The 144,179-nt window shown below is 40.8% G+C and overlaps 1 protein-coding gene across 8 annotated transcripts; it reads right to left on the bottom strand.

Moving 5' to 3' along the window:
- Positions 1-63,269: 63,269 nt before the first annotated feature.
- DEUP1 (deuterosome assembly protein 1) lies at positions 63,270-141,780 on the bottom strand. 8 transcript variants are annotated; one of them, XM_072726165.1, is made up of 15 exons: positions 141,666-141,780; positions 140,638-140,708; positions 122,703-122,874; positions 121,224-121,319; positions 113,922-114,056; positions 109,720-109,833; positions 107,321-107,563; positions 98,890-99,035; positions 95,646-95,751; positions 90,653-90,850; positions 88,736-88,822; positions 82,515-82,538; positions 79,197-79,393; positions 72,985-73,099; positions 63,270-64,275 (listed from the first exon to the last, which is right to left on the bottom strand). In XM_072726165.1, the coding sequence occupies exons 2-15, from the start codon at positions 140,682-140,684 to the stop codon at positions 64,099-64,101; spliced, it is 1,857 nt and encodes a 618-aa protein (XP_072582266.1). In that variant the 5' UTR covers positions 140,685-140,708; positions 141,666-141,780; the 3' UTR covers positions 63,270-64,098. The 8 variants fall into 8 exon arrangements, with proteins under 8 accessions (XP_072582266.1, XP_072582267.1, XP_025848993.1 ...); XM_072726166.1 differs by lacking the exon at positions 141,666-141,780 and adding an exon at positions 141,227-141,541; XM_025993208.2 differs by lacking the exons at positions 109,720-109,833; positions 141,666-141,780 and adding an exon at positions 141,227-141,559.
- Positions 141,781-144,179: the final 2,399 nt, after the last annotated feature.

The raw sequence follows: 144,179 nt of genomic DNA, 5'->3' as shown, positions 1-144,179 counted from the left end.
CATTCTAAGGATTTGGACAGAGTACACAAGGACATATATTCAACCAATGCCCTATATCTAGTATTTTCACTGCCCTAAAAATCCTCTGTTCCCAACCTATTCATCTTGCCCTTCCTCCCAACCCATGGCAACCACTGATCTTTTTACTATTTCCATATTTTGCCTTTTCCACAGTGTCATAGAGTTGGAATTGCAGTATGAGGCCTCCTCAGAGTGGCTTCTTTCATGCAGTAATATACATTTTAAATTTCTCCATGTGTTTTCATAGCTCGATAGATCACTTCTTTTTTAGTGCTGAATATTATTCCATTGTTTGGATATACCACTGTTTCTTTATCCATTCACCTGCTGAAGGACATCTTGGTTGCTTCTAAGTTTTGGCAGTTTTGAATAAAGCTGCTGTAAATATCCATGTGCAGGCTTTTGTGTGAACATAAGTTTTCATATCTTTTGGGTAAATACCAAGGAGTGTGATTGCCGTATCATATGGTGAAAGTATGTTCAGTTTTGTAAGAAACTGTCAAACTGTCTTCTGTCTTCCAGTGCCAAACTATTTTGGATTCCCACTACCAATGAGTATGAATTCTGGTTACTCCACATCCTTGCCAGCATTTGGTATTGTCAGTGTTCTGGATTTTGGCTGTTTTAATATAATAAGTGTGTAGTAATGTCCGGTTGTTTTGATTTACATTGCCCCAAAGACGTATGATTTGACAAGACTGTTTTATAAAGAGTGCTGACTTTTTGTCATTAGGGTCTTATATCTTTCCAAAGTAAAGTAGTAGTTTTACTAAAAATGAGAGCCAGAGCGGAGAATCCAGTCTTCCCTGATAACAGAGAGCCTTCCTGGTTAATGGCCTATGTTGGGTCTTCTGAGCTGTTTTCTTTGGTTTAAAAATCTCATAGCTGACAACATGGGTTTTTCAGTGGAGGCCCGGTTTAGGTGTGATTTTGTTGTTAAACATATTGTGGAGACAGGCAATCCGTGTTAATTGCTTGGTAGAATTGTGTATCTTAATTATCTCTTCTTGATGTTCAAACGGAAGTATGCTGTTTGGGTTCCTTTTGTCCAGATTTGAACTTATTCAAAAGTGGGGTGAGACTAGAAGAACATCTGTCTTTAAAATTCTTTGATCTCACTATGGTTTTGTATTTGCTTTCAGTTTTTTTTTTACGAATGTTCATAGTAGCACTGTTCATAGGACTTAAGTGAAGACAACCCAAATGTTCATCCACAGATGAATGGCTAAAGTGTGGTATATCCATGCAACGGAATATTACTCAGCCAGAGAAAGGAATGAATTACAGATCTGTTACATTGTGAAGAGACCTCAAAAACATTATGCTATAGGAGAAAGAAGCCAAACACGAAGGGCCAAATATTGTATGAGTCCATATATGTGAAATATCCAGAGTAGGCAAATCCAAATCACCACTGGGTGGTTGCCAGGGGCTGGGGGAGGGGGAACATGGGGTTTGACCCCCAAACGGTATGAGTTTTCTTTTGGGGTGATGGAAATATTCTGGGCCTAGGTAGAGGCAGTGGTTGTACAACATTATAAATGTCCTAGATGCCCCTGAGTTGAACACTTTACCATAAATGGTTAATTTATGTTATGTAAATTTTGCCTCAAGTTAAAAAAAAAAAACTTTGGGGGCCCCCTGGGTGGCTCAGTCAGTTGAGTGCCTGCCTTCAGCTTGAGTTGTGATCCTGGGGTTCTGGGATCGAGTCCTGCATCAGGCTCCCTGCTCTGTGGGGAGCAGCTTCTCCCTCTTCCTGCCACTCCCCCTGCTTATGCTGTCTTATTCTCGCTCTCTCTCTTAAATAAATAAATAAAATAAAATATTAAAAAAATTTTTTTGGAGAGACAGCCCACATGTGTTCTTCTCAAGGGTAGATTTTCTAGCGACACAATAGTGGTACTCCACTGAGGCCTTTAGTATGGACCCAAGTAGGGATGCACAGTCCATCATCGCTGCCCCTCCCCCATCGCAGCTGCCAGTTTAGTGGCCTGTTGGGATGGTGGCCCAGAGGGTTGCCTCCCCTCCCTTGGCCTGTTCCCACTTCTGTAAAGTGGGCTGAAAGGCAGGCGTCACCTTATAGGAACGTGACAAGAGTTAGGCAAGATAAGGTATAGAAAGTGTTTAGTACCCAGTAAGTGCTTAATAGATAGATATTAGCTTTTCATTAATTTAATTAACTTTAGATTTGGAGTCTGAAGAGCAGTTTCCGGTCTGTTTTCATTTCTGTGGAAGGAGAGAATGAGGTGGACTCAGGGAGAGACGCAAGATGCTGGAGGTGGAGAAATGAGAATTGATATAAGCCCTCTAGGTTTTGCTTAGACTTTTGAGAAAAGGAGGGGAAAAAATCCTGTAACCTGGGTCCTTTTAGGAGTCTGTAACCCCTTCCCTTGCAGCTGGTGAAGCTGGTGAAAGTTCACCTCCACACCCACTAAAACAAGGAATGTTTGTGAAATACTTCGAGAAGTGCCTGGCAATGAGTGAAAGCTACAGCAGTACTTGATTAAGTTCAAGAAGAAGGAGAAAAAGAACCCTGAGTGAATTGTAGCAGTTTAAGGAGGCAGTGCTGGAGAAGTACCCCCTGCCCACTTCCCTTCCTCGCCTCTGCTTCCTGAGATGTGAGCAAGCTTCCTCTGAGGGCTGAGCACTCACCCTGCCGTGCCTGCCTCCAGTCTCTGCAGAGTGTTGGGCAACTGGGTGCATCTTCGTAGGCTTGGTTTGCGTTTCTGAGTCCTGCTTCTTTCCTCAGAAGAAGGGACCTTTAGTCATCATCTGGGCCCAGGTGAACCTTCCAGCAGCGCAGAGGAACAAGTATACCCGGACCTAAGGAGAGGCTGTGATCACTCAGCTGTAAGGGCAGAGGGGAGGTGTGGGGGTGGAGGGGAGCTGGTGACTTTCACCAATGAAGAAATACAGTTTTCAGCTCTTCTAGCATGAGATGGTGGAATGGAGATCTCAAATTTTAGGACATTACTCAATGGAAATGGGCACATTGATCTCTCTCTCTGATGTTTTTGTGCTAAACCTCTTTACTATGCAGTTAGCACCTTGTTATGTAGTGTTCTTTTCTGTTGTCACTTCACAGTTTATGGCCAGATAATGTCAGCCCTGGTGTAGAAAGAGGATCACTGGACTTGGGTCTGAAGAGCAGTGGCTTAGTCATGTGTGTATAGGACTTCCACTTAGTTTTGATATTTAATCTGTTTAATTCCCTTACTTCTTTTGGAATTGGCACCCCCCACTCCCTGCCACTCCTGGAGAACTGCTTCTCCTTCCTCCACTCTTGGGCCTGCCTAAATGTCCTTCCTGATTGGCCCCCTGTGCCATTGGTGGACCATTGGTGGACCTGGCTAGGCCAGTCAGGGCTCTCTCTGAGGGGTTTGTTTGTTTTGGTGAAAGAACAATTTATTGTGAGGCCCAGGGGTCTCAGAGACTCCAAGACAGTAATTGCAGCCATGGAATTGGATGTTAACGTGGGGCTTTCCATAGTACAGGAACATCCTATACCCAAGTGAATGGAAGGCAGCCTTCTACATGGAAAATACAAAAGAAAAGCATGGAACTGGTTTTGCTACTTGTGGACTTCTCAGTCAGATCAAAGATATTGGGTGTTGGAGAAGGGAGACAATTTAATGGAGAGATGTCTTTGGAGAAGCTGCCATCTATCCCCTTGTACCTACTACCCAGTGTAGGTCAGAGGGGAGCAGAAAGGCCTAGTAGACATCATTTCAAGCCCATGTCTTGGACGTTTTGAACTGGAGGCCCAAGAGCTTTTCCCTCGGACGTGGTGAAATGGGAATGGGGGTCTTGAACTCTGGTGGCCCTGGTTTCCGGTCTGGAGGAGAGAGCTGGCCTGTTGGGGGGTAGGAGGAAGCCGCAGGCAGAGAAGCAGAGAGAGGAATGTGTTCTTCTGGGAACCCCCAGCTGCCACCTGCCCTTCCTGTGGTAAAGTTGCTCATTTGCCTCAGTTCACTGGAGGTGCTTTGTTTAGTTGCCTATAACCAAGGGTCCCAAAAAATAGGTGTTGTGATCTTCAGCAGTCACTGAGCTTCTCTTAGCTCACCTTTTTTCTCATGAGTACAATGGTAACAATAGTTGGCTCACACGTACTGGAATGTTCAGATGAAAGAACACGTGTGTGAAAACTTTGGGGAGGATGGTAACATTGGAGGCAGGGGGGCTGTGACAAGCTGTGTCATTATTTTATTAACTATTTGACACTGATGAGCTGATTGTTCTGAATGCTGTTTGTTTCTTCGTTTAACTTAAAATGTTCTTTTTTAAAAAAATTTTTTTTTAAAGATTTGATTTATTCATGACAGACATAGAGGCATTGACATAGGCAGAGGGAGAAGCAGGCCTGATGCAGGACTCAATCCTAGGACCCTGAGATCACGACCTGAGCCAAAGGCAGAGACACTCCAACCACTGAGCCACCAAGGCGTCCCTTAAATGTTCTTTTAGAAACAAATGATGCTGTTAGCATATTCCTTTTTTTTTTTTTTTTAAATCACAGAATTAAAACAAGCTTGGCCCGATTTAGGTATTCATAGGCAGTGAATGAATGGGTGTTGATCAGTTAGGGCCCTTTCAGATCTAAAAAAAGCTTTCTCTGAGGTGAGCTCTAATCATGTCTTGGTGAGCACTGAGGATGGACTCCATATCAGATGGGCTGTTCCCTACATTTCCATGCTAGAAAAACTAGTGCTGAAATTCTAGAGTGTGCATTTATTTGACTTTGAAGTTAGGTCGCCTTGGGTTTGAATCCTGGTGTTGCTACTTGCTAACCTGTATTGTCTTTGAGCTTCAATCTTGCCGCTTGTAAAATGGGAATAATAATCCCAACCCTGCAGATTGAGAGTTACCAGAGAAGATGTGTTTACAGTCCTTAGCCATGTCTTATATGTGGTAGGTGCTGGATAAATGTGGCTGCTACTATTAAAAATCCTAGTGTTAGTAACAGTTGCCACTAAAGGGGGTAAGACTAGAAAATATGTGTCTGGATTTGGCATTTAATGACAAAATTAAATAATCAGGGTAAAAATCAATTTATCAACCACCATGGGGTGCCTCGTCTGTGCCAGAGGTGAGGTGCAGTGTATCAGAATGTGAGGAACCACTGTTCCTGTCTCCTGGGGAAACAAGTTATGTATTTAGAGAAAGAAACACGTAACACAACAGGTGTTGGGCTGTCAAGGATGGTAGAGGATTGGAAACAGAGAGGCATCACCGGAAGGCCTAGAGCTGATGGGGGGAAGAGGCAAGAGAAGAGAGGCCAAGAACTGAACATTCAGGGTGCTCTCTGGAAGAGGCCAGATGATATATACCTATTATGCTTCATTTTCCCTGTTTTATATTCCTTTGTCTTCCTGACTCCATCACAGACCTGCTTTGTGTTTCTGGTCATGGTGATGAAGATCCATACCCGTCGCACATTACAGAGTTTAACATTTTCTTGAAAATTCATTTTCTCTGTGAACAGTTGGCTTTTTGTTGGCGCGCACCCTTCAATGATCAGAATTCTCCCAGTAAATTCTGTCCCCTCCCCCCCCATTTGCTGTGCCTTATCTTAGTTTCCTGCAACATAAGTGGCCTTTTTGGGAATTTTACTGTGTGGAATCACCAGCATTCATTCGGTGGATGTTTGTTGAACACCTACTATAGGCAGCAGGCAGGGCAGCATGCTAGGGAGGCCTGGGGAGGAGAAAGATTGAGGCAGGGTGGTCCCTGCCTCGAAGTGGCTCGCCTAGTGGAGGAAACAGATGGGCACATGGCCTCTAATCAAATGTGATTAGTGCTTCATGTTGATCAGATAAGGAAAGGCATTGGCAGGAGTCCCAAGTCCCCACGTTCCTCCATCAATGACTTGGTGCTGTGCTTGGTTCACGAAAGCTGTCCACCTCTCCGAGCACAGTCTGTAAGAATGCCTTCTTTATTAGGATCTGCAGTCCTGATGTGAAATTTCTCTGCATGGGTCCCTGCTTGGTGAAGTGTTTCAGGGAAGGTTCCTTCCGTCACCCCCACCCAAATCCTCCTCCAGGCGGAAAGTCTAGACGGAAAGAGAGTATCTAGACTCACGAGTCTGATCTCTGTCCTCCCACAGATTTACACTTGCACCTCCCCAGGCTTCCCTGTCTCAGAAATGGCACCATCATCAGAGCCTGAGAGCCCTTGTGCCACTTCCCTCTCTCTCACCCCTGTATCTGATTGTCATGGAGTCCTGTTAGCTCTGTCCCCTCCTGCTTCTCCACTGCCACCACTCCAGCCCAAGCCACCAATTCCAGCTGTAGCTAATGATTCCAGTTACTGGTTACTGGGTTCTGGAAGTAATTTAGGGGTATTTACAAGCCTTAAAAAAAGAGAGATGGGCACGTGGGTGGTTCCATTGTTGAGCATCTGCCTTTGGCTCAGGTTGTGATCCCAGGGTCCTGGGATCAAGTCTCACATCAGATTCCCTGCCAGAGCCTTCTCCCTCTGCCTGTGTCTCTGCCCCTCTCTCTCTGGGTGTCTCTCATGAAGAAATAAATAAAATCATAAAAAAAAAAAGGGAGACGGAAAAAGGAAGGAAAGGAGAATGGGAAACCATTAGAGTGCAGTGCATGTAGTAAGGTGGAATTTTATTTTGTGAAACATGTATTTGTGTATAATAATAGTCATATAGAAAAAGATTACTAAAGTTGCTAAGGGTTTTACATATATTGGCTAATTTATGCCCCACAACAACCTATGCAGGAGGCATTATTATTATTCCTGTTTTCAGATGAGGGAACAGGAAACTGGCTTAGAGTCACAGAGAATGTCAGGGTTCCAGCCGAGGGCTGGCCTGCCTCGCATAGGCTCTGTGTGTGCGTGTGTATGTGCAGATGTACTGGGTTGCAGAGTAAAATGTCTTTCTCATTCTATAAGTTATAAAAAGTTGGAAAGTTTCTGTTTGACAGACATCTATGCTTTCACTCTGAGCTGCGGCCACAAGAAATAACTTTTTACAATGCAAATTGGATGCTGCTTTTCTAAAGCAGGGTCACATGCTCTGGGGAGAAATACAGTCTGGGCGCTCACAAGGCTTGTGCAGCCTGGTTCCTGCTGGCCGCTTAAGCCTTATAGCTCTTTCTGTCTCGTGGGATTGAGACCCCCTTGGGGCCTCTGCATGTGCTCCCCTCACCTCTCGGACTCAGCCAGGCCCTTCATGACCTGCCGCATGGTAACCTGGCCTGCAAGTTCACAGCACTTACTACATCCATAAAGAAACGGCTCCTTGTTCGCTAGATGTCTCTCTGGAGCAGGGTCACGTAGAACTGGCTCACAAGCCCAGGCCCCGGGGATTCTGTTAACCAGGGATGATAGAGAAAGGCAGGAGTCTCATTTTTGACTGCATTGACTATATCTATCAAAATCTTCTTTACTCTCCTTTTCCTATCTGACCTTTCTAGAAAGCATTTCTTTGATTGACCATGTTTACTTCTATAGATGGTTCAGAATCTTTTGAGTGTTTTTTTTTTTTTTTTTTTAAGATTCTCTTTATTTATTTAACACAGAGCATAAGCAGGGAGAGCAGCAGGCAGACAGAGGGAGAAGCAGACTCCCTGTGAAGCAGGGAGCCCAATAAAGGGCTCAATCCCAGGACCCTGATATCATGACCTGAGCTGAAGGCAGATGCTTTACCCACTGAGCCACCCAGGTGCCCCTTGAGTGAGTTTATTTGTTTGTTTGTTTGTTTGTTTGTTTTTTTTAATTTTTTTTTTTTAATTTATTTATGATAGTCACAGAGAGAGAGAGAGAGAGGGGCAGAGACATAGGCAGACGGAGAAGCAGGCTCCATGCACTGGGAGCCCGACGTGGGATTCGATCCCGGGTCTCCAGGATCGCGCCCTGGGCCAAAGGCAGGCGCTAAACCACTGCGCCACCCAGGGATCCCTTATTTGTTTGTTTGAGATTATCTTTTAAACCAGTGGATTCCCAGTATTCTGTTCTAACTGGGTGAAGAGCTGCTGGCCCACATCTGTGGGGAGGGCCCTCCAGTTCCTGTGGGGATGGGCATTGTGGTCTTGTGAAAGAGTTCTAGATCCCCAGGTCTACAGATAGAGGCCTTGGCTACCCTACTTCTCTGCGATTCAGCCGTGGGACTGCTTCTGGTTCCTAAAATAGGAGTGATGACCACATACCCCACTCCATCAGGGCTGATCATGGTGGTCAGGAGATGTAGCAGTGTTGGCTGTTCAGGAAGGTGGTTTGGTTTTTTCCCTCCCTTCCTACTTGGATCTTTTTGTGCTTGACAGTGTTCCTTTGTTAGTAGAGGGACCCTGCAGGCCCCGTGATACCAGGCCCAACCAAGGTCAAGGGCAGTTCTCTCCTCTGTTGAGTGAACGTAGCCTCGGGCAAAGCCATTCAGATTCTTTCTCTGTGCTTATATACTGGTGATTTTTAAAACCTTGATGTTTGACGTGGGGGGCTTCATGGCCAGTTTTAGTGAATGGCGATTCTACATTCTGCTTTGGCCCTGATATCATAACTACAGTGATGATAATTACAGCTTTTGTTCAATGAGTATCTGCCATATGCCAGATGTGTGCTCAGAGTGTCTGCGATGTGTTATTCTCCCCACCCCCAACTTTGGGAAGTCCATAGTAGACTCCTCATGTTGCAGAAGAGAAAATCAAGGTCCAGTGAATTCAAGCACCTTCCCAAGATCTTCTAGCTGGAGTTCTCTCTAGGACACCATTCTCATTTCAGTTACAACTACCTTCCTACTACTACTACTACTACTGCTACTTCTACTACTTCTTCTCTTCTTCCTCTTCTCTCTTCTCTCCTTTCTTCTTTCTTCTTAACTTAGTAATGACTGTAAGCTCCTTGTGAGCAACTTTCAGTAGTTGTGTTTTGTCTGTTTTACACAGTCTGTGTTCTGGGTTGGTATAATCCAGGTCTCCCTGGGTGAGCCACTTGCTCAAGCGGCCTGGCTGTCTAGGCCGGCCTTCCCATTCCTCTGGGGGGCGCTGCGGGACTCTCATGGGCTCCTGCAGTGCTTCCTGCCCCATCTGCTCCTGCCCATGTGGTGGTGGAGCGCACACTCTGGAAACGGGAGCTGGTTTCCCTTCTTCCCTACTCTTTTTATTTCTAAACACTTCTGTTTGTCTTCTCCAGGCTATATTCATTCCCCACTTTACTGCTGCAGTTTATTGCTCTTTGCTCCTTTATTTTTATTTTATTTTCCAAACATGCCTGAAATGCATCTTGACTGTGGCATCCTTAGATGTTAAGAGCCTTGCTCTTTGTTACTGAATCCTTCCCTCGTTTTGGTTGCCAGTCTGTTCTGCAAGGCTCCACTTCTTTCCTTTCTGTCATTAAATGGTGATACTTTTCTGTTCCTGCTCTCTTACAGAAACTGGTCTTTCATTTTTTCCCGATTGTTACAATGGACCTCCAGAGTGCTACAGTTTGACTTCCTAGCACACAGGCTTGTTTTTGGAATTGTATGCTCCTGGAGTAACGGGCCCCTTTGTGGTGTCCCTACTCTTTCTCAAAGCAGATCTGTCCATACCCGGTCGGTTTCTACCCCGTTCCCTGGCTCTTGTAAGATCAGATCAGAACACCTCATCATTGTGTGGGAGACCAGGGGTGTCCTTCCCTGCTGCCTCTTCCCCACACACCACCTGCTGCGCCTCCCTGCTCCCTGGCCACGAGACCAGCCGTTCTCAAACTTTTTGTTTCAGAACACCTTTCAAAATTCTTAAAAATTAATGATTTCCCCAAAGAACTTTCAAATACATGGACCATATCTAGCAATCTCACAGCCTATATTAGAAATTGAAATTGAAAAGGTTTAAAATACTTATTCAATTAGCTTAAATATAGCAGTAATAAACCCATTACATGGTGATGTAAGTAATATTTTTAATGGAAGTTAACAATTTCTAAGATAAAAAACATTTAATGGAAGAGTGACTTTGTTTCACATTTGTCCAGATCTCTTTGAAGCCTGCTTTCTCAGAAGACAGATGGATTCTCACTAAAGCTTCTACAGCCATCCTATTGCAATATGTTGTGTTGGTTGAACTGTGTGAAGACAATACAGCCTTACACAGAAACTTTGTTGGAGAAGGGAGGAGTGTTTTAATGACCTTTTCAGTAAATTGTGGATAGTCTTTGAACAGAGCTTGACAAGTGATTGTTGCAGTGGAGAATCTGATATCCCATCAATGGACTTTTCATACTTTGTTACATTAAAATCTGTTGGTCCACCTTGCAGTTTGGAAGGATCTTTTATGCATTTTGAAACATCACACCTTAGCTATTTGGAAAATAGTATTTTTGTTAATATTACTACCACACTCATCTGAAAAGTCTATATGTATTGGGATGCTTCAAAGCTCACAGTGGCTGATACAAGTTTTTCAAAATTTTAGTTTCTGCTCAAAAGCTCATTTTTTTTTTTTAGCAGCAAACATCATCAGTTTTTCTTGAAATAACCAGCTTATGTTATTCATTTTTGAGAAAATTTCTACAAATACCCAAGTCTGAATAACCACAGTTTTTCTGTTAATTCTTTTGAATAAAAATGGTGTTTCATGAAAAAGAGTGGCTGATCCATCTTGCAGCTCTGTCACATGAGTGCTTTTCCTTCCTGACAACCATCACACTTTGGCTGGCATCAGAAGTGCTTTATGAGTGCTTACCATCTTGTCAGATGGGATATTAAAAAGATGTGTACTTAATGGTCAATATTTAATACAATTAATACTTTTTTACTGCTTCATCAAGGACATTCTTAGATGAAATTGACTTTTTTTTTTTAATGGTGAGTGCATGGTGGTGGGGAATATGGTGACTACTAATATGGTCCGATGCCACTCCTCGATTTTTGCAAAGGCACCAGCAGGTTTACCTGTCGTTGCTTTTGTACCATCATTGCAAATGTCAACACAGTTGAAGATAGTTTTGGCCTTGCAGTAACCCTTGAGAGGGTCTTGGACCATACTTTGAAAACCAAATTGTCTTCATTCATCCACACACAGCGGACTCTCTTGCTTCCCATCTGCCAGGAACACTTGTCCTCACCAGCTCTCCATCCTTGTGTGCAAGTATGTGTACACACATATACATGGTTTTTTATATATACTGGTTTTACTGATCATGTGTTCTCAGGGCTCTTCCAGTAGACTGTACACTGTGAGCCAGGTTTCATATATTTATCTTGGTGGCAGTAATGCCAAGGATTGTACCTATTAAATGCTAACTCGTTCCGTTTTGGCTCTTTCATCATCATCATATCATTATTGCAAGGGCTTAATAAATGTTTTTTGAACCAGTGAAGCGTTTGGGATAGTGTTTTTCCAGAATTTCCTTAGAACATTGGTTCTCTGTGATGTCAGTAAGTGTTAAGCGTGAGGGGCATCTGTGCTTGACTAGATTTGGGGATAGTAAGCAGGCTTTGAATTGAAGGATTTCCCAGATCCTTCACTGTGTGTAATGTGCACTGTGACTCCTGAAGGGGGGTGGGAGGCCACAGAGTGTGGTATTTCCCAAGATGAATGGCATGTGAACCTCCTTTTCTTGGCATATCTCAAAGAATTAGGGTTCTCAGAATTTTCCTTGGGAAATCATGGTATAGCCTGGCTTTTCTACTTTTACAGATGAAACTGATTACTTGTGTCCATTTGTGCATTAGTTATATCTCAGATATTTTATGAGTACCTCCTAAGGTTAAGTGCTAGTAGATTTAAGCATGGAATGCGAGCAAAAAAAAAAAAAAGATTTGGAGAAAAGGAAGATACACAGTGCTAAGCCATTTGCTTTCTGTTTTTTCCCATTTTCAAGACTCTGCCCGATCTGTTTAGGTATTCCTTGCAATACTTGGCCACGGCTGGTATCCCTGTGATCCAAACAACTGATGAAGATCATTAAGATGTGGGCTATTTGCCCACTCGTTTCACCTGAGAGGATAGTGTGTCAGAAATATCTTTTAGAATGTGAGCCAACCACCACTCAGTGCCTCGCACATAGTAGGTGTGTGTATACGTTGATTGGCTGAACTTACAAATGAGTAAGTATGCTCTGAAGAATCTGCCACTAAAGAATGAGCTCCACACTGTGGTCTCATCAGCCCAGGGCCCAGACTCGCTGTACCGTACAGCACAGGGTGGGCTGAATAAAACCTAATAATGTGCTTTTCACGCTCCACTGCTCTGACCTGGCGCATTGTGGAGGGGACCAGCGATCTTCCCTTCCCTTCCACTCAAAACAAAACACACAACACATCCTACTTTCTATTTTGATCCAGTATCACCCATAAAAGGGGGGTTGGGGATGTTAATACACTCTTTCCATGAATCTATTTAATCAAGGGATGTGATGTCGATACGGTAAAATTGGTCTTTGGTCTTCTGATGCCTGTGCAGATGCCAGTGGGAGGGTTTTGTGTCAGAATAGCCTTGGAGTCAGGACTTCGGTAAGAAGATTAACCTAGTGTTTAATTTGATGTTTCATTCTGTGAAGTCACCTACAGAGAAATCAAACATTTACATGTTTATTAACCAGTGCTTTTGGTTCTTGGCACATGGCCCACGCTGCTTTGGGCTGGATGAGCTCTGGGAATGCATAAAAAAATCTCCCTTTGCTCCTTTCCCCACACCCCATCATATGGATCCATAGACAGGAAAACATTTACCAGCTCCAATTATCCTTTTGTTTCAAAGCCTGAAACTTTTTCAGCCACGTCGTGTTCCTGCCGGAGTCTGAAAATTAATAGGTTTTAAAGAGGCCAACGGTTGAGTGGAGTGACTTTGAGAACGGCATGCATCTGGATTCCTGATTTTACAGGTGTTGCTCTGAGACTGAAGAAATCATCTTCTCAGGGAGTTTGGCCCCTCCTGTTCTCTAATTTTTGTGGTTGAGTTAGAGTTATAGGAATATCATGAGTTGCTAATTTTTAAAAAAATAATGTCTTCCCTTTATAAAAGTAATTCACACTAATTGTAAAAACTTGGAAAAATATCAAAAGGCATAATGCTGAAAATTACCCATAATTCTAGTACTCAGAGATAATCACTACAAACCATTTGTTGTATTTGCATGCATTTTTGTACGCATAATTAAGAGCATTGTGTATAAATTTCTATTTCTACTTTTCCTATTTCACATAAGAATATTTTTCTCTTGCATTGAGAGCAGAGCAGCATAGGAACTTATGCTAGCTTCCTGGGGCTGCTGTAACAAATTTCCATAAATGGAGAGGCTTACAACAACAGAAACTGATTCTTTTTCAGTTCTGGAGGCCAGAAGTTCCGGGCAAGGTATAGGCAAGGCTGTGCTCCCTCTGGAGGCTCTAGGGAGAAGCCACTCCTTGTCCTACTCTTGGCATTCCTTGGCATGTGGCCTCATCTCTCCCATATCTGCCTCATGTGCTTTGTGTGTGTGTGTGTGTGTATAATCTCTGCCTCTCTTATGAGGACACTGGTGGTGGCCTGTAGGGTCCACTTGGATAATTGAGGGTATCTCCTCATTGTAAGATTCGTATCTTATTTTTTAAGTTTTGTTTTAAGGTTTATTTATTTGAGAGAATGCATGTGGCAGGGGGAGGGCAGAGAGAGTCTTAAGCAGACTCCACGATGAGTGTGGAGCCCCACGCAGGCTGGATTTTACCATCCTGAGATCACGACCTGAGCTGAAACCAAGAATCAGATGCTTAACTCACTGTGCCACCCGGGGGCCTCTGAGATTCTTCTCTTAATCACATCTGCAGAGACCCTTTTTCTGTATAAGGTGACATGTACAGGTTCCGGGTTTAGGTCATGATATCTTTGGGGCCAGTTTTTAGCCTGCCACAGGGCTTAAGAGCATGGACTTTGGAGCCAGACTGGGTGGGCTTAAACCCCAGCGCTATCTCCTGCTGGCAGGATGACTTTAGGCAAGTGTCTTAATTCTTGCTGCCTCCATTTTCTGATCTGTAAAGTGGGAATAATAAGCTTAAGTTATGCCTGGCCCATGTAAGGATTAGCTGTTATCATTGTGATTGTTATTTTCATTAAAAATTCTTTGTAAAGTGTCATTTAAATTTAAAATATATTTTTTAATTTTTTTAAAGATTTTTATTTATTTGAGAGAGAGAGAGAGAGAATGAGTGGGATGAGAGGGAGAAGCAGACTCCCCACTTATTAGGGAGCTAGATGCAGGGCTCGACCCCAGGACCCGGGGATCATGACCTGAGCTGAAGGTAGATGCTTAACTGACTGAGCCACCCAGGCACTCCCATGTAAAATGTCATTTTAATAGCTGCATAAACCGTATTTGTGAACACAAATAATTTATCACATCATTTCTGTTTGTTGGCTAGTAAGTTTATTTCCAGTTTTTTATCTCATGTCTAACGCTGTCATGGGTACCTTTGAGCATTGAGGTTTGTCCTCATTTCTGCTTCATTCTCTAACGTAGTGTTCTGAAAATGAAATTACGATTTAAGCTATTTAATAAGAATTTGCCAAATTGCTTTCCAGAAAAATTATGCCTGTTACATAACTCCCAGTAGTAGCTGAATGAACAGAGTGCCTCTTTTACTGTGGCCATACCTGAATCGAGTGTTATCATTTTAGACATTCTCAGCCATTTTTTTACATCGTCTGCCCTTTAAAGCTGATGTGTAACATAGCAGAGGGTTTCAACATAGTGGTTCCTTTAGCAAGAACTATTCTTGCAAAGCAAGAAAACTTCTAGTGAAATTCTGTCCCTGCCTTGTCAAGTCTTCCAGTGCTTTCTCCATTTTGTTAGGAAACCTGAGTGTTTTTGAGGCTACAGGGAAGGGTGTTGGGGAGAGGACATGTTAGTGGCAGGACAGTGCTAGGTATACAAGGATTTTAGTAAAACGGTTTTATTTGTGTTCTCAAACTTGGACATTGAAAGCTCTGAAAACACTGGAACAGAAAACAGATCAATTTAATTACTTTACAACTAAAGCTCAAGCAGCTTTAGTTGGACAGGACAATGGGGTAAGGAAGGGGCAGCTTGTCCGCTACCTGCTAAAGAAGGTGGGAGACCAGCTTGGGAAGGCCTGAGGGAAAGTCTGTACCTGTGTTTTGTACCCCTACCACCTGTTAACCTCCTTTCCTTTCCCAGGGGGTGCCCATTGCAATATGACTGCCCCAGGGGAGCAGAGGAAGAGCAGGGATCCTAGCTGAGTGAAAGACAGGGTGGTGGTCTTTCTCCCCCAGTGGTGCTCTGATATGAGTGTGCAGTGCATACCAGGTACAGCTGGTCACACACATATTGGGCAATATCCAGATCAGTTATTGTGGGCTAAATGGTAGCCCCAGAGATGTGCCCAAATAATGTTACCTTATTTAGAGAAAAGGGCTTTGTAGATGTGATTAAGATAAGGATTTTTGAGATGAAATAACCTTGGATTATCCAGGTAGGCCCTCAATGCCATCACAAGGCCCTTATAAGAGAGGGGAAGAAGGAGATGTCACACAGAGAAGGCAGTGAAGTGGAGGAGAGGTGTGGCCACAAGCCAAGGAATGCCAATAGCCACCAGTATCTGGAAAAGGTGTGAACCAGCAGTGAAGAGTTGTTGGATGACCACCAACTCTTTGAGTATCAGTGGTCTAGTCTCCCTCCCTCTTTTTATGGTCGAGGAGATAGAGGCCCAGAGAGGAGGTGGTAGGATGGAGATTAGAGCACAGGTGCCTCTGCTGCTTGTAATAGAGAGACAGAATGTGGTGCCAGCCTCCCGGGACCCGGGCCTGGGGTGAGCAGCCTGGAGTGCAGCCCTTCAGCCTGTTCTGCTGGTCAGCTGGTATCCCTGGTGCTTTTCTGTGACCTGCTGAGTGAAAGTGGATGCTCCAGGGAACCCCTGGGGCACTGAGCTGCTTAGAAGGCCCAGAAGCAGGGGAACCTTGTAAAGTCTTTGCTGCTGATGGCCAACAGCAGCAGGCAAGGGATCCTGTCAGAGGTAAAGGTCACGGCTTGCTGTTGACTTCATTGCTTTAGTCTCTGTGGTTTGGGTCGTATTTTCCCTCTGCAGCCCAATTTTAATTTTCTACATTATCTGAGTGGTAATTATCTCTTGGAGAATATGTGATTAGACGACTGTCATCTGGACTCTCATGCTGCTGGAATAAAGTTCGTCCAACTTAACTCAGCATTCAGGGCTCCTGAAGAACCTTTCCCCCCTTTCCATCTCTGCCTTTCACCCCTCCCTTTCACTCACCAAGATCATCGCTCCTTGGTAGAGGAGCCTAGAAGAGGTTAGATTTGTGAAGCCCTGCAGTGGGTGAGTTCATAGTTGACCAACTCAAGAACCAATGGAAAAATATGGCAAGGGGATAGTAGGCATACATCTTTGAAGCTCTCAAGGGGGAAAAGAAACTTACATTTACTAAAACAGACCATAAAAACAGCACAGACAGCCTGTATCAGTTGCCAGTGTGTGAGCTAAGTCTTCTGGTCTACCACCCAGCCCAGTTGAGCTGACTGTAGCTCCATATGTGAACCAGGCAAGACCAGACAAAAAATACCTGGCCGAGCCCAGCACTAATTGTTGACCTACCAAACCTTGAATAAATAAAACCAAACCCACCAGGCCATGAATAAATAAAATGTTTGTTGTTTTAGACCAAAAAAAAAAAAAAAAAAAAAAAACCTCCACAGTAAGTCAATCTTCAAATTATTACACTTCTTATTTTATTAGAGATGGATGTTATATAGTTAATTATTCCTCGTTTGCTATAGGTGCTTTTCAGAATTCTTTGGAAGAATTGCTTTAATTTGTTATGGATAATGCCGATATTAAGAGCCCCCTTTCACCAATATCTAGGCCTCTATCTTAATGTTTAATACTGCTGGGATTTTAGGAATTCTCTGTCAAGTCTACTCTCTGGGTCTCACACATCCCTCCCATCCTTCCCTCTCAGCTGTTATGGGACAGGGTTGAGAGGTCCAGGACACTTTCTTTCATCTTCTTTTATTTTTCTCAAGGCTTTGTCCCAGATGCCTCTATTTCTTCACCCTCTCCTTCTGTTCTTTTTCTGGTCCCAACCCCGGACCTCTTATTCTTAAGTCATTGGTTTTGGGTTGCAAGGAACAGCGATGCTCTCCAGCCAGCTTACCTTGGCAGAGGGTTTGTTATAGGAATCTCAGGAATGCAGGGAGCAAAGCTCCACCAGCCTGCTGGAAACTGCATTGGGAAGGCTCCTTAATTCAGGGGCAGCATCAGTGCACGTTCCTGCTCATCTCCTGTATGCATGTGTGTCTCTTTCTCGGGGTGAGATCTCATTGCTGCTTGCCTAAGTTGGCATATCTTCATCCTCAAATGAGGCAAGGTGAGAGGGAGGCAGTGTAGCTAGCAGGGGCAAGTGTCCATGTCATCAGTTTGGGGAGGGGTGCCATGGGACTGCCCTCTCCTCATGGACTTGGGGGGACGATCCCACAAAAGGGGTCTGTGGACAGGTAGCTCCCCCAAACCTCTTATGCCTCTTATTCTGATTTCTCAACAGGAACAACTCGAGTCACCTTTACTGGAAATCATTTTGCTGGAAGTCCTGAAACTGCAGTTCTTGAAGTTAAAAGGTAAGCAGGAAGTAAATTTGTACCTACTGAAATTCTCTTCTAAAGGAAGCCAGTGTTTGGGGAGAGATGACTGTTGGCGGCATTCCTCAAACATGCCCAGCCCTGTATGTACTCTTTTCTCTTCTCTGCCTGGCCAGGTTCTTGTTGATCCCTGAAGGTCTTAACCAGTGCTACTTCCCTGGCAATCAAGCCTTTTATTTGTTTGTTTGTATGTTTTTAAGATTTAGTTATGTTAGAGAGAGCCCATATAGGGTGGGGGGAGAGCAAGACTAAAGCTGATTCCCTGCTGAGTGTAGAGCCAGACCCAGGGCTCAGCTTGATCTCATGACCCTGAGACTGTTGCTGGGTTGCAGGGTTCTTGTCTCCCAGAGTTGAAAGATGAATCTCATGGGCAAAAGGGTGAAGTGAAATGAAAGTTTATTAAATGAAGGTAGGAACAGAAGGGAAAGCGAAGGTGTGCCCTAGAGGGAGAGTGGCCCTGATAGGGTCACCGTCAAGGGCTTTTATGGTGGGTGTTTTATAGAAAACTGACCAGGGAACTTAGTAAATATCTTGTCTATAACATTTAAGATGAACAACATGGATTTGTAAATGTTATGAAAATATCTCGTCTATATTTAGAACCAACAGGTGGATTTGTTATGTCCCCTTCCCTCTGGTTAATATCTTGTCCACAGCATTTCTCCACATCTGGGATTTCTCTGAGCCTGAGCGCATAGTGCCCTACCTCTCTCTCCCTAACTGGCCTCAATTGTCCCTTTCTCAAGACCACGACCTGGGTCAAAATCAAGAGGCAGACGCTTACCTGATGGAGCCACCCAGGCGCCCTGAAGTCCATCCTTTTTATTCCCTCCTGGTCGATAGTGACTTCTCCAGGCTTGGAACCCCTGTAGTACCATCCCCTTCTCAGTGACATGCGTCCTAATGAGCCCAGCTGGGTCATTGTGGGCCCCTCCCCGGGCTGCCCTTCTTCCACGGCTCCTTCCCTGTGAACCTCCCTCCACCCCACCCTGGTGTTTCCACACTTGATTGTAGTCGCCTCTTTGCAAGTCTTCCCGTAAAAAGCCCCCTGAGTGCATATCTGAATTGTGCCTGGATGCTCCATGAACATTTACTGGACGAACCTCGCCTCCCCACTAGCCAAGCAGCTCCACCCTGTCATTCTCTCTCTTTTTTTTTTTTTTAGTTTTTTTTTTTTTTTTAATTTTTATTTATCTATGATAGTCACACACAGAGAGAGAGAGAGGCAGAGACACAGGCAGAGGGAGAAGCGGGCTCCATGCACCGGGAGCCCGACGTGGGATTCGATCCCGGGTCTCCAGGATCGCCCCCTGAGGCGCTAAACCGCTGCGCTACCCAGGGATCCCCACCCTGTCATTCTCAAGTCCATTCTGTTCTTTGGGTGTTCATCAGAAATTGCTAATCTCTTGAAGCTAAGCTTTTGTGTCTGACATTTATCTTTTATGGGCAACATGGGCCCAGGGTTAGAGCAATAACCCAGAAACTGAGAGGGAAGGGAGGTGACAGGCAAGTCAGAACAGAAGTGACCTTGGGGGCCTGGGTCCCCAGGTGGCCTTCGCCTGCCCCTGGCTGGTGTTGAATGGGGGTTGCGTGAGGTGGCCTTTTGGTCGTGCTGTGGTTGGGGTCCCTCCTGTTTGCTGGATGGCAGACCCCCTCCTCCATCCACCTGTAAGATCTGAGCACCATCTTGGTCCTTCCCCTTGGAAGCCACTGCTGCCATCACAAAACCGGGGGCCCTGTCGCTTACCTGTCCTCCTCAGCCCCGCATTCCCTCCAGAGAGAGGGCCCTTGACCTCCTGCTAGGAGATGCAGCCTGACCCTGGTGTTTCTCCCCACCCAGCCAGGCCACTTCCTTGAAGAAGTAGTTCTCTTTCTTCTAGGACCTCCCAGTCAGTCTTAGAAGTTTTATTTTTGTTGGGGCTTATTTAAATGCAGGAAATTTAATTAGCTTACATTAATACCACGCTGTCCTACTCTATGAGTAAACTGAAAGACACTAACAGGGCTTTAATCTAGCCACTTCTTTTTTTTTTCTTTTTAATCTAGCACTTCTAATGCTGGTTTTTCTCTCCCTTCTCCTTTAAATAATTGCAAATGCTTCTGTTAATCAAGGCGGCAGAGCACAGTGCTTTATTGCCATGTGGAATTGTGTAGTTAAATGCGATTTTTTAAAAAAACGGCTCAAATTTTAATTAGAAAGCAGATTGTTAAATGACATTTTGATTTGTCCTTCAATGGGGAATTGGGAAATAGACCCATCATGGTAGGAAACCAGGTTCTAGTCCAGAAGGAGGCATATTAACTTAGGAGCAGGATGTGATTTCAGTGAGTCATTGTTTTCCTGAAATAGGCTGTCTTCTCTGCTTTTCTGTTCAGAGGGAGACCTTCCTCTGCAGCTGATAGCACCTTAGGTTAGCATTTCCCCAGGAGAGAGTTCAGCTTGGAGTCAGTCCCCCATGCAGGACACAGGATCAGGTACCAAGGCCCTTTTGCTGGGACTCCTGGAAACATCAGTATCGAGAAATCAGCAAACCTATTACAGTGCCTGTAATGAAACAAAATATTGGGCTACGTACTTTAATTCCCATTGTGGTGTGATGAGAATAGCATTTTCCTGTTAAAGTGACTGCTTTCTTGTCTCAAAAGCTGGTCTGTGCATCCCTCCTGAAGGGCATCATAGGAGCAGCCTGCATGTGGCCCAGGTTGGCCCCATACGCTCCTTATGTGATATCCCCCACCTTGAGCTTGCCATGGTGGCAGGATATCTAGGCACCCCAGGAGGAAGGTGGGGGGGGGGGTCACCAATGAGAAGACCCCTGGCCTTTGTCATTCCACATGACTCCTCTGTGCCTTGTAGGACATTTTATACTGTTACAGCAGCTCACAAACTTGAATGTCTTGAGGGTACTTCAGACTCACTGGGTGCAACGTTTGTCTCTTGGTGTCTTTCTACCACAGCCCCTTCGCACACCTCCCCTCCTCTGTCTCGTGAGGGCACACAGCCAGAAACTGGGGAGTCGTCTGTTAACACTCACCTTTCTCTTCCTCCAGATCCCCAAGTCCTTGCAATGCTTCTAATATAGACCTTGAATTCATCTGCAGCCCTCCCATGTCCAGTCCCCAAGACCAATGACACCAGTTAGTTGCCTAGGTCCCTGCAAAGGCTTTTGAGCTACTTGTCCCGCTTCCACTTTCCCTCCATTCTGCTCATCACTTTGGACTCAGGGTGATGTTTAAAACGCTTGTCACACCATTTCACTCCTTGCTCACACCTGTCAGCAACCTCCTCCTGCATGTGGATGAATCCCATATGCCCAGCATGGCCCACAGAGAGGACTGCACGGTCTGGGGCCCCAGACCTGGCAGGAGGCCTCGCAGCACTGGTGACATCATGTTCAAGTGGCTTGTGAGACCCCTTAACCTTTCACTCTTGGCTTCCTCGGCAGAGTGTCATGAATTTGATTTTCCAAGGGCAATAAAATAACTGTCAGCCTGGCAAAGGAGTCCTTAGAATGGATGTCGTGTTCTGGAAAATGGTGTAGGGAGTGATTTGTTCCTCCAAACCCAAGAATATCAACTCTTAGAACACAGAGGTGGACTACTATTTCATCTGGAAATCTGGAACTTTTTTTTTTTTTTTAAGATTTTTTATTGATTCATGAGTGACACACAGAGAGAGAGGCAGAGACATAGGCAGAGGGAGAAGCAGGCTCCATGCAGGGAGCCTGATGCAGGACTCAATCCCAGGACCCTGGGATCACATGACCTGAGCCAAGGCAGACAAGGCGCTCAAGCACTGAGCCACCAGGGGCCCCTTCATCTGGAACTTTAATAAGCAAATAACTAATATGTAATCTGCTAAAATGTTAATAGCTTTGCTACTCACCAAGTAGCCTCCCTTCCAGATAGTTCAGTGTCAGACGTGCAAACCCTTTAGCTCCAGAAAGGACTGGAAGTTGGTTCCAGGTCAGTAGAAGATATTGAAGACTGACATTCTACATGGAAAAAAAAAGAAGCACACTACATATTAGCACTCAGCTTTCCTTTTTAAAAAGTTTCTCCTATCCTGAAGCCCACTCATGTTTCTTACCTTAACCTTGAGCTTAACTTTTGTGTGGTTTGTGGCACTGTGCACACACAAGCACTTGAATCAGTGAAACCTATCTCTGCTGAGTGACACTCTCTGTTCTCCTCGGGCCTTCCATTCAAGGTAATTGATGGGAAAACTGAAATTCCAGCTGTCATTTTGGCATACTATGACCTCAAATCAAGACAATTTTGCTCTGATCTTGAACTTGGGATTTTTTGTGATTTTTTGTGATAAAGTGGTTCACTTTGATGAGTTACAAACACAGATTATAATGAGAAGACCAGGCAAAGTGATCCTAATACAGGTGCCATGGGAGCACAGAGATGAGCCCCTTCTTTACCCACCTCAGGGCCTGGAAAGTCATGAAATGATTGCAAGAGTATGTGACCCATGGGATGGGTCTTTTTTTTTTTTTTTTTAAGATTTTATTTATGTATTTGAGAGAGAGAGTGCGCACAAGCAGGGGGTGGGACAGAGGGTGAAGCAGGCTCCCCGCTGATCAGGGAGCTCACCGTGGGGCTTGATCCCAGGATCCTGGGATGATAATCTGAACCAAAGGCAGATGCTCATGGGACTGAGCCTCCCAGGCACCCCCAAGAGATGGGCCTTGAAGGAGGAGTTTGCCATAGGGAGGAGTGGCTGGGAGAAAGGAGGTGGGAAAGGGTATTTGAGACCACTGCCTGGATGGGGGCCTGGGAGGTCAGCAGGGGCATGGCCCGCCCCGAGAACTGTCCAAGGGTGGTTGTGGCTGCTGCAAGTGAAGGCGTGGGCTGGGGACTGACCACAGGCCAGGGCCCCCTTCGTGCAGGGGAACACTGCCATGACATTTTATGCTGGGGGTTCCCGGAGCAGATTTGTCTGATCTGATCCAGGGATTCTGTAGGCATGGTCTTTACTTTCAAGGCTGCCTCTCGATGGCACTGACCCAATTCAGATATGCAAGGCCTTTTTACCAGGTTTTGTATGGGACTCAAGATACCCTAGACTTCCAAGTTTCAGGTATGTCTATAGGCTCTCTACCAGAAATCACAAAGACATTTTTAGAAGTTACTGAGATGTGATTGGTGTTAAATTACTGCCGTGCTGGGGTTTATGAATGACTCCACTTCCTGTTCCTTTGGGGTCTGGCTGCCCGACCATGCTTAGAAGTGGTATGTTTTAGGCTCCTATGAAGCACAGACCTACAGGCCTTTGGACTTCCTATGGATGTTGGAAATGGCACTGTAACTGTGCAACATCAAAACCATCTTGAGTTAGTGATAATTTGTAATTGCTAGGAATCTAGATGTGAATTTAGCAATTACTGTTAGCTTGGCTTTCTCACTGTTAGTTTAGCATGATTCGGTTGGTGGTTAATCTTGACATATAAAGTAATGCATATTTATGCCAGGGATATTTTTTGGCTCAAGAGTTCCCAACAACTAGACTTTAAAACCTATGTGAGGTTTAAATGAAAATCCTTTGTATGCCTTTGCTAAAGAAGATGCATGCATCTCCTTCATTTGCTTGTGGGGATGGACACATTGTAGCATCCTTTGCCCTGCCTCCACAGGCAGTGATTTAGAAGAATTTAGAAATATTTACACTTTGTAGAGCTTGAGCAAACAGGAAGGTCAGGCAGGAAAATGCAGGTAAGGAAGCTGTTGCAGAAATCCTCATAAACAAAGTTGAGGGCCTGACCTACTGGTAGTGGGGACGGAGTAGAGAGGATATGTTTGAGAGATGTCTAGGATAGGGACTGGTAATACTTAGGGAAGAATTAGATATGAGGAATAGAGGCAGGGGAGGTGTGCAGGAAAACCTCCAACTTCTGGGCAACATTATTAGTAAGGCTTTTACCATTCAGCAAATACTGAACCCTTGATAGGAGAGGGAGGTAGACAAAGAATGATTAACTCTTTGAAAAGGCAGAGCAAGAGAGGGGCCATTTTATTTATTTTTTTAAAGATGTATTTATTTTGGTGAGAGAGAGAGCTCATGTGTGTGCACGCACAGGGTGGAGGAGCAGAGGGAGAGGGAGAAAGAACTCAAGCAGACTCCTTGCTGAGTACAGAGTTCCACATGGGGCTTGATCCCATGACCCTGACATCAGACCTGAGCTGAAACCAAGAGTCAGATGCTTAACTGACTGTGCCACCCGGGTGCCCCACGAAGGGCCATTTTAAAGGCATAAGAATAGGCAAAAGGGTAACTGATGTTGACTAAGAGGATCAGGAACGTTTTCTCAGCAGCGAGGGTGTGTAAAGCAGGCCAAGTTGGAGAGCCCTGGGACTGGGCACAGGTTGGCCTGTTCAGCCGCCACCTTCTGAGGGGACAGGGCTGTGACTGCTCGATGTGATGTTGGAGACAGGGTTGGGCTCGGCACTCAGAGCCTTGAAGGCCAGGCTGAATCCGCACCGTGTTTTGTTGGCCCTGAGAGCCTCGGAAGGCCTGCTGGCTGGAGGACTGAGATTGGACCTCGGGTTAAGTGATACCATTCTGTCTGGAGATTGAGGAACCAGGAGGTGGAGGCAGGAAGATGTGTGGGTGGGTGGCAGTGAGGACCTCGTGGTGGAGGGGAGAACATGCCTGTGCCTGCGTCTGCCTTGGTTGCCAGCAGCCTCACAGTGGTCACTGTGTGATGGGGTCATCCTCCTTCCCCCACCCCCACATCAACCCTCCCAAGAATGCCGACACGCCACTGCATAAATATTTGATCGCTGCTTGGTTTATGGCTGCCTTTTGCAGAGGATTTGAATTTGGGCAGCTGACAAGGCCTACAGGGGAGCTCAAATTATAGGCTTCGAGACATTGGCTGGTGGGTTTGTAGAGTCCTTTTGGGATTGATCTCACCCCTGGGTGCTCCCTCCAGCTCCCTCCCACCAGCTGAGAGCTCTGGTGGGGATGCACCAGGTGCAGTGCTGCACACCTTTCAGGTGAGCTCCTGCCTCCGGGTTCCCTGCCTGTCCCTTGTAACACCCTGAGTTACAGCCTGTCCCTGACTCTCAGTCCTCTTGCGCTTTCTCCTTCACAGCTCTTCACTCCTTGACATATTCCATCTTCGCCTCTCCTCTGCCTCCCACCGCTAGCATGCACGTCCTATCAGAGCAGGAGCTTTGTTTTGTTCATCGCTCCATCCCTACTGCCGAGATGGTGCCTGGTGCGTGGAGGTGGTCCCGGGTCTGGGGAAGCAGTGACTGAGCAGATGCACCAGTCTGCCTCTTCCCCACTGACAGCCAGTCGGTGCCTGGCCTGCGGGAGGTGCTCAGTAAGTGAATGAATGGGTTGGTGGGAGAGTGACCCTGGTGTGATGAGCTCGTCCCCAGTGCCCAGCTGCGCAGCAAGCGTATATGGAGTCCATGAATGGCTGAGAGAGTTTGCCTGCCTCTGAGACTGATGCTCTTGATGGGGTGAGCCCTCCTCTGTTTTCTCTCTTTGAGGAAGGCCCAGATGTGCAGGCTTGAGTGCATGTGGTTGTGGTTGCTATTCACACTTGAAAATTCAGTCAATACCTCACTCTCTCCCAGTTTGTCTGCCATCAGCCAGGCTCTGTAATTAACTTGCTGTAATTTAGCTCAGAGATGAATTTTTCATCTTAAAGATGCCATAAACAACCAGTGCTTAGGATATCTTGGTTGTTAACGAAGTCCCTGCCTACCAGAACATGAAGACTGTGTGGCATGCTGAGGACTGTTAGTTAGCTGACACCTGGCCATGGGGGTGAGAGGACAGGTGGATGAGTTATGGCAGGGCTGTGGTCCTGTATTCCTGGGTGCTCCCCAGCAGGCCCACATGCAGTCAGAGCCCTGGGTTGGGGGGCGTGTGGTGCATCTTCCTTGGTCACGTTTTCCCCAAAGATTTAGGGAAAATAACATTTAAAGAATATTGAGGGGCGCCTGGGTGGCGCAGTTGGTTAAGGGTCCAACTCTTGGTTTCTGCTCAGGTCCTGATCTCATGGGTCATGAAATCGAGCCTTGTGTTGGGCTCTGTGCTCAGTGCGAACCTTCTTGAATATTTTCTCCCTCTTTCTCTTCCCCTGCGCTCTTGCTCTCTCTCTCTCTCTCTCAAGTAAATAAATCTTTGAAGAAACAAAAAGGGTAATGAAGCGAATATGGATATCTGTTTGAGGAGAATTCAACATCCCTTAGTGGGTAAGAGCAGGGCTCTGGAACCAGACTGTCTGGGTTTGAATCTGTCCCACCACTTACTCGCCTTGTGGTCCTGGGCAAGTGATCTCACCTCCCCAGACCTCCGTTCTCGCCTCTCAGGTGGGAGCCTGTGACCGAGTAGAGCCCCCCCGCACAGGGACATGGTCAGCCTTCAGTGACAGCCACAGCAGGCTTTTATCGCGGTGCCATGAACATCGGCCAGTGTTATAAACGACTGCTTGACATTTTTAGATAAAAGAGGAGACAAATGAAATTGTATTCTTGCAGTGGCTCTGCCCCAGACCTGGCCTCCAGGGATGAATGTTCACTCACATCTGCCACATTTGAGATGGACAAGTTAGCAAAGCACGGCCTCCAAAAACAAAACAAAAAGAACCAACGCATATAATTGGCAGGTGTGCATGTTTTCATGAATTTCCCCCAAACCTTGCCTTAGTTTTGAGCTGTCACAGAGTCGAGCTGTCATTAACAAAGTGATAGATGAGCGATGCTTACGTTTAGTGCCTGTGTCTTATCTTACCTAATTGAGTAGCGGATGAATTGAGGGAACCTACAGGCTTCGATACAGCTGCAGCCTTTCTGAGCGCTCGCACAGCTGTGACTGGTTCTTGCCTTCCATTCCCAGCAGCCTGTTACTCATCAAGGCACAGAAGACTGTCCCAGTGGAACCCGGGTCCATCTCTTCCCTCTGGTTTCTGAACCCCATGCCATTCGTCTCTTGGTTTCCCCTGGAGCTAGAGAGCTCCCTCCTCCAAAAGTAGTCGTCTTCCGCCATCAGTTCAGCTCTGCCTTCCCGGGCACGACTGACCCAGGAGGCCTGCAGCCCACGGCTCCGTTCTCCGGTTAGGGACCTCCGGCCCCCGTGCGGGCTCTCCTCCACCGGGACGTGGCTTCCCTCCGAGCGGCCCTCGCTGCGGGGAGGTCTTCTCAACCCAGTGGATATCAGCTGTGGGTCACAGCCTACGAACAGACTGTGAAATTAGGGGATGGCATGGGCAATTTTCCTAATCACGTGGAACAGAATACTACGTTTTCAGAGTGGTTGCTCGGAGTAAGTTTCCATGTTCCCTCGCAGAACTTTGGTTTCAGGCGGTGTGGTGTGCGCCGCTGGTTAACTGTGCTGCTTTCTGAGCATCTGAGCGTCTCAAAAGCCATTGTTCCCAACCCTCTTGCAGGAATGTCGTCACTTTATTTCTCTTTGGTTGTCTCTTTTGTCCTTTCTGTGGTTGGATTTGCTTCAGGTCAGCGGGTTTTAAACAGAGTTGCTGTGCTGGAATGAAGTTGCTGGGCGCCAGGAATTTCTCTCTGACTCCTCATTAAAAGAAGCACATTTAAATAACAAGATCCATCCGAGGCCCTGCTTCCCCTCTGTCCTCTCCTGGGTGCTGGAGAGGAGCTGGTGGTTGAGCACTTTGAGAGCTTCGTGTCACTGCAGGGCAAGTCCTGGCAGGACACTATTTCTTCAGGGCTAGAAGAGCCTCCTCCGTTGCGGGTTCTTGGGAGGCGCGGGTGCAGGCTGGCCTGCATTCACGCGGGCTTCTTTCTTTCCTAAAGTCAAGCAGGAGAGGTGTCATCTTGTCACAAGTTGTCCTGAGAAATGTGACTGTAAGTTGAACAAAAAGAGGGAGGTGGCTCCAGAGGCGGAGCAGAATTGAGAATCAGCAGGGTGCTCAGGACCTGAGCTCTGTGTGTACTGGGGGTGCAGGGGAGGGGGACACCCCGGATGGGGCACACAGGCCCCTTGAGCAACAGCAGGTGTTTGGGGTGCCAGGGCCTATCCCCAGCACTGTGCTTTTGTAATCCCATGCGGTCCTCACATCTTTCTGTCACTGGTCATACTGCCCTGACAACCCCCTGCCCTGCTTCCGTTTAAAGTCCTCCACCTGGCCACCTGCACTTGGCCAGTGGGTGCCATCTGACTCTCCTCGTTTGAAGATCTGCGACCGGTGACTGCAGGTGGACTGGATGCTGCTGTGGTCACACAACAGTACTGCCAGCACCACACTGCTAGCCCAGAACCCACTCTGCCTTCCCCAGGGGTGTGTCTATCAGTTCTTTTTCCTTCCTTGTCCTGGTGCACTTCCCCCTGTGATGTGAGCATTCTAGAACTGCCTTAACTACCTAACAAACAGAACAAAACTCTTATCCCCACAGCCCATAATCCTGATCCTTTTTTTATAATGGGAGGAGGAGGATGTTAGCTAACCTGACCTAGTACTTAGTATGTACCAGGCATTTTTCTCATCAGTTCATTAGACATGATCTTTATCCCCATTTCTCAGATGACAAGTATGAGGCCTGGAAGGATGAAGCACCTTGCCCGAGTTCACAGGGCTGGCAAACGGCAGAACTGGGATTTCAGCGCAGACACTTAACCTCCAGGCCCTGTCCTGGGCTGAGCAGTTGCTGACTGGTGGTCTCCACTCTCTCTGCCCCTTTCCTCTCCGGGACCTACTTGTATCACTGCCCCCTCTTTGCCTCCCCTGGACCAGGCTCTTGCATCCCACTGTGCACTTGCCGTCTCCGCTGAGATCTCCAACTCCGTGCGTCCCAGCTTCCCCACCCCCACTCAATCTGTCTTGCCTCTTCTCCACGAGCCTGAACGGCCCCTCCATTCTTCCACTTGCTCAGGTTCTAGTCCATTTCTCTTTTCACCCTCCAGTTCTAGTCTGCTAGTGAATCATGTTGAGTCCGCCTTCAAAGGACACTCAGGATCTGAGCACTCTTCACCACATCTGCCCCTTCCCTGGCCCACGCCACCACGTCACACCTGAATGATGCCCAGGCGTCTTCACCAGTCTCCTTGCCTCAGCCCCGTCCCCCTGCAGCCAGTAGTCCAACGGTGCTCTTTTTAAATACAGGCAGCACCTTCCAGTGGCGCTCATCCCGCCCTCACCTCTGCACGCTCCCTTCTGCCCTCTCCAGTCATGCTGGCCATGGCACTGCCTCTCATTCCCACTGGTGGTGGGGTGGAGGCCACCCTCGGGCCTTTGCACATGCTCTGCCCTGCCTGGAGGGTCTTGCCAAGAATCTGCACAGGTCACTTCCTCACTTTCCAGAGTCTCTGGTCCAAAGTCACCTTCTCATGAAGCCTTTCTTGATTACTCTAAATGAGCCACCTCTGTACCACCCCCCTTGACATTCTCTGTGGCACATAGCATCATGAGACACACATTCTGTTCATTTGTGGGTTGTCTGTCCCCCATGTCCTCATAGGCGACCCAAAGGCAGCATTCCGCCTGTCTTGTTCATAGCTGTAACCCCGTTATATCCCCCGACATACAGTAGGTGCTCAAAACAGATTTGAGCGATAGGTACTTTTATCTCTGGCTTATAGATAGACCAACTGGAAGTCTGAGAGTTACTTGCCCAGGGCCACAGACCCTAAAAGTGCCAGGACAAGGAGGGAAACCCCGACATGAACTTAACTGCTCTGTATGCTCATTTTCTTGTTAAATATGTAACCTGCACAGTGACTGTGGGGGGAAACGCATAATGTGCAGGAAGGCTCTCGTAGACCCCAGAGTGCCAGAGGAATGGTACCTAGCTAATTTACTAAGAACCGTAGCTTTTCATGTCTGTGTTGTTCCACAACCTGCCTGAAGGCTCTTTTGTGTTCTTGGATTTTTATTCAGGAGTAGCTGACACTGGCTTCGCCAAATTACCTACTTTCTTCTTCCTTCTGCCCTTGGTGAGAGAACTCTGTGCCTCCATGTTGGTGTCTGGTGGCTCCTGTCTGTCGGGGGCTCTGATCCCCCCGCTGGCCATCAGGTGGAGAGCCCCCCGGACCTCAGGGCCTGTGAGCAGCGGGGACGGGCAGGAAGGGGGGTGGCTGGAGCTGGCGTGCACGCGGTTGTCACTGTGTGCTCATGTCTGCGTTCCTGGGAAAGGCGCTGATGTTATCAGCAGGTGCTTAGCGGGTGTCAGGAGTCCCGTCTTGCACAAGTCTCCTGGCAGCCTGCCCCCCCCCCCCCCCCGCCCCCACGTTCTGCGGCAGACTGGAGCTAAGTGATCACAGGTCCATTATGGCTAAATACCAGGGATGGAGAACGAAGTGGGCACACTTGATGAACCACAGAGCTGCTGCTCTCTAGCACGCAGTTTGTTTCCCTGAATGCAGGGCAGCTTCCCCAGCCTCCTAGCATGGGGCACGGAACAGCTCAGGCCTTCTAGTGCTTCCTGTTAGGGTAATGACGCAGCCCCCTCGCATATACCCTTCATCCCCTGTGTTCATTCATTTGCATGCCTGCTTTCCAGGGAGGAAAAAAATGCAGCCATTATCTCGGTGGGCACCTTAAACTGCCTTTTCCAAATTACAGGAGAGGCATGGCACTTGAGAAGAGGTGGCCAGTGAGGAGAGATGGAAAGAAGGCAGGCAGTCTTCTGAGGTGGCTGTCTTCCCTGGGGAGTCACCACCTGGGCCTGGCTCCTGTACTCGCATCGGTTGTGCCGGGATGTGAGGGTGCAGTTGACACAGGTCGCACCTGATTGTGTGGGGATGTGGGGGTGCGCTTGACACAGGTCTCAGCTGCTTACCTCTGTCACTCGGCCAGGCCGTGCTGTTCCCCACTCGCATCCTTCCAGCAACCTGTGATATCGGGTAAAAACAGACAGCAGTGAAGTCAGGTGACATCAGAGCAGCCTGGCCCAGGGTGAAAATTCAGGCAGGATATGGTGCATCTCAACCAAGGTGTGCCGCCCAGCCTGGGGTGGGTGTGCAGTGATATTTTTCAGGACTTAGGGCAAGTCTGGCCATAGGCAACAGGCTTTATCCGCTGCCAAGTGAGACAAGCCCAGGAGGGCCCGGGCTCCCTCTTGCATACCCTTCCTGAGGCTGATGGGCAGGAGCCAGGCATGGACTTCTGAGTTGGCATCCCATCACCCCATGTGCTTCTAGGGCATGCCCAGCCACCAGAGGCAGCTAGGTGCGGCAGGAGGAGCAGGGTTCCCAGGCCAGCTAGAGATAGGGAAATTTCAGCTGGACTGTTGACCTTCTATAGGGCCTTCCCTAAGCCCCAGCTCTCTTGTCTGCAAAAAGTGGTCACACACAGCCCCAGCTCCCTTCTCCTTGTCAAGGTGAGCTTTGTGTGTTCATAGATGGCCATAGTGTGGTAGCTTGACAGTCCACAGGAAGTGATAGCTGCCACGTGGCAGTGGGGTACCTGGAAGGTGTAGTGGGGCCCCACAGAGAGGACTGGAGGACTTTGGAATTAGGTCTGAGTTCAGATCCTAATTCTGTTCATTCCTAAAATACTTAGCAAGTGCTTATTAGGGATTTTACGCTGGGGTTGAGACTGCTGGCTCCCTAATCATATTTGATCTTGAGCAAATCCCCATGTTCCTCTGAAGCTCAGTTTCTTCGTGTAAAAGGGGTAAAGAATACCAATCTTTCAAGACTGTGTGGAGAATGACCTTTAGAAGTGGCAGCTAGCTACTTTATTATTCTCTACTGCAACTTTTTCTGCTGCATTGTAGAATTTTCTACTGTAACTGTGGTTAGTACGAAAGATGAATTGCCTGTGAGACTATTCTCGCTTTGATATTTAATCCAGGGATCCCTGGGTGGCGCAGCGGTTTGGTGCCTGTCTTTGGCCCAGGGCGCGATCCTAGAGACCCAGGATCGAATCCTACGTCGGGCTCCTGGTGCATGGAGCCTGCTTCTCCCTCTGCCTGTGTCTCTGCCTCTCTCTCTCTGTGTGTGTGACTATCATAAATAAATAAAAAAAATTTTTAAAAATGATATTTAATCCAGCAGGTGTTTGCTGAGCACCTGTTATGTGAGGGGCACCATGCCAACCCAGCAAGACACATTTGCCATCCCCCGGGAGCACACAGTCCAGCGGGGGCCTCAGAGTCCCGGCCACTTACTAGCCACTGGCCAGTGCTGCAGTGGAGGCATAAACTGAGCCCTGAGACAGCACTGAGGAGAGAGCCACTGCTTCAGCCTGGGGGAGTTGACCAACGATGAGAGAGACCGCATCAGGCAGGTGACGGTGCAGGGGGAGAGGGTCTCTAGCAGAGCAGGGCTGGGTTGTAAAGTCTGTGGGCTCCTCCCTGCTGTGAGTTGAGGCTGAGCTGTGGAAAGCTTCTCAGAGGGCAGGACGTGGCACTCCTTACTGCCCAGGCAAGGCCCAGCACTGTCCTGTAAAAGTGTCATGTGAACCATTCATGGAATTAAAACTTTCTGGTAGCCACACAAAACAGGACATAGAATACAGGGGAAACTAACAATATTGTCATTTCAACAGGGGATACTAACAATATTGTCATTTCAACAGGGGATACTAACAATATTGTCATTTCAACATGAATGAGACTTCAGCATCAAAATAGTATATTTCAATATACTATCAAAGTGTTATTGCAGCAGGAATCAGTATAAAAATTAAAATGACAAATTTTACACGATTTCTTTTGGTATGAAGTCTTTGAAATCTGTGTATTTTGCAGTCCAGCACAGTCCAGTTTGGACCACATTTCTGATACTGGAGCCACATGTGGCTAGTGGCGACCACTTGTTACCTTGAGCAGTGAAGGGGTTAGCAGTTCTGGAATATGAGAATTGGCAGTGATTTGTGTAATCCTGAATCTTCCCTCCACCTGAACCAGCCTTCTCCTATCAGGCCTTTGAACCAGCCTGCCCACCCCCCAGATTGGTAACTGGTAGTTTTCAGGGGGCAAGAGAGAAAAAACTGGGGGAACCCCATCATCCATGGGTTATATGGTACAAAACCAAAACCAAAATGCAAGAATTCCCTGGTGGCGCCTCCCTTTATATGAATCTCCACCAGATACCTCCCTGGAAAGCAAGTTCCTCTGTGCCATTTATTGATCACCTGTATGACCTATTGATGTACTAGATATTTCAGATAATACATCCTAATTTTTTCAACAGCTCTCTAAAGCAGGTTTTCTTATCTCATTTTACAGAGGAGGAAAGTCAGGGCATGAGAGATTAAGTACTTTGCCAAAGGTTGTGTGACTGGACGTGGCTGAGCTGAGGCTCAGACCTGGTGTCACACCCTGCTTCTTACCTCTGCTCCTGGCTGTTTCCCTATTAGAGTTCAACACTGTATGTGCATTAGGAGCTCTAAACTGGAAAAAAATACACGTGAAGACCTTAAGCACGTATATACACAAGTATATGTAAGTGTATGTTTACGTAAAAAACACTGGAATATGATAATCAGAGAAAAGTCATAAACTTAAAACAAATCTGTATAAAAGGATGTGTTCCCACCCCTTGCTGTCTGCCTCCCTGCCTCCTGCCCACGCACACTGGGGACCAGTTGGAATGTTGCAGTGCTGACCAGTTGCCATGGACTGGCATTGGTGGGGGAGGGGGCAGAGCAGCTGGAGTTTCATTGGAATCGGGTGGGACTCCGGTGTTTGTGAAGTCTTCTGTTTCCTGGGTTAGGGGAGCTAGAGGCAGGGGTGGGGACCAGGTGCCAGTCCCAGCTGTAAAGTGGAAATTGTGTTAGTGGCTTCTCTGTCTTGCTGGGGCTGCTTGCTGGGAAGGAGCCAGACTGCAGTGTCCTCTCCCTCAGGGGCTGGTAAGCAGTGATGTGGCCCCGAGGCGGGGAGTGGGTCAGGGAGATGGGGGGCAGGTGGGTAGGCACCGGTGGGCCATGACCATTGGGCTTCGGAGTCAGACTCGAGATTGACCTTTGACTCTGCCTCTCCCTGACTTTGTGACTGAGGCAGGGCTTTGGATTGATTGCTCATGGGTGGAACTGGAGCAGTTACTGTGGCCAGGGCTCTTTTCACTGGAAGCTAGAGAGCCAGTGGAGCCACCTCCAGGGAAGGAGGTATCGGTCATCGGAAGATACAGAAACCCGTCAGTGTACAGTCAGGACAGAGCCTCGCAGAGCCGGCTCGGACGGAAACTCCACTACAAAGACAGGAGTGCAGTCCCCTCGGCTCCTGTCTCCTCTCCCCCAACCAGCTGTCCCGCTTTCTTCTGCACATGGCATCAGATGGCTCCCCAGTGGCTGCAGCTGTGTGATCGTCCAACTCCAGCATCCCTTACTGTTTCTTAGCATAGATTTCTGAAATACAGGCTGATTGACCCAGCTTGCTTTCTCGAGGCAAGCACACATTTCGGAGGGCCTGGCCGAGCCTGAATGAGCCAGCCCTGTGGTCCAGCAAGCCGAGGCTGGAGCGTGTGGCGAGGTGGTCCTCAGATGGCCCCAGGAGGCAGGGCCCGGGTATTTAAGCATATACGAACTTGAGCCATAAGGGCTGACGTTTCCCTGCAAAGTTTGCTGTTCCACCCTCCAGGACGGTTCTTTCATGCCTGCCTTCTCAGGCCTACCTCCCGACTCCGCAGACTTGAAGCCGAGCCCTTTCCTGTTTCATTGAGAAAGTCCAAGCCTCTCATTCCTACCACACAGTACAGACCTGCCTTCTCCTGTCCCCGTCCTCTTTGCCTGCCTCCTGTTGGATTCAGCGTTGTGCCTTTGCTTCTCTCAAGGGCAGAACGCTCCCGGCACGCTCCCACAGATCTCCACCTTGTCAGCACCAGGTTTCTCCCATTCTGCTGGATACCCTGCCCCCGACCCCCCAGGTTCTGTACCAGCTGCATGTGCTCTTCCTGCAAGAGCTCAGACCAGTTGTCTGGGCAAGTGCCCGTCACAGTGCCAGCGCGTGAACCATTTGTCACAAGCTGTGCCAGGACTGGGAAGTTTGCACAGAATGTAAGTCAGCAGTGCCCTCTGCCTCACTGAGTCCAGCTGACTCTTTTTCGTGGCAAAACTTTGTGAATGAAGGAAGCAGCGTGTTCCTTTGCTTTCTGGCACAAGCTTCTCTCCTCTGATGAGCAACAGTTTGCGGACTCGCTTGTAGTCGCCCTGGTCTGAGCCTCCCCTCATGCTCCCGGAGCCACTTGTGTCAGAGCTTCACATTGCTGAAGCCAGTAGAGGCTGCTTCATGGGCTCTCAGGAGTGTTTTGAGGCAGTGCCCTTGATTCTCCTGGTCTCTAAGACTTTACATCCTGGTTCTCCCCTTCATTTGCCTCGTCTCCCCTGGCTTCTTTGCCCACCGCTCCCCTGCCTGCCCTTTGACTGCAGGTGCTTTAGGGTCCAGGCCCGGCCCTATCTCCATCTGCCCAGCCTTTAGCGAGCTCACCTTGTCCACTAGCTGATGACTTCCCAATATAGATCTGCCGCCCAGACCGGGCTCCTGAGTCATTGCTCCAGCTGCCTGCTTGATATTTCCATGGTGATGCCCAATAGGCGTCCTCACACGTGGATAGGTATGAGCGGAGCACTGACTGTTCTTTCTCAAGTCTCTCCCTTCCCCCACCCCTTCTCCCTCAGCTCGTGAGGCAGGACTACCACCCAGCCTGTTCACCTGTGGTCCCCCCCCTTACCTTGCAGGCCACATCTGCTCTGAAGTAGGGCCTACCGGTTGTGCCCCAAGAGACAGCCCAATGCCATCCTCCTCCCTCCCCTGGTCTGAACCATCCCCCTCTTTGTGCCTCCCTGTCTGAAGCTCTCCAGTGCCTTATGCTGCTCTTGGGATGAAAACGTGCCTCTTTACCACAGCCTGGGAGCCTCCGGATACCTTGGCCTCTGCTGCCCTTTCCAGGTCCAGCTGCCTCCCTTCTCCTGTTCCTGCCACTTCTGCTGTTCTACCCCACTTTTTTTTTTTTTTTAAGATTTTACTTACTCATGAAAGACACAGAGAGGCATAGACACAGGCAGAGGGAGAAGTGGGAGCCCGATACGGAACTCGATCCCAAGACCCCGAGATCACGACCTGAGCTGAAGGCAGATGCTCCACTTTTGAGCCACCCAGCTACCCCATGTTCTACCCCACATTTGTCCCAGCTGGTCCCCTTCCCTCTTCTCCAGTGTCCTCCCAGAGATGCTTTCCCTGATTCGGGGGCCCCAGGGAGAACATGGGACTGTGCTTTGAGGGCCTCAGCATAGGTGAGCAGAAGCACGGAGACCACCTGCTGTGACCTACTGGAGAGCCCAGAACTCAGACCTGTGCATTTGGCCTTGAACTCCCGACCAGACCTGTGCTGTCCCCAGCAATGTGAGGCTTTTCTCTAAGCCTCCAGGAACTTCTGGAGGCATCTCACAGATGTCAGGGGCTGGGCAGCCTCCGTGGTGCTAATGCAGGAGGGCGCAGATGGCAGCTAACTGAGCAGGACCAGAGGCAGGGCCCGCGCTGTCAGCAGAGCCCCTGGGGCCCTTGCAAACCCTGGGCTTCCGGAGCCACCCACCCATGGCCAGTCCCATGAGGGGTCATGTGGGCAGCCAGGGCAGGTCCTCTGTTTTTCATAGACCCACAGGCCATTAACTCCACGGGGAGCGCTGCAACCAGAGGGCTGCTCATGGCTCGTCTCTCCTCACGATCCTGAGGCCGTGTCAGGGAGAGTGGGAGGGCGGGCTGTGGTTTCAGAGTCCACAAGGGATGATGCTCTGCTGTCCATTGCTCTCTTAGAAGCCCCTGTTGGTGCTGTTTACAAACCAGGTGACCAGTAGGTGATCAGTGGCAGGACGTTTTTTTTCTCTTGCTCCCTGGTTTCCTCCCTTCCCCATCCAACTCACAGGCTGTTGGGGTGAGTCCCAGGAGCATCAGCTAATGGACAGTGGGTGCCTCCTGCTTGCTGTGCACCATGTCACGGGTTCTCGTCTTGTCCTCACCAAGGCCCTGCAAGGGGCACACTGCCACTCTCAGCCCCTCCCAGGTGAGCAGCTCAGTAAGAGGTGAAAAAGCTCAGGGAGGCCACTTGGGCTACAGGCAGGAGAGTTGTGGAGAGAGGGAACCAGCTCCCTCTGGCTCCACACCTGTACTGTGCCCCTGTGGGTATGCCCCATGGACAAGCACCTTTTCCAACTGCCACGGTCAGCCTGTGTGAGAGAAGCCCTTCTGATGGTTCAGCTGATGACGGTGAGGCCCGGTGAGGCTGAGGAACTCGGCCACAGCCATTCATCCAGTCAGAGGTACGTCCAGGTCGTTCTGAGCAGCCTGTGGAAGATTTGTAAAGAATTGGTGAAGCCAGGGATTCCTACACCTGTCAGGTGTTAAGAAAGTGCTAGTGGGTTATTTTTAAAAGCTTAACGGAAATTGCATACAGCCAAAATCGGGCTGCCCTAACTTTAAGATCAGCTTTGGGCTGGCCTTATCCCATCCCAGTGCACGAAAACCAGTCATCTTGCATTATAAGAAACTCTGCCTGGTGTGGGCAATACAGAAAAAAAGTCCTGAGCTCCATATGCAATGAGAGCACTGCTAAGAGATTAGGTCTCGTATAAGACCTCCTCTGTCTCAGAATCCACATTCCAGACTCTGCCATTTAACATTGTCACTCAGGTGTAAATGCCATCTTCCTCCTCAGTGTGGTGACAGGCCACCCACGGCCCTGGGAAAATAGTACACACACAGAATCGGGTCACAAAAGTGTCTTTGTCAGGGGGCCCCTGGGCAGCTCAGTGGTTGAGCGTCTGCCTTCAGCTCAGGGCATGATCCCAGGGTCCTGGGATCGAGTCCCACATCGGGCTCCCCACAGGGAGCCTGCTTCTCCCTCTGCCTGTGTCTCTGCCTCTCTCTCTGTGTCTCTCATGAATAAAGATTTTAAAGAAAAAAGTGTCTTTGTCAGATGAACATTGGCATGTACTGCCCTTCTGCCTCCGAGAGCATCTAACTCCACGCTAGTCCCAGGATGCCGTAAGGGACAGATGTCTTTTTTGTCTGGTATCCAGCCTCCCCCTCTTTGCTGTGTTTAGAAAACACTCCACCTACTATAGAGGCTCAGCGGCTGGGCTCTGGGTAGATTGGGCCTCGGTTTGACGAGTCCGATACCCACGGGAGCCAACGGTTTATCCTGGACAGTGACAGCAGCTACACCTAGTCTCTAGGGACAGCAGCCGTAGCCGCAGGGGCTCCTGCTCCAGTGATAGAGCCCAGGTGCTGACGTGGTGTGAGTTGGGCTCTGCTTATGGCCACCTGGCTCCCTTGTCCTGCTCACTTCCTGAGCCTGGTCCTCTGGCTTTTCTGGGGATCCTGAGAGGTGCCAGACACTCCTCCGTCTCATCAGCAGCCAAAGGATTGCTATTGCTTAAAGCTAAGAAGCAGACTTGTCTGGAACTGTTGTTCTAAAGTTGTCCACGGGTTTGTAATTCATCCTTAGGCCCCTGACAGCTCGGCTTCACCACCTGAGCACCCCCTCGGGGCTCGGAATGTGCCAGGATCCTAGTTTGAGTGGGCGGCAGGACCACGGGCCCAGCCAGTCTCTGTTGTCTGATCTAGGTCTCCACTCTGCCTGCCACCCCCCGTGCACCCCCAGACCGTGGGCGCTGTGACAGTGAGACAGTCCTGCACCTCTTTCTCAGTATCTTGGGCAGTGCCCGGCACGCAGTAGGTGCTCAGGAAGGTGTGACGGAGGGGTGAACTGGTGCCAGCGGAGAAGTCTGTGCCTCTGGGCTCTCCAGCCCCGGGGAGGCCGGCCCGGCCTGCGATCGGGCCCAAGGCTTGGGCAGGACAGAGCCACGTGCCTGAAGAGCACAGGTTGCTGGCCGCTCGCCCCTCCAGATGGCTGGGGAGGTTGTGGCACCGAGAACAGTGAGGAAAGCCTCCCTGGAGAGGAGGAGCCTCAGCGGTGGAGAGACGGGTGCCCCCCTCTCCTCTACGCGGAGACAGGGCGCACAGAGGCCCTATGTGAGCAGGCCGGAGACCCGTTCCCCGTGCGCCCCCGGGCCCGGCAGCGCAGGGTCCCTCCAGCTCACCCCCACACCACTATGCAGAGTCTGTCTCCAGAGCCCTGCTGTCCCTACGCCCTTGCCTTCAGAGTTGCTGGGTTCACAATTGCCTTTCACTCGACGGTTCCTTTTCCCTTTCCCTCTGTTCATGTTTGATCATCGTTCTTTCCGCAGGAGGTTCGGTGCCTCAGCCGGAGAAGTGTGGCCCTTCCTTCCAGACCCTCTCCGACGCACCCTCCTAGCATCACTCAGGCAAGATGCGGCAGCTCAAAGGCAAGCCCAAGAAGGAAACGTCCAAGGACAAGAAGGAGCGGAAGCAGGCCATGCAGGAGGCCCGGCAGCAGATCACCACGGTGGTGCTGCCCACGCTGGCCGTGGTCGTGCTCCTGATCGTGGTGTTCGTGTACGTGGCCACACGCCCCGCCATCACCGAATGAGCGCTGGGGGCGGACTTCCCCAGCAGGCAGCAGAGGCCCGGAGGGGGAAGGCAAAAGAAAGATGGCCTTCGTGTTCAGAGATTTTCCTAATGCTGAGCTCTGAGCAAGAGCACCCTGTCTTCTCTGGTCTTTGACTTGATTAAAGTTTCTCCAATTTCCCTGGGAGGGAATAGGGAACGTTTTATCAGTGAACGTGCCATACACCTTATGGTCCACTCCATGTGCCTTTCAGACTTCAAAGCAGTGTGCGTGTGTGTGCGCGCGTGCGCGTGTGTTTCTTTTTCTGCTCCTAAGATCAATATGTAGCTCCACCCGGTGAGAGGAGGCATCTCTGGGTCATGAATCAGTTGGAATCAGTGCTTACCCCATCCCCATTGTTTAGAACATGACTCTTCCTACATGTGTTCACAATTTCCAAAGGGACTGTATTTCTTCTCTGTGCTTAATGTGATTTGAAATATGTTGACTCAAAAGTGAAATATTTATTTTTTGAATAAAGGAGATAATAGCCTTAAACTGGATGTTTATCTTGCTTTGCCAGGAAGTGGCCTTGCTCTCGGAGGCAGGCGTAAGGAGGTGCTGTGTGTCTGTGGGGAACCCTCTCCAGGTGGCCGGTGGCCGTCTTCAGTCCTCCCCCCCACCCCCAGCTCCCTCTCCACTCCCCCTCCCTCCCCGCCTGTGCTATTTGACTGTTAAAGATGGAGAGACTCTTAAGAGGGGCAGAGAGGGTGCACTAATTGGTCTGTGTGAGCAAAGTAAGAGTTCTAATTGGAATAGGACTACAAGTGCTTTTTATACCAGTTAGAAGCAGCAGTAGCAGAGTGGTCCTGAGGTAAAGGTCAGACTTCGTTCTGTTCCTGCTGAAAGGATGCAAATTGTTTGCAGTCCAGCTGAGTTTTTGATGCAATTTGGCCCTGCTAGAAAGGTGTTCTGCATTGTATTCTGAGGGCATTGTTAGCCTGGCCCCAGTTCCTGATGGAGTGACCCCTCTTTGGAAGTCAGATTCGTGGTGACTGTTCTGAGGGCGTCTATCCTCCCATCATTACTGATTACAGAGAGATTTGTGGGGTGAGAAGTGCTTTTCTAATCATGGTGGCTACATGACTTGCTCACTGATGCCTCAGGCGGTTGGCTGGGGACTTGGGGCCTCTTGGAGCGAGTTCTTCAGGAAGACGAAGCAGCTGTTGAAAGGAAGGACCCCAGCTGATGCCCTGTGTTCCTGGGACTCAGCAGGGCTGGCAGCTCTGTGGGCCCCTCCGTGGGAGCTGGTCTCAGAGGGAGACACTGCGTGGCCTTAGACTCACTCAAGTGCCCATGGCCCTGATCTGAGATTTCCTAAAATATTTATCAAATGCAGAGGCTGCTAGCCTAAAGTTTTTCTTAGGTTTCTACTTTTCTCTCCCTTGTTTGGTTCTCTTCCGAGCCCCAGTGCTTGTAGTCTGGGAAAGATAGGAGGCACAGAGCAAAGAGGAGGCATCCCTGTTCTCTGCAGTGGCCACGGGGCCACTGAAATGGGGGGTTGTGCCCCCCCGCCCCCCGCCGCCCCAGGAGTGAGTGTGAGGCTGGTGCAGGCACAGCCCATCCTCCCCACTAGAAAGAGCCCAGGTCACGTGTCATGTGATTGCCTGCTCTGTGTTTAGTTCACAGCCTACACTGAAGAAAACCGTAGAAGCCCACCGAGTCTCAGTTCCCCTGTCTGTAAATAACTAGTCAAGTCATTTCTAGGAAAGTGGGCCATCTAGTAGAAAACAAGGTTTATTGAGCTAACCTGGGTTTTATGCAGGTTTTGCTGCCAGAACCCCTCTGAGTCTACTTCCTCCTATGAAAATGGAAGGTATCTTGTCTCATAGGGCTGTTGCGGGGAAATCAGTTGAAAAAGTAAATTTGTAAAGCCAGGTTGGGCACCTGGGACATGGGGGTGACTCTATAAATAGTAACGGTAGCTCAGTAGTTTACATGTATTAACTTGTATAATTCTCATACAGCCCTAGGAGATGGGTACTGTTAGTACCCAGTTTTACAGATGAGTAAACTGAGGCAAGCCAAGAAACTTGTCCATGTAGAGCAGCCCAGATTTATTTTTATGCTTTTGTTATGGGCAATTTCTTTTTTTTTTAAATTTATTTATTTATGATAGTCACACACACAGAGAGAGAGAGAGAGAGAGGCAGAGACACAGGCAGAGAGAGAAGCAGGCTCCATGCACCGGGAGCCCGATATGGGATTCAATCCCGGGTTTCCAGGATCGCGCCCTGGGCCAAAGGCAGGCGCCAAACCGCTGCGCCACCCAGGGATCCCCGGCAATTTCAAACATATACAAAAGTAGAATAATACAATATACCTCCTGGAGCTATTGACCAGTTTCAGCAAGCCAGCACAAGGCCTTTCCTGCTCATCCATCTCTGCCACCCCCACACCCAGCCACCCTCACGTGCACACACACATTGGGTCTTTTTCCAGCAAGACGGCACATGGGATCAAGGCCCAGACAGTCTGGCTCCAGCGTCAGTGCTCTTCATTGTAAGATCTGTTACCTCCTAATAAATACTAATTTCCTTCTCTCTGCTCTGCCTGTCTAAAGAAACTTATCCTGCCTAGGTGTGTGTGAACAGTACTGGTAACAGTTGACGTGAACAGCCTCGGACTCCATCTTTAGACCAACAGGCCTGGGTTCAGCTGTGCCCACTGGGTATCTAACAGCCTGCTCGGTCTCTCATCTGTTGCTCACTAGGCAAGGATCCGTAAACCCATCACAATCCAGGAGACATATGTTTCCTGGGTTCCTTATTACAACATTTTGGCCTTCTTGCCCAAGACATTTGGGGTATGGTGTGAGGAGAGGGCTCTGGGAACTCATAATGCAGCCACTTTCTAGCCAGATGACCTCAGTCAGGTTCCAGAACCTGAGCTGATTTCATTTTCCTATGTAGATTGGGAGGATTAATAGGAGATGAGCATGACATCACACCTAGAATGTTGGAGATGCTCAGAAGTCACCATTCACTTCCTCCTTGTGAAACCTCACAGAACCTACATCAAGGCCCACCTCCCAAGGCTTCTTGCTGGACTGACAACAACGTGTAACAGATCCTTTAGGTGCTCCTGGCTCTTATTTTCACTCCCTGTTTTCCTCTTTGTGTTCTGTCAGGGGGCCTGGTGGATTTGATCTGGATTTTCAAGAGAAGGCAATTACCAGACAGCCTTGGTGAAAGCGGGCTGAAAATGGACTTTCAAAAGTTAACACAACTTTGATGTGAGCCACCTCCTGGCAGGGAGCAGATGCCAATTTACTGCAGGTGGAATTTAATGATTCCCAGGGTAAATAGTACTCCCATGTGGGTGCCCTGGTAATGATTTGAGACACCAGCTTTCACATTATTCCAAGTATTCAGTGGCTTCAAGGCAAAACTGAATGATTTATTAGGAGTTTCACAGAGAGTCATGCTGAGGTTATGCAACAGGATCTGGGCTCTTGGCTCTCAGAGCCCTCATTACCCAGCATAATGTTTCTTGAAGAGCAAATTCCAAAAGAGGAATCGGGCTAGAAACAGGAATAGAAACCATTGTCGTTGGTTTAAAAGGTGTCACTTGATGTGTTTTTAAAAAATCACTATACCAAGATGTATTTGTGTTTCTCCTGGCCCTGAAGCTACCAGCTTTAATTCCTTGTCTGTCAGTTCAAAACAGAGCGTCCCACGCCTGCCTATTCTTCATGCATCCTGCATGAGGAAATAGGAAGTCTGCATGCAGTCAGACTCACGTGTAAATTGGAGATGGGAACACCTGCCTCAGAGTTGTCAGGAGGATTGAAGGGGATGATTGTCCTTCCCTTTTCCCCCAAAGGATCTCACATCCTTATTTACCTGTTCTGTTAGTGGTAGAAAAAGAAGGAAATCTCTTGAAACTGTGGCTCTTAGCCTTCTTTTTTTTTTTGGCTCTTAGCCTTCTTTTTGGAAGTCCCATCATATATGTGTGCGTGCATGCATGTATTTGTGTGTGTGTGCATGTATTCCTTTATAGTTCTGTATTGAAAAGGTCCCACATGGTCTGTCCACCTGAAGATGTCTGCCTCATTTTGAATGCAATTTTTTTTGTCACTAGGAGCCATCTCTAATTCTGTGTTCTCTACAATATTTGCTACAGACTTGGTTAAGCATTAGAAATGAGGTACAGAATCTTAAGATCAAGGAAATATATGAGTAGTTCCATCTTGACCCTTTCGGGATATGTGTACCAGAACCAGGTGAGGGTTTGCACATCCTCCAGATTCTTGTCCCACTTTCCGCCAGGTTTCCAAGATCAGGGAAGAGCACTTAGTCATGTAGGATTTGCCTCGCCCACTCTGTCAGGCCTCATTTTTCTTATGCAGCTTTGTGCAGGTTAGTAACCAGTCTGTCCTCTTCTATTCTGAGTATTTTCTCATTATTCTACAAGGAAAATGTCTCTGACTTCAGTGCATTTCGATTGGTCATCTGTATTAGCTCCCTGCCTGCCAGTTCTCTGGAAAGGAGCCAGTCTTTTCAAAAAAGCTTTTAATCCCTTATACTGTTGAGTAATAATTTAAGGAAAGTAGACCAGAGCAAGCATTGGGATGCTCAGTATTGCCACAGGTAAAGATCTCTCTCCTTCCTTGTCATTGACTTCCTCATTGTTACATGAAGGCTATCTTATCTTTGAACCTTCCTAGGAAGGAAACTTGTTTTCACCTGCAAATATTCCTTTTCCTACTGAAACAAAGCACAGCTGCCCACATGCTCATCACCTCAATTCTTTGAGAAAGCATATTAAGCCTTGTTGGGATTAGGCCTAACTCACAAAATATCAACTCACATGGACCAGAGTAAGTGCATAAAGCCCACTGTGGACTCCTTTTGCAAGCCCCTCCACCTTGAAATACCTCTGCATCTAACTGCATTACTGGCTCAGTTGGAGGTCTATCTATCTGTTTATCCAGCCAGATTCTTGAGAAACATTGAAATTCCCTGCCTCATGCAGTCCTCTCAGACTGGCCATGGCAGCAATTTTAATGTTAGCAAAACAGTTATAAGACTAGCATACCATGAGGGGCAAAGGATGACATATATATACCAAATAACAAAAATAATGACACTATAATCATAGATATATGTATGTTGCTAACAATACAGCTTCAAAATAGGTAAAGCGACCATGGATGCACTAAAAATAGATCAAGTTTTAGTTAGAGATTTTAAGATACACCTTTCAGAAATGGATAAATCAGCTGAAAAGAGCAAAGACAGAAGATTTGAATGATAAAATTAATCAACTTGATCTAGTAGATAAATACAGATCTTTTCAGTCAACAGAGAATATTTTTTAAAAGCACACATGGAACATTAATAAAAATTGGCTTAAAATTGTTCAAATTTGATGAAAAATATAAACCCACAGGTTCAAGAAGTTCAACAACTCTAAGCAAGGTAAACACACAAAACCACACCCGGGCTCCTCCAGGTCAGACTGCTAAGAACCGAAAAGAAATTGTTGGTAGAAATCAGGCCTCAAATGTCCCATCTTTAGCATTTAGCACTAGAAGATTGATGCTGGCCAAATTCTCAGGAGGAAAAAGCCCTACCCAAGACCACTTTTGTGTTTTTCCTTTGTATATTCATTTAACAAATAGTTATAGTGTGAATAGGCACCAGATACTTTTCTGAGCATTGAAATACACCAGTGAACAAAACAGACACATATTCCTGATGGGTGTCCATTCCACTAAGGAAATGTATCAATCAAACTACCACTTCTGTATGAATGTCATACACACAAACATGGGAAAATTAAGGAATATGTTGCTCATGGGGAGTTTGTAAAGAAGCTACAAGAGGCTAAAGTCCAAACAATCAAGAGATAAGTGGAGGAACTACAGCAGAATAATTTACTATAAGATGAAGAAGGGGGCAGCATGGGTGGCTCAGCGGTTTGGTGCTTGCCTTCGGCCTGGGGCACGATCACAGGGACCCGGGATTGAGTGCCATGTCGGGCTCCCTGCATGGAGCCTGCTTCTCCCTCTGCCTGTGTCTCTGCCTCTCTCTCTCTCTCTCTTTCTCTGTGTGTGTCTCTATGAATAAATAAAAATCTTAAAAAAAAAAAAGGATCAAATTATGGAAGCTATGATTACAAAAATGCTGTAACAGAAGTTGGAGGTAGGAAGAGAAGGTAAGAGGTAATTGAAGTATTTTGATTTCTTGCTCTTGTTATTAGTAAAAATTATTTAAAGTTTATAATTTAAAGTATAAGGGTAAGTACTGAAAGAATAAGTAGAAATAATCAGCAGTGAAAGGGGAGTATGAAGAGGTAAAAGCATACTATTATTTTGTCATCGTTTTTTATTTATTTATTTATTTATTTATTTATTTATTTATTTATTTATTTATTTAGCGAGCGAGAAGGATGAGCAGAGGAGGGGCAGGGCAAGGGGAGAGAATTTTAAGCAGGCTCCATGCTGTCCATGCTGTGCATGGAGCCTGATGCAGGCCTCGATCTAATGACCCTGAGATCATGACCTGAAATCAAGAGTCAGATGCTTAACCAACAGAGCCATACAGGCACCCTTCATCATTTTTATACAGTGTCATTAGATAGAAGCTAAATGAATAGGAGATTAATAAACAAAGGTAATTACTAAAGGTAAAACAAAATAAAAACCTTTAAAGTGATCAGAACACATATGAGCAAAGGAAATAAGTCATATATTGGAAATTATTTTAAAGCATTGATAGAAATAAAAAGTGTAAAATATGATGACAGAAACAAAACCAAAGAGCTGTCTTCTTTGTAAATATAAGTGGCCTAGATATGCTTATTTAAAGAAAGTCTCGAATAGGATTATAAACGAAAACCCAAGTACACGTAATATAAAAAAGATATGCCTTAAAGTGATTTGAAAGTAAACGGGCAAAAAGTACATCAGTGATACATGCAGGAAGCAACAATATGGGTAACAGAGTGCTGGGAGAAGAATTTATAGTGTTAAATATTTGTATCTATAAACATGAGAACTTGAAATTGTCTCGGAAACCAAAAGAAAGCAGTGTTCACAACCTCACTGTTAAAATTGAGTGGGAGCAAAAAGCATAAAAGAGATAAGGGATAATAGAGTTATATAATTCATGATGAAGATCTAGAAATTATGAATATGTACAAAATGATCAAGGTTTTCTTTTTGATAACAATTTCAAATATACATATATATGTATAAATAAATCTGACTCATATATCACACTCTTGGGTTCTTTAAGTTTCAGAAACATTTACAAAAATCATGTTACCTCTTTACTTATTTAACGTCTACTTCCTCAAAATCATGAGGTCAATGAAATGGGAGAGGAACGATATCTTGTTAACCCGTTTTTCTCAGGAACTAACAGAAGTGACCAGTAAATATTTTTAAAGAAGTGAGAGAACACATAGTTCACACACACACACACACACACACACACACACACACACACACACACTCTCTCTCTCTCTCTCACACACACACACACACACACACACACACACACACACACTACAGATGGGCAGCAGGACCATGGGGGAAATAAAAGTACAATTTTATGAACAAAGGTATTTTGGTTTAAATAATAATAGAATACCATCTTACCTGTCACATTGGCAAAACTTAAAAAAAAAAACAATGCTCCAAATCCCCACTTTGTGTATAAATGCATGCCTCCATCATGAATCACTTCTGCAAAAAGTCAAGCAGAAGAACTAACACAAGGAGTTCTTTGCACTTTATAAATCCCCTCATGCAAACTTCCAAGGTGAGCCGTGACCTTGAGGACTACTTGGTGTTCTATCGTATCCTAACGTTTCCTGTAGTTCAACGGGTGGCATGGCCTGAGAAAGGATGTGCATCATCCTGACAGGCCCACGGCAGAGGCTGAGCCCCTCCTGCACAGCCCTCATGAGCTCTGTGCTTAGCTGTATGTGTCTCACTGACGAACTGCCTCACCTAGGAGCTTTCTCCCCCAAGGGGGCATCTCCCCAGGCTGGCATATAACTCATGGCTGCCATGTAAATTTGCTACATGGAACTCAGAGCACATTCCCATAAAGCTACACATGTACATATTTTGAGAAAGGTCTACAGAAGTTACTGGTTCAATCTCCTATCTCTTCCTGCAAGTACCCTCATTGATTCTGACTTCTTATCTAAGATAAAGACAGCCTGCAACTGGAGAAGATGCGCCCCAAATCTCGGTATTAACAAATAAGGATATATTACAGTACTTCCTCCTGCAAGTTCACTTGAGATCTGAACCCCTGACTTCTAGTCTAAGCACCTGCAGTAATGATAAGAACTAATCTCACCTACATCCAGTGTGAAAGTTTGAATCTATGGGCATGAAGTTACCATGGGGTCGAGTCTATGCCCACATCTGAGGTCTTCACTGGCTCAGAATGATGACAAGCCCAGATGTCATGCTAAATGCTGACAACCACACAAGTCCCTGATGTGTTGGCTCAGCCTGTGATTATTTGAATGAAGACCTCTGGTTAATAATGGTGAAACGATGAAGGAAAACAGAATTCCCAGGATGAAGAGAAAGTGAGCAGTCAAGAGGAACGACGCGTGGGAAGATGGGAAGCAAATGGACATGTGGTAGCTGGCTTAGCAGACCTGAGCTCACGATGCGGATATGAAAGCAAGAGCAAAGGCTTTGAAGACCAAATCCAGAGGACAGACCCACTCTTGTATACCTTTCAGGTCAGGAGTGGGAATAGACATCTCCCTCTAGAAAACCACTGCAGTAATTGTAAGAACTAATGATGGAAAACACATTTTAAGACCTCTGTGCTTAAATCTCTATAAAGTTTTAGCATCTAAAAAAAAAAAAAAAGTTTTAGCATCTAAAACACCATTAAATGAACATATAGTGTTTCTTGGTGTTTGCATTAAACTCCATAAACTACTACAGCCTGTGGATCAAATCCAGCCTGCCATCTGTTTTTGAACAGATGGAGAACTAAGAATAACTACTTTTTAAAAAAAAATTAGACTTTCTATTGTGAGATAATTGTAGATCCAAATGCAGTTGTGAGAAGTAATAGAGATCCTCTGTGTACTTTACCAAGTTCTCCCAACATTAACTTTTTCAAACCTATAGGGCCATATCCTAGTACAACCAGCATATTGACATTGGCACAAAGTACAGCTCATTACTTCTATGCTTACAGTCTCTATAGCCACACCCACTTCCCTTTGACCCCTGCTCCCTTCTTGTCCCAGGGCAACCACTAATCTGGTTTTGTCATTTGGCCATTTCAAGAAGGTTTTGCTATATAATAAAAATAACCATTTGGGATTGGCTTTTTTCACTCAGCATAATTCCCTGGATAGTCCTCTAGGACTTTGTTTGAATCAATTTTTTTTTTTTAATTGCTGACTGCTGTTCTATTGTTTGGATGTGTCACTTTTTTTCTTAGAAGTGTTTTTAATAGCATTTAGTCACATTATTGATCATGGCATAGGTTTACAGAAGATGTTTAAGATTGGTTGGTAACTTAGTCTTATCTTGGATTTTCTTCTAAAATTGAGAATAGGAGAACTAGCTATGGGTTAAAGAATATTTCAGGATGACAGGTTGACTATATCAACTCTGTAAACAGCAAATACGAATGTAACTTATGTTAGCCTCTTCACATTTTGAAAAACCACTGACATTTCTTTAAAAGCTGAGCCACTAAAAAAATAAAAATAAAAAATAAAAAAATAAAAGCTGAGCCACTATACATGGTTCTTGAAAGTCTATTGTGGACATGAGATACTTAGTCCAACTAGTTGGGGGCTTTGGGGTGAACTTATGTGACCATCCAATTCAGAGCTTCATTTAGAGTTAAAAACCTGTGTTAACAGAAAAGTTATAGTCATGGATAGCATCAGTTCCTCGGATAACACAAATCCCAAAGCTCTCATCATCCTGGTTATCCTCCTGTTTTGCTTTCACTTACATGGACCATCCTTTTAAGGAAGCACAAGATAGAAAAGTTCATCAAAATTATGAGAGTCACAGTTTGTACAGCACTGGATGACCGTACCTTTGACATTTGGTATAACAAGTTCACTCTTAGTAAAATATTTTCTCCAATCTGGGTCAAGGCAAGGTAAAATGAGAAGAATAAGACTCCCAAACGCAGTCTTGAGTTATGAGGTCTCTAGATAAAGGGGGGCTATGTGCTACAAAGGCCCTTTTGTTGGGCTGCAGTATGCTGCTGCTGCTCAGCACGGTCCCGGAAGTCCTTATTAAGAGAGGGTCTCAGGAGTGCAATGATTTGTTGAAGATGGGCTCTGCATTAGCAATTTTCTTTTCTCTCCTGCCAAGATCTGTTAGTAATCTTTTCTCTTTGTCCGGTTCTGCCAAGATTCCAACTCTATTTTTGCTTTGAAAATCTTTTCCAGCTTCTAGAAGCTGCCTGAGTTCCTGGGCTGGTGGTCCCTTTACTCCCCCTTCACAGCCAGCAGCCCTGCATCTCTCTGATCCTTCTTCTGCATATACTTCTCTCCCTGACCTCTGTTTTGTACTTATTTTTTTTTAATCACTCACCAGTGGAAGGACATCTGTGTTGTTTCCAGTTTGGGGCTATTATGAATAAAGCTGCTATGAACATTCATGGATAGGTTTGTGTGTGTGCGAACATAAGTCTACACTTCTCTGGGATAAATGCCAAGGAGTGCAATTGCTACATCATATGGTAGCTGCCAAACTGTTTTCCAAAGTAGCAGTACCACTTTACATTCCTACCAGCAGTGTGATCCAATTTCTGTGTTCTTGCCAGCATTTCGTGTTGTCACTATTTTTTAGCTATTCTGATAGATGTGTAGTGATATCTTATTGTGGTTTTAATTTGCATTCTCCTAATGGCCAATAATGTCAACATCTTTTTATGTGCCTATTTACAGTCTGTATAGTCTCTTCGATGAAATGTGTCTTCATGTCTTTTACCCATATTCTAATTGGATTTTTTGCTGTTGAGTTTGGAGAACTTTTCATACATTCTAGATGTTAGTTCTTTTTCAGATATGTGGTTTGCAAATATTTTCTCCCAGTAGCTTCCCCCCTCCCCTTTCTCTAAAGATTTATTTATCTTATGTAGAGAGTGAGAGCGTGTGGGCAGGAACTAGGGTAGAGGGAGAGAAGTAAACTCCTCACTGAGTGCTGTGCCCAAAGCAGGACTCGATCTCATGACCCTAAGATCATGACCTGAGCCCAAGTTGCTTAACTGACTGAGTCACCCAAGGACTACAGCTTTTTTTTTTTTTTCTTAACAGAGACTTTAGCAGAGCAAATATTTTTAATTTTGTTGACTTCTAGTTTATCAACTTTTCCTTTTATGGATTCTGCTTTTCCTTCATGTGTAAGAGCTCTCATAGGTCCCATAGCTTTTCTTCTGTTTTTGTCCTAAAAAGTTTTATTTTACATTTTAAGTCCATCGTCCATTTTTTAAAATTTTACAATGTGTTAATTACTAAAAAAAAGTTAATTTTTGTGTAGAATATGAGACTTAACATGTCTTATGTCTTGCTTACGTTCCCTGTATATTGTCTTTAAATTGGGTAGACTAGATCTTCTTTATCTTTTTCCAAATTCCTTTAGTTATTCTAGTTCCTCTGCCTTTCCATATAAATTTTAGAATAATCTTGTCTATGTCTACCAAAAAAAAGAATCCTGCTGAAATTTTGACAGGAATTGTGTAAACCCATATGTTGATTTTGGGAAAACTGCGATCTTTCCTGTGAGTCTTCCAATCCATCATTATAAATCTCATTTATTTAAATCATCTTTCATTTCTTTCTCAGTGTTCCAGCGTACAAGTCCCACATGTGATTTTTAGATTTACACCTATTTATTTCATTTATTTGAATGATTGTAAATGATATATTTTTAACTTCAACATCCCTGTGTTCATTGGATATAGAAGTACAATTGATTTCTGTGTTTATATTGTGTCCTGCAAGCTTGCTGACCTCACTTCTTAATTCTTTGACTTCTTTTGTATATTTCTTGGGACTTTCTACTAGACAGTCATGTCATCTGCAAATAGGGAAAGTTTTATTTCTTCATTTCTGACCTGGGCGGCTTTTTTTTTTTTTTCTACACTCATCACATTGGCTAGGAATTTCAGTACTGTGTAAAAATGGTGAGAATGGACATACTTACTGATCATTCTTTCACCTTTAAGTAAAATATTATCCATAGGTTTTTTTTTTTGGTAAATGTTCTTTTTCAGGTTGAGAAAGTTTCCTTCTATTACTACCTTTCTGAGTTTTTAGAATCATGAAATGGTATTTCATTTTGTCAGTGTTTTTACTTCATTAGTTGATATGAACATATAATTTTTCTTCTTTGCTCTTTGTATGTCTTTAGGCAGATCACATTGATTGATTTTTCAATATTGAAACAGCCTTGAATCCCTGGAATAAATCTCATTTAATCATGGTGTATAATTCCTTATATATATTACTGAATTCTATTTGCAGATCTTGTTAAGGATTTTTACATCTATATTCATGAGGGATACTGGTCTGAACTTTTTTGGTATTGTCTTTATCTAGTTTGGGGATCATGGTAATGTTGGCCTATGAAGTAAAGTGGGAAGTCTTATATTTTCTGGTAAAGTTTATGTAGAGTTTCTGTTAATTCTTATTCAAACTTCTATTAGAATTTCCTAGTGAAAACATATGGGTCTGGAAACTTCTTTTTTGATAGTTTTAAAATTATGAGTTCAGTTTCCTCAGTTTTAGGGTTATTCAAGTGATCTATTTGATATTGAGTGGGTTGTGGTAATTTGTGTTTTTCAAGGAATGAACTTGGTCCATTTCAGCCAAGTTGTCACATAAACATTTGTGTGCACAGCATTCATAATAGTGTTGTTCACAGCATTCCCTTATTATCCTTTTGATTTCTGCAGAGTCTCAGTAATGTCCCGTTTCATTCCTGATGTTGGTAATTGTATCTTCTTTTTTTTTTCCCCCTCTGTCAGTCTTGCTAGAGATTTGTCAGTTTTATTGATTATTTTTTAAGGAATAAGCTTTTTGTTTCTCTGATTTTCTCTATTGTTTTTTCTGCTTTCAATTTTATTGATTTCTGCTCTAATCAATTTTATTTCCTTCCTTCTACCTCCTTAGGATTTATTTTGTTCTTTCCATTCTAGATGCTTGAGAGAGGAGCTTAGATGATTGATTTGAGACTTTTTCTCTTTTCTAATGTATTCATTTATTCTATAAAGTTCTCTCTTGTAGGGAAGCTTTAGCTGTTTCTCAAAAATTTTATGTTACATTTCATTTCCATTCAGTTCAGTATATCTTTAAATTTCCCTTGAGACATCCCAGTTGACCCATTGATTATTTAGAATGTTGTTTAGTTTTCAACTGTTTGGAGATTTTTCTGTTGTTTTAGTTCTTTCTTTCCCTATTTTTGATTTTCTAGTTTCTTTCTGTTATTAATATCTAGTTTGATTCTCTTGTGGTAGAATATGCTATTACTTCATTTATTTTAAATTTGTTGAGATTAGCTTGATGACCCATGTTGTGTTATACCTTGGCATATGTTCTAGGGGCACTCCAGAAGAATGTGTATTCTGTTTAGTGGTGTTATTCATCCATCCATCCATCCATCCATCCATCCATCCATCCATCCATTTACTTATTTAGTTAGTTAGTTTATAGAACTTCCTTAATTCTTTTAGGGTAGATCTAATGGTGACCAATTCACTTAGTTCTCCTTCATCTGAGAATGTCTTGAATTCCTCTTCATTCATAAGGATATTTTCACTGGGTATAATATTCTGGGTTAATGGTTCTTTCCTTTCAGCTCTTGAAAACATTGTGTCATTTACTTCTGATCTTCATGTTTTCCAATTAGAAATCTGGTTTAATTAAAATTGTTTTATCTTTATAGATATGGTGTTGTTTCTTCCTTACTGCCTCAAGATTTTTTTTTCTTTGTTTTTAGTTTTTAGAAGTTTGACTATACTATGCCATAATGTGGCCTTCCTTGGATTTATCCTGTTTGGGGTTTGCTGAGCTTTGGGGGAATTTTCAAGCCTTATATCTATGAGTACTTTTTAGTCCTTCCCTTTCTTATTTCTTCTCAAAACTCCACTGACACAATTGTTAGGTCCTTTGTTATAGCTTTAAACATTTCTGAGATTTTTTTTCCATTCTGTTTTCTTTCTGTTGTTCACATTGGATGATTCCTGTTGTTCATTGATTATTTCCTCTGTTTTCTCCATTCTACATTATAGCCCATCCACCAAGTTTTTATTTAATATTATATTTCTCAGTTCTAAGATCTCCACTTGGTTTCACTTTATATCTTCTATTTCTTTGCTTAACCTTCCTATATTTTCATTCCTCCAAGCATGTTTCTAATTGCTTGCTGAGTCATTTTATGACGGCTACTTTAAATCTTTGCCAGATAACTCTAACATCTGTGTCATCTTGGTGTTGTCCTCTATTGATTGTCTTTTCTCATTCAAGTTGTGATCTTCCTGGTTTTTGATATGACAAGTGAGTTTTGATTGAAACTTGTATATTAGGGCACTATATTATGAGACTCTCGGTTTTATTTAAATGTTGGGCTTTAGTACACCTGTTCTAACAACTTTTGAGCAGGGAAGTGGTATATAGCATCATTACTGTCAGTTGATAGTGGAAGTCCAGATGTTGACTCAGCCTCTGTTAATATCTGCAGAGAGGGCTTCCCCATCACTTCTGGGTGGGGTGGGAGTTCTGGCTTCACAGTAGTCTTTTTATGAAACTACCCTGACTGAGAAGGATAAGGGGCCTCATTACTGACTCTTAGAGGAACTCCAGTGACACTGTTGGGGGAAGGCTGAGTATCCTGCCTTTCCATGTCCTCCACTGATATCACCCTACTGGAGAGGGGTAGGGTTGCCTTGTTCCTCCCTCACCAGGGCTCCCCACATAGTCCTCACTGATACTGCCAAGGGGGTGCCTCATCACCCAGTGGTGGGAATGGAAGTTCTGCCACCCTACTAAGCCTTTTCTGACACTCTGGCAAGGAGTTTGGGACAAGGGTGTAAATCTAGGCCTCTGTCTACATTTGCCTGTAGAGGTGAGAGTAGGGCCACAGTTTTTCTCTGAGGTGTTTAGCTGAATTAGAGTGATTATTGTGTAAATATTTTCTGCCTTGCTAGGCTCCCCCTCTTATTTAGAGAGAGCAGGCCTTGTTGGGGCTTTTTTGTTTGTATCCTTGCCATTTCAAGATTGTCACCTTTCTCAGCTCCAAGTCTGAGATATATGAGTGTTCATTTGCTAAGGGTCATATAGCAATGTGCTACAAACTAGGTGACTTAAACAACAGACCCACAATTTTGGGTGCCTTATCCATCTAGTATATCTTCAATGAAATAAATGCATATTTTCCAAAATGAAGCCATTATGTTTGGCTGTTAAATCCTATATTTTCTTAAGTACTCATATTTTTAACATTAAAAATAGTGACATAACCATGTGTGTTTTCCAACTTCTGAGATGTTCTTGACTTATGTTTGCTTTTTTAAACCACTGTTTTATATCTCAATACAGTACAGTACAAAGTGCTATACATATTTAATGTATATAATTTTATGAATTTGGAGATAAGTATACACCCGTATGCTTCACCGTAAACCATCACTGCAATCTGTGTCATAAACATATTCTTCACTTCCAAAAGTTTTCTCCCACCTTATAATTTTTGTTGATTTTGTGTATTTATGTGTGTATATATATATATATATATATATATACACACACACACACATATATGTATTCCCAAAATTCTTGGGTTAAACTCTTGTTAATATAAAAATCTTTTATTATAAATTCAGCTTTGTATGTAGCAAACTTTGTATTGAAGCCAAAGAGCTGTTTTAGTTTGGTTACTCATCAGTTTATCCATCAAAATCATTTGGGAATGACTCATCAAATAATTCATCTCAGCCAAGAGATATGTTCAGATTAGAAACAGTTTGAGCTCAGTTTGAGCTCAAACAGTTTGGAAGATTTTCCCCAAGCCGATGAAAATGAAGAATTTCAAAGCTGTAATGTTCTTGTTTTCAGAAACAAACAAACAAACAAAATCCAAAATAAATCATACCAAATAGGAAGAATGTTGGCTCAGTTATTTTATATTTTATCATTTTAATGTATAAAACTCTCTGTTGAAGACAGATCTATTGTTCATATGTCAAGTACAACATAGCATAGTCTTAGTGTTGACCCTTTGGCCTCATCTTATATAATAATCTTTTAAGCAGTAAAACATATTTTTTAGGAAGTTCACCATAAAAGTTTTTTTTTTTCTTTATTTTAGAGAGTGAGAGAGAGAGAGACCAAGAGCATGAGCAGAGGGAGGGACATGGGCACAGGGAGAGAAAGAATACTCAAGCAGGTTCCCCATCAAGTAAGGAGCCTGATGTGGGACTTGGTCTCAGGTTACCGAGATCATGACCTGAGCCAAAAGCAAGAGTTGGCTGCTTAACTGACTGAACGACCAAGACACCCCCACCATAAAAGATATATTGACAAAGTAAATGAAAAGCTTAATTTTTTATTTGATGTGAAGCACACAGAGCCAAATAAATTTTATCTCTGATGAGTTCTTCCATATAATTTCTGTGTGAGTGAACTGCGTTTTAGGAAGTCACACATCAGGCTCTTTTGACCTAGGAGAGGTCTTGATTATCAGTTGTCAACTGTCAGTATCAAAATAAGCGTGGTTTCTTCTAACCACTTAGGTCCTTGGGCATTTTGTTTCCCCCCTCCTTAGCAGGCAAGGGAGGAAAATATTCTGTTTAAATTGCTAAGTGTGGCATCTACCCTAAGATGCCTTCCCAGGATGGTTTCCTGTGAGCATCATGCTAGGACCTAAGGCAGCAATTCTCAATAGGGCTTTAAAGAGAGGGGAACCATGATCTGTGGGCAGCATTCCTGCTGTCAGCAACTTAGACTCTAGGGAGTCACAAGGTTTTGAGAAAAGAAAAAATTGGAGTGACTAGGGCATTCACAAAAGAGGACTGTTTTTAGCAGCAACTCTTGGTGGGGGTGAGGGAGCTCACTTTAAGAAGCCCAATGCTAGGGGATCCCTGGGTGGCTCAGTGGTTTAGCACCTGCCTTTGGCCCAGGGCATGATCCTGGAGTCCCAGGATCAAGTCCCACATCAGGCTCCTTGCATGGAGCCTGCTTATCCCTCTGCCTGTGTCTCTGCCTCTCTCTCTCTCTCTCTGTTTCTCATGAATAAATAAAATCTTAAAAAAAAAAAAAGCCCAATGCTGATTAAAGCTAGTGGGGCCTTGTGGAAATAGTGAGGACTTTGGAACCCACATATTGGCCATTTTCCAGATATCTGGCCTTGAGATAAATCATTTGATCTTCTAAGTCTTAAAATAAAATGGGCCTGAATCTTTGAGGCACCATTATAGAGATTAAACTGAATTTAAAAGTCATAAATCACCCAGGTTTACTCAAGAAGAAATAGAAAATCTAAATAGACCTATAGTGAGGTCTATTCCTCACTATTCCTATAGTGAGGAGTGATACTGAATTTATAATTATAATTTTTCCACAAAGAAGAGCTCAGGTTCACATAGTTTCACTGGTGAATTCCACCAGACACTTGAAGAAATAATGACCAGTTCATTCAACGAGGCAAGAATTTCCCTGATACAAAGCAAACATGTGACAAGAAGACTGCAGACCACTATCTCTCATAAATATAAACACAAAAATCCCCAATACAATATTAGTAAATTGAATCCAGATGCATATAAAAAAGATTATTGCATGCAATATCAATGTATCCTAAAATATAAATGAATATAATATACTATATTAGTAAAGGACAAAAACTGCATAATCATTTCAATAGATTCAGAAAAAATATTTGACAAAATCTAACACCCAATCATAAAAGTTCTCAACTAACTAGGCATAGATAGGAACTTGCTCAATCTGATAAAAAAAGCATCTACAAAAACCCTCTAACTGACATTATACTTACTGGGTGAAGACTGAAGCCTTTCCCTTAAGATCAGGAACAAGGCAACATGATTGTTTTCACTACTTCAATTTAACATTGTATTAGAGTTTCTAGTTGGTGCAATCAGGCAAGAAAAATAAAATGCACCCAGAGTGGAAAGGAAGAAATAAAAACTATCTTTATTTAAAGACAATTATCATCTTGTATGTGGAAATTTTTAAGGCACACGACTAGAATAAATGAGCTCAGTAAGATCACAGAATACAAGACTAATATACAAAAATTGATTGTATTTCTATATATTAGCAATGAACAATATAATAATGAAATTAAGAAAACAATTTCATAGTAGTGTCAAAAGAATAAAATATTTAGGAATAAATTTAACAAAGGAACTGCAAGACTTACACATGGAAAAATGTACCACAATTCTAAGAGAAATTTAAAAATATCCACGTAAATGGAGAGACATTTCATGTTTACTGATTGATTGGAGGACTCAGTATTATAAAGTGGTAATTCTCACCAAATTGAGATTCAGTATAGATCAATTTGCAGAGAATTGCCATTTTAATCCTTATCAAAATCCCAGCAGCCCAGTTTTTGCAAAATTCAGGAAGCTGACAAGCTAATCCTAAAACTTATATGGAAATAGAAAGGGCCTAAAACAACCAAAACAATCTTGTAGGGGCACCTGGATGGCTCAGTCGGTTAAGCATCTGCCTTCAGCTCAGATCACGATCTTGGCGTCCTGGGATGGAGCCCTGTGTTGGACTCCCAGCTCCCAGTGAAGAGTCTGCTTCTTCCTCACCTTTTGCCCTCCCCTTGCTCATGTGCTCTCTTTCTTTCTCCCTTTCTCAAATAAATAAAAATCTTTTTTAAAAAACCCAATCTTGTAAGTTGGAAGATTTACACTTTTCAATATCAAAACTTACTACAAAGCCACAATAATTAAGACTATATAGTACTGGCCTAAGGATAGACATATAGATCAATGGAACAGAATTAAGAGCCCAGGATTAAACCCTTATATTTTATATTGACGACAGCTGAGTTTTCAACAAAAGTACACCAAGACAATTTGATGGGGGAAAGAATAATTATTTCAATAAATGCTGCTAGGACAATGGCATGTCCACATTTGAAAATATGAACCTAGACCCTTAAGCTATACAAAAGCATTAACTCAAAATGGATCACAAACCTGATATAAAACTTAAAATTATAAAACTTCCAGAAGAAAATATTTCTGATCTTGGACTGGGCAAATATTTCTCCGATATAATGCTAAAAGCCCAATCCATAAAAGCAAAAAATGATGAATTGTACTACTTCAAAATAAAAAACTTAGGTGCTTCAAAAGACACCTTTAAGAAAATGAAAAGATGGGATCCCTGGGTGGCGCAGCGGTTTGGCGCCTGCCTTTGGCCCAGGGTGCGATCCTGGGGACCCGGGATCGAATCCCACGTCAGGCTCCTGGTGCATGGAGCCTGCTTCTCCCTCTGCCTATGTCTCTGCCTCTGTCTCTCACTGTGTGCCTATCATAAATAAAGAAGAATTTAAAAAAAATGAAAAGATAAGCCACAGACTAGGAGAAAATCTATGCAAATCATATATCTGATAAAGGACTTAAATCCAAAATATATGAAGAATTTTTTTTTTTTTTTTTATGATAGGCACACAGTGAGAGAGAGAGAGAGGCAGAGACATAGGCAGAGGGAGAAGCAGGCTCCATGCACCTGGAGCCCAACGTGGGATTTGATTCTGGGTCTCCAGGATCACGCCCTGGGCCAAAGGCAGGCGCTAAAGCGCTATGCCACCCAGGGATCCCTATATGAAGAATTCTTATGATTCAATAAGAAAAGATGTAATTATGGGCAAAAGATTTGAACAGACATTTCACCAAAAAATATGAATGGTTAATAAGCACAAAAAAAGATGCTCAACATGATTAGTCATTAGGAAAATGTAAATTAAAACTAGAATGCACTTCACACACACTGAAATAATTATAATCAAAGAGACAAGAACAAGTATAGGAGGGGATATGGAGACTTGGAATCCGTATAGGTTGCTAGAGGAAATGTAAAATGGCACAGCTACTCAGGAAAACAGTTTGATAGTTTCTTTTAAAACTTAAAAGTGGATATACCATGTGAGTCAAAATGTGACTCCCAGGAATCTACTCGACAGAAATGAAAATATGTCCACACAGACTTGTATGTAAATGTTCATAACAGCTTTATTTAGAAGAGCCCCAAACTGGAAATGACAAGTGTCCATCAGTGAGTGAAATGAATAAACAAAATATGTTTTTTTCATACAACTGAATACCAGGCTGCAATAAAAAGAGAACAAAATACTGATGGCATGCTAAAATATGAATCGCACATACCAAAAAAACTAAATGAGAGAAGCCAGATGCAAACACATGCATATTATATGAATCCATTTATATGAAATGTTCAGGTAAATGTCAGAAATAGCAGTTCAGTGGCTGCCTGGGGTTGGGCACGGGGACAGGGAGTGACTGAAAATGGGCATGGGGATCTTTTTGGAGTGATGGAAATGTTCTCAAATTGGATTGTGGTAGTGATTGCACAACTTTGTAAATTTAGTAAAATATCATTGAGTTATACCCTTGGAATTGAGTGAACTTTGTGGTATGTAAATTATTTCTTAACAGAACTGCTAATGATGAAATAAGTTTAATTTCTCTAATAATGTGTAACACATGGGCCTGGATAAATGATGGTGTTGTTCTTTGAGGTTGTATTTTGTCTTCTGAACTCAGACCTGTTGCTTCAGAGGGCAAGGATGGAAACAAGTGCTAGCAGCTAGCATTTCCTGAGTACCCGCTATGTTCCAGACTGTTTTCTGTATAGTCATAAAGGAAATGTAAATTAAAACTAGAATGCACTTCACACACACTGAAATGATTATAATCAAAGAGACAAGGTCAAGGATGGGAGGGAATATGGAGAGTTGGAATCCTGCATATTACCTTCTTCATTCCTCAGCAGTCTTTGGACACAGTTCACAGATAAAGATATGGAACCTCTGTCGAGGTCATGGGGCTGAGGCATGGAGAGTAACTTGCCTCCAACAGATCTAAGCTGTCCTAATGTATCGAGAACCTTTAAGATCTAGGAATGTCTAGTCCAGTCATGAGGCCTGCTAAGTGGCTCTGAGCACCTCCTTCATTCTATGCTTGGCCCCGCTGAAGGCTTCCCTATTTGAAACTTTGTGATTCTAGATTACCTGGCAGTTCTGTTATGCCATGAGATTTTCGGCCACCATCACAGCAATTGCATGCCTGACTCTGACTCATGTTTATCCTTGCTGTAAGACTGGCCCCTCTTGACCGATGTTGGAGGATGGTGATGAGCGGCAGCTTCTCAATACTGCCTGGGTGATTTCTGCTGATATTTTGGCCTCACTGCTGCCCTGGAGGTCATGAAAACCTTCCCCCAGGATCTTCTCTCAGCCAGGACTCAGTAGTTCCATGGTCCTTTTACTGTTATCTCTGGGCCACAGTGCAGCCTCACGGTTCCAGAGAAGAACCTTCTATCAGTTTGGAATATTTTATCCCCTAGAGTTTAGCTTCGGGTGATGCTCCAGGCTACAGGATTGGAAGGGTTGGGCTGAGTTTCAGTTGCTAACTGGGCTTTAAGTCCTTGGGCTCAAATCCCTCTCAGGCTTTCTACCATATTGCTCAAAACCTGGGATTCTTGGGGTTTCATTTGCTCTGACTGTTAGGCACGGTGGCTAATGTTCTGTATCAGAGTCTTAGACATCAGTTGAAACATAAAAGGAATGCATAGATACTCAGACGGTCGTATGTGAGGTCAAGTATGAGTAAAGGTCTCTTCACATTCACCAGCATTCAGACAAATTTAGAGTCTGCGCACCTTCTGCAGCTGATAATTTCATATATCTCGTGTTTTGTCATCGTTCCATAAACTGCCTTGAATTTGCTCTACTCGTGGCTTTTGCTGAAGGTATCCTCCATGTCTGGATTCAATCACTCCTTACCAGGACCTCCCATAACCAGGGGAGGTTACGTGCTAGGAACACAGGGGAGGGAGGCAGGATGCCCAAGAGTACTCCTCTCTTGTAGGAGGACCTTTTGGGCCCATTGGGAGGGACAGGAGGCACACAGAAAATGAAGAAACTGATGTTAGCAGAGATAATGGGATGGGGAAGAGAGAACCCAACATCACAGTTGAAACTACAATTGATTCTAGCTTGCTCAGGTCAGGTTAACCTTGGTTGAGGCAGGGACTCAGACAAACCCCGCCAGGGCAGGCCTCTCCAGTTAGGTGGCCTCCAAGATGCTTGGCTCTGGTTGCTCTCCCAGGGCGAGAGGAGACAGCTGGGCCTGGGTGAGGCTGCAGCTCCGGTGCTGGTACTTGGGTGACTCCAAGCTCTGCTGAGCAGAGCAGCTCTGTTGGCAGGTAATCAAGAGATGTCTATCATCTCAACTGAAATTTGGGGGTTACCTCTGGTTTTCCAGCAGACCGCGCTCCTCCCCGCAAATTTAATTCCCAGATCAGTTAATATGCTCCTGAGTAACTGAGAAGTAGAAGTGTATATTTAAGCCATTAATGAGGCAGAATATTAAGTCACACATCCCATTTGAGCCATCTCCAGGGCTAGATGGCCTCTTAGGTCTTTCTCCTGTTTCTTTCTTTCTCCTCCTCCCACTATGTTTCAGCTAAATCATGGGCTAAGGTGGCTTTGGTAGAATGGACGAGGCTATCTATAATTGTTATCCATGCCACAATTTCTGTAGGAAAACATATTGTGTGCTAGGGTCCTACGGAGCACATCTGCTTCTCCTCCCATCCCTCCCACCCCGCTTAGGGCTACCGCCCCGGGGCAACCCTTTGGTCTTTGGAGGGTGGGAGAGGCTGAGGAGCCAGTGTGAGCCGCAGGGGGGCCTCATCCTTCCCTCCTCTCAGCATGCAAACAGAATGGCTTGCTTGCTTTTATCTTGATTATATATGGGCTGGGCTTTAGCATTTGATTCCTTTTGAACAATGAATCCCGCTGTTAAGCAAAAAAATACTGAAAACTACTGTTTTAAGAAAGCTGGTATTAAGTGCAATGCCCAACTAGTGATTTAGAAGCAGTTTGCTTAGGGACTTAAAATAATGATCCAGGGGAGCGAATTTACTGTTAGTCCTGGACCTGCTCCAAGTTCATGCTCTCTTGACTCTGCTAAGTTCTAAGAACATTGTAGCTAGATCTTTATTTCAGCACACAATTTTTAATCATGTATCAACCCTGAAAAGAATGAAGTGGCATTCCGATTTAGGGGATTAGAGAGATACGTGTATGTAAGCTTTTGCATTGTTTGCATTTGCATTATGAATACAAAGGTTTTAGAATTGTTTATGGAATGCCCTTTTCCTGAACATACTTTTTCTTCCCATCTTTTTTTTTTTTTTTTTTAAGATTTTATTTATTTATTGATGAGAGAGACACAGAGAAAGGCAGAGACACAGGCAGAGGAAGAAGCAGGCTCCCTTTGGGGAGCCCAATATGGGACTTGATCCCAGGACCCCAGGATCATGAACTGAGCCAAAGGCAGATGCTCAACCACTGAGCCAGCCAGGTGGCCCTTCTTCCATCTTCTAAAGATAACACTGAAAAGTATTTTGTGTCCAGGCTAGGAATTGCTAAATAATCTTAAAGCACCATAACTTGTATTATTTTCCTCACAGGGACCTTTTGGGGTACACTAAAGGCTCTGTACCCCTCAGATGTTTCATCATGAAAAAGGGCTTCTGTGGATACAGCCTTATTCCCCTTCTACTTGCTTACAAAAGGTGATACTGGGAAATAGTAAGAGCTGGAGCCAGTAATTAGAAGCCAGGCATCCCTGTCTCTTCTTGACTACCCTGATTCTAGAAGTTTCCTAACAGCTTGATTCCCAGGAATAAGGATATTCACCTTGCTGACTTCACAGGCTTGTTTTGAGTTGAAATGAATATTGCTGTGTGAAGGCTTTCTGCAAATATACAAAGCTATACAAATCTATAGGGTCCCATCACCTAAAGTGAACAGGGCTCTGCATTTTTCGCATGACAATGACACTTGTTATCTAAAGACATCTTGACTTAATCTTGCAGTATGTTGAGATTTAATCTTTTCGAAGAGAAAAAGAAACCTCTAAGAGCTGTAGGACTTACCTTGAATAACTAGAGGGATTTTTCATAATCTTTATATAAATGTCATTTTTAAAGAAAGAAGAATGGATTAGCATGCTTATATGCTTGTAACTTGAATTTTATTGTCCACTATGGTGCTATTACTGTTGTATACAGATTGAGCATTTATGTTTTCAGTCCACAGAACTTTGTATTCCTTTATTGTATTAAAAACAGAGGTATTACAAAGAGGATTGTAACAACAGTAATGTTTTCTATCTTCTTTATCTTGTTCGTGTCTGTGAAGTAATTAGTACTAACAAGAAAGCACTAATCTCTGGCTGGCACATATATTTAAGTGTGTAAATAGCACATTCCACTGTGTTGTGTTATTGTGTTAAAACGTTGTGTTAAAACATTACAAGGATAAATGCAGAACCAGTAAAGCTATGCTTTTTTTTTTTTTTTTTCTAAAAGAAATTTTAGGATGTTCACATGGCTCAAAATAATGCTTCTCATTTTTAAAAATCCTTGAGTTTTCAAACCTAGTACAACTGAGCCACACTCAGTGTGCTATTTGGAATGTGACATTCCCTTTCCCTGGTTTTGTGTCGTTACAGAGGAAATGGGTATTCAGTATACATGATTCAAGTGGGGATAAAAACCCCTATTTAATTCCACAATATTCCTTAGACTGGGAAAAAAAATCTCTTTTGTAGTCATGTTTATCTTATAGTAACTCTAGAGCCAAACAATTTATTATGTAAATGTAGAAATACAAACAGCTTTATCGAACAAAATACTTACTATTTTCTGGCTACCTGACAGAAACAATTTACTTAAGAAAACAGAACAAAATTTCTCAGTTTCATTATTCAGCTTTGTCAATATTTTGCCAGAGCTTTTTTTTCTTGGGGTGGGGGAAGCAAATGAAAGAGTTTAAAAGCTCATATGTGTCTATTTTGTTTTAGCTTCGTGTATTTATTAAGAGTAAATTCTGTATGTCTTTGCAGTTCATCAATATGTGTATTTAGAAGTTTCTCAAATTCTTTTGCTCGCTTCTCTTCCTCCAGGAGAAAATGCTGTGCAGCCAAAGAGGCTGGGAAGACTATATCTGGGGGAGACTAAAGAGAGAAAGAAATGTTAGATGAGGAATACAAAGCCTTTTAAACCTTCCTGTTTCCAGGCATGCTTCATCCGGAGCGCGTGGTCAGACATACCTCTTAATGAAATAATCCAGACTAACTCTCTGCTGTTGTAATACAGTGACTGCTTGTGAAATCCTCAAAGAATGAAAACATCACACCACCAGCATATTCAAAAGCTCTAGAAATGAATAGTTACATGTTCAACTGCAAAAGCAGGGACAGGGACAAGAAAATTACCATGGAACTTGCCTAAAACATACTCGACTAATTTGTAAAACCAAGGGTTTTCATCTGAAAATAGGCAACGCCAAAAAGCTGACGTAAAGATTATGATAGACTTGGGCAAAGAAAACTTAGATAGGAAAAAAAATTAAGGATTGGCTGGAAAAGGGAGCTAATTGCTGTTTGGAGTTAGCCAGGTGAGGAGAGCTGGCATGATGCATGTCGGGGTACAAGTGGCTTCCGGCAGGGAAGGCCGTAATGCTGGAATGTATCTCCTTTGTGCAATTAGAGCTGACAAAGCCTCCCACTTACACACTTTGTGGTAATATGGAAGTGCTCATTTAACTGTTTGTTAACTGATAAGTCCTGGCAAATGGCTTAGCAGATCCCATACTAGGAGTATCTCTGATAAAATAAAATTGCCTTGTGTAGCCTCTGCCAAGTGTACTAGGCAAGTTGCCTTGAAGAACCTTAAGATTCTGGAGCAAGACCACACCATCTGTAGCAGAAAACTGTACACTATTTACAGAACCGTTCCTGTAATGCTACTGGCCCTAGTTGAGGCCGAGCAGCTAAGAAGTGGAGAGGATGACTGGTTCTAGCTCTGTCCTTGGCCACTCCAGTGGAAATTATGGATGGGCCTGTCAGGACGGTCCCACTTTCACCAAAATTAATGTAGCTAACTATGGCTGTTGAGCATCCCACCTGCTTGCAATAGAGACCAAAGCTGAGGAGTTCCAGATATGGCACCCATCCCTCAAGGAGACCAACCGGCCTCTTGGTGGCAACTAATTTACACTAGGTCCCTTCCACCTTGGAAGGGGCAATGTTTTACCCTCACCAGCACTGATGTATATTCTTTGGGTTTGCCTTTCCTGCCTGAAGGGCCTTGGCCTTGATCACTACCTGGCAGCTCACAGAGAGACTGAGTTACTGACATGGGATCCTGACTAATAGTAAAGGAACCTAATTTACAGCTGAGGAGTATGGCAGAGGGGGCATGACCATGGAATACATTGGTCTTACCACATCCAGTACCATCTGCAGGATGCTAGCTCTGATAGGCTTCTTGAAGGCAGGGGTGGGGCATCAGCTGGGAAATTATATCCTGTGAGGATGGGGTATGTTCTTCAGGACATGGTACAGACTCTCAACCACTGGCTGTTATATGCTACTGTGTTTCCAGCAGGAGAATACGTGAATCTGGGAACAAAAGGGAGGATGGAAGAAGGGCTCCACTCTCCATCATTTTTGTTGACCCACTTGGAGAATTTCTACCTTGTGTCTTTGTATCTTGAGGCTCTGTGGATGTACAGGCCCTGGATCTTAGAGGGGGAAATGCCTCCACCATGATACCTGTAAGAGTCTCACTGAGCTTAAAGCATTGGCTGGGAAAAAAAAAAAAAAAAAGCATTGGCTGGCACCTAGCCACCTCGGGCTCCTCATGCCGAAGGATCAGAGGCACAGAAAAGAGGTACTACACTGGCAGAGGTACCTGGCCCTAATCATCACGAAGACTACTACTACATAATGGAGGCAGCGAGGAACATGTCTGATATTCAGCTAGCCACTGAGGTTTCTTTTAATACTCCTGTGCCCAGTTTTAACTGTAAACAGCAAACCACATCCCGAGGAGGACACAGGAACCAGGGGCTCACCCGACAAGGCAAGCTACCTAGACTAATGTAAGTGCTAGCTGAGATGGAGAGGTATCTAGAATGGGTGAAGAGATGATGACCATCCATTAAGTTCTTGAGACCAGTTGTGGCATCAAGGCCTGTAGTTTGTCCCACTGACCCTCCTCTTACAAGCTTTCAGAGAAATGTGACAAGCCAGAATCTTGGAGAAGATAGGCCTGAATGGAATGAACATGAACAGAGCATGGATCTGAGTGGCTCAAGAGGTAGACTCTAGCAGATGCTGTTGGTGTCCTAGCGGGGTTCCCTTCACCAGGCTGGCACATCTGTCCTCCTGCTTGGTGGGGGTTGGTTCTCTGGAGACCTGCCCTCAGCTGGACTAAGAGCCCCTGCCTCATCTGAGAAGTTGTAATATCCCCCGCAGCCTATTCCCTCTCCTCTAAGGCGAGGACTGATTGACACAGGGCAGAGAACACCAGACTTCTTGTCTCCAGGGGAACCAACTCTGTTGTGCGATTCATCCTCCAAGCTCCTGGTGAGACCAGGCCAAGTTAATCTCCAGCTGGTTTTGAGCTCATTTTTGTTTAGCTTTCCTCCCTCCCTAGACTGCTTCCCTGATTCTCCTTCTGCCGAGACTTACTACCTTCAAGAAACCACCTTCCTAAGAATCTCTGTCTCAGATGCTAGGAAACCTGATCTCAAACGGATGACTTCTTAACTGCTGGCTTGAGTGATGACTGGGTGACATCAATGCCACTTATGAGAAAAGTAAAATAGTAAAAGGGCTCGTTGAGGGTAAGGTCTTATTTATTTTTTATTCCCTGGGTTCTAGCATAGCTTCTGGCACAGGGTATATTTTAAACAAAATTTTTGAATTAATATATGAATGAAGAAAGTACTTTTGATTTTGAATAATCCTGAATTAGAGGTGACTTGGGTTTCAGATTGTCATGTAGAAAATGAGATATATCATCAGTCTAGAACTCAAAAGATAGGTGTAGATTAGAGATATTTCAAAGTTACAGATAATTAAGGCTGTCAGTCTGATTGAAATAATCCAAGACATGCAAATTAAAGAAAAAGCAGTTCAAATACGGTATGTTGGAGAGAACTTCATTTCAGGCTCCCACTCCCATGGTTATGTTCTCAACATTGTTATCAATGAAAACTGCATTATTTATTAATCAAGATTTCAGCAATCCATCTATTATCCTTCCAGCTTAGTCTAGTATTTCCACTTTCTCACATCATCCATTCCCTTCTAACTCTGCTTATATTCCAGATCCATCATTATAATCATTCAGCAACTCGTTCCCCATCTCCCCCACCAATATCCTGTCTTTGTCTCAGGTGCTTGGTAAAACCTAGGCCTAAATAACCTGCCTGGCCATGCATGCACCTGAACAGCTGGAGAAGGAATTGTGTACTGTGGGTACTGCTTTCACTCAAAGTCCACCTCAAATATCAGATGGTTAGTTAACACTGCCTGACCATTCGGTTGCACTTCCCTAGCATATTCACTTTCTCACTCATTACCTGGTGGCCTTGTCTCCTTCTCAGGAAGGAGCTCCCTCACCTCTCTGTACCCTGTTGCACCTGTATCTACATTTAATGCCATAATCTGTTTCAGAGACTCTTACTTCTACCTACACCATGGATTCTATTCCTTTGTATCTTCTCAATGGCTCTTTCTGCAAATGAACCTTGTCACTCATGAGTCCCACCTCCTTCGCCATCAACCTTTCCTCTTCTCCTTGAAGGTTCCCATTGGAACACTAAATGTAATAGTCTAAGGCTTTGTCTTAGGACAGTTTCCCCATTTATACCCTTCAAAGTATTCTCGTCTAGTCCTATAGATTTAAATATTAGCCATACACTGGTTACTCCTATATTTTGTTTCCAGCTCTGATGTCTTCCTGGAATACCAGAGTCACATATCCTAACACCTATGTGATATTCCCATTTGCATGTCTAATGAACATTTTAAATTGAAGTGCCCAATCTAGAAATCATGATTTTCTCCTCTAATCCTGCTCCTTTCCCTAGTCTTTCATGTCTGAAAGTGATGCTAGCATCCACCCAATGCTCAGGCTTACATCCTAGGAGTCATCTCTGAGTCCTTTCTTTCCTTCATTCCCCAGAGTTAATCCATTGACCGTCTGGTCTGTTCTCCACAACATTTCCCGGATCCAACATGTTCCTTTGTCTCCACTATCGTCATCTCTTGCCTTGACTACTGAAATAGCCTGAAAATTGCTCTCCCCACTTCTACCTTTGCCCGTCTATAATTTATTATTTATTTGGCACTCAAAAGACATGAATCTCTCTAAAAGATATTTTATTTTTTATTTTATTTTTTTATAAATTTATTTTTTATTGGTGTTCAATTTCCCAACATATAGAATAATACCCAGTGCTCATCCCATCAAGTGCCCCCTTCAGTCACCCCCACACCCTGCCCACCTCCTTTTCTTCCACCCAAAATTCGAGTTCCTTCCCTTGGCCTAAAGTCTCTACATATCTGACTATTTCTCTGTCCCCAGTGCATTCCATCTTCTTTCTCTCCTAGGCTCCAGGACTGGTTCTTGAACTTACCAAATTTGTTCCTGCCTTACAGATTTGCACCAGGAGTTCCCTCTGCCTGAAGCCCTCTTCCCCCAGATCTTCGGGCCTTTTTTGTTGTTGTTAATTTAGGTCTCAACTTAATTTAGGTCTCCTCAGTGTCCTCTCCTCATTTTCCAGGCCACTCAACCTAAAGTAATCCCTCACACTCCCATCAGTTCCTGTCATATATCAGCTTTTCTTTTCTTCATACAATTTATCATTACTTGATTTTTAAAAATATATATTCATTTGTTTCCAGTCATTAATTGTACCCCTCCCTTCTTTGAGGTAAAATGCGCACATCAAGTAAAATCATTTGAAAATGAACCACTCAGTGGCATTTAGTACATTTACAATGTTATGCAACCACCATCTTTATCTAGTTCCAAAATAGTTTCATCATCTTAAAAGGAAACTGGACCCACGAAGCTACTGATCCACATTCCCTGCTCCTGGAGCTGCCCCTGGTAACCACTAATCTGCATCCTGTTCCTATGGTTTACCTATTCTCAGCACTTCATGTAGTTGAAACCATAAAAAATATGACCTTTTGTGCCTAACTGCTTCCACTTAGTATAGTGTTTTGGAGTGTTTATCTACTACACTATAGCACATATCAGTATTTCTCTCCTTTTTATGGCTAAATAGTATTCCACTGTGTGTCTACAATGCTATTTGTTTATCCATTCATCCACTGGTGAGATTCCTCTTTTTCACCAGACTGTAGGCTTCTATGTCTCATCAAAGATGTGTTAGAACAGAACCTGCCATACACCAGGTGCTTATAATGTTGATTTTATGACTGAATGATGAGCATTAATATTTAAGGACAGGTATAGGAGAGAGAAGCTTAGAAGTAGACTGGGAAAAAGTAACCAGAAAGGCAGCAGGAAAATCAATGGAGAATAGTGTCATAGAAGCCAGAGAATATGAGAGTTTCAAAAAAAAAAAAGATTAAGGAAGACAAGTTCTTAAAGCATGTTTAATGAACTAGAAGGTTGCTGGTGGTCTTGGAAGGAATAGTACTGATGTAGAAGTTAAAATGTGGAGGTGGAGGGAAACTACTGAACACAGAACAGTGGATTGGACCATGTCTTTCAGGGAATTCTGGGGCTTCCATCGCAGATTAAGTTCCCCATGTCCAGACCTAAAACAGGAGATAATTTTTTCCTGGCAACTCTGAGGCTCTGAACTTCCTCAAAGGAGTGATGCAAGGAAGGAAGGAAGCCCAATCCTTGTTATTAAGACAACAGATACGCTGGTATGCTTTTTAGGTGCCTACTAATGCTCCACACTTTTTTGGGTGCTGGGGTTACAACAGTAAGAGAAGACAGAAAAAGTCCCTATATTCACGGAGCTTAAATTCTAGAAGAGGGAAGCAAACACACGAGCAGACATAAATGTGTTATGGTGAAGTGCTATGAAAAAAATAAAAACCAGGACAAGGGGTAGGGGAATCAAGAAGGAAGCGCTACTGTAGGTTGGTTGCTCAGGCACCCATGATGAGGTGATATTTGAGCAGAGACTAACTAGCTTAAAATGCTAAAATCATCTGACATTAGAACCATATGGCATTTAGCAATTCATCATGCTTTGTTTCACTGGAATATATGCTTACTTTGGAGTCCTTCAGCATCCAGATTTTACTGATACAAAATTTGCTAACTCCCCTCAGTGGCTCCCATAACTTAAATAAGGAGGTTTATTTCAGTTATTTTATCGGTATGGAATTTTATTCTTTTCAAATAATTCTGGCATTTCATGTTGAGAGGAACACAAAAGAACATTTCAAGGCTTTAGAGATCTCTAACACTTCAAAAGTTAATGGTTTAAAGTCTTCTTCCACACCTTAAATCTTATTTCCAATCTCTACCAAAAGAAGCCAACAGATTCCAGAAAAGCAGAAAAGCACTCATGGGGTACCCCATCCGGTTTTAAACATTTCCTATTGTTGTCATTGTTTATAATTTGCATCCAATATTAGTATAACATGGAGAGGTGCTAAAAAATTACATGATATACTTTGAATATAAGTGAAAGCAATTGCTACGAGTACTACTACTCACTTTCTGAGGTAAATATCTACTTAAAAACACCCTGTGATTATTATGTTGAAGAAATTAAATCATAAGGCAGGAAATTCAGCACAGAACTGGAAAATGCAAAAAAAGAATCAAATGAAAATTCAGGAACTGAAAAATATAAGACTGAAATTAACCTACACAAAATCACATTCTTAAGGCAGGGAGTGGTGGCTCTTTTATGCATAGAAACCAACACAGAGAGTCAAGGAAAATGAAGAAACAGAAGAATATGAAATTAAGAATCTTTCCCACCTGTTTTATGAGGTCAACATAATCTGATGCCAAAGGTGATAAGGACAGCAAAAGAACATTACAGGCTAATTTCTCTAGTGAACACAAAACAAAAAGTCTAAGCCAGTATGAACAGACCAAATGCAGTTATCAAGTGCAGTTTATTCCAAGAATTCAAAGTTGAGTTAACAAGAAAAAACATTAACCAAACTAAAGAGAAAACTAATATGGTCATTTCTTTTTGTTTTTGCTTTGGTCATTTCAAAAGAAGCAGTACAAGCATTTGATAAAATTCTAAATTAATTCACGAACAAAGTCAGCATTCTAGAAATAAAAGGGAAATTGCTTAACATTAATAAAAGGAATCGGGATGCCTGGGTGGCTCAGCAGTTGAGCGTCTGACTCAGGGCGTGATCCCGGGGTCCGGGATCGAGTCCCACATTGGGCTCATGCAGAGAGTCTGCTTCTCCTTCTGCCTATATCTCTGCCTCTTTCTCTATTTCTCATGAATAAATAAATAAAATCTCAAAAAAAAAATCTTAAAAGGAGTCTACAAAATATCTATAGTGAATATCATACACAATGGCGGAATATTGAAATTCCTTTGCAATTGAGAATGAGAGAAGGATACATTTACTGGAGGCCTTAGTAAAATAAAGCACAAAAAACAAGAAAGGTATAATGATATGAAAGTAGGAAATAAATTGTTATTATTTTGATTTGTAATATAGAAAATTCAATAGAATCCACAGGACTAGAATATATGTGCAAATTCAACTGAATATTTTCATGGGGAAAGGGATTGAGAATACTACCTTGCACCATATGCAAAAATTGATTCCAGGTGTAGATGTAAATATGAAAGGTAAAGAGCTAACGTTTCTAGAAGATAACATAGGATAATATTTTTGTAACTTTGGGACAGGCAAAGTTTTAAATAGGTTACCAAAAAATGTTAATCACAGAGGAAAAGATTCATAAGTGAATGTATTAAAATTAAGAACTTCTGGTTACCAAAATATACTATTAAGTGAAGAGGCAAGTAAAAGTGATAGAAGATATTTGCAATATATATAATCAACAAAGGGCTTATATCCAGAATATATAAAGAACTCCTACAAATCGATGAGAATAAAGACAATCCAACAGAAAGTTAGGCAAGGGAATTGAACAGACATTTTACAAAGGAGAACATCAAAATGGCCAATGAAAAGGTGCTCAACTTTATTATTCACCAGATATATATTAAAACCATGATAGGAAGTTACTATATACTGGCCAGGAAAGCTAAAATAAAAAAGACGGAGAGTACCAAGTGGTGGAAAGAAGAACACTCAAATACTACTTATTGGGGTATTAACTGGCTCAAACAGTTAGAGAACCTGTTTGGCATTACCTCCTAAAGCTGACCTTAAGTATATCCTATGACCCAGCAATTCCACTTTAGGAATATACCCAATGGAAATGTGTACACGTGTGCACCAAAAGATACATACAAGAATGTTTTTAGCAGCATTATTTGTAATATTCCTGAGCAGGAAATAACTCAAATGTCTGCCAACAGTAAAATGGATAAACTGTAGTATCATTCTATGCAGCATTTATTTACAATGGAATACTATCGAGAAACAAAAATGGATTAACTACCTCACATTAACATATAAAACAATATGGATGATGAATCTCAGAAAATAGCCTTAGATTGAAATACTTGATGAAACATTATGGATCTCTTTTCCTTCTATAGAAAGGCACGGCCAAACGACTCACAGATACACCTTGGAGTCCTATTCAAGAAGCAATATTTTCTTTCTTAACAACTATGTGAACATCAGTGTATAGGTATCAGTGTAGGAGTAATCATTCCTTAAAGGAAAAAAAAATTAACCAACAACCCAGCAACTCACCAGTGGGAACACTTCATCATCACTAATCAGGGGACTCGTCATTTCTTTGGTTTGAAATGGCAAAGGTGGCAGTGGAGGCGTTGCACTTCTGTTTGGCTCACGATCTTGGCTAAGTCTAAAAGAGAAGGATGGTTCTCATTTACCACTACCAAGGACACTGCCTGTTCATGTAGCTAAAGATTTCAATTTCTCTGATGTAACAGTAGGGGAAGCACAACAAAAAGTTTGGCCTTCTTATCTCAGTATCTCTTTGAAAATAATTTTCCAGATGAATCATTTCTAAAGATTAATAATGAACAGAAAACTTTGTAATCATTAAAAATATTCTTCAATTCTTATTGCCTACTTTATATCTCTTTCTGTGTTTTACTTTCGGGTCCCTCTGCCATTTAATTAAACAACATGATACCAGTTTGGAAAGAATCTCAAAACAGCTAACACTGCTGCCCTTGACAATTCTAAATAATCCTCTTTCTGTATTTTCTATTTCACTTAACCTCGATGGCCTCAACAGAATTATGCTGCCTTTATTTTTTTTTTGATGCTAGAACAAGCCCTTGTACAATAATTCTAATTCCTATAGGATTTAACAATTTGTAACATTATTTCAATTTGTATCATCTCCTAAACTCATCCTTAGTAGCTGTATGACCTTGACCTTGAGCAGATAACTATATCTTTCTGTGACTTTAATTTATTTCATTGATTAAAAAAGATGGTTGGGAGAATTGAACTCCACAATCAGGATGAAAGGTACACTACAGAATTGGTTGTTTTTGCTAAAATATAAGGTAGAAAATGAAACTGAATAAAATACCAGTGAGATTTTAAATTTTGGTATGCTGAGTAAACGAATAATAAAACAAAAACTGAACCAATTTCCCATAAAATTTTACATAAAAATGTTCTAACAGTATGAGCTATTTGGGACTAAATGTCTTTCTGAACATTAATTTATGAAATTGGGGTTGAAATTTAATCAAAGTCATCAAAGCCCATGAAAACATAAGAATCCCTTCAACTTAAAATTATTTATTCATTTTTATTGATTATTCAAATTATCCAGAGGTATTGATTTACCATTTTCAAAGCCTTCATATTTTAATTTCACATAGTTCCAAAAAATTCACATTATTGTTCTCTCCTCTTATCCAGAGACTATCTATCTATACAGACCTATTTCCTATTATGTAAACATTTTCAAAGTGATGCATACAAATAGCAATAAAAGTTAAGTGAGACATCTGTAAATTAGGACATAAAAACAAACACAGCATGTTTTCCATTTTTACTTATCTTGAAATATATCTTTTTTTTTAAATCCATTCTTCCAAACCATAATTACCATGGAAACAGAACAGCAAATTAAACTGAAATAACATGGTTTATGATGTGCACGTTAAGATGAAACATCCCACAATTCAGATAGAATTATAACAATTGCAGAGTACATCTGCATAGAGTCTTCAGCTGAACCTTTTAATTTGAGTGAGGCTACCATCTATACTTCAAAGCACAGTGGGAAAAATAAGGTAATTATAGAAGCGACTCAAGACATACATATCTCTTTGTAATCTCAATTATACAAAGATTTCAGGGAAAGTATTATTTGTCCTAAATTATCTACAGAATTATCTCAATTATCCATTTTGCTTTGGATGTATCGATACAGTTTACAGTGTTAATTAGTAAAACATATATGAACATGCTTTTTACTGTAAGATCAATAAAACGTAGAGATTGAAAGGAAAGACTACATTAGGGATTAAAATACTTTTGGTTTAAATCGTCTTTATATCTGCAAAGTTCTTCTAGAATGCAGCTATTCCAATACTTCATAAAACCACCTTGCAGAAAATGTTCAGTCTATCAATTTAAAAGCTATCTTAAAAGACATTTCGGAAGGCTTTTATTTCCCTCTTATAATCTGGTCTTTTCTGTTGTCTTTTCCACAGGTCCTAGTCCGAGGCCTCTGCCTACTTCTGCCAGGAGGGCAGGACCCAGTTGTTGGGAGCAGAGCTCTGCCCACTTGAGAGCTTGGAGTCAACTGTCTGCAGTTCTCAGAGTTGTCTGATTGTACATCCATTCCTGGTGTTCTGTTAATTTTCACTGGGCTCCAGGATAATGTCCTCAGTGTGGAACAGGACCCCTTCACAAGTGCTAATCTGCCTGCTTCTAGCCTCACCTCCTAACACTCCACACAATGTTCCCTGTTCTAGGAACTGCTCAGTATTTTCTGGCCTGCAACTTTTCAGTCTATGTTTTTGCTCCTTATTGAGTAACACATTGGTACAAAATTTTCATGACGGGCTTTTTTTGCTTCTAGATGACTATCCATCCTTGACAAGGGACTCTGTGAGAGTAGTTATGACAAACCTACCAACTTTGTGGTTTTCTTGGTGTTAGAATCTTTACTTATTGACTCGATTTGAAGCAATTTTAGTGATTAATATTTATGGTCACTAAACTCTTTCCAGTACATGATGAAACCTTTAAAACCATACATTGACTTTTAAGTATGTATCAGATATAGAGATGAAACCCATTATAAAATTGAGTTGTCATTAAAATTAGTCATATATTAATTGCTCTGGATGACATTATTCCAAATTAGTTTATAAATTATCCTTAAACTTCAAAACTCTGTTTAAAAACTTTAAAAATATTCAGTACATCCTCACTAAATTCAATTACATCTTATTCATAATTTTTTAAAGTTCTGAATAACTTCCCTATCCGAAAGCAAATCTGCCACAATATCCTAAAACGCTTCATAGTTTAAGTGGATGAGCATGAAGAACTTCTTATTACTTCTAATAGGAATGAAAAACAACAACACAAATTGGGTTATTTCTGAGTGGATAAAAGATTATTTAAAAATGTATTATGTGAAGTAAGTCTACCAGAGAAAGATAATTATCATATCTCACTCATATGTGGAATTTAAGAAACAAAACAGAGGAGCACAGGGGAAGGGAGGGAAAAATAAAATAATGAAATCAGAGAAGAAGACAAACCATAAGAGACTCTTAACCATAGGGACCAAACTGAGGGTTGCTGGGGGGGGGGGGGGGGGGGATAGGGGATGGGATAACTGGGTGATGGGCATGACGGAGGGCACGTGATGTGATGAGCAGTGGGTGTTATATAAGACTGATGAATCACTGACCACTAAAAAAAAAAAAAAAAAAAAAAAAAAAACCTTCAGGAAAAAAAAAATATGGCTTTTCAGTTTCTATGACTGATAAATCTTCCTCACAAACCAGTTGTGGTACCTCAAGACTAAGGGATCAGATTAAACACACCCAAGCTGGCAACTTCCTCTGATGGGATGAACCACCTGCCCTGCTAGGGGAGACCTCTGTTTGACCCTAAAAGAGGTAACTGGGTGATGGACATTAAAGAGGGCACGTGATGTGATGAGCACTGGGTATTGTATGCAACTGATGAATCTCTGAACTCTGCCTCTGAAACTAATAATACACTAATATGTTAATCAATTGAATTTAAATAAAACAAAGTTGAAAAAAATAAAAATGTATTATGCAATCTTCCTCACCTAAGGAGGAAGCGGCTAAAAATTAGACTTAAAAATTTTGTGGAACTCTATCTGCATATACTTTTACCTAAAAGCTTTTTCCTCTCTAAAATAGTTTAATGAGAACTTCCTGCATTAGCCATTGCTATGTAAATATGACTCCGTATGTTCCGATGATTTTTAGGCCTAACGAGTATATATAGCTTTTACTATTTGCCTTCACTGAGCTGTGCTGTGAGGGAGAGAAGGAACATTTCATTTTTCACTTGCTGAAATTAAAAGGCATGTACTTTACAGCTCTCCACCGAGGAGCCCGCTGTCCTTGCAACTCAACAACGCTTTCCCCATAGCGGCTTCTACATGGTAATAATTTATTCAGAACATTTGAAATGCTGTTTCTTTTAAAAATCAGGTCACTGGAGAACACTGAAATCAGACAAGGCATTAAAACAAATTTAATGAAATTTTCAACAGATGAGACTGGCAGGACACAAGGCTCTGCGGCAGGAACAGTAGTCCAAACTGCTTATTAAGATAATCTCCTGCTGAGCGTTTTACCTCTTGTGTAGCTTTCTGTGTCTCCTACTGTCTTGTTTTTGTTAGGCCCTTTTAACACATTCTGTGCCGTCCAACAAAGAAAAAAGGGGGTCATCCAAACAATAAAATTACTTTTTAAAAGTAATAAAAGGCAGAGTAACTGCTTTTTAAATCACAATTCCTGGTGGCAGAACACTTTCTAGTCAGATGTGGTCATCTAAGGCTTTCAGAATTCTAGTCATCTAGTCATCTAAGGCTTTCAGAATTCTTCCCAACAAGCAAGAATAGGAAACAATGTTCTGCACCTAATGGGTGCTCCATACAGGCCAGTCCTGACTAACAAACCCAGGAAGACCCTTTATAAAGGATATCTTTAGGGGCCTGCTTCTCCCTTACAATGAAAAAACTGTATACACGGGGTCATGATTTGACCCACAGAGAAATAAATCTGTAGAGTAGCAAGGCACTTTGGGAGGGTTTATTCTATGTCAGAAAAAATATTTCTATACCACAATCAAAATTAGAACTCTTTTGGATTTTCCGTTCCCCTGGCAGCACACACGGACACATTCACGAGAGAACTGGCCCACCGCAGTGCCTCAATGACCTGTTCTGTCTGCCCCCTGCCAGGATCCCACCGCCAGTGTTTGTTATAGGGTGGCAGCCAGTATGCCCTCATTTCCTTCCCCAACTACTTGAAGAAAGGTTATTCATTTAGCACTTTTGAGTGGTTGTTGTCTCTTGCATCGGGTTAGGATATATCCTCTAATACGTACAGGGCAGAGGTGACACAAGTAGAGAGCTGTGCTACATCTGCAAGAATGCTAAACACACATATTTTTTGGTATGTGCCATGGATTTATGGATCTACCCCCTGTAGAACTGGGTGTGCTTAGTTACAAAGATGAGCCTAGCATCACCCTGCCTCCACAGGACTATCTTTGAGGAAATGCCAGGTTCAGCCATTTGGCCATCAAAACCGTTTTAGGCACTGTGAGTTGTTGAAGAAGTATTCATATTATCATAAGTGCTAACAATTTTGTCAGTAATAACAGTATCAGTAAGAATGGCTAACATTTATGGAAATATGTGTTTTACATGGAACTCTATGTTCTTCTACAATTCTCACAAAAAACTTTTATTATTCCTATTTATCAGATGGGAAGTTAAGGATCACAAAGGCTGTAAATTTCCCAAGCTTGTAAATACTGTTATATGAGAATAGTGTGTAAGGTTTTCCTGGTAAGTATTATGAGTTCTTGAGCAAAGGTTGTACTGATGTTGAGTCCTATCAATTCATCATTTTGTGGCGCCATGAAATGTTAATAAATCCGATGTTAAGTAAGTCTGAAGAGTCCTGCACACCACACCTCTTCTTGAAACTCACAATGTATATTAGCATATTAATGACTTAGAGCTGTCTTGTAGAAAAGAAACTTGTTTATTTTGCTGAGAATTTTCAAAGTCTGGAAAAAGAGTGAAAAATCTCCAGGGACAGTTTGGATTCCAAAAATATTTTATATGAAATTCTGTATTGTCGCTAGCTTTCGAACTCTAACAGTGAAATGGTAGTGTTTTGGTGAATGTCACTTCACACCCTTCTTAGAAGCTGATGTGGCACTCAAAAGATAAGCAAGTATCTTATTTTTTAATGCCATAAAAAAACAGATTTTCATATGTTACATATATTTAATCAAAGTACAGATATAGGATGATGTCACTTCCGACTTAACTTCAAAATATACACTTTATACTGACACTCCAGCAGTAGCAACAAACCATTGGTCACTTCCTGGGGAAAGAATTGGACGATTGGGTAGGAGGTCTCCTCTGAGTGAAGAGAAGCATGTGGAGAATTAACATCTGCTACCTACATGATCCCCTTTTAAAGTGTCTTAGTTCAAAATTTAAGTAAATACATCAACCATAAAATTAGACTAATTTATTCAACTTTAATAAAATAAAAGCAATAACAGCAGATCTATACTACTGCATTATCACTAAAATAAAATTAAAATAACTGAAGAGCAAAAGTTTATAAAATTCAATTTTAATTTTTTAATTTTTTTCAAAATAAACTTCTATTTCTAAATGTATGTTCATTCATGTGTGTCCTCATATAAGGGAGTTAACATACCTATCTTCATGTTTTTCCATTTTTATTTGGTTTTGATAGGTGTATCGTCCCATTTCTTCATAGGTATTTTGGTTAGCCCATGCTGATTTGTCATTGGCACGAAGTTTTGCAAGATCATTTCGGAGCCTTTCATTCTCATGTTCTAGTTTGTTAATAGATGTATGCCTTGAATGTTCCCTGTTAGTGAAGTCCATACTCTAGAGAATAAAAAAAAAAATCCCTGAAAAAACTGTTCCTTATAAGCGATGCATATTTTCTGTACGTTTAGACATGTCTGTTGGAAGGTGTCTTTGACTGGAGTCAGTGGTATGGCTCTACTCCTATGTACATCCAAAAGCCTTTTCCCCTTCTTACCTCCTCACAACACAGATACTGAGTATTTACCACTGAACACATTGCAATAAAAGCAATGCCTACACTAGTACCCGTGTTCACTTATGCATTAGCATTCTCTGTATCAAGAACAGATTGGCTGGATTTAAGAGTTTTCATGTTTACAGGGTATGCCTTCTGGTGTTAATAATGGAACCAGAATTAACATACATTTCAATTTTGAAAGACATTTTTCTTTGATCACAATAACACATGTCATTATAGAAAATCCCATATTGATTCCCCGCTGTTGGGTGACGCAACAAATTATATACAAAATCCATACAGACTAGAGTCTGACTCTGGACCACTTTAAAGCAAAGATCTAAGAGCTGAGATTGTGCTAGTGTAGCACAGTTTTGAGGAATGTGGCTTCATGATGAAGTTTTACTATCTGGTATGTGCCATCCAATTTCTAATGTGTCTTAAGAAGAAAATACAAAACATGTTTAAATCACAAAATGAGTGGTTTTGAGCAAGAACAAAGATTTCTGGTGCTTTTTAAATTAAATGCTGTAAGAAGTTTCTTAGGGAGAGTCTAAACTTTTCACAAAGTTTTAAAAAACAGAATATATTCTTATAAGGTCAAGAAAATGTTTTAAATGAGTCTACATAGTTCCTTCTAGTCCTATGATTAGGTATCTGTGAGTGGTGTAGTTGCTAATTCAACAATACTGCTGTATTGTCAGAGCATAATATTTTAGCACAGAAAAGCACAACATGGATCAAGTATCATTTCTGAAGCTCCAGATTTCTATGGTTAAAAGCCTGTAAGACTACAGATGAAAATGGCTTAGAACTTTTATTTTGAAGTTTCTAAATGCAAAGCTTTGACATGGAAGCCATTCCATGGGCTATGCCTCCATAAAGTCATTAACATATTTTTTGATGGGGGCACCTGGATGGCTCAGTAGTTGAGCATCTGCCTTTGGCTCAGGTCATGATCCTGAGGTACTGGCATCGAGTCCTGTATCAGGCTCCCTGTGAGGAGCCTGCTTCTACCTCTGCCTGTGTCTCTGCCTCTCTGTGTGTCTCTAATGAATAAATAAGTAAAGTTGAAAAAAAATTTTTTTGATGAACTGCACATTTTAAATTATTCATATATTATCACATTAGTATCAGGATTGACAAGTATAGAATTGTATACATATTAGGTATTAAAAATGTTTACCTATTTGTTTTATTTTTTGCTTCCAAGGCCAAGCCTGCTTACTATATTTTCTGTTTGTTGCCCAATATGTTATAGAAGTTCATGAATCTTTAGAAAGGTCCCAACTTTTGAAATCGAAGAAAATTCTCCACGACAGCAAACTCCCCAAAACAACTCAGAGAGGGTTATGTGATTATATGGCTACGAACCATGGTGCTCTTTGGAAAAGAAGGACCACTGGAGATATTTCTCTGCTTGTTAGGCCCTTGCCCTTAGTAGGCCTTCACATTTGCTCATTTGAGATACACTAGTGCAGATGAAAGAGTAATATGCAATTTACAAGAGAAAGGACTGTTTATTCTACAATTAGAGCAGATTTGCAATAATATATAAAGGAAGTGGTCTTATAAAATTTTGCCCTTCATAAGGAAAATATTCATATAAGCAGATCTGATCAAGAAAGGTCATCTAAAAGATTCAAAATTTTACTCCTAAAAAAAAATCTATTAATCAAAATATATAATTCTTGATGGTCTGCTCCTCCATTATCATTTTATTCAAGATTTTTCTATAAAATTAGATTTTATCTGTGATTCTGTTTGGCCCAGTGTTGGTTGAAAGTGATTAAGAACGATAGTAATAATTTTTATAAAGAGTCTATAACTTTCTAAATGCACCATAATTAAATAAGTGTGAGCATGACCTGAAAAAATTACACAGGTGATGTATTTACATGATTTATACTTAAAAGCATATTCTATTTTCCTTGACAGCATTTTTGGGCTCTCTCATTTCATGTTTCTTTTAAATACTTTTCTACTAATTTTAGGAAATAATCCTTCATTAGATGGTTATCATGTGAAGATTAAGGCACTGATTAAATTCTACCTCTGTGTTTCTGATTGCTTATTTTATAGGCCTGTTATCTCAAAATTCCACCCCCCCCCCATTTTAGGGGTTTGTAGTTTTAATCGATTGCTTCATTCTTGAAATGGCAAAACCTCCTAGTGCCTACTTGCTTTGACATGCTAGCATGTGGCTAGTTGAGTTACTGAAGTGTCTCAATAATAGTATTTTATATGTACACTTTCTTTTTAAATTCATATATATTCTGCAATAATAGTCTAACAATGTATTTCTACAGAGGGACCAACTTCAATCATGTTTTATGGTTAGTATATTAATTTTTAATATGTCAATGGGTGGTTTAGATACTTGTGAAGGTACTAATTTTTTAGGCTATTACTTTATTTGGCAACCTTTATCGATCGTAAAGGGCAAATTAGTCTTAAAAATTACCATAAATCATAAGTTCAGATTAAATCTGATTTTATGTCACCTTTCTTAAATGAAGGAAAATTTACTAAATATGCTATGGGTCTAGGTAAATATGGAATCACAAAAAATCCATCATGATAAATTTGATTTTTCATGAGCTACCCAGGAGAAGAATAAAGGTCAGCCCCTGACACTTTACTTGATGTCATCGTTCTTGCACAAATCCAAGGAAAACATCTTTTTCAGAGCTACTTCTATTACTATCTTGAGTATCTCACTGAGACCTGAGGAAAACTTACATATGAGGTGGTGAGTCCCATCAGTGGATTTTGCACAGGAAAATGGGAGCTGCCACAGCACCAAGTATGCAAAGGGCAATAACTGAATGCAGGGCTCTTAACTCCTACCACTGCGGGAGGGCTTTCTTAAAACTTTCTTTCCCTAAGTGCGAATAAGCAGGGTGCTTCACAGTCAAGTGGAAAAATTTGCAAAGTTCTAGTGATTTTAAAATGACCTACCTTAACATCAGTAATTTCACTTGTCTAGAAAGGAAAAAAAATTATTATTTGAGTATTATCCAAATAGCACATATTTTAGAAAATAAAAAATAATTATGTAAATATTTTGTTTCTTATTGCCTGAGGTAAAATTTCAGTGCCAATTCTTTAATTCCATGGTTATTTATCCATTACAATTACTTCAGAAAGAATTAACTATCTAATTAGGGGATTTTAACAGATAGGAGTTTTCTTTAATGTGAAATCTTTAAACTAGTGAGTGCTAAATAAATGACATAATAGATTAGATTGCATACTCTTAAAGAGTAAAGGATTATCTTTGCTCTTTTTAAAATTCAATAGAGATCTTTCTCTTTGGAGAGTGGCTTGAAATGATCAAAGTCAATTCCAGATCTTCACATACAAAAAAAAAAAAAAAAAAAAAAGAGAGAGAGAGCAGTTATAAAGTCAACTTTCTATATGAATTACAATTCTACATAAAGTGTATGTGATTAAATACTATTTTAACAAGGCATCACCCTGAGGGCCATTCATCAGTGGTATTCCATTTTATGATATCCAATTAACCAATCTTTAAACAAATATGTACTGTTTATATACACATATTAAGAGGTCAGAGGTGATCAAATATGAAAAAATGACTCTGCCTTAATGGAAAATACAGCAAAACTGAGTAGACAAAATTAACATGTATGAAAAAACAGTGACTAATATGACGTATAACTATGTATCACATCACATTACACCAAGTATGAACTCAAATGTTTTCTGAATCAATGAATGGCAACAACTATCAGACTAAGATCATGCAGGAGGTAAGATAAAACAAGGCTCTGGCAATCTCTTTAATGATGTGAGCAATAATTTCCATGAAAACTTATTTATGCCTCTTACACTACAGGTGAGACCCATAAATCCGCAAGTATTCATTGAGCCCTATGCTGTTCTAAACCCTACAGTAAGAAGTATAAAACACAGTCCACTTCTTCCCTCAAGGAGTCTGTGACTGATGAGACAATACATATATACACCAAAAAATAAAAAATAAGACAATTTAAAATTCAATGCTAAATTGTTATAACTGCTAAAGAAAGTTAAAAAAAGAAGTAAATGGAGTCTACAGTAACTGAAGATGAATTCATGGAGGAGATATAACTTAATCCTGGTCTGAAGGGACTGATAGGATTTAGTAAAATAAAACTATGTCTTTACTTTGGTAAAAGTAAAGGAAAGCTTTCAGGTGGAGGACATATAATGGATTCATCCATTCACTCATTCACTCACCCACTCATTTGTCCATTCACTCATCTAACAAAATATTTTTTTTTTGCTGCCTCCTGCATTCAGGCACTATACTAAGTGCTTGGGTACAATGGTAAACTAGAGCCATAACAGCCCTCAATGAGCCTACTGGTAAGGGGATGGGTAGCTAACAAGAAATAGGTGATTTTAACATTGTGCTACAATAGATGTTAAGTAAAGGATATTATGATAGTTTCAAGAAGGGATACTTAACCTAGTAGAGAGAAATCAAAGAAGATTTTGTATAACATATAACATTTATGCTAAGTTTCCTGAAACATTAATAGGGTATGGCTCTGTGAAGTAGGAAAAGGGAATTTTTAGGTAGAAAGAAAGCATGTGTGAAGGCCTGGAAGCAAGGAAAGAGCATGAGAAATGGCCATCACATATGCAAATGCGGCTAAGACAGGCCTAGCTCTAGCAGAGGATTTGTGTAGGTCACTAATGGGAAACAAAGAAGGAGAGCCAGATTAAGGAAGCCATGGACTATGAAGAATTCAGACTTCCAGTTGGAAATTGAGCACACGTTCTTGAAAGGAGTAACATGAGGAAAGATTATGTAGGAAAGTATGGCCAGTACAAGAAGTGGAGAGCTTGGGAGCCACTGGGTAATCCAAAGGAGGTGACTTGGAGTGGTTGATGGATCTATCCTTTAAGAGAAAGCATATCACCAGAGGAGCTCAGCGGGGAGCCTGCTTCTTCCTTTGCCTCCGCCCCCTGCTCATGAGCACGCTCTCTCTCAAATAAATAAATAAAATCTTTAAAAAAAAATTATATATATAGAAGTCCTAACTCCTAGTACACCTCAGGATGTGGCCTTATTTGGAAAATGGATCTTTCGGTAGGCAATCAGGTAAAAATGAGGTCACGAAGGTGGGCCCTAATTAATATGACAGGTATTCTACAAAAAGGGGAAATTTGGGCACAGAGATGGACATGCATGCAGGGAAGACAGTATGGAGAACCAGAGAGGGCTGTGTGAAGACAGATGTACAAGGAGGATGCCATGTGGAGACAGAGGATGGTAATTGCCAAAGATGGCTGGAAATCACTAGAAGCTATCAAGAAGTAAGGAAGAACTGTCCTCTACGGGTTTCGTGGTGGGGGGGGGGGGGGGGGAGTGTGGCCCTGTTGACACCTTGATTTTGGACTTCTACGTCCAGAACTGTATGACAGTAAGTGTCCATTGTTTTAAGTCACCTAGTTTGTGGTACTTCATTATGGCAGCCCTGGCAAATGAAAACAATGACCAAGAAGGTTTCTTCCAAAAATTCAAAGATAGGTCAGTATCAGGAAATCTGTCAATCACAGTCAATCAGGTATTAACAAATTAACAGACAAAACCCACATGGTGTCATTTATGCTGAAAAGGTGTTTGATAAAAGCCAGCAGCAAATCTTAAAAACTCTAAATAAACTAGGAATAAAAATATATAAGACCAGAACCCAAAAACAAATATTATTCTAAGCAGTAAAACTCTAAAACAATTTCATTGAAAATAAAAAATTAGTTTTGTCAGCAATCGCTATTATTATTATTTAATATTGATTTTAGCAAATGCAATATGACAAAAAATAATTGATATGAACAGTAGGAAAAGAGTTAAAACTACCTATTTTTGTTAAAATGATTGTATATCTCAAAAAACCCTAGGAGTCCCTAGTAAAATGCCTACTAGAATTAAAAGACAATTTGGCTTTCTTACTATAGTAACAATAAATGGAAAAAGGAAAATATTCCACTTATAACAGTGACAAGAATTATAAAACACGAGCATAAATTTTAAAAGAAGGCACAGAACCTATGCAAAGAAAATTGTAAGATCTTATTGAAGAGCATAAACTGAGACATGAAGAAATGGAAAGCCATGTCTTATTCTTGGATGAGAAAATTTACTATCATAAAAGTGCCAATTCTTTCAAAGCAATGTGTAAAGTTATCTCAATTCCAAATAAAACCCAACAGGAAATTATCTGCAGAAACTGGATAAAATGAACTGAACCTTCATATGAAAATTTAAATTGGGTTCTTGTTTTATATCTAATGTAAAATTTTAATTCAAGTGGATTAAAGACATAGGTGAAAAAATATAAAAATCATCAAAGACACACTCACAAACAGTGTATACTGTCTAGAAGTTGGAAAAACCTTGATATCCCGGGAAGAAAACTCAGAAGCTATAAACAAAAAAAAAATATACATGTATTTGACAAAAATTAAAACTTTTTGTATGGTAAAAAGATATCATAAATAAAATTATAAATAATAAATTTAGGAAATTGCTGTTACAAATTGACAAGAAAAAGGTATCTCAATGAAGAAATGAATAAGAATAGAATTCATTGTATATTGCCAATATACAAAAATATACTCTATGTAGCCAGAGAAGTAGAAATTAAAGTACTACTGAGACATCACTTCACACCCATCAGACTGACAAAAATTTAAAAGAGCAATAACACCTCTTGCTGTTAAGGAGGAAACAAAAAAGGTATGCACGTACAGAGATGCTAGAAATGTGATTTGACAACAGATGTTTTAAAATTAAAATGTACAGGGGCACTGGAGTGGTGTAGTCAGTTAAACAGCCGATTCTTGGTTTCAGCTCAGTCGTGATTTCAGGGTGGTGGGATCAAGCACTACAAGAGGCCCTATGCTCAGCATGGAGTCTGCTTCAGAGTCTCCCTCCCTCTGCACCTACTGCTCATGCTCTCTCTCTCACTCAAATAAGTAAATAAATCTTAAAAAATACATATCCCTTTAATCAGCAATTCCTTTTTTTTTTTTAAGCCAGGGACAGAGGAAGGAGGAGAAAGAGAATCTCAAGCAGGCCCAGCACAGAGCCTGATGTGGGGTTTGATCTTACGACCCTGAGATCATGACCTGAACTGAAATCAAGAGTTGGATGCTTAACCTACTGAGCCACTCAGGTGGCCCCAGCAATCCTATTCTTAGGAACCTGTTCCTAAGAATTGAGTATGTATGAGGATTTTTTTTACAGTATTATTTATTTGTGCAAAAATCTAGAAAGGGTTGAATTAATTACAAATGAATTGATTCCGAAAAAGAATAAATTTTGATAGATTCACATCAAAGGATATTATTAAGCCATTGTACAGAATGAAATAGACCTAAACCAGCTAGTTTGTAATGCTTTGCAAAAGATATTGTTGAATGAACAAAAACAAGACACAGGAAAGTGTGTATAATGTAATCCAATTTTTTTAAAAAGTTAAAACTCCTAAATAGTATATGACTACATACCTGCATGAAAATCACTAGTATATAAGTTGTGATTCAATTTAATAAAAATTACATATATTCTACATGAGTATATATTTATTTTCCTAAGAAATTAGGATAAAAAAAGATGTTTTCCTACTGTCTCATAGAGCTGTCCATGATATATAGTTAAAGAGCAGTTTAGAATAACATACTTACTATACACTTATTTCTGTAAAGAGACATTCAGCTCCTCCCTTCTATATGTGTACATGAGCAAGAAAAAAGTTATAGAATGCTACATATTGGTTTTAAAGCACTGGATATCTATGGAGTCCACCTTGGGATTGGGGAAAACAGTTGGATAATCAGCTTCTTTACATATCTTTATGTGTTTTATTTCTTGAATAATAAATAAATAAATAAATGAAGAAAGCCAAATGCCTATACAAGCCAGAGCGAAGCAGGCTCAGTGTGGGCTGTGATGACGCAGAATTCACACCGAAAAACATTTAGTTCAAAATAAAAAGAAAAATAACACAAAAACCATTTTGTGAGAGGGGAAAAAATAAGACATTCATGGGGGCAGGACCCAATTTAAATTTTTGGGTGTCAAGCGTTTAGAAATAAAAGTCCTAAATGTCACACAGATTTTATGTAACAGATAGGGAAGCCACATATACTTTCCTTTTTATCCATCTGTCCTCCAATCACAGAATCTGTAACCAGGGCCAAAGGCAGAATGCTTGCAGAATGCTTCTAACTCTCTGACGCTTGAATACTTACCATTATGGGAACGAGTAGCTCCCATTCCAGAAATACAGGATCATGGAAACCCGTGCACCCCAACTTCCTCCTGTCATGGCTGAGGAAACTGAACCAGCTTACCTTGTTCATCTTCTATCCTCTCCATTCTCTCAATGGCAGGCAAATTATTTTATTTCAGAATTTTCTCCCAGAGCAAAGAAATGCTAAACAAGTAACAGTGGTATTTCCCTAGTTTGATAAATAAAAGTTCTCATATTGATATATAAAAACCAACCTTCAACTGCTCTATTGAACAACTGAAATGAAAGGCACAGTCTGTTTAAGCTGCCCCGGGGTCAGTCTGTAGAGCCACCGGTCAAAACTATAAGGCCAATCCTCAATCATTTGTTTATTCCTCCTTCCTTTTATTCAACCAACATTTAATGAACACTTGCTGTACCCCTGACATTGTGAGGTGATGGTGATACAAACATGAATATAACATGGTCCCTTTTTACCATCCACTGAGGAAGTGACAGGCTACAAAACAAGTGAGACCAAAGTACAGACCAAATGTGGATGGACCAGTTCACTCTGATTGGAGTTTCAGGAGTGGCTGCATCAAGGCTATGGTTGACATGGGAATCAGGCCACGCAGGACGCAGGTATTTCAGAGATAAATGCAAAAGCAAAAGTGAGCGAGTAGCATGTTTGAGGAAATGCTCAGAATTTAGCCCAACCCAAGAAAAGAGCAAAGGAGAAAACAAGAAATTCAAACGTTCTAGTCTGAGGATAAAAGTAAATTCAATCCAGATGCAAAATAATTTGCCACCCCAACTCCTGTACATCTGACACATAGAAAGTGCTTAGTATAATTAGGGCTGGGTAAATCCTGACCAACTACGTAGTGTCCCAGTTTGATTTAATAAATGGTTGCAGCTTGTTATTACCATGTACTGTCCAGGGTCTAAATCGCCCATCATTCCTTTCAGATGTGTGTTTTCAGTTCTGACAGCTTTATATCTCATATCTGAGACCTGAAAGCAGATCGGGAGGTAAAAGTGAATGCAAAAATCATATAATAAAAGCTTGCAACTGTATTAGAAGAAATTTTACTAATCTATAGATTTTCTAAGTGTAGGGAAGAGGAACACTTGTTAGGCCTGATCATCATAAATCAGATATTTGCCTTTAGTTCTCAGTCTGGCAGCCCTCACTCTACCCTCCTTTCCTGATTGGTGCTAAATTAAAAACACATACTGACAATAACGATTCATTTGTTTTTTCTTTCCAATTCCAAAATTCCATTTCTCACTTCTAACTTTTCTACCCTATGCAAATTAACACCAGAAAAATCACAATTTAAAAACACGCTCCAAGAACAATGCCCATTGAATTCTTCACTACCTAATTAATTTTTATAATATGCAAATATTACTTTTATGTTTAATTTTGTTCTTTCTAGTATTTCTGCCAAACTTTCTCTCTCTCTCTCTCTGGTGACTACTTTATTCTAATTTATTTTTCCCTGATTTCTTCTACTTGACTAGTACTTACACACATCTGCTCTTTTACTTAGATAAGCCTCATTTCTATAGAAAACACTTCCCTTAAAATGATTTATTTACTTTGTAGATTACAAAATATATTCTCCTGATCAAAAACCTAAAAACGCAGAAAAGTATAAAGAAGAAAATAAGAATCATTCATAATCCAACTACCTGAATCACTGTTAATACTTCTAAAATATCTTTTCCTATAGCAGTACAATCAATGCTACTATCTCATTTATGCTGTTTTCCTGTGTATTGTACAAATTTATCATAGTTTATGGCTTATAATTGGGCAAAGTTAGATCTCGTTTTTATAACACACAGGATTTAAATAGCCATCTTATTTGTGAAGTGACCCTCATATGCCTAGAAAGTCATTGAATGGTGCCCTCAAAGCCTTTCAATTTGGGGTAAGAAAAGTAGATAAACCTCATGCTTTTAATAACAGATCATCAATTTGATGATGAGCAAAGGACTGAGGAATTTCAAAAGAAATAGTATGAAAGAAAGGGAGGAGAAAAAGGAGGAAGCCAAAGGAGGGAGGGGTGGACCTCAAAGTCACTTGCAGTATTTTAACAGTAGAATGGTATAATTGTTGTTTTTCTTTCACCATGAACCATATGGTGCATCGAGTTCAGTAAATATGGAATAATTTTCATGTTTCAACATCCATTTTTTTTACCCCTCCCTAATAAATATATAAAATGGGGGTAAGAAGTATCCACAAAAAGCTGGAATAGAGGCTTTTTCTTAAAGACAAAAATATTAATGGAACTACAGAAAATAAATTCAGGAAGAAATCTTTGACTACAGCATTCTGTGGGAGGTGATCAAAATATGTGTCACAAGAAAATGTTAGAATGAGATTTAGTGCAATTATCTTGTGTCATCACTTTTCCCCTGGTTCTCTTTTGATGATACTTCGCATTATTTTTTTTTTAAGATTTTATTTATTTACTTGAGACAAAGTCAGCAAGAGAGAGCAAGCATGAGCAGGCGGAGGGGCGGTGGGAGAGGGAGAAGCAGGCTTCCCACTGAGCAGAGAGCCCCATGTGGCACTGGTTTCTGGGACCACAATCCCAGCACTCCAGGATCATGACCCAAGCCCAAGGCAGACGCTTAACCAACCGAATGAACCACCTAGGTGTCCCACACTTTGCATTATTTCGCAAAGGTTTTATGTGGCTCCACCAAGCATTTCCGGGATGCTAGTCTCAGAAACAATATCAAGAAATCCAATGCTTTATTAGTCAAGGAGGAAGACTACTGTGCAACACAGTGACCTGGAAAGTGCCATCCTGCCCGCTTGCATACCTGTTGTTTTGCTAACATTTTTTCTTTTATTTCTAACTCCATTTTTAGCTGTCTTTCCAGAAGGGCAGCTTTCTTCATGATAGTTGCTATAGTGATCTCCTTCTGATGGAGCTCCTCTGTTAGGTCAGAGATTTCATTCCTCATTCTTTCCTGCTCAGAGCCATGGTACTCTTCCTCCTGATAGAGTTGGCTTCTTATCTGCAGCAGATATATTCCAGGCAAATATTAACAAATCTTTTTATTTGTCAAGCAGCTTAAGGCTTTTGTTAGCCATGCTCAGTCTTCCTGTCCTATCTTAAACCTTTGGCAGGCCCCACTTTACTCACCTTTTCTGATCAATGATGAATTAAAAATAGATACTTACAATAAATGGCTCATTTAGTTTTTTCCTTTCAAATTCAAAATTCCATTTCTCACATCTATTTTCTATTATATGCAAATCATCACTTATTACTGATACTGCTTTGATAACTGCTTTGACAGGAAGGTGAACAAAATATAATAAAGCACTTAGCCTCCCAGCATTACTGAGGTATAAATAGTCTTCAAAGACTGTACATAATTATCGTATACAATTTGGTGAGTTTGGACATATACTCATGTTACTATCATCACAACCTACATAATAATCATAACCATTACCTCCAAAAGTTTCCTTGTTCCTTTTTTGCTTAAAAAATTTTTTTTTGTAGTAAGAATGCTTACCATGAGATCTACCCTCTTAAAATTTTAGTGCATAATGCCTTACTGTCATCTCTAGGCACCCTATAACTTAACTTTACACCCATCAAATGACCACTGCAGAATGTGTGGTGGAAAGACGCAGGACTCACTACCTAGAGGCATATGGACCAAGCAGGTTTTTAGGAAGAAAAATTGGCTTAGCGAAGTTAAGTGACTTACTCAAGGTCAAAAAGCTATTAACTGGCAGAGCTAGGACTAGAACTTAGGACTCTTAGCTTTAAATTCAGTGGTTTTTTTTTTTTTTGCCTAAATTGTGTGTATTATTTGTGACTAAACATTATGTTTTTTCAGAATCACGTTATGATAAATTTCACACTGAAAGTGTCTATGAAAATGCATCATCTCTTCCACTTAAGCCTGTGGACTGCCCAATTCTTAACAATAGTTAGGCCTTCCTTGTCACTGACCTCTGGATCACCTTGGGCTCCTCCCGACCTGACAATGCAGTCAAGCAGCAAATTCTGTCCCTTGTACTTCAATTTCTCCTATATCTCTCCTCTGCTCTCCATTTCTACTACCACTGTCTTTGGTTCAGCCTCTTACCACCTTTCTAGAAATCATTCACCGTCTCTAATTCTTGAGATTTGGAGATAAAATACATAATCACCATCTCAAGAAAATCGTAGTCCATTGGGGGAAACAAAAATATACAGAACACAGAGGAGCAATGCATGTCAGTGGTATGTGGTAGAAGGGTGCTTAACCCAGCCTGGGGATGTCAGGATGGGTTTCCTAGAGGAGGGGACATCAAAGACTGAAGGATGAATTGGAAGCCAGATGGAAGGCAGGGATGGAGAAGGGCTTCCTGGCAAAGAGTGCAGTGAAGGCTCTAGGAGCCAGAGAGAGCATGCACACCCAGTGAAGCAAGAGGAGTCTGGAGTGGCCAGGACTGGGCATGTTGTGAGAAATAAGGCTGGAGAGTATAACGGAGTCCATGTACAAAGAGATTTATATGAATTTCCTTAGGGAACTTCTAAAATTTACTTTTTTTCATTTCATCTTGAAATATTTCAGGATATATCTGTAAAAGAATAAGGGCACTCTTTCTTTTAACATAGCCAGAAGACCAATATCGTACCTTAAAAAATTAACAATTCCTCAATATCATCACATATCCGGGAAGTATTCTAATTTAAAAATTTATCAAGATTGTAATGAGTATGTTGTTTGTTTGAATTGTGATCTAAGTTTGGATACTGGCTCACATCTTTGTAAAGCCTCTCTTTTTGTGTGTGGTTGTGTGTATTCTGGTAGTCTACATATATCATCTCATTTAACTCCCAAAGCAGTTCTCTATTTTGTGGAATGAGATGTTACGTACATAACTCTCCACAGTCACATTCCTGGTGGCAGGCAGTCTGATTCCAGGACCTTACCCATTGTGCTTTGTAACCACTGTGAGCAGAATCCTGGAAGGTAGTTCACACATTGGAAAAAGCAAGCATGGGAAGACCTAACATGCAAAGGACGCATGTTCAGAAGGAAAACTCGACCTGTCCTCAGCTCTATGCCACCAACCCCTTATGTGAGTCTATTCCTATTATTATTATTTTTAAAGATGTATTTATTTATTCATGAGAGATACAGACTGAGAGACAGAGGCAGAAACATAGGCAGAGGGAGAAACAGGCTCTATGCAGGGAGCCCGATGCGGAACTCAATCCGGTATCCTGGGATCACGACCTGAGCCGAAGGCAGGCGCCCAACCGCTGAGCCAGCCAGGCATCCCTCTATTCCTATTATTAACATTTTTAGAATTTCAGAGTTGTGGGGGATGACTGGGTGGCTCAGTCAGTTAAGGGCCCGACTCAATTTCAGCCCAGGTCATGATCTCAGGGTTGTGAGATTGAGTCCTATGTTAGGCTCTGCACTGGGTGTGGAGCCTGCTTAGGATACTCTCTCCCCTTCTCCCTCTGTCCCTCCCTTGACCCTTAAAAAAAAAAAAAAAGAATTTCAGAGTTGGAAATGACCTTAGGAGTCACATGGTATAACCCCAACCCCATCATTAAACAGATGAGGAAAAAAAAAAAAAAAGACTCCCAGAGAAGAGAAGGGGTGGGCCTATCACCCAGCTCCTAAAAGGAAGAGACTAGGAGAGAGAGGTACAGATATCCTCACCCTGAGGACAATGTCACATGTCTGCTTTCATCTCCAACCTCCTCTCTCCAATTTTTCTCTTTATAATTTATTTGATGAAACAATGGGGTTCTTCTGTGGTTTGTCCCAGTTTGGATTTTGCTGATTGCATCCCTGTTGTGTAGTTAACATGTTCTCTTAAAATGGAACTTTCAAAATGTAAAAAAGATGAATATACTATCATGAAAAAGGAGTAAACTATTTTTATTTTTTTCAGAGCATTTAGATATTAAAACATGTTCTCCTGCAAATCTTCCCTCTAAATGAGATTAATTTACTGAGCTCTAAATGACTTTTGGCTTTATTAATTAAAAATGTCAATTTCATCACGGAATACATGACAAAAATAGTTCTACACTGAAAAAAAGAGAAATAAAATACTTGCAAGATTCATAATACATGGCTCTTGTTGCTTTTATTACAAGAGAATAGAAATGCTCTCCACAAACACTTCCTGGGAGCTGTAGCTATTTATACACAATTCATTTGTTACCTTTCCTGCACAGCAGTGCATTATCTAGAGGTCTCCAAGAGCCTATGAAGAGAATTTGTGCCTAGTGTTCTCTTCCTTCAGAGCACAACTGTGCAGTGTCAGTAGATTCCTTGTTATTCAAAGTGTTATTGAGTCTATGAGGTTAAGAACGGTATAAATATACTTTAGGTGGCTTTAATCAGTCTTTTTATCATAATGCGTTCATTGCAAACACCAATAAAGAACAGTTTTTTAAAAAATTCTATGTTTAAATAGTAAAATCAGTTTCATGGAATTAAGCAAAAATATAAGGAAAATGATCATTAATTCATAATACCTTTTCTACACTTACTAGCTACCTGACAGTCAACTCTTTGGGAGACAGGGTTTGTCTTTTTTGTCACTGTATTTCCTACAGAAATAAGCAGAATAGATATAGTCATACTAGATGTGCAACAAATGTTGAATTTATACACACGGCAACTAAATTTATGAGCCTCTTCAGGTATGGGAGATCTTAACCTTGATATTAATTCATTCGTTCTCCAAATATTTATTTTTACTTTTGTGTGTCAGGCTCTGTGCTGGGATAAATGATGATTCAAAGCCATGCCCAGGTTTTCCCTACTTTTAACAACTGTTTAGATCATATAACATTGAATATCTAGGTGTGGTCCTCAAACCTAAAGACCAGAGACATGAGTAGAAGCCATGATAAGCTCATGGAAAGGAAACCCCAACTAGATTTTGCTATAGGGAGAAGAGAATATACTTGTGGTAGAGAGTTGAGAACCACACGGCCTTTGAGGACAGTGCCCAGGCCTTATCCATGCTTGTATTCCCAGCTCCTGGCAGATTACTTGGCACCAGTTAGGTGTTCAGTGATAAAAGGTGGGTGCAACCATTAACAGTGGCAGCCTTCGCTTGTTGGGTGCTTCATCTGAGCTAGGCAGGCCCTGCTCTAAGCATCTGATGTGCGTTTTTTTAAATAGATTTTAACCTAAGGGAAGAGTATGGACTCTGGAGTCAGATTGCCTGAATTAAAATCTGATCAATCTGCCTGGTTGCTGTGTAATATGGGGAAAATTACCTAACTTTTCTGTGCTTGACTGTCTTCAAATGTAAAAGATGGTATTAGTACCTACCTCCTAAAGTGGTTATGAAGAATCAATGAGCTGAGGTTTGTTAGGCCCTTAGAGCCCCTCCTGGTGCATGGGAAGTGCTATTTAGGTAGCAAAGTCATTATTCACCCCTTTAAGCCTCATCACAATTGTATGAGGCAGGTGCTTAGGATCCCATCCCCATCCTAGAAATGAGGAACCCTAGCATCTGGCACAGGCCACTTCCCTGAGCTTAGGTACCTACTAGACAGATGGATGCCTGAGTCTGGGCTCTCATACTTCTTGCTGTAAGCTACCTGTGATGGAGCCACAGTTTCCCAGAGGCACAATGAAGATGGAAGGTTTGTGTCTTTTATAGCACTGTGCAGAAAAATGTAAGAATTAGCAGCCTGGTAGGTTATTCTCTTAGGGGAAAACATAGAAGGAAAAAGAAGGGAATGTGAAGGAAGGTTTTCCTCCTCCCTTTGTGTTCAGAGACTTCAGATCTGCCTGAAAGGATGAAGCCCATTATTTTCCATACCTTATTCAATTCTTTTTCATGATTTTGTTGATCTAGGGTCACTGAGAACAGCTCTTTCCTTTTCCTTTCTAGTTCTTTAGTAGAAGGTGAATAAGAGGATTCAACTCTACAAATTAAAGTGAAAAAAAAAAACTTAACTTGGCAAACTGTCCTGACTCTGTCATTGATTTAGACTATCGTAGGTTGCAGAGATAGACTATTAGCTTATTGGAAAAGCTTCTGGTTCCAGAAATTGCAAATTCTCATACATTCAGATCCCATAAGTACTTACATATTTAACTGAGTGCAAATGGTTTTAGTGAAAAAAATAAGAGGTAGTAATTAGTATGGAACTTCAATTATACACTGAAAATTGGCAGGATACTGGGTTTGCATATGTAGATAAGATTTTTATATAAAATAACTTGGAACCCCCTTAAAGAAAAGGGAAACACATCTAACCTGCTTATGCATCATGGGAAGGAGCTATGTCAGCAGAAGTCAGAGGGGGGCAACTTCTCCATAAAAGTGATCCAAAATGACTAAATGTGACAGTCTACCCAGAGAAAGCTCAAATACATCTGTTCCTTGGCTGCTTAATTTACAAAATAGAATTGCCAGCACATATGGATACCAGAGGGGAAAAGCAGAAACTAGTATAAAAAGTACCATTTCTACAGGAAGTATGGAGAAATACAAGCAGGTTCACTTCTACATCGGGGAAGTTGGTAAATGAAAACTCATTAAAACAGAAAAAGAAAGAAAGCCAGGCAAGGACACTAGCATGCTATTGCTTGCCTAATCTGGTAAAGTCTGGTGTTTTGAGGTATGTACCCACCTGTAAGTGAGTACAATTTCAGATGTCCAAAGAACTTTTTAAAAGGTTCCATCAATCAAAAACCTAAACCACACAACACAAAATCCAAGTAGTTATTGAAAAATAACTGAGGGAAATATTGAAAATAAAGGGATCTTTAAAAAAGGTATAAATGAATAGTGATATTCCCTAGGTACTTTATCTAGACTGGATTGCTTTTCTTCTATCAAATATATGTGTTAACTGTAGAAAACAGAGTATATCAGAGTATATACTGGTATAATGTCATCATCAGAAGAAAAACATTGTTGGCATTTTTGTGTATATTAATTATCTTTTTTTCTATGTACATGTGTATAAATACATATGTTTCTCATACAATTAAAATGTATCACACACATTATTTTTCAGTCCCCTTTTGTATCCTACTCAGTAATATATTGTGAACATTTTATCTAATATTCTCCTCCAACATTATTTCCGAATCATTCTTAAATTTTTCTTATTTGCTATTATTTGAAAGGAGTGAAAAATGACATTTCTTATTTTTCAATTCTTCCTAAGGAATTTCAGGGAGTGGAATGCTGAACTGATTGGGGGGGGGGGGAAAACCTCATGATTGTCTTGTAAATTTCACTGAGCGACTAGAACAAATGTCAAACATCAATGCAGGTAAGTTAAAAGAAGAAAACAATAATCATGCTAATATAAAATGCTAATAATAATGTATAAAGGAATTATCACTTGTCATGTATGTAAGGAGAGTTGGAAATATTTTTAATAACTCTCAGAACGTATCAGCTCAAGGTGCTTCAGTAGCTAAAAAAAAAAAAAGAAAAGGTAACAAGATCTTAGTATTATTGAGAAAGGTTCTGAAAATGAATAAAAGCATTACTATGCTACTTCTATAAAACTATTGTGCATCTGCACTAAGAAGCCTGGGCTGCTTCACCTTAATACAACTGGAAGAAGAAACATAGTCCAAAGAAAAGAAACCAAAACAATACAATGGAATTACATTCATATGCGAACAAACCAAAAGGATTAGAAACTTTCTGTTGGAAATATGAAGGCTGAGAAGACTAGGCCTTAAGTCTGAAATATAATGGAAGCTGTGAAAAGTTAAATATCTATCTTTCCATCAGATCTCAGAATACTAGAATTGAGGAATACCCTCCAATTAAGAAAACTGAAGTTTAGAGACCCAAATAAATGCCAATTTAAATAGAGACTGGCATTAGGCATAACAACAACTATGTGAATAACCACAAAATTTTGAATGAAGTCATGTACTGAAGATAAGTTGGCAATGCCTGGAATTCGGCATTGGCGTTGTGAGACAGGTCCATATGGAAGTACCTACAATGTTCTTCCACAAATCAAGAGGCAGATGGGGGTGAAAGGTTTGCTTTTCTAGGAAATTTCTTATATTTTTAGGCATAGACATTCTTTGTACAAAGACATTTCTCATCAACTAACCCCACTGGAACAGTGCCTTGCACATTATATTTTTTCAATAGATTTGTTAATGATCAGTGACGATGGTCTATAGCTTTCATGTGGAGCACTCTATATTGCTGACTGGCTAATAGGCATTTTACATCCTTGGTGAGACACACAATAGGTCATTTTTAGGAAGCTTAATTTGCCATTTCTTGTAAGTGTAGAGCTCAAAAAATTCAAGCAAGTCCCGCAACTTTAAAGAAATAATTATTGCCTTTAAAGCAAGGTAATCATCTTTCAATAAAATATCCCTTACCATTTGGTTAGTCAGTTTTTAAAATCCTCTCATTGGCCTTCCGTCAGCCTTCAGACTTGAGAAGGATTCAAGTTCCAATGAGAATTAGAACAGCAATGAATTGGACAGTCAAATTTTCTACTCATAAGTATGAACATTTCATAATCCTTAGCAGTCCCATTTCCTTTGTGATTATGGGATACACAATTCCTGCCTGATTTTAAAAGAGGAAAAAAAATCTGTTCTAACAAAACCCTTAAAGGAATTGACAAGGTAGTGATTATGGAGGCCAAAATAAATATAACATTTACAAGTGAAAAAGTTAATAACAGTTACTTGGCTTATAGGCATTCAAAAGCATTTGAAAATAGGGAATAAATCTTATTAACATATACAATTAAATATCAGCTCTATACTATTGTTTTTACAATATCCTGAAAAGTAAAAGTTCTAAGAAAATTTCTCACTGTGATAGGTAAGTATCCATAAATCAGAACATGAAACAATTTTCTAGATAAGTAAATATATTCATTTTGAAGATGAAATCATCGCAGATTTTGTTTTTAATCCGTAATATTACCCAATAATTAACAGCATGTTAATACAAAACAAATGGACTTATTATTCTAGTTTAAATATAAAACTCTTAAGATATTCAAACATCATATCTTGAACAGTTTCTCTCAGGCTGCTGAGTATAAAGAATATACCTTTTTTTATTTTCTTGAGTATTTTGGCACTCTCCTATTTTTAATAATTCTCTGTGCAGCTGCAATCGTTCCATTTCAATAATTCTCAAGAGATCATCACGTGACTGCAACTCACTTTTCACCTCTGAGAGTCCTGCTTCCATGGCCTACATAAAAACATCAAACAGGTTCAACGCACACATTTGAGTATTGTGATTATAATATATTTAAAAATATTTAACATCTGTGAACCAGCCTAATTCTAAATGAACTGGTATTGAGTCCTTCCTTCGTTGGCTCTGTCTTACAGAATTTCATTCCTTCATTCATTTACTCAACAAATATTTGCTGAGTCCTTATTATGTGCTTAACACTGAAGAAAAGAAAAAACAAAAAACAAAACAAAACACTGAAGATACATAGACTCTGTTCTCAGTGAGCTTATAGTCTAGTGATAAAGAATAATCAAATCACCAACCAAATCCAGTCACACTGTATGTGAATTTGAGAGAATCATAAAAGTAGGAATAAAATATTAATGTGTGAAATTTGGATTAATGCCAGTAATTCCCAATTTAAAGACAATAGTCAAGAAGAATCTAATTTCAAAGCTGACCAATACAAAGAGTTATAAACCATGGTCTATGTCTTTATTGCCCAGTAATAGCCCTACTTTATCTAGCAACTAGAAACACCAGCAATCCTGTGAATCTAGTGTTTTATTTTGTTTATTTTGTTGAGATGCCTGAGCAAGTTTGAAAGCTGTTGGAAAGGGTCCAGGCAGGAGAGAGGAGGAATAACTGTAATGGTTTTGGTTCCTGGGAAGGTGGGTGGAGTGGGTCCCAAAGTCCAAGTGGAAGAGATTTGCCTAAAGCAAAAGGAAAGAAGGAAGGAAAATGGAATGTAGACAAGTATATGCATCTGGATATGGAGAGATAACAGTGGCTCTCTGTTGGCTTCTATTTTCCTTGTGAAGTAAAATGATGTCACTAGAAGGAGAAGGGGAGGTGGGGGCATGGGAGTGATTTTTTAAAAATATTTTATTTATTTGAGAGAGAGAGAGCGAGAGAGAGAGAGCAGGGGGATGGGCAAGGGGAGAAGCAGACTCCCCACTGAGCAGGGAGCCCAATGCAGGCTTGATCCTAGGCTCTCTCCCCGCCAAGATCATGACCTGAGCCAAAGGCAGATGCTTAACCAACCAAGCCACCCAGGTGCCCCCATGGGAGTGATTTTTAAGAGTGGAGAGGGTTTGAAATGGATTGCAATGTGAATAGGAGAATTAGCTGATTGGAGCAACACAAGAGAATTTCTGGTAGTGGTGAGTACTCATCCGAGATTTGTGACCATGACCTATTGAGTGATTTTCTCCAGCAGTACTTGGCTGTTCTCTGGGAGAAAGGTTATTTTGGCAGAGTCCTTCTAAATCATCAGGTTTCTTCTACTCACTTACACAGGGAAACTATTAAGTGTACCTTACCCAGGTCATCAAATCCATTGCCACTACAGTAGATGAGGAAATTGAGGGCCAGACTTCTTCCAAAGTCACATAGCTTACAAGTGGCAGATTTTGGAAAAGAAAAATCCAGGTCTTTTGTCTAAAAGTCCAATTGGAACATTCAAAATGCAAAAATAATTTTTTTCATGCAAAATTAGTGGAACAGATCTGTAGCTTATTGGTAAAGAGAGGGTGGGGTGTTATAAGCACAGGAGGTTCCTAATAAAAGCTGTAGAAAACATTATAGGCATTTAAAAAAAGATTTTATTTATTTAATCATGAGAGACACAGAGAGAGAGGCAGAGACACAGCCAGAAGGAGAAACAGGCTCCCCGCAGGGAGTCCAACTCGATCCCTTGGAATCCAGGATCATGCCCTGAGCCAAAGGCAGACACTTAACCACTGAGTCACCCAGGCATCCTGATTATAGGTATTTTTAAAAATCATCTGTAAAATAACTCTTTGTATGTAGGAATAACAGACTTATTCAAATAAAATCCAATTACCATAAGATTCACCCACTTGAAGTATAAAATTCAACGGATTTTAGTATATTCACAAGCATTACTACTAATTCCAGAACATTTTCATCACAACCAAAATAAACCCAATACCCATTAGTAGTCACTTCCCATTTTCCCTCCCCCTAGTCCCTGGCAACCACTAAGGTATGTCCTATCTCTAATGGAATTGTCTATTCTGAATGTCTCACACAAGTGGAGTCATACAATATGTAGCCTTTGTGCCTGGCTTCTTTCCCTCAGCATAATTCTTTCAAGGTTCATTCATGTTACAACATGTATCAGTATTTTATTCCTTTTTGTTGATGGATAATATTTAATTGTATGAATATACCACATTTTATTAATTCATCAGTTGATGGACATTTGATGTTTCTTCTTTTTGGCCATTATGAATAAGGTTGCTATAAAATTTCATGTACAAGCTTTGGGCATATGTTTTCTTATTCATTAACTCCTACCCCAAAATTCAAAGAGCCTAGAAATATAATTATGGAAACAGAATAAGACATACAAGTTTCCAGATAAACTTTTTTTTAAGGGCAGCCCAGGTGGCTCAGCGGTTTGGCGCCGCCTTTGGCCCAGGGCCTGATCCTGGAGACCCTGGATCTAGTCCTGCATCGGGCTCCTTGGATGGGAGCCTGCTTCTCCCTCTGTCATTTCTCTGCCCCTCTCTCTCTCTCTGTCTCTCATGAATAAATAAATAAAATCTTTAAAAAACAAACTTTTTTTTTAAACCAAACCCTTAAATTTATATTATTTTCCAAGAGACCCAAGACCTGGGTTTGGTGAAGGACCTCACTGCAATACTTTAGCCTCAGAAGTTCCTGGCTGACTTGGAAATAAAAGCAAAAATATATTCAACTAGGTGATTTAATAAACTTGTTGGGCAAAGATGTGTTTGAATAAAGTCCTTGTTTCAAACAGGGGATTTTTCAGATGAGCCTAAAATTTCAAAATAAACAAAAGAAATGTGAAACAATAGATTAGCAAGTAGAAAAACAAATAACTTGATGTGAATGTTATCCATTACTTTGACCAACTGTAGAAGGCATCATCTGCCTTGCAAATTTGCCACGACTTGAAGTTGCATGTAGGCAATGAGGTCTTCCTTCATTTGGGGAAGGGAAGTATAAAATGGCCCTAACTCTGGGCCAATGAAATGCAGTCACCATGAGCTACAGGTAATTACAATTCTGCAAAATGTGATAATAGCTTGTTTACTGTTTTTAGAAAATAATACCTGTAAGAATGATATTTGGAGATACCATGTCACTAAGGGGAAAAAAGCTTATTAATGATCTAGCTACATAGGTAAGAGAATTTATGTTAAAATTGAAACTTTTCATAATACAAATCAGAAATAATGATTTGAAACATTTTTTCTAACATGAATGTGCAAAAGCTTTTAATTATAATTGACAGAATTATGTAAACTTAGGCAATGAAAGTACAAGAAAAGAGGCTTTGTTGGTATTGATAAATTGAGAGTCGTTTTTTGACTTATGCAATATCCCTTTGAATTCAATGTTAATAATACTGAGTTGACACAGAATTAGGGCATTTACTTAACTTCGAAGTAGTTTTATTTATTTATTTTTTATTTTTTATTTTTTTAAAATTTTATTTATTTATGATAGGCACACAGTGAGAGAGAGAAGCAGAGACACAGGCAGAGGGAGAAGCAGGCTCCATGCACCGGGAGCCCGACGTGGGATTCGATCCCGGGTCTCCAGGATCGCGCCCTGGGCCAAAGGCAGGCGCTAAACCGCTGCGCCACCCAGGGATCCCTCGAAGTAGTTTTAAAATTGGCATGCTTTTGCAGAAAAATCAAATTATTTGTCACTGTGGATGCCTGTATTAGGAAAATGATTCTTCGGTACTTGATTCAGTTACTAGAATACTCTCAAATTTGTTTGGAACAATTTAGGTATGTTAATCTACTTTTTTAAAAAGTAAACTCACAACCCCAGGGTCAAGAGTTGCATGCTCTACCAACTGAGCCAGACAGGCATCCCTGTAAATCTACTTTTTAACTGTAAATTTTATGACATCTAAACACAGATCAAGTGTTTCCAGTGACTACTTCCAAATGGAAGATAGGTTGGCTATCTATCCTAAGTGGCTTCCAAATTGAGATAGGTTGTAAGCGTAAATACACACCAGATTTTGAGGACTTAGTATGAGAAGAAATGTAAAATATCTCTACCTCATTAGTAACTTTTTACATTGATTTTATGTTGAAATGATAATACTTTAGAGATATGTTGAATAAAATAGATTACTATTATGTATTTGTTTCAGTCATTTCTTATGGCTTCTTTTAATGTGGTTACTAGAAAAATTTAAATTATGTTTGTTGCTTGCATTATATTTCTGGACATATATTTCTGGAGAGTGTTGCTCTAGTACCTTAATGACACATTAACAAGTAAACAAAAAAGGTCATTTATGGGAAGGCATAGATATTAGAAAGGTGAGAACAATTTCTTTTTGTCATTAACCTCCAATGGGAAATGCTACACATTTTAAAAATGTGTGTACACCATAGAAAATAAATATATGTAATGGAATTAATATGTATACTGACACATTTCAAAGTTGTGGAAAGACAAGTTGGAAGATGTGATTCGTGTGAAAATTCAGATGCATCTGGCATTAAAATGTGTTGTAAACTAAAGAGAATTTTATATACAATAAGTGACATTCAAATTGAAATGGTTGTCTTTCTAAATTCATGTGCAAGATGTGGAACACTGTCATATGACAGGTTTGCAAAAAGAGAAGAGAAACTTCTTTCTAAACACATGCACTGGTTAAGTGATTATTTACCTCTAATTATTAGCATTTGGTAAAATATAAATTTTGAAAAAAAAGTTAAAGGCCCATCTGTTTAGTTAGAAATTTGCCTAATGGTTTGAGAGAAGCAGTAATTTTTAAACCTTCAAATCAGCTACCAAATAGTAAATAATTGATTATCTTCTTATTTAGTATATGCTTTAAATCAAGAGAATGAAACGTAGGTCAAATTTGGAAATAAAACAGGGAAAAGGCCAAATAATAGCATTAGTTTCAGCATTTTTTTCTTCTAAGTGCATCAAGAATAAGTAGTGTTTTCTTGGGAGTAGAAATCTGATCTGTTAGCTACCTTAAGATTTTGAACCAAATTACTCCTTAAAGATCTTTTCATTAAAGCTTTAACATATTTTTATGTGTTAAGCATACTCCAGAATACTTTGGTTTGTTTTTAACACATGTGATTCTTCCGTAAAATATAAAATGGAGATTTTTAGTTTAAATTTAATAATGTTCCTAAAATAACTAAATTATTATTTTTTTTTTTAGTGAAGAAAAAAATCTGTGAAAATAACTTTGGTGAATTTTCTCAGAGAAGTTGGCATATAGATAAAAATAAAGTAAATAACCGTCATATTAAAATATATCATTAACTATGGAAAACATTGTAAAACAATTACTGGTGAAGAATATGAGAAAAATAATATTGCAAAAGTTAAAGCAAGCTTTCTGAACCTCAGCACTATTTAAGCTTTGGTCTGGATAATTCTTTGTTTTGGGCGTTGTCTTGTGCATTACAGGATGTGTAATAGCATATCTGGCCTCTACCTACCAGATGCCAATGGCACCCCTTTCTCCTGTTGTGACAACCAAAAATGTATCCAAGCATTGCTAGATGTCACTTGGGGAGAAAAATCACTCCACTAGAGAGTCACGGATTTAAAGGAAAGACACCACATTAGGGGCAATCAATACTGTTATTTTATAACCTTTGGTATAAACATCAATAAGAGTCTTCATGATTTATTGACTTTTATGAGTAGCTGGGTTTTTATTTTGTTAGTATGTATTCAGGAACATTAGTAAATTATTATGTACATTAATATATGTATATCTCAGGAAAAGTCAAAGTGGATGACATGGACTTTCCCTAGCCTAGATGACCTAGGGAGCCTTCTCAGGAGTACATCACAGTAAGCCCTTAGAAGTTTGTAGAGACCTTGGGCGGGGGCGGGGGGGAAGCATATAAGTCATATCCTGTTGAACTTGGGTCAGGAGGGTAAATCAATTAAATGATATTGCTAAAGACAGGGAGGCCTTGGCCTTGGTCCTAGGCCTAACTTCCTGCTACCCGTTCACACTCTCTGGTTGCACTTTCTCTCTTCTTGTCAATAGGAGTGTCAATGTGAAAAGTATTCACCTGAAGCATTCACTTGGAGAGAGGGTAGAGATTACAATTTGAACTGGGAATGGGAATTTATGAATGTTTCTCAATGTATACTCTTCCTCTGTTTGCAACATTCTTTCTTTGAACAAGATTTTCCAATGTTCCCTTCCTGGAAACATATAAAAGATAAAGTTCTGAGAAGGAGAAGGGTGGGGCTGGTCAAGGAAAGCATTATAGAAAAAGTCAGTCATGCTGCCAAGAGGGTAGAACAGAGGCTCTTTCTAGAATACAGGGTAACAGTGGCTATTTATATTTCATAAGTGAGCTGGAGAACCAAAAGCCGGTAAAAGAGCCTCAGCCTATAAAAGAGGATGTTCTTGGATGCTGTAAGAGGTCCAAACAAAATTCTTTCGGCAAGATTTAAATGAAGATGTTGGTGAAGAAGCTGAACTTCACTGAAGCATAGGAGCAAACTTTCTATCTGGGCTCACTAGTGAAATATGTCTAGAGCAAACTAAAGACAGCAGAACGGAAAGTAGATTTCTGGGGACCAGAACCCAAAAGACCTCCACAAGGGACAAAGAGGACTAACTCCTCAGTCTGTGCTGGATGACCTAAAGCGCAGGGGAGAATATTCAGGAACGACCCAGAAATATACTCTCCTTACTTATTGTGATCCTGGTACAGATTCTAGCAGTACAAAGAGACCTGCAGAATGTCTTTAACTCAAAGCCAAGGGCATGTGTCCCCTGCCTGGGGAGATGGAGAAGTGAGCTCCTGACAGAAAATCCCATCAGAATCAGTAGTCCTGCAAACCCAGCTAAAACGGGACCAGGTGGGCTGACTGGCAAGCTGAACACTGGGAGCAACCTAGACAACCTCTATAGAGTAGAGGAGTAAGGACTAGTCTTATTTCTATTACAGCAAAGCTGGAGAAAACATCAGCAGTATCCTCTCAATTTCTAGATGATTTATGACTTGTTCAGTGTTTAGCATTTCTGTTTTTAGCTTGTTTTGTTTGTTTACATCTATATTCTGATTTGTGTTAGAATAATACCCCCCTTCCCAAACAAAGCTGGATTTGGGGACGGAGGAGATGTACTTCTCTTAGAAATGCCATGGAAGAGAAGCTGGGAGTCTTGTGTTCTGCCCCCCTGCAGACATGGGGATAGAGGAACATGGAAGAGTAGATGCTGGCAGAGAAAGAAGTAAGAGAACTAATCCCATATATAATGTGGCAGGATGGGGGGATGAGGAGTTGGCCCAAGACTAAAAAATGACCCTGGGAGTTTAAGTGGCAGAAGATCCCAAGGAATATCTTAGAGAAATGGAAGTCTGCTCACATAGTGACCTCCAAAGTATATCTCAGCATGAGGAAGGAATAGAGTCAGACTAAGAATGGGCCAGTCAACATGTTAGGATTGGTAGAAAAAGGCTGAGTGCTTGTAGGTGGGAGATGAGACCAAAACAGGGGATAAAACTATAGAATGGGTCAAGTAACTGGGATATCCATAAATATGTACCCAATGCACATATTTAGTACAGAAATTGGTGATGACAAATTTTGATGAATGCTGTATACCCTTCTTAGTGATGCAGAAGTAAACAAGAAAGAAAGAAAGAAAGAAAGAAAGAAAGAAAGAAAGAAAAGAAAGAAAGAAAGAAAGAAAGAAAGAAAGAAGGAAAGGAAAGAAGGAAGAGATAGACAAGACTGTTGGGTTAAGAAGAAAATTAATGCTTAGAATAACCAGTGACCCCATCTGCCAATGTGGACATTACATTACTCAAAAAACAAACACCCCCCCAAACTCCAGGCTACTTGGTAAATGACTATGGTAAAGTAAACCGTGATAAATCACAGGAAGTGGCTTCCATGCCTCTCACTGAGGTAATTAGATTGTTGAACCTTTACTGATTTCCTGGGTCTCCAACCCAGGATTCCTGCAAGTCCAAGAGGCTCAGGGTCAGAGAGAATCGTGGGGCCATGGGTGTAGGGCATAGAGGTCTGTAAGCAAGCGCTGTTACGCTGTCCTGGTAATGCATTATTCTGATACTACTGCAGAACTGAGGTTCACCCTGGTGGAGTAAAGCATCTATGAGATTACTGAATTTACTCATCAAGTAAGAATTATTTGCTAAGAGGAAATATGATCTGAACTTACACATGGAATAGAATATTAGCTTTCTAATCCATATACCTGTTGAGTCCTCATTTCTACGACTTGTGGGCAATATCAGTTGGAAAATAATCACCTGGCATTGTCTTTGGTACATCTTCAGTTCTTGTAAGAGCTTCTGGTTTTCATCCTGTAACTTATTCCTGCTGAATGCTATTTCACTCACAGCTGACTTTAGTTTTTCAATAATGAACTCATCTCTTTCACTGGTTTCGCAACTGTGATCTGGTTCACACATCAACCGAGGATCTTCTGAGCTGCTGTCTTCTGTGCACGGTTTTTTACCACTTAGTTGAGTTTGGTAACTTTGTGCCTGTTTCTGAGAAAAATTAAGACTGTGTTGATGAAGTGAAGAATATCATATTTAAGCTTCCATAAATAACATTCAAGAGTGATAGAAAAGACTTGGGAAAAATATCTTTCAATATGTTTATAATGGAGCTTTGCTCTTTGTAATTCAGTCTTGTGTTTTTTTTAAAATCTCAATTTCTGATGACCTAAAGAGAAAATATATTTGTAGAACTTCAGAGCAAAGATGCAGAGTAGGGGAGGGGATTTGGGGTAGAGAAGTCTTATCAAGCAAGAAAGAATATTTTGTAGAGGAAAATTGTGGGTATAATTACACAATAGTTGAAAATGTCTATATGATGAAAAATATGCAAAATAAACAAAATTAAACAAAAACAGCTGGACTATAGGAAAAAGTTGTCAACACATATAACAAGGGGCAAAAATTCTTAATGTACAAAAACTTCTGTACATCCACAAGAAAAAGAGAACACAAAAGAAGAATTGGTGTTTATAAACAGGCAATTCATAGAAAAGGAAATGGGAAAGACTAAGAAGGATACAAAGAGATACTCAACCTTACAAGTAGCCAGAGAGATGCAAAACAAATCAAGTCAACCTACTATCAGTCCAAATTGGTAAAAATCAAAAGGCTAATAACATTCCATGTTGGTGAAAGTACAGGTACCCCCATAGACAGTTCATGCATGGAAATTACTATAACCTTTTGGGAAGTGATATGCTAGTATATATTTAAAAATTGGGGGGCAGCCCTGGTGGCTCAGCGGTTTAGCCTCCACCTTCGGTCTGGGGTGTGATCCTGGAGACCTGGGATAGAGTCCCACATTGGGCTCCCTGCGTGGAGCCTGCTTCTCCCTCTGCCTGTGTTTCTGCCTCTCTCTCTCTCTCTGTCTCTCATGAATAAATAAATAAAATCTTTAAAAAAATAAAAATAAAAACTTGAATGGACACAATACCCTTTGGCTCAATAATCATTTCTAGGATTTTTACTCTAACAAAAGAAAAATACTAGCATTTAAAGATATAAATACTAGGATATTTTTTATAGTATTAGCAAAAATCTAGAAACAAACTGAATGTTCATCAGTAAAAAAGAATTATGGTATATATATCTACTATATATTGTAATAGAAACAAATTCTATTCAGTATTATGGAGAATTAAGTAATGACTTGAAAGAATATGCATGAGGAGGGATAATTAAATAAAACAACAAAGTTTTAAAAAGGAAAAATATACAAATTCCCCCAAATACACATTTTACATGTTTGTACAAACAAAAGAAACAGTATAGAAAGAAAAACACCTATTAAATGTTTGTATTAAATTGATAAGAATGGAGAAGATGAAGCTATTAATTTCACGTTATTTTGTATTGTTAAATTCAGAGAACATATATAACTTATGTAATGTAATTTATGTAAGTACATTAAAGAATGCAAAATAAGAAACAAAAACAAAATCAAACAAAAACCGTAGTCTCTCACTGGCTTTAATAAAAATTCCAAATTCCTTGGCCAAGACTTTAAGGCTTATTATATAATCTGTATTCAACTCACCAGGTTTACCATCTCCAACCCTTCCTCACCTTCCACAGGGACTCCCAGCCAATTGGCCCACTTTCTACACCCAGAATTTGCCTTTTGCTCTCTTGCCTCAGTGATTTTCACTTGTTACTTCCACCACCCAAAATATTTCAAACTCCATCCATTCTTCAAGGTCCAACCCTAGTCCTACCCCTGCTGGAGGATATTTCCTCACTAACTCAGCCCAAATTTTTTCCTTATTCCTCTGAACTCTAAGAGATTTCCCATTCACCTGCCATTAATTATCTGTAAATATGTACATGTGTTAGCTCTACCTCTAAGCTATAAGGTTCTTGAGGTCAGGGACCAAGCAATCTCAGACTTTCTAAGTGACTTGCCCATAGGCATGAAAAACAGATGTTATTTAATGACATAATAACAATGGACACTTTTAAAAGTACCATACATTGAGACTTGTAGACTAAAGTCACCATTACAAATTATCATGCACTTGCAACTTTACCCAGTATTAGACATACTCTGGTTATTTTCCCTTGGCTGGCATTTCTATCTGTAATAAGATTACAAAGATAGTAATAATCGTTAACCTCTAATTTTTTATAAGTAGTAGATAATGTACCTGAAATTGATTACACTTCTCAGATAATAATTTTTGTTGAGCATCTAAAGAAACCAGGTGAGTCTGATATAGTATCTCTTGCTTGTCCCATTCTCTTGACTTTGCTCTAAATTCCTTTTAAAAAAGTGGAGGGACAAACATAAATTGAAGAAACTTATTCATTTAAAAGCACAATGATTAAGGCTTCTTTCATTTGTACATCTTCATTCTAAAGAACTACATCCATTCTTTCCCCATTTGGAAAAAAATAAATATTAAATCACTAATCTTGGATTTATTACTAGATATAGCTTCTGATTCTTAACACCAAACCTGTATCCTCAGCTTGTTTGCTTGTTGTTTTTTATGGGATGGTTTGCTTGTTGGACTGATTTAGTGATTTTGTCCCTTTGTGGCTTTCAACACTACTTTACCAAGGTAAAGCCAAAATTAACTCATTCTTGCCAACAAAACAACCATCTCAGGCCTAATTTAGCCATATCAGCAGAGCTACCCTGGGGAAGAAGTGGAGGAATGAACTGGATACAATACACTCAGTTCTACAAGTTTTTGTTCAAGTAGTATAATCATAAAGCATGAATGTTCACCACTTAACTCAAGGAAAGGATATGGCTCTGGGAATCAATTAGTCAAGGAAGGCTATAAATTAGGAGGCTCTTATAGTGATTAAAGATGACCTGAAATTGAATGATGGTCATAAGGTTGGAGAAATATGGATAGGCCCTTTTAAATATATGATAATACCTTATGATAAATAGACTATATTTATTAAGATAAATGGAAACAATTCATTTAAAGTTATTGACTTTTATTCTGACATTCAACAATTCAAAATTAGGTACATAAAAACAGCATCTTTAATAATAGTGACAAGTTTACAAAACTAGGCTTTTGTACAAAATAGCTAGTATTTAAAATTAGTACAATGTAGATTTTAAAAATTCCTGTTTTCTTTTAATTTTGGAAGGAGTCTATGGAGTCAGAAGTCAAAATGTGGGCAAAGTTGACTTACATGGTTTAGATCTTTCAGATAATACTAATATTTAGCAACACTCACCCAACAATTTCAATATTTTTTTTAAACATATTTATTTATTTGAGAGAGAAGAGTGACAGAGCATGAGCAGGGGGAGGGAAAGAGGGAGAAGCAGACTCCCTACTGAGCAGGGAGCCTGACGTGGGGCTCGATCCCAGGACCCTGGGGTCATGACTTGAGTTGAAGGCAGGCACTTTAACTGACTGAGCCACCCAGGCACTCCTCTAAATTTTGAAAATAAATATTTCTCAAGATGCTTTAAGAGGAGGTAGGAGCATTAACTTCAGTTCTTTACAAATTCTACAACCAGTAGAAATGAGGTCAAGAATGAGGCCAAGCAGGCTAGAAATATGTGTTGTAAACATATCAGCAGGTGCTCATAACAGTCCTGGCTTTCTTGATCTTAGAGATGTATTGATTTCAAGACTGATTTCAAGCCAGCACAATATATTTAGTAGTTATAGGACCATACGGAGACCTAGAGAGCTTTACGAGGATTTTTGTAGAGACTGGAGGTGTCCTCTCAGGTTCCAGAGGGTCTGCCTAAACCTCGAGAATAACTTCTCCATGGTTGGAACCTTTTTGGTCTTCAAGGCTGATAGTGGGTCAGGGTCATTAAAATTATAGTATATATATACATATACATACATATATATGTATATATATACACATATATATTTCTGTATACATATATATATATTTCTGTATAATATGTTTTTAAATCTCTTTACTAAATACCGGAAGATGGAACTAACATTTCTTCAGTGGTTGTTATATATCAGAGACTCTTTAAACCTCCACCTCTAAGATGGCTTTAACTTTGTAGTATGAAAATTTCACACTTACATAAAAGTGGAGATTAAAAAAAAACTCCTATGTACCTTTCACCCAGTTTGACCACCATCAAGTTAACCATCCCTATTCCACTTCTCTCTCTGCTCGTTCTCTGTTGGAGTATTTTAAGGCAACTTCCAGACCTCATGTATTTTCACCTCTAAACGCTTCAGTGTGCATGTAAATATATACATACGTGTATTTTTTCTCACGCAACCACGATGTCACCTATAAGGTATTTTAACCCCATTTACTGGCGAAAAAATAAAGTTCCTATGAGGCTAACAACTTGCCTGAAGGTCACAAGGCAAATAAATGAGTCAGTCAGGAAGCATTTTAAATTATAAACTGTCATGTTCTTCTACATCAACATGCTATTTCCCATTTCTCTATTACTAGAACAGTGAATAAACATTTATCCCAAAGGAAAAACATTCTTAGATCTAGACTGAAACTGGGACAGCCCATCTCTTACACATTAATTTTTTATATGGCTCTAAGTAAAAACAGGTACATGAAGTGTTTCCATAATTATACAGATTAAACTACCTACACAGTGTGCTTAAAAATTTTATATAAGTACAAACCTATCAGGTCATAGATATACATATGGTCAAAAATGAGGCAGAATATATATATTAGAGCATGAGCAGGGGAGAGGGTAGGAAAAGGGAAAGAGGGGAGAGAGAGAATCTCAAGCAGCCTTCACGCCCAGCATGGAGCCCAAACGTAAGGCCTGATCTCACAACCGTGAGATCATGACCTGTGCCAAAATCAAGAGTCAGATGCTTAATCAACTGAACCATCCAGGTGCCACATTTGCTACTAATTACATCTATATTTCATCTATAAATTCATGAAATATATTTTGTGTAAATATTCCATTCCCTAAATGTAGAGTGTTCACACAAAGTAGCTAATATTAATTTTAGGACTTTTTCTTGTCTGAATTTATATGAATGTGGTTGTCCCATAAAACCCCATGAAAAGTCAATCAGAAGGCTAATCGGTGACTTGAGCTCTGCATTTTCAGTGAAAGCATATGTATTATATTGCATATCTTTGGGCATCTTCTATGAGACCAGGATATTTCTGAAGCCATAAGAGCCAGACAGTTACACATGGTACATTTTCCTGTAGAGTCAGTTTTACTTAGCGGTAGTAGTTTTGTATTTTTTTTTTTTAAATCATACATTATTCAGTAGAATGTAAAATTTACAGGAATTTAAAAGCTAAAACCCAAGCCTTCCAGCAAAGTTCTTGCACCAGGCTGGTTTGAGGGTTTATCTTAGATTTTTCTTTCTTCTTTTAAAGATATTTTGGAGGGAAAGTTTGAGAAGGACTGTTAATTGAAGAGTAAAATAATGAAAATCAAAGAGGGCAATGACAATTAGAGAGGAGGAAGGAGATAAGAGGCAGGAGACCAGGAAAAGAGACAAATGTGGGCTGGAACATGGGGATTAAGAGAAAGGAACAGATCAAAGATTCCTAGGTCTCTACCTGGGTGACTGGGAGATGCCAACCATTACCTACCAGCAAAGGAGAAGAAAGGGAAATCATTGGCTGGGGAAGGGGAGCAGGTACTGGGGTTTAAGGCTTGAGAACAAAAGAAGAAATGAAGTGGACTAACTTGAGGTCAATTAACAAATGATAACGGAGCAGCCCTAGGAACTGGGCTCAGGTTCCAGCAAGAATTTATAGTTGAATCTATCTGCTGTTACATGACCTCTAGCAGGAATGCTCAAGAGCACAGGGAAGAAAAATCGCGGGTTTGTTTTTTCCAAGGTTGGGAAATTAAGGAGGAAAAAATAAGCGCATCTGGGACATAGTAAACCTTATTACTGACAGAGATTTCAGAAACTCTGGGTGATAATGTGGTAGCTATCTTGGAGTGGCCCTAGCCCTTTAAGAAAAAACCGTGAAACTCCAAACCCTGTTCCAAAAACTGTTACGAGGCTTCATTGGGATTTAAGTACCTAATAGTTAAATAGCCATTAAAAGATTTATTAGATATTCAATTTAACTGACCCCAGGGATGTCCTTCAATTTCACTCAACATCTGCAGTTTCTTTGAACTGTTTTTTTTTTTTTTTGGAGGGGGGCCTCTCCAAAAATGCTGATCTGTATAAAAGATGCATAAATCAAAGTGATGTTTTAATTTGCTAAGTGCCTAAAGGGAAGGTGAACTAAGAAAATACATTGAATGAGAAGCTGATTTGTAATGGTGTTTGTTACCACAGCTGTACGTGCCATCAGAGACAGGCGGCCGGCAAGAGCAGCAGAAATCAATCCTAACACGCATGAAGAAGCTAAGACAGTACATATGGCTCACCTCTAATTTCTGGTTCAAATTGCTCAGCTCAAAGGGTATTTCTTCTTTGAGGTGTGGTGACTCCTTTCGCCGAACTTTACTTTGTTTCATCTGATGTAGCCTCAGTTTTTCAAAGCTATTCGTCAGTTTGGAAAACTGTAAGTAAGAGAGAATGCTAATGTCTTCCTGTGACTGGTGCTTTGAACTGGAATTCACAAGAGTTCTCGGGCACCTCTTTGAAAATCTAAGTCATGATTGGAAAATGCAGTAATGCTTAAATGTTTTGATTAGTGAAGACAGGACCAATTATTAAAACTAAATTACTGAAGCTGAACAGCATTCAGTTTTCATGTAAATTTGGGACTTCATTAACTGCACAAATGATTCACTCGATAAATGTTTCGTTTAGGTTTGTTTTAACCGTATGTAGCAAAGCTCAGAAGTTTTAAAAACCAAGTTTTTTTCTTTTATTTAGTGCCATCTTGTGTTGACAATTTTAATTTCAGTAACTCCTATAAAATAACAAGTGTATATTTTATTCAAGAAAACTGAGTACTGAACTTAAAAGATATAAACAGCATATACTACTTATTCATGTTGATATAAGTTTAAATAAATTTAAGTATCAAATTGATACAATCTTTTTCTTACCAATAATTCTTTTAACTTAGACTCTGTACTATTTTTTTTTCTGTTTCTTGTTATACCTTCAAATTATAGATTAAAAGCAGCATGGTCCATCAATATCTGTGAAGAAATTTCTAGGTAACTACAAAAGTTTTTTGGTTTTATTTTCACTTTTGAAAAAATTATACAGTATAATTATACAGTACAATATTAAACCCAGGAAATTGACATTGGTACAATATATATGTATGGTTTTGTGCCATTTTATCACGTTTAAATTTGTGTGACCACAACCACGATCAAGATACAGAAACATTCCAACAGCACAGAGACCTCCCTTCCTTTGTAGTGATGCTCATACCTCTCATCTTCTCACCTCTAATCCCTGGCAACCACTAATTTGTTTCTATCTCTATAATTTTGTCATTTGAGAATGTTATAAAATGGAATCATACAGTGTATGACATTTTGAGATTGGCTTTTTTTCTGACAGCGTAATGCCCTAAAGATATACATACATGTCAATAGTTCCTTCCTTTTTATTGCTCAGTATTATGCTCGGTATGGATAGGGCCACAGTTTGCTTGACCATTCATATTTGAGATAGTTTGGTTGTTTCCAGTTTTTGACTATCACAAATAAAGCTATGAACGATCGTGTCTCCTTTATCTGATATTGATAGAGTCACATTTGCTTTCTTTTTCTCATATAATTTAAAAAATTGAGATGTAGTTCACCTCCCATAAAAGTCACCTTCTAAAAGATAAAATTAATTGTTTTTAGTATATTCACAAAGTTGTGCAACAATCATATCACTGAATTTCAGAATATTTTCATTACCTCAAAAAGAAAGCCAAGAATGTTAGAATGATTATACATTTCCTCCTCATCCTTGTCCCTAGAAATTACTACTTATCTACTTTGTTTCTATATATTTGCCTATTCTGATCATTTCTTATTAATGGAATCATACTTTATGTAGTCTTTTGTGTCTGGCTTCTTTCACTTAATGTAATGCTTTCAAAGTTCATCTGTCTTGTAGCATGGATCAATATTTCATTCCTTTTCATGGCTGAATAGTATTCCATTGCATGAATATGCCACATTCTGTTTAACTGTTCATCAATCGATGGACATTTGGGTTCTTCCTACTTTTTGTATATTATAATAATGCTCCTCTGAACACTTGTGTACAAGTTTCTGTGTAAATACATATATTTATTTCTCTTGGGTACATAACTAGGACTGGAATTGCTGCATCATATGGAAACTCTGAGTTTAACTTTTTAGGCATGGTAGAACTGTTTTTTAAAATGACTCTACCATTTCCCAGTACTACTGGGAATGTATAGGGTTCTAATTTCTCCATGTCCTCACTGACACTTGCTATTGTCCATCCTTTTTATTACAACCATCCTGGTCAGTGTGAATGGGTATGTCATGATTTGATTTGCATTTCCTTAATGACTCATGATGCTGAACATTTTTTCATATGCTTTTTGGATACTTGTATACCTTCTCTGGAAAGAAGTCTATTCATATCCTTGCCCATTTTAAAGTTAGGTCATTTACTTTTTGTTGTTGACTAGTATGAGTTATTTTTTTTAATTCTGGATACTAGTCCTTTATCAGATATATGATTTATAATTGTTTTCTCCCACTTTGTGAGTTGTCTTCTCACTCTCTTGATGGTGTCCTTTGAAGCACAGAGTTTCTTAATTTTGGTGAAGTTAAATTTATCTGATTTTTCTTGTGCTTTTGGTGCCAAATCTAAGAAACCATTGCCTGATCCAAAGTCATGAAGCTCTACTCTTGTTTTTTTCTAAGAGTTTATATATTTTTACATTTAGGTCTTTAGTCCATTTTGAGTTAATTTCTGTCTATGGTTTAGGTCTAGCTTAATTCTTTTACATGTGGATATTCAGTTGTCCCTTTATTGTTTGTTGAAAAGACATTCTTTCTCCATTAATTATCTCTGCACTGCTTCTGCTTTCTTTTGATTAAATTTGTATTGTATATTTTTCTACCTTTTTATTTTCAATTTACCTATATAGTTATGTCTGAAGTGAGTTTCTGGAACAGAACATATTGTTAGGCCATATTTTCCTAATTTACTCTGCCAATCTCCATCTTTTAACTGATATATTCAGACAATGTCCATTTAATCTGATTATTGATATATTAGAGCTTAAGCCTTACTATTTGTTGTTGTTTTCTGTTTTCTAGTTTCTGGTTTCTCTATTTTAGCTTTTCTGTCTTCTTCAGGGTTAAGCATTATTTAGAATTCTATTTTGGCTTATCTATAGTGTTTTTGAATATATCAATTTAAATACCTTTCTCAACTGTTGCTCTAGGTATTACATTATATATACATAACTCATTATGGTCTACTGGTGTCAACATTTTACTGGTTCAAGGGAAATGCAGCAGTCCTACATTTCTTTATGTTCCTTTGCCCTGACCCATTTATATTATTATCTTAAGTATTTCCTCAACATATATTAAGAACCACCTTAGACATTGTTATAGTTTTTGCTTTAGCTGTCAAACAATTTAGAAAACTCAAGAGAAGGGAAGTATTACATTTACCTATTTTTAAAAAACTCTTTCCATTGTTTTTTCTTCCTTCCTGATGTCTCAAGATTCTTTCTTTGTCATTTCCTTTCTGCTAAGGGAATTTTCTTTAGCCATTCTTTGAAGGTAGGTTTATTGATGACAAATTCCCTTAGTCATTTTTCATTTGAGAAGGACTTGATTTTCCTTTCATTCCTAAAGATATTTTTTCTAGGCATAGAATTCTGGGTTGACATTTATGTTCTTTTAGCAACTGAAAAATGTTCCATATCCTCCAGCCTCCATGGTTTCTGATGAGAAATCTGTTATCTGAATTGATTTTTCCCTATAGGTAAGGTGTTATTTCTCTCTTCCTGTTTCCAAGATTTTTTTCTTTGTCTTTTATTTCTGAGAACTTTGCCTATGATGTGTCTTGGTATAGATTTCTCTGTATTTATCTTGTTTGAATTTCACCCAGATTCTTGAATCTGTAGGTTTTTATCTTTTTTTAAAAAATATTTTATTTATTCATGAGAGACAGAGAGAGAGAGAGAGGCAGAGACATGAGCAGAGGGAGAAGCAGGCTCCCCATGAGGAGCCCGATGCGGGACTCAATCCCAGGACCCCGGGATCATGACTTGAGCTCAGGGCAGATGCTCAACCGCTGAGCCACCCAGGTACCCCTAGGTTTATCTTTTATCAAGTTTTGACACTTTTCAGCCACTACTTCTTTGAATATTTTTTCAGTCTCACTCCCTTTCCCTTCTGGGACTCTGATGACACAAATTCCCAATCTTTTGTTATAATCCTACATGTCCCTTAGTTTCATTTTCTTTTAGTCTATTTTTTTCTCTGTTGTTCAGGTCGGGTAATTTCTATTCTGCAATCTTTAAGCTCACTGACTATTTCCTCCATCCTCTTCATTCTACTTTTGAGCCCATCCATTGAATTTTTTAGTTTGGTTATAGTATTTTCCAGAGATAACATTTCTAACTGGTTGCTCTTTATAGTTTTGTTTTTGCTAAAACTTTCATTGGTTTCGGGTATGTTTGTAATTGCTCACCGAAGCATTTTTATAACAGCTGCTTTTTAAAAACCCTTGTCAGATAATTCTAGCATCTGTATTCACTCAGTGTTGGCATTTCTTGGTTGCCTTTTCTCAGTCTAGTTGAGATCTTCCGGTTCCTGGTGGGATGAGTGATTCGTTTATTGAAACTTGGACACTGGGGGTATTGTGCAATGAGACACTAGATTTTCTTTAGGGATTATGTTTCAGCCATCCTTTTCTGACAGCAAGGAAAGTGGGATCCTGCCTCATCACCGCCAGGGGCAGTGGGAGGCCAGCTCTTGGCCTCAGTGGTAACAGGAGGGAGGCATTCCTTATCACTGCTGTGTGGGAATGGGGGTTCAGGATCCCTACTATATAGTCTTCACTGATACCAATTTGACTGGAGGGGCATAGGTACTTTTTACTACTTCTTACATGGCCTTCAGTGAAAGGGTGGTGAGGACAAGTGGCCTCATTACCACTGAGAGGTGGTAAACGTCCTGACTCCTCATTTGGCTTCCCTTGATATCATTGAGGGGGGGGGGGGTGCCTCATCACCACCAAATGGGCACACCAGTCTAGATTCTCCACGTGGCCTCCACCAACATCATGGATTGGGGAGGGCCTTGTTAACAGTTGTGATGAAAGTCCTGGCTCTCCACTCAGGTCTTGTCTAACACCACCCAGGCTGGGGCCCCTGGGCTACCTGGTGAGACACAGGCTATCTACCCAGTCTGTGCTGGGGTGGTGGTGGGGTGGGGCGGTGGTGGGTTTGGGGCTCAAGTCTTTTTCCTGTGGTGTCTGGCTGGAGTTGAGCAGTTATTATCTAAAACTGTGTAATCTTGCTAGGCTGTCTTTTTCCAGGTCTTTTGGTTGTATAAAGCAGCATTCCTTGGGATTCTTTTTGTTTGTTTGTGCCTTTTGGAGTGTCTGGGTTGTCAGATTCTCTGTTACCCAGACTGGGATATTAGAGGCAAAAAGAAATCTCAGGGAACTCACCACTATGTGGCTCCTTGGGTACCAAGGTCCTAGGTGGCCTGTCTCCTCCCTCCACTTCTCAGAGTCTTTATATGTCATTTTTTAAATAATGCCCAGGCTTTCTAGTTTTATTTAGCAGGATCAAAATGCATTTACTCCATCTTTCCCAAAGTGAAAATCTCAAGTATACACACAATTTAATCATAATTTCATAATAGTTAGAAGGAAAAAACATATTCTCTTTCTAAAAAGGAAGCAATTTCTATGAGAAAGTTCTGATGGAGTTGAGTTATTCAAGGAAGATTGTGGTAAAGTGCATTCTTAAGATATTTCAGGAAAAGGAAATTGTACTTAAAGCAGGAATTTCAAAGAAAGAATCAGCAGAGTGAGCTAGCAGCAACCAAAGCGTGTTTGCCACATGACAGCATTTTCTGGTTAGAAGAATGACATATTACTAGCTTTTATGCAAACCAATTCTCTCTTTTTCCCTCCTTCCATCTTTCCTTCTCTTCTGCCCCTAACGTTCTTTCTTCCTTTCTTTTAGCACGAGAAGAAAAGAGAAGCAGTAAACTGCAGTGAAAGCAGATGGCTGCTCTCTCAAAAACAATGTAGTGTTTCCATCCTGTACTCTATGAAACACCTGTTTACAGTGTTTACACTATAATACTGTACTACAGAATAAGCAGGGTTTAGCTTAAAAAATAAAGAGAGTTCCATGGGCACATATGTTTTGAAAAATGCTAGCTTAAAAAGGCTAAATGGATTTGTTTAAAGCAGGACTTTTCACACCCTGTAATATGCTAATATGCATTGTGAATGTCCAGGAGCAGAGAAGAAGTAAACTGCATTTCCTAAACTCTCAATTTAGCGTTCCACAGAACACATTTTTGTGAAATTGCCATAAGGATATTTGTTGGTTAGGCAGCAGACAAGTAATAAAATAGAGCTGCAGAGTATCAAATAGCAAGGATTCATATATTATGTGACCGCTCAGCACCTGTAAACAAGTCTCACAACTTTCTAACAGTAGATGTGAAAAAAACCCCAGAGATTAAAGATCTGGTAAGCAGTGATAAGAATTAATGAAATATAATTTTGAGATGGTACCTCACTTGTATCTCAATTTCTGTATTTTTTCAAACTTATTCCAGATCGTGGTATCTCTGTACTGAATAATATAGTGATTTAATATATATGTTGCTGTTTTAGAGCTTTATAATTACAGAAAAAACAAGGTTGATTGACTTAAGCATTAAACGCTTAGGCACAGGAAAAACAATTTAGTTTCATAATTCAAGCTACCATCTAGTGGCAGCTACTTGAATTGCAGGCAAAATGTCTAAATTTAAGAGATAGTCTTGTAAGATTACATTTATTAAGTCGCATCAAATGTTTCATATTCCAATCTTAATGGCTGATAACCTCCCTAAAAAGGTACTTAAGAAAGAATTCACTACTTTATAGGCTCTTTAACTGTATCACCACTTATGAAATCTTCGCACATCAAAAATTTCACAAACTGTTTTCCCATCGATTCATTTACAAAGTTAAGCAAGGACATAGCATCCACCAGATCTAAGAAGCACAGATGATGATTGCCCTATGTATTATTTGAGGTAAGGCAGAGAAGACTTTTGGCTTGCCAGCACAGTGGGGAGATACAGACATAAATAAGAAAGAATTCAGTATCCCTATTCAGAATATCTGTCATTTATGAAACAGCCCTACCAGTATCAAAGTAATAAAGACCAGTTTTATCTTTTCAATTATCTATTTTGTAATACCAAAGTTATTTTTGTTGCTCATATAGCTAATTATTATCATGTAATTAATCAACAAATCACTTGATAAATAGGCAATAGTCTTGCACTTTGCTAACAGTTAAAGGGATAAAGAGTTGACGGTCTAAGAAAAGAAACAATCTAATAAAACAGTGAAAGACGGGTCAAACATATAACCCTAAGTTAAAATACAAGAACTTTACTTGTATTAAAAATAATCCATTTTAATAAAATACAATTTATAAGTCTATAAATTTGATACAATTTATATGTAAAAACATATATCAAAATGTATTAAATTATCAAATGAGATTACATTATAATAAGTTTCCTTACTTGAGCTTTCAGGGTTTGCAGTTGTCCTTCATAATTTCGCGTCATTGCCAAGTTACATTTTTCCAGACTATCCAACTTCTGTCTAAGTAACCCCACCTGCAGCAAGAATAAAATTTAATTTGTATTTTTCTCAACTTTTGCCTGACAAAATCAGAAAATATGCAAAGGAAGAGCACGATTGAAATAAAACTGCTGTACCAAAACAAGAATAAATATTTGTACTGCAGTTCTTAAAATAGCTATTAATAATTAAAGTCACAAAGCCACACATTGCTAGCATTATTCCACTGGGTACACATTAGGACAGTATGGTATGGATGTTTGATGAAAGATCCGTATCACCATCACATTCTAAACTAAGGTTTAGAATTTACTTTGCATTATCTTTTCAGGGGGCTATGTCATCATTATTCAGGCACAGCCTCTACAGATACATTTCGGCTTTTATTTTTGATGCCACTGCCTTCAATGGGAGCTCTGCTTTGGTGGCACTATGGAATAACTGCTACCTTTTTAGAAGAACATTTTTAAAAGAAAAGAATAATGTCTCAGAGGAGTTCTTAGGGGTTTGGCTTACAGAATTTGCTTAAAAAAGCAGGTAAAGCACCTGTGTACACATCTGTGTCGTCACAGATATGGAAGTCAGAAAATAGTCCCTGGCATATTCCAGGTCTGATTAGCCCACCTCTCCTATGGAAGGAAGCCAGATGCCAATAACTAAGTTAACTATGCCAAACAATAACTCAGTTAACTATGTCAAAAACTAAGTTCTATTGAGAGGCCAATAAAGGTAAAGGAATGGCTGATGAACAGGCTGACTGATGATGTTTTAATATATGATTAATGTAAACACTTCTCTTAGACCTTGCCCTGAAGAAAAATTCACAGACACAGAAGTCTGTGATTAGGTAAAGATATGGTTTTCCTGAACTCCTCTGGAAGCCTGAGAGCACTCATACATTCTACAATCACCACCATGGTTGTAAGCAAACTTTTAGGGGCTGAGGACACTTCTCTTAAGAAGGTGCCCAGATATATACATACACCCCCTTCACCAAACTCTTTTCTCCCTTGTCCTGAAATCATGTCTTGACATTTCAATTCTTTCAGGAAATATTCTTCTAGTGGATTCAAAGAGGCTCTTGAACTTGGCCATTTCCAAAGACACAGTTTGGACAACTACTTTGTTTCTACGGCTACAAAACCACTGACATCTTTGCTTGCAAACAATATTCGTTTCACATATATACTGAATGCTTACTTTTCTAGATGGCACTGACATGTTGTGTTTGCATCAGCAAATTTTTATGGGTTTAGGCTCTGATCCTCATTTATTTGATAGAACATATTTAACACACTATGACAGAATTCCAAGCAATAAATGCTACTGCTGATGCCTGACAAAAGCATACGTAATGAAAAACATATTCCAACAGAATAAATATGGTTTCTGTCTGAATTAAAATGTATATTCAGTACCTCTTGACCTTTCTGATCCAAACAAGTCTGTGCATTTGCCAACTCTTGATCCCGAAGATCTAATCGTGTCTCCAAAGCCCGCATTTTCCTTTCCCAATCCAATTTTTTGTTGCTTACCATGATGTCAATTTGTTCCATTAATTCCTGAAGTTCAGCCTCACAAGGAGAAGCTCTGGCAATGTTTGAAAAGTAAAACACATTTTAAAGTAGTAAAATGTAAGGATAAGAAAGATGATTCCATTGCTCTGAACACCTTGATCATTATTTCCTCAAATTGTTCAATTGTTTAACGAGGAAGAAAGCTAGAGGTTAAAATTTAAACTGAAACCAAAAGCTAATTTCAGAGTAAATAGTGAATATACATTAAAATTTTTTAAATGACATTTCCTAAAGCATAGCTGCTGTCATAATATAATGCAATACACTGGTTACACCACTTCTATTCTCTTCTTAGTGTATGTGGTAGCACACGGGTCTTCCAGAGGCAAAGGTTTTGACTTAGACAGGAAGTCCTTTTTATTGTTAAACTTTTTTTAAAAAAATATTTAAATAATCTCTACACCCAACGTAGGGCTTGAATTTATAACCCCGAGATCAAGAGTCCCATGCTGTTCCAACTGGGCCAGGCATCCCAATATTTTATAAGCCTTGACAACATTGTAATAAATATCTGATAAATTATTTCAAAGTATAAACTTTGGAACAATAGACAAGGAAGTCCTAAAATGAAAACACACGTGGGGGTTATGTGAGAAACAATGTCACAATAAAGCTAGCTAGCTAGCTAAAGAAAAAAAAAAAAAAGTAACATTGTTCAAGTGGGCTGATTCTATGGAAAATTCAAATTATGAAAGATGATTCAATGCTCTTCCATGTAAATATACATGTGCCTATTTCTATCATAACTTGAGTAAGTTTGATGGCACATAAACTGGGACTTCAGTCATGCCTATCAGGGATAGAAGAGCAACCTCAGGCTAGGTAAGACCAGAGTCAAGGGTACTCACTGGGCTACAGTGCTACTCCTCCAGAAGGGGAACTTGGTGTGATCTGGCTGGTGTCCCCTTGGAAAGAATCTGATCAGGCAAGTGGGGGCAGAGTAATGTACCTCTTTAGATAATGGGGATACTCAGTCAGATAAGGGGTAATATCTTGGATCTCAGAGAGTCTATTTATATTTGAAACAAAACCCTTGGTAAAAGCTAGATTTTTCGAGGTGCTAGTTGTGAGATGACAGAGAGCTGGGTGCTTCTAGGGCAGGGTTCTCCTTCAAGGAAGCTGATACATTCCACAGGGACCTGGCATAAATCCAGTTATTCAGAATGGATATGCAGGCAGATGTTGATGCCTCAGATTTCAGCCTAAAGAACACACACATGTCCAGATTAGAAGGCAAGTTATTTCAGTATCCATTCAATGGTGGTGATGGGGCTTCTAATATATTTGTGTAGGTGGCAGGAACATGGGGAGGGAAAAGCAGGTAAGACATGATATGTTCTCCATTTAGTTTCACCAAATCAGAATTTAAGAGGTAATTAAGGATCATTTAGCGTTCTGAAAAACCTATGGCCCAGAGAGGTCAAGGTCACACAGTAATCAGTTGAAAGAGCTAGATCAAGATCCTAGGCAGCTGTTTCCCATCTTCAGCTCCTTGCTGTGTATTACACAGCAAAAGACATGATGTTTAAGTAAGGACTTGCTTGAAAAATATAAATTAGGGGATCCCTGGGTGGCTCAGCGGTTTGGCGCCTGCCTTTGGCCCAGGGCGTGATCCTGGAGTCCCGGGATCGAGTCCCACGTCGGGCTCCCAGCATGGAGCCCGATTCTCCCTCCTCCTGTGTCTCTGCCTCTCTCTCAATCTCTGTGTCTATCATGAATAAATAAATAAATAAATCTTAAAAAAAAGAAAAAGAAAAATATAAATTAGCTCCATTGAAATAGAATTAGAAAAAGATATTAGAACCCAAAGAACTTGGAGTTTCCAGGGCTTTCTAAAATGCCCAGTCAACCTGAATGAAGAATGTCCCTTTGATTGGTTTATTCAACAGTGGACTCACCAGTTTTGACATCAGAAAGCTTTTAAATACAAAGTGCCATTCTAATGACTTCTAGCATTTCTGGACTAAGGCACAAAGGCTCTCCATTTTTACTTAAAACCCAAAACAAACCTGAGGAAAGGAAGTACTAATTCCTCTATAAATAAACTGATCAAATTTTAATTGGAGTTACGATGTGGAGAAAAACAGCAGAACAAAAAGAATTGTTTTCAGATCATTTTCTTTTTCATAACAACATGTATCACCTTTACTATAAAAACATTCTGTTCTTTCCTGCTATTGTAAGCTCTGAAAGAAAATGGACTATGTTGGTCTTTTTCATCACCATTTCACTGGAGCTCAGCACAGTGCTCCAGCACATAGCAGATGCTCAATAAATTTCTGAAAAATGAACAAATGAGATCTTTTCATCACTATCTCCTTGGCATGTAGGAATGCACCATACTATAATGGAATTAAAATATAGGCTGAAAGTAGAGTGTGACATAATGGAAGCTACTCAATCAATATTGTTAAATAAATGAGTGAATGGTTTCTTTTCTGATTATGGCTATGCCATGCAAAAATTAGGGTATTTAGACTCAGGGTGGAAGGACTTTTACAAGTCATCTTGTCCAATTACCCATCCAGTGTTTGCGTATCTTTCACAAATGTTTCATAAGAGAATCATCTATGATGCCCCACTGATCAGATTCAGCAGGTCTAGAACAGAGCCCAAGATTCTGCATCGCTAACAAAGATGGCAAGTGATTCTGGTGCATGCTAAGATTTGTGATCTGTTTTGCAATATCACTACCAGGAGGTCACCCAGCCGAGGTATGAATTTCTCTTTTTCCCAGGCAACCACTGTCTGAGATTGTATCTAGAAAGCAATGAGTTTTTTAAAAGTTCTTTTACTGGGGGATCCCTGGGTGGCACAGCGGTTTGGCGCCTGCCTTTGGGCCAGAGTGCGATCCTGGAGACCTGGGATCGAATCCCACGTCGGGCTCCCGGCTCTACCACTCACTGCTGAGTATACTGCCTGGAAAATACTAGATACTTAACTTACCATTTATTGAATTAATGAAAAAGTGAATGACTATGGAAAGACTTTCAGACCCTTCAGAATCCTGGTGGCTCTCCATTGAACAAGTTCCTGTTTGATTTCCTCCTTGAAATGTACCATTCAGAACTGGAACACATTACCCCAGGTACAGTCTAATCAGTTTCGACAGGGACTCTCACATCCTTTGTTTTAGATATTTTTATTTGAGCAGATGAAGATCACCTTAGCTTTGAATTTGGAAAGGGGAAGGCAAAGCAGTGATACAATAGCATTTCAAGGTGAGTTTATTCTTGTCTAAGAACCTATTCCATGCATGCTACAAAGCCAATATCTTGTGCTTATTTCACTGGGGGTGGGGGGACTGCTCCAATAAATATATTTATCCTTATTTTTTTTTAAAGATGTGATTTATTTATTCATGAGAGATGCAGAGAGAGGCAGAGGCACAGGCAGAGGGAGAGGGAGAAGCAGGCGCCCTGCGGGGATCCTGATGCAGACTCGATCCCACGACCCCGGGATCACAACCTGAGCCAAAGGCAGACGCTCAACCACTGAGTCACCCAGGTGCCCTCTATTTATCCTTATTAAATTTCAGTGTGATCATTGCAGCCTCTCAACATGAAGCAGTCATCCACTGGCTGCTCCCCTTTTGTAGAGCTAGGAAAACAGACAGAAACCTGTACGCAGAGACACTTGCAAGGCAGGTATAATACGAGGCTGATGAACCCATGCAGCTTTTCGAGGAAGGGAGGGGTAAGGAATACAAACTTGGACAGGGTGGGTTACCAGAGAAGCCTTCCTCAAGGAGCTTTTGTTTTCGGATCCTGCCATACCTCTCAATTTTCTGTCAGCTGCAGATCTGATAAGCATTACTTGTTTCACAGATAAATATGTTTTTTTACCCCAAGTGACTGTAAAATATCATGAAAGACAGGATGGAGGACAGAGCTCTGTGGCATTCCACTACCAAGCCCAAGGGTGACAGGGATCTGGTGGTTACTTCTTTTCTTATAATCAGTTTCTAATCCACTTAATTAAACTTACGATCTTTCCTCTCCACCACCCCCCGGCCCCGCCATAAAAATGTCATGAAAAGCCCTGTAAAATATTATGGCAAAGCCCAAAGAAGATCCTATCTATACACTTCCTGATGCACCTGCATATCAGCCCTGTGAGCCAAGGCTGATCTAGTGCACAGCCTTGGGGGCACGTCTGTGCTGAGTCCAGGGGCACTGCTTCCTCCCCTGGATGCTAACAAACCCACCCATAATCCCTTCCAGAATCTTCCCAAAGACTTAGCCAAACTCAGGTTTACATCAAACTCCGCTTTCTGCCATTTAATATTCCTTTTTGAAATTCAATTATCTAATCATCTGGTATATTTTCCCTCCTTCAGTTTTTCCAAGATAATTAAGAGCAGTTGGTCTCCACAGCATCAGTATTTGCTCCTCAAGCTAATGAACCTTAAAATGAAATACAAAAGGCTAGTTTAGCTTTCTTACAAAGCTGGGCACTAACGTTATTTATATTTTCATTTCTTCTTTTAGTTAAACGCCAGGCTGCCACTATGCTAATTACATTCCTGTTCTTCCTCTCATGGATCCTTACAACATCCTGTAAAGTAGGTCTTATTACTCCAATTTTAGAAACGTTGAGGCACTAAAAAGAAAAAAATCCTCTAGTCTTCCAGCTTTAGGGACAGGGTGGATTGTATCTGATACACTCCTTAAGACATACAAGCCCTGGCCCTGATTACTGGGTTTATTATCGGGAGCCAATTCACAAGAGAAGGATTGTGGGGTGAGGACAAAGATCTTAAACCAAAAGGAAGGGGCACACTGAGACTTGCAGGTGATATATTGATCTGAGGAGCCTAGAGTCAAAATATGAGGATATAAAACTTAAAGATGAAGAGAGCCAAAAAAAGCTGATGATATAAATGGAGGTAGTAGTGCCAATGTGTGGAGGAGGACAGGGACATGGAATGTGGAGACTCATTCAGAGTAAAATAAGGCTGGAGTAACACACATATCCAAAGTCCTTTCATATATGGGATTGCATGCTGATTTTTAGAAGGGCAGACCTTCATCAGACAGATGGCTATGGCAACTATATGATCAATTATCCAAACCAGGACAGTTTTGAAAGTGAAAGGGGCACTAATGATAATTTATATTAATTTACATATATCAATATATTAATTTCTAATATAATTTATAATGTCACATTTATTAACGTAATCTTTGCCAGGGCAAAGATGAAAGCAGTGATTGTTCTGGGCCAAGTGGGATGTAGGGGCAGTCTACCCATCATCAATCTGGAAAATAGAAATGGATAAAAAGGTCTGTTAAAAAAAATATAACCAAAGTGAGTTCATTTTGGGACATAAGATATCAAATAGAAATGGATCTTGAGCCTGACAGAAAGAAGAGGGGGTTTGAAAAACAAATATGGAAGTTATCATAGAGGAAGTCATCATAGGCAGAAGAGAAAGAGGAGGCTATGTCATGCAACATGGAATAGTCTAAGAAAATGTGTTTCCAAAAGGTGTTGGGCAACATGAGCCATCATATTAGGTCTTAACTTTTCCAAAATATTTTAATGAAACTCATTCTAAAATGTAGCAACATATTATTTGTCTTAGTTACATTACTACATATTTAGCTATACCAATAGAATTTAACTTTTCAGTAGAGGCTCATAGACCCTATTCTGTATTTCAAATACTGCACCACACCAGAAACCTAAATAGATCCAATGGGAGAGACCCCAGAAGTCCCAGAACCCACTTTCATAGACATATCTGTGATGTTGGCCTGCTCTATAGTTGACTGTTCCCTCTAAGACAGTAAAGTAAAAGGCTTAATACTTTATGATGCCTCAGTCGTAATTTCATGGTTGCCCTCATTCAAAATTAGTTACCAAATTATAACTAAAAATAACTTTTCTTAAGCAATTTTCTTGTTGCCCAAAAAAATGCTATTTACTGTCATCATTAGTGTATGCTGACTTAGCAGCATTATAATGCCTATTTTTATTGCATATTTGAGATGGTGGCTCATACTCAGTCCATTCTGCTCCCTCATCTGTAATAATCTTAATGTTGGGATGTGGAGGAGGTATAAATCCCACCATTCCCAAGAAGATGCTTACATGAAATTATCCAAGCCTTATTCTAGAGCCTTCATCATAATTATCAAAGAAAGACATTTATAGAAATAAAACGCAATGTGATAGCTTCCAAGTTCCTATATCAATATTTTTATTAGAATTCTAGGTACATACAAGTTTAAAATCTCACATTTTTATGTTCTAAAAAGATTGGAAGGGGATCCCTGGGTGGCGCAGTGGTTTGGCGCCTGCCTTTGGCCCAGGGCGCGATCCTGGAGACCCTGGATCGAATCCCACATCGGGCTCCCGGTGCATGGAGCCTGCTTCTCCCTCTGCCTGTGTCTCTGCCTCTCTCTCTCTCTCTGTGACTATCATAAATAAATAAAATTAAAAAAAATAAAAAGAATGGAAGATCTTTTAAATATCTATATTACAGATAAACTTTTTCTTAAAACTTTTCTATAATGACCATTCCTCTTCTGAGTAACATCTTGGTTCACAGACTGAATGATGTAAGAAGACAGTGAAATATTAGCAGGCACCAACCCTTTCTTCAGGGTGATTTTTATAGTTATCTAGAAATATGAGTAATTCACTATACTCATAAACATATATCTCTAAACTTCATATTAATAGAGAACCATGGGATAATTAGTAATATACTACATATGCATTGGGTTGGGTCCTATAAGGCAATCTCTAAGAGGACAATTAAAATTCCCTCTTGCTAAAAGGTCTATTACATGAAAGACTGCAGTGTTAGTACAAATGAGAATAGCCATTTTACCCTTTTTCTATTTAAAACTAGAGCCAGTTATTTCACTGGATCCTAACAGCAAAGAATTAGCAGCAGTTAGGTAAACATTGACAAAATCTGTCTAATAATAGGAAAATAAATAATACACTGTTTCCTGAATGTTGGAAATGAACCTTCTTTTGCCAGCTTGTTCTGATAACTTCCAAATATCTAGTGCCCGAGTTCTGAGCTCCAGTCTTCTATATCCAACTACCTACCATTTAACATCGACTTTCTCACAGGACACCTTTAGGCATCTCAAACTTCACATATTCAAAACACAGCCCTTGACTCCCTGCGCCATGGACCTGCTCCCACTCCAGTCCACTTTATCTGTTTAATTGGCACCAGTGCAACAGTTGCTCATGATAAAAACCCTCATGATCTGAGATTTGTGTTTCTCTCAACAGAGAGAAACCAGAACAACAGGTCTATTGGCACTGCCTCCAATAAATATCCTTAAATTCTGATCATTTCTCACCATGTCCAGTAATAAAACTTTGGTCTGAGTCATCCTTATCACTTGTCTGATTCCATTCTTGGCTCCTATGCAGCTAGCTGCCAACCTAACATCACCCTTCCTTTCTTCCATAACAGATCTCCAATATTACTCAAAGTGGAAATGTGTCCAGCTAAAAACACAACTACATTTGGCAGTCTCCCCTGGAGCTAGGCATGGCCATGGAACAAAATCCGGCCTGTGAAAGGGAAGCAGAAGTTGCCGTGAAGCTATTTAAAAGGGAGCTAGAGCACTTGCTTTTGGTGTCCCATACATCCTTCACTTACCACTTGGGGGCACTTGGCCTGATTACTAGTGGACAGAACTTTCATTTCTTGCCACCTGTGTGACAGGCCAGAAGTAACAGGAAATTGAAGCCCTCCCAGGAGCAATCTTCTCTAACTGACTATCAGTTACTGGTGTGTAAATACTCACTTGCTCCTTGGATGGGATAACTCTGAGGGCTGTGCTTTTATACTGGGTTCCAGAGTTTCCCCATTAGGCTTTTGCTCCAGTCACCCTCAGTGATAGCTGGTTTCATAACTTGCCCTTCCTTATGATACTTGCCTCTTCCCATAAGTGGTAGGCCAAAAAACAGCCCCTGAACACATTTGAACCTCTGGAATAAATAAATGCTACTTTATTTAGAAGAAAGGTATTTGCATAAGTTAAAGATCTTGAGATGGGGAGATTATCCTAGGTTATCTGGGTGCACCCTAAGAAAGAGGCAGAGGGAGATTTGACACACAGGAGAAGGGATATGGAGATGAACCAGAGACAGAAATGAAGATGTTGGCTTTAAAGGTCAGAGAGAGAGGAGAGGTACCTGGGTGGCTCAGTTGGTTAAGCATCTGCCTTCTGCTCAGGTCGTGATCTCAGGGTCCTAGGATTGAGCCCCATGTAGAGCTCTCTAAGCAGGGAGCCTACTTCTCCCTCTCCCTCTGACCTTCCCCCTGCTCATGTGGATTCACTCTCTCTCAAATAAATAAATAAATAAATAAATAAATAAATAAATAAATAAAAGCCAGAGAGATGTGGCCATATGCCAAGGAATGCTGGCAGCCACCAGAAGCTGGAAACAAGGAATAGATTCTTCCCCAGAGTATCTGGAGAGAATGTAACCCTCTGGATACCTTGATTTTGACCCAGTGATATGATTTTGGACTTCTGGACTCCAGAACTGTGCATGTGTTTATGATTTGGTTGTTTTAAGCCACCAAGCTTGTTATATGGCAGTAAAAGGAAACTAATATACCACATTTTCTCATCTCCCAAAAAACTACTTGCATCCAAATCCTTGTTTCAAGGCTTTGGCCTCTGTAAGAAGCCACAGTAAAGTTTTGGCATGTGCTCTTTTGGTTTTACCCATCGCCCTTCCTCTGCTCCCATTCTGGAAGGCAGATGTAATGATTGCGGTGGTTAGCCCTCTTGTAACCATAAGGTGACCACAAATAAAAAAGCCCCCACTGAGGGGAGTAGAAAGATACATGGAGACTTGTATAGACAGCTAATTATTTGACATCTTCAGTTGGATGTGAAACAAGCGGCTTCTCAAACCAAACTTGCATTTTCTCTGGCCTTCCTTATTTTAATAAATAACAACTTATCCTTCCAAATGGTGGGTGAAAAGCTTTTGGATAATCCTTTGCCCGTCTCCTTTTTGCATACCACACATCCAACTCACGATTTCTAAATATTGTCAGCTTTTCTGTCAAAATATGCCTACTTGTCACTATTTCTACCTCTACCAAGCTGATCTAAATCACTGTCATCTCCCTCCTGAATTACTGCAACAGCTAAGCTTGTCTATCCCTCCTGCTCTCACTTTGCTGTGGTCTATTCTCCACATAGCAACTGGAATAAGCCTTTTAAAACACTAAGTCAAAGGATGTCACTGCATTGCTCAAAGCCCTCCAGGCACTTCCCATTTTACATGGCCAGTGTGCCTAGCCCGTGATGTACAGGCCTGGGTTTACACATATCATTGCTTTTTCTTTTTTAAAGTAACTTTACTGCAAATAATCTTCATAAACATTGTCCTGTAAAAAGTACGTATGAATGTATCCTACATGGTGGCATTTTTAATCTTTGCCTAAATATGGTAGCAGCTTAATTAGTCTCTCAAGGAATCTTCCCCTTCCTTTCCTTCCTTCCCCACACCCTCCCTTCTTCCCTCCATTCTTCTCTCCCCCATCTCTTCCTTTTAAAATCACTCCGTGAATTCCTATAATCACTAAGCGTTGTGTTAACATTTCAGGATCTACTGTCAAAGTAAAATATCAGGATTTTACCCCAGGTCTATTTCACTTTGTTTCTTCTTCAGGGAAAGTAGAAACTACAACTTACCAAATTTGATTACGCTGAAAAGGAATATGCCTGGATGGGAATAAAGAGTGGAGGGAGAATAATGAGGGTATAGACTGGGCCATTCAGAAGGCAAGAGAATCAACCAAATTAAAAAAAAAAGAATTGTCAATGTACAAAAACAATAGATTACTACGATTTCAGGGTGTCTTGGTGGCTCAGTCGGTTAAGTGTCTGCCTTCAGCTCAGGTCATGATCCCAAGGTCTTGGGTTAGAGCCCCACATCAGGCTCCCTGCTCAGTGTGGAACCTGCTTCTCCCTCTCCCTCTACAACTCCTTATACTTATGCTCTCTCTTTCTCTCGAATTAATAAACAAAATCTTCAAAAAAAAATAATACATAACTACAATTTATTAAACTACCAATATATTGACTTATATTAGATGTTTTTACAAATTATAATTAAAATTGTATTAAACTAAGAAACTGGGAAGTAAAGTTGTAATTATGAATTAATATATCTCAAAGGGAAGGAACACTTAGGTTTAGAAAGATGCACATGTACAGTACTGCTTTAAAGGATTTTTCTGAATTAGATGTGAGAAGTTATGCTTTATTATCCATCTGTCTTGGTCCTTTGAAAATTTGACTTTCATGGCAGATTTTTAAAAATTGGCAGATCATGCAGCGGATTTTTAGGAAGGATTTGATAAGATCCCATGAACAAGATCAATGACTAAGATAGAAGTCACAGAATCAAAAGTACAGTAAATGATTTAGTAGATAAAAATGAGACTTTTGGTTGAAGAAGGATGGACATAAACACTTTTCCTTCCCAAATCCTATTAAAATAAAGCAAAGAGATATTTTTAACCTACAAGGACGAAGATAATAGGGGCTAGCAGTAGAGAAAGCCAAGAAGCAACCCAACTAGGTATAGGGTAAATGCTGACAGGCAACTTACACCCTCTAAGCAGGAGAATTTAGAAGAGTGTTCTCTAGAATCTGATTAGCCTGTCTCAACAGAGACTGGACAAGACTAGCCTGATGACATGCAGTGAACCTCCCTGTCAACAGGCACAGCCTGTGAACACATTGGAGTTTCCTGGCAGCTTTGACTCTGCCATCTTACATAGGAGTGAATGGTCAGGGATCACAGACATTTGAGAAAAGCAGTTCACACAACTAGGTAAAAAACAAACAGAAAGACATTTTTTGAAGGAAATTATGAAGAAGAAAACTTCAAAAAATATAGTTAAGATATTAGAGTTATTATAACAGGCGAAAACAGAATGTTTTATAGGAAAGGAAGAGTCATCACTGTATGCTGTCTTTTTCACTCACTCAGAAGTGAAAAGCATTTATAAAGTCATAACAATGCAAACATAACATTGATTCAGTCAAAGTTATGGTGTATCGAGAGGATGGAAGAATGGGAAGTATGACTCTTTGTGTCTGTGTGAGTATGACTGTGTATGTGAGGCTGTATATGTGTGTGACTGTGTGTATGGTGGGTGGAGGCAGGAAAATTAACCACTGTGGATGTCAATAGATAATGCCTAAAATGGAAAAATCAAGAAGTAGCAAGATAAGCATGTTATTTAGAAATATGGAGATAAATGCCAGAGGAATCAGCCAAAAGAATTGTCTCTGGGGAATGGAAAACTGGAGAGGGAACAGGAGATTGGTGTTTTTTGATAGCAGCCATCAGGAACCAAATGACTTTTTAAACTACATACATGTGTAACTAAGTAAAGAAAGATCTGGAAAAATGTTCTTTTTTAGTTAGAAAAGATATTTTAAAGAAGTAATCCATTATAGGTGAATCCACCTATACAAGGAAAAAACATTTTTTTAAAAGCAATACTCTGGAATTCATACATTTTGGGATTCTATATATGTATTTCATTGACCTCAGGATTGCTCAATGCATCTGTGTAATTCTTATTTTGACAGTTAACCCTCTGATCCAGCCCCTCACCCATAGTCCGCATGGAGCCCCTTGCTGGGCTCTGTGCTCAGCAGGGAGTCCACTTGCCCACCTCCCTCTTCACCTCTCCACGTGAATGCTCATGAGTGCATGCATGTAAGTGCTCTCTTTCCTGTGCGTGTGCTCTCTCTCAAATAAATAAATAAATCTCAAAAAAAGAGAAAGAAATGACCTTCAGAGGTAAGTTTACTAAATATAAGTTTTAGTAATCTTCAATACACTAGACTGTGTAACTTCCTGGCTGGTAGTATGCTGAGCCCACAGGGAGCTGCAGCTGCACTGTAGCTGGTGGACAAATTTCTTCAGAAGACCGAATTGATTTCTTGTTTTGAGCAGCAGAAGCCAGGAAAAAGGACTGGTGGTGGAGCAGCTGTTGGGGGTCCAGGGAGAGGCACAAATTGAAGGAGGTAGAGAACACCACCAGACACACACCCCCCCCAGAACAACTGATTGTAAAGGAGTTGATATAAGAGATCATTTCAAACACCTCTTATTTGTATTTTTAATAAAAGCCAAGGGTAAATTGCATTGATAAAACAAAACTAGCTTATCCTATGTAAAAGTAACATCAAAATAGACATACAAAAAAGACGTTCTTGGAAATAAAAACATGGTTGCCAGTACTAACTCCTGGGGGAGAAGCAGTAAAAACAATTGTAATCAGTGCTGAAATAAAAGTGAGAAAACTCAAGAAATTCCTCCAGGACATAAAGCAAAAAGTACAATAATGAAAATTAGGAGAGAAAAGAAAAAAATATGATCCTTCTAGGAGATGGGAATGAAACAAGAGAGTGGAGAATTAGTAACCAAAGAAGTATAAGAAAACGTCACTGAGTTGAAGAGATTTGAATCTTCAGTGTACAAGTGTTCACCAAATGCTGTGAAGGATTATTGCAAAAGGATCCATAACTAGAAAGTCATCTTGGTAAATGTGTAAGTTCTAAGGATAAAAATAAATCCTATAAACTTTCAGACACATACACATAAAAAGAAAGAAAAAGGAAGGAAGGGGAAGGAAGAACAAATCTGAACAAGAAAGAATGACACTGGCATTAGACCTTCCTTCTGCAACATTCAACACTTCAAGACAATGAGAGTAATGTCACAGAGTTCCTGTGCAAGAGGATAAATAAGACATTTGGACATGTAACAAGTTAAGAAGTATATCACTCATGTTCATTTTTTAAAAAAAGATGTATTGACTTGAGGGGGAGAGAGAGAGAGAGAGAGAGAGAGAGAGAGAGAGAGAGAGAGAGAGAGAGAGAGAAATCATACCTGCATGCACAGGGTAAGGGGCAGAGGGAGAGGGAAAGAGAATCTCAAGCAGACTCCCTGCTGAGTGTGGAGCCTGACATGGGGTTGATTCCACAACTCTGAGATCAGGACCCAAACCAAAATCAAGAGTCAGACACTTAACCAATTGAGCCCCCCAGGCGCCCTTCACCCATGTTCATTTGTATGGAAAGATCTAAGGAAGTACTTTAGTCAAATTAAATGAATTCAAAAGTTTCTTAAATTAAGAACAGGGAAGATTTTGCATATAACTATAGTAATAATGCAAACTTATAGCTGTTAAAAAAGGATTCTAAAATAATAGAAGAATGCAATAATAATTAACTGTATTCCATATGTAATAATTAATACTCTGAATTAAGAGTGATCAGGAATTAGAGATCCAGATTATTTCTTGGAGCTGAAAAAGGGACTGGGGAAGCACAGGCACTACCAAAGGTTAAGTTTTAACAGAGGGAAAAGGTTGAGGGAAGTCAAAGATTTAGTTAAAATTCAAGATGCCAAAAGAGAAATCCAAATTTAAAATGTTTGTAAAAAATGTTCATTGATAACTTATAAAATAGTATGTAAAACTTCTAAGGGAAAATGAGGAAAAAGGAAACTAGATCAGACTGCTAAATTTGGGGAAATCAAAATGGGCCAAACATTAGTATATTAATGATCATAAATCCTCCTTTTAATGGCAAAGACTCTCCAATTGAGGTATATTTTAAAATCTAACCATATATTCTTTACAAGAGACATGATATGATATAAAAATTTTCAAAACAAGAGTGTGAGATACTAGAAAATATATATATATTGGTCTCTGCCCCCAATTCCTGGCATAGAGCTCCTAAAACCCTTGCCATTTCCTAAATGATAAAAGCACCAGGAGCATCTTCTGCTCTAACATTTGGTCTTTGACCCTGATTCCTGGCACAGGGCTCCTGAAACCTTTATAATTTCCTGAAACCTTTATAAACCTTTATAAGGCAATAGGAGTGCCTTTTGTTCTAATGAGGCAATTCCTGGGTGGGCTCCTAGATAAAGGCTGGTCACTGCAAAGACCAGCTATGATTGGAAGCTTGGAATTTTCAGCCCTACCTTCTCTTCTCTTGAGAAGGCAGAAGGGTTCCCAATGGAGGTAATGATCCCTTATGCCTATATCATGAAGCTGCAATAAAAATCCCAAAATACTCAGTTCAGACAGCTTCTGGGTTGGTAATACAGGAAGTGCTGGGAGGGTGACACACCTGGCAAGGGTATGGAAGCCAAAGACCAAAGACCCCCTCCCACACACCTTGACCTATGCCTCTCTTCCAACTGGTTGTTCATCTGTAGCCTTTATCCTGGTAAATGTGTTTCCCTCAGTTCTGTGAGCTGCTCTAGAAAATTAATTGAACCCAAGGTGGGGATCTGGTGGGTCAGAAGCACAGGTGACAACTCAGGCTTGCTACTGGCATCTGAAGTGGTAGAAGAAGCAGCCTGAGCCCTTTACCTGTGTGATCTTGTGCAATCTCCAGGTAGACGGTGTCAAAATTGTGTTAAATTGTAGGATACCCAGCTGGTGTTACAGACAATTGCTTGGTGGGGAAAAAAATGCCACATATTTGATGACCAAAGCATCAGAAATGAAGTATTCTCTGTGAAGATAAAGGCACACAGGGAAGAAAGGCATAGTAGAGAAGAACTGGGTTTCTCCCTACACAGAAAGGAAAAGACTGAGTTTCTTCCATTACAAAGGGGATGAACAGGACAATACAGACTAAAGTAAGCTAAAAAGACAGCAGAAATGGCAATATGAATGACTATCAGGCAAAGGAGAATTTCAGCAACAACAACAAAATACATTAACCTATACGTGTGAAATCTCTAATACTGTGGCCCACAGCAGAGCTGTGCTCAGGAGAAACTTAAGCTTTAAATGCTTGAAGAAATCATAAAATACAGAAATCATAAAAACAACTAAACCAGATTTTTCAATTCAAAAATCAGTAGAACAAGATAAGTAAAATAAATCCTAAGAGGCCATACTAGTAAGAGTAGAAATCAACAAGGAAACAGAAACAAAGCAAAATCTAGACACTGTTCTCTTAACCAGGCCAGGACAAATAGATCATTTGTTCATTCTGTTATTATTTATGTTCTGGGCACACACTCTAAAAACAAATGAAAAGGACAAACTCAAATACAGCTGTTTTGATTAGAAGGAGTTTAGGTTGATTAATGGCACAGATACAAACACCTATATAATTGCAGGAAATCATGGATTTAAAATGAAAATCAAACCCTATGGTAACCCACGTGCCAGAGAATAATGATTGACCCAATGAATATTCTGTATAAAAGCTCCCTCCTTACACCCTTGCACTTTCTGTTCCTACTATCTGGAATTCTCTTTGCCCAAAATAATCCCTGCTCAAACGCCATCTTACCAGGAACCCATGTTTGATCACCCCATTCATCCTCCCATCCTTAGCCTGCTTTGTTTTCCTTCATATGACCATATGAAACATGGTTAGTATTTCCCACCAACCCCTGGAGGAGTGGCCTGTTTTGAACACTGCTCTCTTCCAGGTGCTTAGACCATTAACAGCATATGGTAGACTCTAGATAAATATCTGTTAGATGAAGATGTGCCACAAAATACTACTGTGTATGTAGGTGACATGGTTAGATAGGCTCTGTAACACACCCCTAATGAAGTTTTACTGTCTTTATGATCTAGATTTTTACACATATCTCAAAAGGATGCAGGACAGAAGCAAAGCCAGAGTGGTTCTCCACGCTTTGTAGACCATGGTAGACAATGTCTGGTCCCATGTCTGCTGGGATGAGGAGGGTGGTTCCTCATGGAAATCTTTAGTGATTCTCATTCACTTCTGGTTTATAGTTACATTGTACCCAGACAAGCTCTATGGCTCCCTACTAAATTCTAAGTTCTTTAAGATCTGTTTCTTAATGATCTTTGTATAAACCAAGAGACTTAGTGTTGTGCTTGTCATGCATTCAATAGTCTACACTTTTCCCCCAAAAGAATGAATGAAGACAAACAGCAGTCTCTGCAGCCTCAGATCTGCAGGAGTGAAGGGGTTCCTGGTACCAAACCTTAAGGCCAAGACCCTCAATTTGCATCTCAGACCCTACTGCTATCATCATATCAGGGACCTAACACCTGCTCAATCCTGGATCCCAACCTGACTCTGCACCCACATCTCACTACCACTCATTTCCAGTGGAGCAAAGCATTCAGGGATTAGAGCTACACGTATCTGAATTCAAATCCTACCTTTCCACTAACCAGGTGTATATTTTGGCACAAGCTGCCACTTTATTTCTCTTTCTTTCTATCTTTCTGAGCTCAGAAACATGGCAGAGGCTGCTAACTGTCTGCCAATATCCATTCTTCTTTCTTTTCTTGCCTAGGCTTTAGCTGGCCACAGAGCTGCTCAATTAGAGAGCACAGGTCCCAATCCTTTCTTGGCCGGTGGGAAATGACTAGAAGTGAGTCTTGCTATTTCTAGGCCACATTCTCCAAAAAGGAACCAAATTCTCTCTCCTCTCGCCTTCCCCTTTCCCTCTGGCAGGAGCACGGTGGTAGAAGCTGAAGCCTTCACTTTGGATCCAGACACAAAAATCATGTAGTGAGGCAGTGGAGGTGCCCTCCCAGTCCTGGTCTGCTTATCCTAAAACTTGTTCATGAAACAGAAATAAACTTCAATCTTATTTAAACCACTGGGGTCATCATTTGGGGGTCTCTTTGTCACAAGACCTTAGACTATAATACACTCGATTTTCTTGGTTGTACAGAGAACAATACCTAGCTGAGATATTGTAAGGAGGAGTATGCAGCAAGATTTACAAAACCAACGTTATTCTTTTTTTTTTTTTTTTTAACCAACGTTATTCTTATCCAGATTTGTGATGCTTTCCTTTAGCCTGATGTCAAAGTCATGGTCTGAGCAGAATAACTGAAAGGGAGACACTTGGAGTGGTTTGATGAGTGCAAATCAGTCATAGTCAAGATTAGGCACTACAGCACCACTCCTACCCACTGTCCCTACTCACTACCCCTTGCCCCTCACCTGCCCCCTAACCCCAGTTGGGGTAGGGACAGATATTTGTAAAAGGGAGTTTAATATTTTTTACAAATGGTGAAGACCTTTGGTAACATATCCAGTTCTTATTGTTGTTTGAGGAGCCAAATCTTTTTCTTTTAACTTTATTAAGTTATTAAATTTGAATTCCAGTAGAGTTAACATACAGTGTTATATTACTTTCAGGTGTACAATATAGTGATTCAACAATTCTATACATCTACCAGTGCTCATCATGATAAGTGGACTCTTTAATCTCCATCACGCATTTCACCCATTCCATCACTCACTCGTCCCCTGGTGACCATCCATTTGTTCTCTGTAGTTAAGATTCTGTGGGAGCCAAATCTGTTCTGAGGCTGTGTTTAAGTGTTGAATTCAGCCTTAAGGGCAAATGTAAGAGGCATGACTGGAACGCTCAATGTAGCAAGAAAGGAGCAAACTGAGGGGAACTCCTGTCAAGAGCACAGGAGGCCTGTGTGGGCACCCACCATCCTAAAACACCAAAAAAAAAAAAAAAACACCAAACTCCCTAAAAGTTGGAAAATAGTGATTTTCGGGTACTGACCCATAGTCAAAATTGGAAAGATTCATATCATAGGTTCTTAATTAGAATCACTTGAATCTCCCCCCATCTTCCTCACCAAAAGTAATTGATACATCCTTCATATTAATGCTCAATTTCAAAATTCGTGTATCATCTAGGAGTTTTGGAGATAGTTAAGGGCCCACTTAATAGAAAATTTTCAATCAGCACTTACCCCATTGTATTATGGGCTTGGTTCTCCATGTCAAGAAATTGCTGCATCTGGTTTGTTTCTTGATTTTTAATCTATTAGGGGAAAAATGATCTAGATCACTAAAACACTTACACTTATTAACCTATAAAACAAGAAAATTCTGCTCTTAGCAAACCATATAGTGTGAGCTTCTCCAAGTGTAGCAGCTCTTGGTGCTACAAAACGTAGAAAATTAGGGCCTTTTTAAAAAATTCCTCTGCGCATTTAGGACACTGGTTTAGCTATGAGTCGAAATCCATGGTATTGGCTGAAATGAGCAGTCATTCACTATTTCCTGAACAACACCCTGGTGCCAGGTACTTTGCAAAGTGCTCATCACACGAGATAAGTAAAACCGAATTCCTATGGTAGAGGAGTTACAGCTAAATGTTCTCAAACTTTCTTTTCTTGTCTGCTAAAAGTTTGCCTTGTATTTGAGTCAACTCCTTCTTTGGCCCTTCCCGGGTTTTGTTAGAACGAATATACTATGAGATTTAGGACAAACAGGCTAAGAGTGGCCTAAAAATATAAATCTTACAATTCTGCCATGGCTCTGTGGGCACCTGCTTACCTGGATGTTGGTACTTGCCTTCAAGAAAGAGGAAGGAGGAACAAGTTCATCCCAGCAACAAAGTGTCAATTAAAAAATAGCATGTGAGGATCCTTGGACAAAGGATTGAAGAGAACCTCAACTCCTGAGTCACTACATCAAAGTCAACGAAACAGCATTCAAGGGAGGAGGAGGAGGGAGGCTGCCGGCTCGGGCCCTTCCAGACCGAGGAATCAGAGGCTCGGGGAGCAGAGGCGAGGACCGCGGCGTCGGAACCACAGCCCGGCCGGGACGCACCGAGGGCTAAACCGACTGCGCGGGTTCCTCCACCACTCACTTGGGCGCCAGGGCAACGAGGCACCGAGGAGCCAGGCGCCCGCCCGGCCCCAGGGGGCGCCCCCGCCCCCGCCCCCGCCCCCGCAGGCCGCGCCGAGCCCCGGGCCCAGGCCGGGCAACTTACCTGCGCCGCGCTCCCCGGGAGGCCCGAGCCGGGGGCCCCGCCCGCCCGCGCGCCCGCCCGCGCCCAGGGGCCCCGCCGCGCTCCCGCCGCCAGCGCCCGCCCGGAGCCGCCCGCCCGGGCCGTTAGGGCCTCCCGGTCCCGGAGCCGCCCGCCCGCCGAGCCGCCCCTGGTTGCCACGGGGACGCGGCCGAACTCGGGGCCGCCCGGAGCGGGGGGCGGGGCTGGCGGCGGCGGACCGGCCGCTGGGGCTCGGCGGAGGCCCTCCCGGGACCGCTGCCTGGGTCCCGCCTCGGGACCACCCGGGTCGGGCGCCCAGCGGGGCGGAGGGGACGGAAGCGGGGCCCGGGTCTGCCGCCACGGATCGTTTCGTTTTCCTTTCCTCTTTTCTTTTCTTTTCTTTTCTTTTCTTTTCTTTTCTTTTCTTTTCTTTTCTTTTCTTTTCTTTTTTCTTTCTTTTCTTTTCTTTCTTTTTTCTTTTCTTTTCTTTCTTTTCTTTCCTTCCTTTCCTTTCCTTTTTCTTTTCTTTTCTTTTCTTTTCTTTTCTTTTCTTTCCTTCCTTTCCTTTCCTTTTTCTTTTCCTTTTTCTTTTCTTTCTTTTTTCTTCCTTTCCTTTCCTTTCCTTTTCTTTTTTCTTTTCTTTTCTTCCTTTCCTTTTCTTTTTCCTTTTCTCACTTTTTTCTTTTCTTTCTTTTTTCTTTTCTTCTCTTTTCTTGTCTTTTCTTCCTTTCCTTTCCTTTTTCTTTTCTTTTTTCTTTTCTTCCTTTCCTTTCCTTTTTTCTTTTTTCTTTTCTTTTTTCTTTTCCTTTCTTCCTTTCCTTTTTTTCTTTCCTTTCCTTTTCTTTTCTTTTCTTTTTTTCCTTTCCTTTCCTTTCCTTTCCTTTTCCTTTTCTTTTTTTCTTTCTTTTTTCTTTTCTTTTTTTCCTTTCCTTTCCTTTCCTTTCTTTTCCTTTTCCTTTTCTTTTTTCTTTCTTTTTTCTTTTCTTTTTTTCCTTTCCTTTTTTCTTTTCTTTTCTTCTTTTTTCATTTCTTTTCTTTTCTTCCTTTCCTTTCCTTTCCTTTCCTTGCCTTTCCTTTCCTTTCCTTTCCTTTCCTTTTTCTTTTCTTTCTTTTCTATTAAAGGGTCTTTCCTACACCCACTGTGGGGCTCGAACTCACCACCCAGAGATCAAACGTTGCAGGCTCTACTGAAAGCCAGCGAGGCGCCCTGACATCCAACTTCCTTAAATCCCCCTGACCCTCTTCCCTCTCCCCCATATTTGAAATGGTATAAAAACTAAAATAGACTTGGGGCAGAGAATTGCCTCTCTCTTCACCAAGGCGTCTTTCACCTCAGAAGAGCTTGGGGGGCGGTGTTTCAAGTGCACTGCGGGGTGCACAGCCACTCAGGTTATCAGGGCGGCAGCAACTGTACCCGTCCTCCCCACACAGCACACTGGGTCCTTACCACTACTTTGCTGGAGAAGGAAACACCTCCCAAGTGGGGGAAGGCAGAGGGAACCCCGTGCCTGGTTCCAAATTCTTTTCTTTTTTCACTAAATTCCAAGAATAATTGATGATAGAAGCTCTGTCCCATATCTCTGATTTTAAAGAACAGGAAAGAATATATGCATATAGACCTGCACACACACACACACACACACACACACACAATTTTTTCTATTGATACCGTAAGTAATATTTTTAAGCACTTGAATTTGTATTTGGAAAATACTTCTGCATCAATTTTAAGAACAGCATTCTTCTCAAAACCCAGTTGATCAACATCTAATTCTTAAAATCTTTGCACTCCACGTTCATAACATAAACATGAATTTGCTACTTAACATGGCTATCAACTTAACATGGATCCCAACCCCTCCATTCGGGTTCCTTTTGAATTTCAAAAAACCATTTGCTGTTTCTTGACAAATTGAGTTTCATAGATGAATTGTGTAAAGTACCTTAGGTTATTCGTTCTAATAAGTGTTTCATAACTCTCATTATGATTGAATGAAGAGAGTGATCATTTCATCTTAACTTGAAACTTTCCATTATTCTGAAAACCTTAAGTCATATTCTTTATTCTTGTCTAAACTTAATGGGTCAGTGTAGTAATTCTGACCTGAAGAGGGGAAACTGGAAGTAGGAACAAAATTTAATGAAGTTTCAGGATGCCCTGTATCACTCGTGCTGTGTGGCGCTTTACCATTGGTAAAGACTTTCATGCTCATTATTTCCTTAGATGCTCACAAGTACGGTGTGACACATGTGTAACAGGGTTCTTACAGCTCCTTTTAGCAGATTAGGAACGTAAACCTCAGAATAATGGATTTGGCCAGGATTACACATCTGGTTCAAATGCAGTAAGCTAATGAATCTAGATCCTCTTACTCTAAACTTAGTGCTCCTCAAACTCGGTCCAAAAAATTAGGTTTCTTGAGCACACAGAATCTGGCTGTAGATGTGTTTAAAGCCACATTTTCACAAGACAGAAGGGGAATGAGCAGGGCTTACAAAGTATCTGATGGAGTTTAA

Source organism: Vulpes vulpes, chromosome 11, assembly GCF_048418805.1.
Source record: "Vulpes vulpes isolate BD-2025 chromosome 11, VulVul3, whole genome shotgun sequence".
In the NCBI taxonomy this organism is placed as follows: Eukaryota; Metazoa; Chordata; class Mammalia; order Carnivora; family Canidae; genus Vulpes; species Vulpes vulpes.
This window is presented reverse-complemented; position numbering and strand designations above follow the sequence as displayed.

Coding starts and splice junctions, on each gene's coding strand:
- DEUP1 (XM_072726165.1), bottom strand. CDS start 140,684: ATGCAGCAATTTCTTGACATGGAGAACCAAGCCCATAATACAATGGG. Junction 122,875..140,637: donor CAAGCCCATAATACAATGGG/GTAAGTGCTGAT, acceptor AAACATTGCCAG/AGCTTCTCCTTGTGAGGCTG. Junction 114,057..121,223: donor TGCAAACCCTGAAAGCTCAA/GTAAGGAAACTT, acceptor TCTTACTTACAG/TTTTCCAAACTGACGAATAG.